Raw genomic sequence first — 144179 nt, 5'->3', positions numbered from 1 at the left:
ACCACAGCTGTCAAAGTATAATGCTGCTCCCCAACACCGTGAAGGAAAATAATCAGTAAGTAAGTAAGGGAGGAGGAATGAAAAGCTGGGGTTGGGGAAAACCATGCAAAATAAACCTGCCTTGAAGAAAGGAATTCTTGAGAGAGGAGGCTGCAAAGGAGCGAGAACAAAGAAGTCTTTCTGAAGGGCAGGTGCTTGCTTTTCTATTCACCTCCAATGGAATAGCAAATAGGGAGAAAGAAATTTGTTTTCATTATGTGTTTCCATGCAGGGAGACAATTTTACCTGTTGATCTTACGACCTTCTGTTAATCAGTGGCATAATAGTAGTGCAGTATACATAGAGTAGAATGAAAAAACTTCAGTTTGGCCAAGATGTCCCTGCATTCTGTGCTTCGTTAATCTGCTGGGCACTCATTCCACAGAAAAACTATGAGCACATATATTTATTCAGATTATATAGGATGGGTGTAAATATGCAGCAGTTTGAGACTGTGGGGATCAGAAGGAGATATAGGTAATCCTCACTTAATGACCACAGTTGGGACCAGCAACTCTGTTGCTAAGCGACATGGTCATTAAGCAAGACATCACATGACTGCGACTTGCTATTTTACTGCTGGCTTCTTCAGTGACTTTGCTTGTCAGAAGCCAGCTGCGAAGTGCGAAAGTGGTGATCAGGTGACCACAGGATGTTGTGACCGTTGTAAACGCCCACCAGTTGGGAAGCATTGGAATCTCGATCACATGATCCTGGGGATGCTGCAATGGTTGTAAGTGCAAGGACCAGTCGTAAAGTTACTTCTTCAGTGCTGTCATAACTTCAAATGGTTGCTAAAGAGGGCAGTCATTAAGCAAGGTCTACCTGTAAAATACGAGTCTATCATGTATGGCAGAAGTGTACAACTCACTTGCTTGAGGGCTGCACCCTGTTTGCATAAAATGTCAAAGGCTGCACTCCCAAAATAGGCAAGATTGAGATAAAGGAGGGGGGGTGGTATGGTATGCCTTAAACGGCCCCATCCCCAAATGCAAAAAAGGCCAACATTTAAGGCTTCAGCCCCTCTGAAGGAATCTGATAGTGGCAGGATGCATTTGGACCTGAGCCACAGTTTTTGCATCACTGGTGCACTGATTGTTTATGGAAATGGTTTTCTACAATTTAATTTCCATTATTGTGCAAGAAAAACATTACCATTTCTGCAAGTTGCTTCAGTTTTATGAAGACTTTAAACGTTTAAGATATTTGCAGTAATGCTGCCATATCGAGTGCTGCCTTTGTGAGAGAATTAGTTTTTTGGGTTTGCTTCCCCCCTTCCCCTCTAAAGATGGAATGTTCCCCCTCAGACCACAGGAGAAGGGTAATGTGTCTGGATGCTGCCTTGTCTCAAAAGCTTTCTTGCAGATCAATTAGCAGTTTCCACTCTCAGTGCTGACTTTAGTCTTGCAGGGTTTCTTGCTTTAAAAAGCGAGGTCTTCAGTAATAACAGTTCTCACCTGTAGCCTGACGAAATCCACCCAAAGACACTGTGCCTTATTGGATGAGGTCTGTGTTCTACAGGTCATGGAGTTGATTGTAAAACTGGTCACTGTGAGGGCGTCAGCTGACCATAATCACTAACTGACCAAAGCCAGGTGATTATGAACTATATTTTAAGTCTCTGAGAGTGCAGTGTTATGCCGAAAGGAACTCCGTTGAGTTAGTGTCATGAGTGCCGTTGAGCTGAAGTCATCAGCGCAATGGCACACATGACAATAGCAAGGAAACAGGAGAAGGGGCTCAAGATAAGTAGCCATCAACTCACAACGACTAACGGCCAACAGACAATAACTAAACGGATCGCGGAGCACACCCAAGCCATCAGCGCCAATACAACGGAGATCGCCCAGCTGACAGCAATCACCGGATGAATAGAAAACCCGATGATGGGCGATCCCGGAACGCCAGCGGGGCCTCGCAACCCCTCACCCACCGGCAGGGCAACGTATTGGACAAAGGGGGGTGACGTGACCGCGAGTGAGGGGGCGCTGACCAGCGCGGGGTATTTAAACCCCGCACCGGCGCGCTCCTGTCACTCTCAGCTTTTTCCTTCCGACGCTGTGACTGCGCTGTGAATAAACCAGAGCCTGATCCACCGAACCAGTGTCTGAGCATTATTCAGAGGCAGGCAGCGCATGACAGTTAGGCTCAGAGTGGCTTACCTGTTACTGCTGCTGTGGCATATGGTGTGTACCTTTCTCCCTGCCAAGGGTTTTACTATTCATTAAAAGATGGAACGCCTACTGGTAGAGACCTTAGGAGTTTTTTCTGCTTAACAGGAAGTTTTATTCGAAGGCAGACGTTTTTGTGAGCTACAGTTAGCTTTATCAGATGACGACACAGAGATCTTATGGAAGTAGAATCAACTCAACTCTTTGGGATTATTATTGTGCATTTAGCTGATACAACTAGCCACCTGCATTCCAAAAACTGCAGGTCAGCTATAAGGCATTGAAGGCTGAAACAATACATAGAAAAACAACACAGACAGTTGTAGAACCAGTGGATTTCTGCATTTGAACGCTGGTTCCGACTGAGTTCTTTTTTCATACGTTTGATAGTACTTTTGTTTATAAAGTCTCGTGCCAGAATAAATAAATAAATAAATTTCTGGAATAACATAGTGTTACTGACTTTTTTCCCTACCAGGATATATTTTTCATTATTACAATAAAGAATTATGAGCAATAACTAAAAGAACACTCAGTGAGTTGCTTTGCTGTATATTCTCTGTGCTGTGTGATGGACAGTCTTCTACGAGAAAAAAGATGGTGTATTTCAGTCAGTCGCTCTACTGAGTTTTCTCTTTTAAATTTCATTTAGCAGATGAAGCTAACTAAAATGTTTGGTTTCAAATGTTAAGACTTCAGAAACGATTTAAAAAATTAACAGTACATTAGCAAATATTTTACAGGTTGATAGACACAATTCATCTTACCAAAAGTAATTAATGAAGCTATGAGTGTTGGGTAAAAATATTTTAAAACTTCCAGACTGCTTCACTTTTGGATATTTGCAAGGTAAATATTTGAAATGCAGAGGCTTTATTTGACCAAAGAATTTATTACCTTACCTCTCTCTCAATATATAACCTGGGGCTGGAAGATGTTAAATTGAGAACTCTGTGTGAAAAGGATAAATAGCTGTTCACATTGTGGTGTTTAGGCTGAGGAACAAAAAGCTTCTAGTGAGCAAAAGCATACACTTTTGAAATAAGTCCCTAGAAAATTGCCTGGGTGTCTGTATGTGTGTAAGCAAGCAAAGATGCCATTTTTAAAACTTGAAACTGTGCATAGAGTTCATGTTTTTATCACCACCACCACCACCAAGTCAGGTAGTTTATTATCTGATATTCTAGAAGCTAAATTGGTTTACTCAAAAAAAAAAAATCCACTCTTATCATTTTTACATATTCAAGGATTCATTAAGGGCTTTTTTTGGTGTGGTTTTTTTATCCATTCAATCATGTCCAATTCTCGGTGACTGCCTGGACAAGTCCCTGCAGTTTTCTTGGCAAGGTTTTTCAGAAGTGGTCGACCATTGCCTCCTTCCTAGGGCTGAGAGAAAGTGACTGGCCCAAGGTCACCCAGCTGGCTTTGTGCCTAAGGCGGGACTAGCACTCATGGTCTCCCGGTTTCTAGCCTGATGCCTTAACCACTACACCAAACTGGCTCTCTAGGGGCTTTGGTATCATTCCCCAAATCAGTCCCATACCCCAACAATCACATGACATTGTCCTCCTGGAGCAACTAAACCAATTTTTTTTTTCATTTGTAATCTGAAATGCTGAACTAGCAGAAACTGGGGATTGACAGCTTTCCCATTGGCAAGGATTCCCACCCAAACCTGCCTCTGGCTTCTTGGCTAGTCTCACCCCCCACTGTGAAGTATACATCCCTGTATAGTTGTGCTGGACTGAGGTTCTTTTTTTGCAGCCAGCCAGACTGTTTTTTTTTTGTTTTTGTTTTTTAAAATTTCCTCTTCATGCAAGTTAACCTAGCAAGGGGCGGGGGGCTGGACTTTTGCTGGAAGCCAATTTCTGTGCTCCCTAATTGGTTGGCTGTGGCTATTCTCACAACAGCTGTAGTGAGTACCACTATAGGCCATTATGACAGAGATTCTGATAGTTGGAAGTGTGCGCATGGGGACGACTGTCTGTGTGGACAAGCTGTATGTGGGCTGAAGTCTATAAGTTGGTCCTTTAGAAGTAACCTACAAATAGAGAAATGATCTAGCAAGACCTTTTTGAGATTTTAGGATGTGTCATATGTTTAGGTATCAGTTGGAAGGATGTTAACTCAGATGTGGGGAGAGGCAGAAAAGAGGAAATTGCCTACTCTGATCTCTAATTGCTCTTAATAAGTATCCTGGAGAGGAGACTACACTTGCAGAGATGCATACCACAGACTTAACACTTTCCTTCCTGCATTATGTCCTTCTCAAAAGGAAGACAAGAAACCTGTCTCTTCTTCTTCAGAATAACTTTTCTGCTTGCTACCAAGCAAGCAGCCTGACATGTTTGCATCCCCAAGGTTAGCATTTTCAGTTCAATAAGAGAAGTAGAATTAGTGCCTTGGAGGAATCTCTCTGGCTTTGATTGATTGTGATCGGAATGAGATTAAACAATTATCACAGTTCTAGGTAAGGAAGCAGGTATATGGCAGCTACCTTACTTGATTTGTTAAACATAAATTCATAGGTCACATTCTCTCTGGGGTAATGGGTGGTCAGAATTAAACTAAATGGCAGACAAATTCATTAGTTTGTATTTGAAACACTCTCTCCCAGCCCAACCCACCTCACAGGGTTGTTGTTGTGGGGAAGATAGGAGGAGGAAGGCGTATGAGGTATGTTCCCTGCCTTGAGTTATTTATAAAAATAATAAAGGCGGGATAGACAATCAGTCAATAAATAAATAATGTGAATTGACCTCATTTCTCATTTTCAAACCAATACACAAAATGAACCATATATGGTCCTCCAAATTCTGCAGTGCAGCTTAAATATATGGATATGGATATTTGTGTGTGTGTTTATGGAAGTTTGTATAGAAATGCATATATTCCTAAAAGTAATGCACATATAATACCGATCATTATATTATATTGGAAAATTGTGTACGTTATGAAAACAATAAAGGAAAATATGTGGGGAACTGCATCAAAATAATTATGAATACATACAAATTCCAGTGGAAAGGTGAAAAAAAAAACAAATTCAAAGAACCAAATTTGACATTCTTGTGAAAATGAGAAACTGAAATTCACAGATTTGCATAGCCCAAGGCCATCTCCTTTTTAATTTTTCTGATGTCTCCTTCACTCTCTTCCAAGCTGCAGGAAAAGTAAAGATAGCTGTTACCAACCAGAGATCCAAAGTGATCTATTTTTTTAATATGGGCTGAGAAATCTCAAATTCACCCAGAAAGCACAATGTGTGATTCTTGCATGTGGACTGGAGTTTAATTCTGATTTTGAATTATTCTGGTATCATAGAATGATACATTGGCAGATCAGCAGGCAGTGGCATTTGGAGGGTTGCAGCAGATCTGGATTCATACGTTGGCTGGTTGACACACTGCACTACTTTGCCAGTGCAATGTGTGAGTTACGTTCACCTTACATGTATATGTGTGTAAGGTAATATGTGTACTTGCTTTGCCTTAGGCAGTTCATATTTAAGCATCAATGTTTGGAAAGACACATATGTGGTGTGGGTGCAGCTTTGTGTTTTTGCTGTGCATAATGGGCTGCTAGAGGCACTCACTCACATTTGATATAAAGGGCAGCTGTGTTCCTGTGGTGGACAAACCTTACACTGAATGCTCTCGAAGTAGACAAGTTGAGGCTCAAGTAGGTTATACTACTTAGCTAACGAGATGCTGGAAGAGTACTGTACAGTGTGATGTAGTTTAAGACCAAGCCGGGGGAAAATGCAGTGATTTTGAGCAGTGTATGCAGTCAACGCAGTCAAAATTTTTTAGTCTTTTAAAGGCAAGTTACTCTTCCTCTCTCACGTCATTGGTTATCCACCCAAATATTTGTAAAACGAAACAATCCACAGTGTTCTGCAGACAAAAATCTCGGTGAGTAATTTAATTGCTGTGTGCCTCCTTCAAATAGCCTTCCACTACTTTGAAGCAAAAGAATTGCACTGTAGCAAAACACACAAAAGCCCAGCCAATTCCTTTCTGCTTAGTGACAGACAGATACAAAGGGAAAGGTGTTTAGAATGGCAGTACTGTACTCGGGACGTTGTGCTCCTCCTCTGAAACTGCTATTTATCTGCAAGGATCCTTACCTGTGCAGCTGTGCCAGTGGTAAGCCTGATAGAAATTCTCAGCCATGTCTTCTGAGCTATAGCAACAGGTGTCATGGAATAATACGTCTTCAGCAAATGATTGGGTTTCCTTTCAGCAGCAAAGGTCTTCTGGGGGACCCAGGGGAGGTATATAAAGAAAAGACCTTTGTAGCAGCAAAAGCTAGAGGATGATTTTCCCTAGGAATGTTCATGTACCAAGGAAGCTGGTTGGCCAGATGTGTTAAGGAGAAGCTGGTTAGACATTGGTTGGAAATGTTTTAATTTGGATTCCTACACTGAGCAGGGTGTTGGACATGACAGCCTAAATGGACCTTTCCAGTTCGGTGATTGATTGGTATTAGGAAAAGATCCTCCTTTCTGTGCTCCTCTTTCTTTCTCTCCCTCTCCTTCTCTCTTGCTTTTCCATTATATATGCATACTGCTAGTAGGAATTATTCCAAAGAAATCACACAGTACTATTGCAAAAGTTCTGGGCTCGACGTTTGTGGTCACTAAGAGGAAAATGTTCTGTGCTGATATACGTTCTTGTGTGTATGTGTATCCTGTATGTGCTCTTCCATGAGTAATAGTGTTAATTCCCAGATTCCTTCATCATGCATTCTTTATTTGGATGGAAAAAAACTTGCTGTTTCATCTAAAAAGAATTAAACCTTGATTTAACTTGCTGAAAGTGGCTAATTATTGCTGGGCATCATATGCAATGAATTGTGATAATAAGGGGAGTGCTGTATTTGTCAGCTCCACCTGTTTTCAGTGTCCACCCCAGAGGTCTTTCGGGAACAAACCTTGAATTCCATTCTGACTTATTTCTTATTGCAACTGGTTAGATTTCACATCCTGGGGTGCCCGAATTGTTTAGGAATTATGGATCTAATCTTATCTCACACCATCTAGTGGTGATTTTGAAGGGTGGTGCTATGCATCCTGTGTAGAGTGTTAGTCTCATCAGGCACTGATGCAAATATTGTTCTGTATTACTGGTGTTCTTGATAGCAACCAGAACACATAACATAGCAAACAGTTGTATTTGCTTGTACACTTACGCAATCTGCTTTAAAGTCTCAGTATGTTTGCATTTATTTGAAGTATAAGTGGTATTGTACTGTAATGGAACATACCTTTTAAGCACTACCTGCTTCCTGAGCTCCTGCGGTTCTCCTTGCGAAATTCTAATATATTGAGACTTAAAAGTTTTACCCAACTTGGTTGAATATGAGACATAACACATTGCCTAGGAATCATGTGGTGGCCTAGGAGCTCCTGTTAAAATACTGTATCCTATGTCCTTGGGCTCAGCATTTTGAAGGTAAGCCATTATTTATTTGAAGTGATTCAAATATTTTAGAATAATAAATTGCCTTGCTTTCTCCAAATTATATATTTGGAGAAGTAGTCAGTCAATCTCCTTTGTTGGTAGAAGTTCAAAAACCACAGTGTCACATTATTTTAGATTAATTAATCAAGAGTAATAGGAGATGACCTGAGTAGGAATGAACATTTTCTTAGAGGCCAAGTCCAGATCATAACAGTTAAAACAAAGTAAATATACTTTGAGAATACAATAAAATCTCATTAAGTAAATCACCTACTTCTGTTTTCAGCTCTGAACATAGTGAAGCCGTAGGGCTCAGGCATGAGATTTAGCTACATACAGGTGATTTCAGGATGCTTCTCTTTTAGGAAAAAATCTAAATACCATTGGTCAGGCAGTCCAACTGTTGAATTAGTTGGGAGCGCAATTCCTTGTAAAATCTATAACTCAGAAAGCTGTGTCTAAATTTCAATTTCATAGAAGCACAGGAGCATCTTCTATGTGAAAAGGGTTTCTGATTATGTCTGCTATTCATGATGATGATCTGAGTATGCATTTTGGGACAATTACCTATTTATAAAAATCTCAAGTCTGTTACTTAAGTTAGAGATGTTACCTGATGAAGAATAAATTGCCTGTGAACTCTGTCTTCTACTTTCTTTCTAAATATCTTAATTTGATCCATTCAAGTTTAGGACTGAGATTTTATTTTATTTTTTTTAATTTCCTCTGCAGCCCCACCTGCCAGGGTGTTTTGCTCTCCTGTATAGCCCAAGCCTCACCAGTAGGAGGCAGGAACAGCTTAGCTTTGCAGTGCTGGTATTTCTCTAATGACCATCATTCCATCAACAGTGTTAGGAGGCTAATATTGTAGAAATTATGCTAAATATACCCAGTCCTCTTTCTCTTTTTATAACAAAGTGGCGTTTCTCTCCTTTTCTCACTCCCCCCTTCCTTTTAGGTATGAGAGCATTAAGCTCTGATGTACATTAACGGCATGCCATTACTCTGTCACATGCTGGCTGTAGCTTTTGTTCAGATCCTCATAGTTTCAGGCAACTGGGTTTTAGCCAAGAACATCAACTTCTATAATGTGAGACTTCCAGTAGACCGTAAGTAGCCAGTTCCAATTATTTTGCATCAGTGAATAACCACTTTCCAAACATTTCCAGCATTTTCTATCTTAAGCCCCTCAAACCTTTTTAAAAGGTTATTTTATATTACAATTATGCATAGGCCTAAAAGCAAAACACTAATTTGACTGTCTTCGGTGATTGTTAATTATTAGGTGGAACTCCTGATTAATGGCCTGAAATGTGCACCTGGGTGTTCATCTGATTAAGTTATAATACCTTTTTATTGCCTTCCCTGTGCTCTTCTGATATTTTTGCTGTGTATACTGTTTGCAAAAGTTCTGCAGCATTCATTGAGCATTGCAGTTTTGAAGGTTTGTCCTGCTGATGGAGGTAGCGTCAGAAGCAGTCCAGGGCATGCTACTTCAGTAAACTTTTCAGGCATCTAATCCATTTATTGGCAACAGTGGTAGCAGTACTAGTATTTTTATTCGGTGTGCACTAATGTTTAAGTGCAAAGCAAGATCTACTTTCCCCCTCATAATAGCAGGCTTGTAAGGTAGGTTGGGCTGAGAGAGAATGACCGGCTCAAAGTCACAGGATGAGCTTCCATGGCCAATGGACTAGAACACACTGGTATACAGGAAGTTGTGCCAAGTTAAAAACAACAATATATCTCATACTGTGCCACAATGGACTAAGCAAATATTGGACTTAGCTACTCTCTCCATGCATCAGATGCTTGCAGCTTGTTAATGTGGGACCATTTGGGCATGCCAAACACTTACTTTCTAGATCAACCTTTTCCAGCTTAGATACTCTCCAGGTGTGTAGTCTTCAAATCCCAGAATGTTCAGTTCTGGATTTCCTGTCTGGGAATTCTGGGAATTGAAGTTCACACATCTGGAGAATGTTCAAGTTGTGGATCTGTTCTAGGTTTACTTGAACCAGTCTTCTGATATGATGTAAGTTTAAAATCAAGCTAAGCAGATTTTACTCCTTTTAAAAGAAGTTTTTATGTTTATCCACTTGGGGAGTAAATCCAAGTGAACTTAATGGGGCTTAGCTCTAATGTGCTTATGACTGTGTGAGGAAAAAAATGTTAATTTAACAAAATATATTGTCAAATCATTCCCTCCTGTCTGGGGACTAATTGAGGGGAATAGGAGAATTTAGAGTCATCAGAATAAAGTATTTAACATTTTCCACCCTTTCATTTAATTTTAAAGCTACTCCATTTCCAAGCAGCTTCAAGTGCTTTACTTGTGACAAAGTTATTGACAATTACAACTGTAACAGATGGGCTGAAGATAAATGGTGTCCTCAGAGTAAGTATATGGAAAGCATTTATTTTAGCTTTTCCAATTAACTCAGTCATATTAAGGGCATCCAGTGGTTAAACAGGATTTAACAGTCCAAAAAACTAATGACTTCTGGAGTATATAGCTGTTTTCCTGGATTCACTTCAATGTTACATGAGATTAACAGTAAAGTTGAAGTCTAAGTGTACTTCCACCTGTCACAGTGTTGATCAGAATTGTCATTTATAGCTGACTTTGTGCTTATCTATAGTATCCTTTTGAGCTGTCACTATAAAATTTAATGGCCAGTGTCCATCTCATCTGGCTGTTCCCTTTCTCCTCTTGTTATCAGTTTTACAGGAAGAGTCTGCATCCTCTCTCAAGTGATCCAGAGCAGGTCAACATTAAACAGCAATCACTAATAAGCAATTCCTTCATTGATATAATACAAATTTCCCAACCTGACGCCCTCCAGACTTGAGAAGTTCAATCCCAGAAGTCCCAGCTAATAATGACCATTGGTTTCTCCTCCACAAACTGCCCACTGCATGGAGATGCAGAATAGCTGCTTTCTCTTCTGGGCGGAAAGGATTTTTGCCAAGAGAACGTAGGCAGGGTGGATTATGCATATTTTCCATCCATTAGGGAAAATCACTGAGTGGCCATCAAGTGGTAGCATCCCCATCAGCAATATGGTGGGTGGTTGTACATCATTTCCACAACTTGGAAAAATCTACAGCTAATGGAAAGCAAGGACATATGTCGATGTGTGGACATTCATTTAAAAAAGAAAAAGGACCAGGAAATGTACACCCTAAGGTTAGAGAATATTGGAATAATATGTTAAATGTTTGAATCAAGAAAAACATGGTTCATGTATCAGTACTTCTAGGGCAAGTATTCAGACGTTACTAGGATTTTGATTTTTAGTGAGAAAATTAAGTCAGCATGTTTGAGCTTATAAAATATAATTGTAAAAGAATCCTGATGTTGCCTTTTGTTTTCTCCTCTTTCCTTTTCTTTTTCGATTGTTTAGACACTCAGTACTGTTTAACAGTCCATCACTTTACCAGTCATGGAAGAAGCCTCTCTGTCACCAAAAAATGTGCTACCAGGGAAGAATGCCATTTTGTTGGCTGCCATCGCTACAGAGAAACTAGTCATACAGTAAGCTTTACATTTTGGTATAAAGCTAACACTTAGAACGAAGAGACCCCTTTCTGTTCTGTAGATTGAATCTCCCCATGGAACACTTGGCAATATCTACAGATGTCAAAAGACAAGGTTGAGTTTCTGCCTGAGAACCATGATGGGTCCAGATGAGTTTTGGGTTTCTTCCTGCATTTATCTGTCTCTCTCCAGGAACAGTCTCAGTAGTTTTTGTATGCCACAAAATAGCTCTTAATGTAAGAGAAGTTAGGAGGAATGGATTGCTTTCCAGATATGAAATTAAAGCTGCTTGGAAACCCTGAATAATTCAAGACTCACTTCAGAAACCTCCAAGAAATTATATTAATTTTTGTCTGTATTTAAATAAAAAAATGACTGGTTCATTTTCTCTATTTTGAATGAAAACAATTACATCTGTTAAAAATCTAATATTATCAGAACCTTGGTGGCCCTGAATGCACAGATGTCAGAAGAAGAAAAATCTATGATCTACAGTTGAAGACAGACAGACAGACAGACAGAAAGATGGATAATGTGCCATCAAGTCATTTTCTATCACTTCCTATCCTGCTTCTTTAAAATCCAACTTTTGCTTCCATAGAGTGTCACTGGGAATACCATGGCTGGCACATTTTTGATCTTTGTAGGTATAAACACATCATGGCATTTGAATATCTTTTCCAAGGCCTTCATGGCTGCCTTACCAAGTGCTAGTCTTCAGCAGATTTCTTGACTGCTTGTTCCTTTATTGTTGATAGTTGATCCTAAAAGACAGAAGCTATTCACTACTTTGGTATCTTCATTGCCAGTTCTAAGGCTGGTTGTTCTACCTGTTGTCATTAGCTTGTTGTTTATTTGTTTAGTCGCTTCCGACTCTTCGTGACTTCATGGACCAGCCCACGCCAGAGCTTCCTGTCGGTCGTCAACACCCCCAGCTCCCCCAGGGACGAGTCCATCACCTCTAGAATATCATCCATCCACCTTGCCCTTGGTCGGCCCCTCTTCCTTTTGCCTTCCACTCTCCCTAGCATCAGCATCTTCTCCAGGGTGTCCTGTCTTCTCATTATGTGGCCAAAGTATTTCAGTTTTGCCTTTAATATCGTTCCCTCAAGTGAGCAGTCTGGCTTTATTTCCTGGAGGATGGACTGGTTGGATCTTCTTGCAGTCCAAGGCACTCTCAGAATTTTCCTCCAACACCACAGTTCAAAAGCATCTATCTTCCTTCTCTCAGCCTTCCTTATGGTCCAGCTTTCGCAGCCATATGTTACTATGGGGAACACCATTGCTTTAACTATGCGGACATTTGTTGTCAGTGTGATGTCTCTGCTCTTAACTATTTTATCGAGATTTGTCATTGCTCTTCTCCCAAGGATTAAGCGTCTACTGATTTCCTGACTGCAGTCAGCATCCGCAGTAACCTTCGCACCTAGAAATACAAAGTCTTTCACTGCTTCTACATTTTCTCCCTCTATTTGCCAGTTATCAATCAAGCTGGTTGCCATAATCTTGGTTTTTTTTAGGTTTAGCTGCAAGCCAGCTTTTGCACTTTCTTCTTTCACCTTCATCATAAGGCTCCTCAGTTCCTCTTCACTTTCAGCCATCAAAGTGGTATCATCTGCATATCTGAGATTGTTAATGTTTCTTCCAGCGATTTTAACTCCAGCCTTGAATTCCTCAAGCCCAGCATGTCGCATGATGTGTTCTGCGTACAAGTTGAATAGGTAGGGTGAGAGTATACAGCCCTGCCGTGCTCCTTTCCCAATCTTAAACCAGTCTGTTGTTCCGTGGTCTGTTCTTACTACTTACTACTTGGTCATTATACAGATTCTTCAGGAGGCATACAAGATGACTTGGTATCCCCATACCGCTAAGAACTTGCCACAATTTGTTATGGTCCACACAGTCAAAGGCTTTAGAATAGTTAATAAAACAGAAATAGATGTTTTTCTGAAACTCCCTGGCTTTCTCCATTATCCATCAGATATTGGCAATTTGGTCCCCAGTTCCTCTGCCTTTTCTAAACCCAGCTTGTACATCTGGCAGTTCTCACTCCATGAATTGCTGAAGTCTACCTTGCAGGATCTTGAGCATTACCTTACTGGCATGTGAAATGAGTGCCACTGTTTGATAGTTTGAACATTCTTTAGTGTTTCCCTTTTTTGGTATGGGGATATAAGTTGATTTTTTCCAGTCTGATGGCCATTCTTGAGTTTTCCAAATTTGCTGGCATATAGCATGCATTAGCTTGACAGCATCATCTTGCAAGATTTTGAACAGTTCAGCTGGGATGCCATCATCTCCTGCTGCCTTGTTATTAGCAATGCTTCTTAAGGCCCATTCAACCTCACTCTTCAGGATGTCTGGCTCTAGCTCCCTGACCACACCGTCAAAGCTATCCCCGATATTGTTATCCTTCCTATACAGGTCTTCTGTATATTCTTGCCACCTTTTCTTGATCTCTTTGTCTTCTGTTAGGTCCTTGCCATCTTTGTTTTTGATCATACCCATTTTGGCCTGGAATTTACCTCCGATGTTTCTAATTTTCTGGAAGAGGTCTCTTGTCCTTCCTATTCTATTGTCTTCTTCCACTTCCACACATTGCTTGTTTAAAAATAATTCCTTATCTCTTCTGGCTAACCTCTGGAATTTTGCATTTAATTGGGCATATCTCCCCCTATCACTGTTGCCTTTTGCTTTCCTTCTTTCTTGGGCTACTTCTAGTGTCTCAGCAGACAGCCATTTTGCCTTCTTGGTTTTCTCTTTCTTTGGGATGTATTTTGTTGCCGCCTCCTGAACAATGTTGCGAACTTCTGTCCATAGTCCTTCTGGGACCCTATCTACTAAGTCCAGTCCCTTAAATCTATTCTTCACTTCCACTGCATATTCCTTAGGAATATTAGTGAGCTCATATCTAGCTGATCTGTGGGTCTTCCCTAATCTCTTTAGTCTGATCCTAAATTGTGCAAGAAGAAGTTCGTGATCGGAACTACAGTCAGCTCCAGGTCTTGTTTTTACCGACTGTGTAGATGTCCGCCACCTTTGGCTGCAAAGGATGTAGTCAATCTGATTTCGGTGTTGTCCATCCGGTGAAGTCCATGTATAAAGCCGTCTCTTAGGTTGTTGGAAGAGGTTGTTTGTTATGCAAAGTGAGTTGTCTTGGCAAAATTCTATCAGCCTATGTCCTGCTTTGTTTTGTTCTCCCAGGCCATGCTTATCTGTAATTCCAGGTGTCATCTGACTGCCCACCTTAGCATTCCAGTCTCCCGTGATGAAAATAACATCTCTTTTAGGCGTGTTGTCCAGTAGCTGCTGCAGATCCTCATAGAACTGCTCTACTTCAGTTTCTTCAGCATCTGTGGTTGGGGCGTATATTTGGATCACTGTGATGTTAGATGGCTTGCCCTGAATTCAAATTGAGATCATTCTATCGTTTTTTGGATTGTATCCAAGCACTGCTTTAGCCACTTTACTATTAATTATGAAGGCTACTCCATTTCTTCTGTGGTCCTCTTGTCCACAGTAGTAGATCTGGTGGTCATTTGATGTGAAGTGGCCCATTCCAGTCCATTTCAGTTCACTGATGCCCAAAATGTCTATCTTTAATCTTGACATCTCACCAATAACCACATCCAATTTGCCCTGGCTCATAGATCTTACATTCCAGGTTCCAATGGTGTGTTGATCCTTAGAACATCGGATTCACCGTTTACCACCAGTACCATCGGCTACTAGCCGTCCTTTCGGCTTTGAGCTAGCTGCGTCATCACGTCTGGGGCTAGTTGAACTCATCCTCTGTTCCTCCCCAGTAGCATTTTGACCATCTTCTGACCTGGGGGTCTCATCTTCCGATGGTATACTGACATATCTCTGGTTGTACTGATCCATTTAGTTTTCACAGCAAGAATACTGGGGTGGGTTGCCATTACCTTCCCCAGGGATTGCATTTAGTCTGACCTCTCTGTCATGACCTTCCCGTCTTGGGAGGCCCTTCATGGTTTAGCTCATGGCATCATTGAGGTGCTCAAGCTCCAGCACCATGACAAGGTAACGATCCTTCGCTGAAGTGTCATTAGGTTGGTCTCCCTTATATTTAATTTTAGTCTCATTTTTTCAGTTTGCTCCCTAACTTTTATTACTAGAGCTTGCAGATCCTTTGCATTTTCAGTTATCAAGGTAGTGTCATCAGCAGAGTGCTGATTAGTGATGTTTCTTCCTCCAGTTTTAAAACCATGCTTACCTTCTTCCAATCCAGCTTCCCTTAATATATATTCAGCATAAAGGTTGAATAAATAAGGGGAGAGTATACAGCCTTGTTGCATGCCTTTGCCAACCTGGAGCCAGTCAGTTTTACCATGTTTTTCTTGTACTGTGGCTTCTGACCTGTATATAAGTTTCTCATGAGGACAATCTGGGATTCCCACTTTTCTGAGTGTTTTCCACAGCTCGATGTGAACAACACAATCAAAGGCTTTGACCTTCAGTTAAAATCTTAGTATCCCCATTTTTCAGGGAAATAAATTGAAACTCATAAAAGGATTCTTGCCCTGCTTTGGAAGTATTATAATATAAATTTCATTTAAAGTAAAGGATAGGAATCTATTAGGAAAAGCTTCAGCATAAACCAATAAAATAGGAAATAAGAACCCAATATTGTATAATATGGTACAATATTTTTGTATGAATTTCCTGGAAATCCATCAGGGCCATGAGACTTCCCTAATTTCATATATTGATTTTAGTCACAATTTCTTGAAGAAAAAAAGGTGAAGTAAGATTAGTAATATAATTCTGTGAGCTGTGGGATTTTACATTTTGTAAAAAAGAGTCTACCTCATCATATGCTGGTAAGAAATTGGAACCCACATAATTTGGAACAATAATTTTAAATGGTTGATGCATAAATCTAAAATCTGTATCCACTTTCCGAGATGTATCATGAACCAATGATTTGCTTAATTCGTTTTAAGAAAAAAAAAGGCAATAGCTTACTCTCCCATTTCCCATTATCATTGCCTCATACAAAATAATACAATTTTCATTTTGGAAGTGTAAAGCTTATTGAGTTTATATTTTGCAGAAACCAAAGTCCTATATTGTTTAGGAGATGGATGAGAAGCACAAAGGGTGAACAGTTCTTTAAATTATGTTTCCTTTATCAGAAGCATATGCAATAATCTGACCTCAAATGAATGCTTTAGCACTGTCACATACCAATCACAGTGATGAAATCCAACCCCTGTTAATATGGAAAAAAAATCTACCATTTCCTGTTCCATCTCCTCCATCTGCTTAATAATTTATCATTCCACAGAGTTTTGTTGAAGGGTCATTAAAAGAAATATTTTCAATCATTGTCACCTAAGGCTACTTGCTTCACAGTAGTATGACTGGAAACAGTTATGACAATTCTGGGCAGATCCACACTTTCTCCTTGGCCCAACATCAGTATGGGCCACCCACTGCTCTCTAAGAGCAGGAATGGATAATATCCTCCTGCTCCTACTCCCAACCCATTGCAAATGCCTCCCACACTTGTGTTTTCCAACATTGATTCAGAACTGCTGTTTTCCAACTGGAACCATCTTAAGCCCTCCGGAGTGGATGGCCTCCAGCACCTTGTTCCATTCTAGTAGCAGCTCCAATGCTGACTAGCTTAAGTGTCTAACGTACCCCTCTTCTCCAGTGGCTGACCATTGCCTTGTGCAGCTCTTTCATCCTAGACTGCTGGGCTCTGCACTTTTTAATAAATCTTGCAGTGATCCAATGATGGAATGTTAAGTCAGTGAATTAACCTTACCACTAGAAGTTCACGTTGCATTCACCCCTTTCATCTCCCAGTGGGCACCCTTTCAGTTTCTGCCCAGACTGGATGAAGCATGCTGTCTTTGCTTTCCCCCTCTTTGCACACTGTATTGCATAGCTTCCCTTCCTTTTCCTTTTAAAATATATTTATTGTTGTACTTGTAGGAATACTTCTATTTTGTTTTTGTGAGGCTGCATTTCCTTGCTGTAACATTTCTATGGACCTATAGAGGAACATTGGATCAAAAGAACCACTTGTTCTCTATTGCCTTCATTACTGAAGCATGGGAGCCACAATGGTACCGTAAAAGAGGGGTGGGGAGGTCTGATTTAGAGTCAAAGGAAATAATGTGGGAAGGGGGCATGAAGGCAGCCATGGATGCACCTCTGGGAAAGCCAAGGAAGGGCACGGGGACTAGTGAGAAGGGAATAATCCCTAAAGGCAGAGATCAGGTAGAGTGGTCCACATAGAAGCCAGCCAGTAAGGGCAAGAAGTAGGAGAATGACCAGTCAGGTCTTGCAGTGGCCATATGCTAGACTGAGTATCAGCCCAGCTCTGTGACCAAGCCACTACAATTCAGGCTGAAATTTTTGAAATTAACTTAAGAAACCTCTGGGAACAGTCTGGGAGACAAGCAGCTTAGGCTGCCACGTGGAATTGCCTTATGTCACATACTTCAACTTTAGGTACAAGGAATGAGAGATTTCCCTTATGCCTCAACCTGCACAAGTATGGCAGATTATATTTTATGATTCCATACAAGTGCAAAGCAAACATAAAAATGTACACTTCAATACCCTGAAGCTCTATACTTTTTTTCCTCTTTTTTCCTTTCCTTTCACATTTCTAGCCCTTAAGCTTGCAGCAGTACACATAATGAAATATGGGCATTGCTTAATACAGTCTCAGAAGCAAGGCAGGGATGAATAACAATTATTAAGATTCATAGCACAAAATGAGGTTTCAATGTTCAACATGGCTATCATGAGTTCTTCATAATCAGTAAAAGCAGGATTTATTATGCTGAATATATGCTTTGCTGAATTATAAATAATTCAAGATTCAGATTTTCATCTATATAGAATTCAGATTTTTTTTTAAAGTACAGCTCTGTACTTAAAACATCTGGATCTTCAGTCTCTGTTTTTTCTGGCAGTTGTATGATTAGTTTGCTAAGAAAATATTTACACATGCCTAATATATATTTTGATTAGATGATATATGGACTCTGCCTGAGAGAGGGCACCAACCACCTATAATACTGGGAATTGGTGTAGACAATTGGACAGGATGCTGTGCTTGGGCACTGCTCTAACAGTGGATCAAAAACTCACTGCCCACCTTTGGAATATCATTCTTGATTAAATTGTCTCTCATAACATGAGAATTATGGTTACTTCCCTGACCATCTTGATGTAGAACTAATAAAACTAATGTGGCGCACTAGAACATTCCTTACTGCTGCTCACAAATGCATATTTTTTTCTGTGCACAAAGGAATGCAGACTTCTGTATTATGACTGGGAAGCATGTAGCATGTTAATAGTATTGAATTATGCTGCATAGTATTGGTTGGGCTGCAGCACTGCGATCTGCTTCCACATCAGATGTTTTCTTGAGAATAAACAACTGTTGCTCATTCATTTTTCAGCAACAACAAAAATCCAGCAATTTGCCAAATTGTAGGTGTTCCAGTCTTTTCTGTGTTCAGATTTTCCTGATCTGAAAACCAGGATCACAATAGAATTGCAGTGCCAGTATATGGAGGATTTTACAGTTTATTGCATATTTTAGTTATAAGTGTCCTTGTAGCTTCTGTCTCCCTTATTTCTTTGAATAGTGAAGGATAGTGACAGTTCCCTTTCTTTCAAGACTAGCCATCTCTTTAAATATGCATTTCTTTTCTGACACAAAGGCACTGTTAGATAATATAGCAATATGATATGCTGCATGTAACCAATGTTTTAATTCCAATTGATTAGCAAAATTGTTACGTAGATTACAGTTAAATTTAAAGTTTTATTAATTTTTAAAAGATTCCCAAGGAATCCAGCAGCAGCTATTTAATACATTATTAATGGTTTATACAAAGCTGCATGGTAGATATGTTGTATTTCATAAGGTGATGTTTTCTGTTAGTTTAAGACTATGTTTTAAAATGGAGCATGCATTGCATCTAAAAAGAGAACATCTCTTTTCTTCAGAATGGGTTGTAATTTTCATGTGCAAATTGGTGCAGATTCATTGATTGATTCCTTTAATCAAGAAGCACCGTGGCTTCCATGTAATAACATTATCTATTACAATTTACAGGAATGCATTTCCTGCTGTGAAGGGATGATCTGCAATGTAGATATACCAACAAATCACACAAATGCTGTTTTTGCAGTACTGCATGCTCGGAGGACATCAGGATGTAGCAGACAAACTATTAGTATCCTCTTGCTGGTCATAGTCACCATGGTTTTCGTGTCATGACGTGACTCTTCTCAGTCAGAAGGAATTTGTTGTCTGGAACTCCATGAAGACAGTCTCTGATGGAGATGAAGAAGGAGTTCTAAGAGGTCCGTTGTATGGATAAAAGCACTGCTGTGTATTTGAAGACTGCTGCTCATATGGTAGTGAAGACACTCGCAGATACTGGTGCCAAGGAAATTGAGCAGGTTGGCCAAATATTATGTCAACTTGACTAGTTATCAGAAATATCAGAATTCCTTGTGTGGAACCAAGAACAGTTTGTGCTTTGACGCATTATTGTAGCAAGTTATTACCATACAATTTTGAAGTATTAAAATTGTTCCTTGGCTGAAATACAGTAGAATCTCAGTTAACCGGAATTCAAGCAACCGGCACTCTCAAGCAACTGGCACAAAAATGAAGAAATAATACATTAAATAAACATTGAAATAAAATCAATTTTTAGCAGAAAGATAAGTTTAAACTTGGCACGGCATGCCGATCAGATCCCCCTCTCCAGCAGAAAGGCAATTCCAAACCCACCTTTTTAAAGGTAAGCCCAAACCCACCCATAGAAAGGGACCGGATTGGCGCAACGTGCCAAGCCCAAACCCACCCCCCTGCCAGAAAGGGATCTGCCAATCCCTCTCTAGCAGAAAGGCAAGTCCAAACTTGGCGTGCCTATTTTTAATACTAACCCTCACGCAAACGGAAACTACATTTATCCGGCATCTACCAAGCGGTGCCGGTTAACTGAGATCCTACTGTAATATGTTATGCTTTCTGAAGTGGAGATATAATACTGTTAATTTATATCAAAATTCTTCCTGGTTGTGAGGGATCCTTATCTAGCCGCAATCTTGACTGTTTTCTGGTGCTGTTACAACTTTCACTGTCCCCGCTGTGGGCTCCTTTATTCTGATACTACAGTAGTCACTGCAGTAGCACCATCAGATTGAGGGGGAAAGAGATGGAAATGGTAAGGTTTGGTAATAGTCCTTTTTCGACATGGAGACATTAGCATGTGTCTGACTATGGAAGTTCAGCTTGATGCGAAGATCAAGTATTGAAATAGTCAATACTAGGAGTCCTTAAAATGGGTGGAACAATTAGCTCTGCACCTCAGATACCTATAACAAGACTGTGCCTTTCCTCCACGTTGCCCTTGCTGGCCTTGATTTCCAAACACTATCAGCTATGATAGGAATATCTCTTCCTGAGGAGTTGCACCCATGCTGGAGGACTAGGGAATTATCCAGATCACCTGGAAGGTAGAGAGTCCAAAACACGACTGCTTGGTTTGCTCAACACTGAGAAATATGAACATGAAGGAAGGAAGGAGTTTTGGTAGGCAAACCCAGAGGAATGGGCTTCCAATGGTGCCTGAAGTGCACAAAATTCAAAACCTTGTTTCCTGAGGGATCCAAGACGAGTTACTGTGCACCACCACTGGGTTGTAGCTCAGTCTGTGAGGGAACCAGCCTGTGTGTAGCAGCCAGTGCAAGGTGTATGTGACAGACTTCAAAGGTCATGGAGTTGAACATCCTATTGTGTAAGATTTGAAACTATACAAAAACATTTGAGATGTGAACTGCAGTGTGTTAAACCAATTTTAAGTAACAAACTGAGAAAAATTCATGGAAACAGACTCTAGACAATTATAAATGAGAATTGGTACAAATAATACAAACAAAGAAAGCTGGAATGACTGTTTACTGCAAAATTTTGGATGATAAGCAGTATATCCGTGTGTTTATAAATATTCCTATTGTTTCTCTGTCTTAAGAAATTCAAGTTTACAAATGTGTTTTATGGATAATAAGCACTACATTAAAAAAATAATAACTTTTCATAAGAAATTAGTGTTACAGGTCTCTTTAATCATAACATCCGGAAAAAAAAGTTTAGTTTTACCTCTTTCTATACTTGTACCAATTTCCTCAAATTGTTAAGCAGTACCAAACCGGAGGGTTATTTTTTTCCCCACCATCTCAAGATATCTGCCCAAGATATCTCAGTACATTTCTGGCATCATGTGGAAGCAGGCATATTGCTTGGAATAGGCAGTGTGCCTTTTTCCCCCTGTTTCTTGGGTATCTCAACTGTATGCGGTAGCCCTGATGTATAACAGTAGCTGTAAGCCAAATGGATATAGGGAAAGGATTTCATTTAGTGGTAGAGCTTCTGCTTTGCATAGAAAAGAAGCCTGATTTGTCGGATGGCACGTCCATGTAGGACTAAGGCTAGAGACCCTTACATGAAAACTGGGGAGTCAGTACCAGTCATTTAGATAATGCTAAGTTAGGTGGACTTGAGGTCTTAAGTTAGTGCAAGGCAATATTCCGTGTTCCTTCTTAGAACTTTGATTTGTAAGGTCAGGTGTCATTCCAACTCACTGACAGTTAGCAAAAATTGGTGTTGCAAATTCATTTCAAAATATAGTTACTAGCAAATTGCATATTATGACGTATTTATTTGACTATTTCTTGATCCATGGTTTAGAGTCATATCTGAATGAAATTCATGGAAGTGCAAACTAATTTCTGGAACTTCTGAACTTTTGCTCAGCCCAATGTCTGAATCCCAAAGCCTTCAGGAATATCAGTTTATTCAGCACAAGAAGCTGCAATCAAGAAAAGGAAGGAAAGGGAAAGCTTTATGTTGCCCAGAAGTATTTGGATGTTTCCAAGGATCTCTCTCAACAAAAGCAACTTTTGCAAATCAACTATATTCTAGAAAGTGTTGTGATTTTGAATTTTAAAAATAAGTCATTTTAAAGGTACATTACCTTCATTTCAGTGGCCTGGTTTTGCATAAAAAGCTAGGTGGTTGCTTACTGAATAAACTACAGCTGCCTCGATTTATTAAAAATGCTAAGTCATAAACCATGATTGATCAAAACAGTAATTACTTTATATAATATATTAAAGCAATATCAAACCATGTTATGACTTAGCTTGATATATTGACTCGGCCTATTTCTTCTTTTCTCTTGGTAGTTTCTCGATGGACATATTAATGGGAAAATTGTTTAGCTTTGCATCAAATCCAAATGAAAGCTAAGTCTGCTAACCTGCATGCAATATTCAACATAGAACTTCCTGATTCCTACATCTTTATGAGATAGCCAAATTATTTATTTTCCTTGTCCTATCTTCAAAGTGCAAATTAAGATTGCTCTACTTGCGCATTAACATCCCACTGACATGCCATAAACAGTCTATATGTGAGGAGCCATCTGGATAGTGTTTGTTATTATGTAAAAATATGTTTGTGTGTGTGTGTGTGAATGCATTTATGATATGTTTAAACTTGAATACTATACGTTTTCCCAGGTGAATAATGCTGTAATATGAAATAAACTTTGAAACAAGAGCTCTCTTCTTTGCAGTAAGCAATACTCATTGATGCTCCCCATGTTGCTGAAAGATGAAAGCTTATATTTTAAAAAAGTATTTCTGTAGCATAATTTATAAAAAGCTGAGCTATAGCTTTACCTGTTACTGTCCTTTTTAGAGCAAGTATTTTCAACAGTTCCTCTTTCTGAGCAAGTTCACGAAATATGGACACAATCATTGTTGATAAGCAATTTTACCTGTTTATATCAGCGGACTCATCAAGGTGAGGTGAAACTCAAAGACCTTATGATAAATTATTTTTCAATTAGTGCTCCAGTTCAGTAGAAATTAAGTCTATTTGTATGTATAGTAATTGTTTTCAGGCAGGATAAATATATGGATTATTGCAATTGCTTCCTGTTTATTGGAGAAACTTTCAGACAGTAAAATCTCCACCAGTAAAAACTGTTGGCTGTCTGCTGAATAAAGCAGTTGCCAGTGGAACACTCAAAATCTGGTGCAATCCAAGAGAGCCATGGTTACCTCTTTAAACTGCAAACGTGCATGTCCAGGGTAGGAGGAAAATGCTTTTAAGGATGGGGAGCTGTGCAAAGTAGGATTTGTTTTTTTAATCCTAGAGGAGAAAGCAGCCAATTTGATCATCAACTCCAACCTCCTGCTCAGTCCAGGAATCTAGATTAAGCAAAAGTGCTGTGGCTTGCTAAAAATGTCCCTGACTCTTGTCATTGTGTTTCGATGGGAGGGCGAGATGATGGATCACTGAAGATGCAGATCAGAGTAAGCACATACATTTGCCATAGGTAATCACAACAGACTATACCTACCACCCACTCTTCATTGAAAAAATAAAATACAATATTGCTATCAACAAACACCTTTCTTGGGCACAGAATAAATACTATTTCTCCAAAATTCAATCATCAGATTAACATCTGAGCCCCAAAACCCAAATTCAAAGTTCTGCTTCATTTCGTTTGGTGGGACTTTGGTCCTCCTTTCCCTCTTCCCCAGTCCAATATATCTTGCAGGAATGATTTGGAGATAATGCTGAACATGCAAGAGTGAGAAAATGCTGACCTGCAACCTGGATCCTGCCTTTGTTGGGTTTCTATCTGGTCTATGGCTTCTAGATTTTTTGCTGAAATCTGCTTTGAAGTTACTCAAAAGTTGTCTTCTCTGCCAGAGAGGAAGACAATAAAATTCTGAAAGAAATCTCAAAACCACATACTCCTTCATCAAACTGATTGAAAACTTGTAGAAAAAAATGCAGGATAACGTGTCTGCCCTGGGCTACTCCAGATACCAACTTCTTTCACCTCTGCTGTTGGCATTTCCTGCTGGAGTAGCTTTCCAGAGCAAAAACAAACAATTCTTCTCTGGCTCAGATTCACTTTGCCCAGTGCAGAAGCTAGGCCAGCAACTGACATAGGATTGAGTTACTCCATTCCTGTCCCTCTGTCTGCTGCATTCCCCTGGGGAGCAGAGAGAAAGAGAAACCACTTTTCCCCCAACCAACATGAAATTAAAGCAAGCTGTCAGAGTAGAAGCAATCTCACTGTCCCTGTTCTGGCTGCTCAAACTGGATGTATGTGTGAAGGATGTGGTTGGGTAAAGCATTGCCCTAATGTGTAATGGTGTAATGTGACTTGTTTAATTTGTATAGTAGTGATCTAAAGGAATATTTCTGGTATCAGCCTTAAAAATGTAATGTCTCCTTTATATTGAGTCCAGCTGTTGGTGGTTTCATGGCAACAGTGTCCACAGGGGCAGTGGTCAGTTTTTGATTCTCCTGCTTCATAGATATGTCCATGTGGTTTTCATGGCCACAGTGGAGAAGTGGTTTGTCATTGCTTTCTCTTAAGATATTCTTCAACTTCCATAGCTATAACTCTGGTATTTCCTAGAGTTCTCCTAGCCAACTTTAAGCAGGGTCAACCCTCTTTAGCTTCCCAACCCAAACAAGGTTGCCAGATGTTTCCATCTAGCCAGGCCATATCAATCCATCTATTTATGAAAAATCTATTTCTGAGGCCTTCCTTCATGTCTCTGTTGAAACTAAGGCCAGGGCCTCCTGGTTATAGGTTGCAATTCTAAAGATGAGCCTGCATTGCAATATCTTTAACATTAGCTACCTCCCCCCCAAAACCCCTAACATTTTATTGTGCAATTTATTATATACTGTAGCTGTTTAAATAGTACAGAAGTATAACAATGGTGGAGCTTTGAAGGCACCATTGCCTTGTGGAGGGGGAGAAAGAGAAGGCAGCCTATAAACCAGTGCTTCCCAAACTTTTTCCTTCATTACCCAAAACCACTTATCAGAAAGTCCTTTTTACCTAATGTAGGTAAAACACTTTAGTCAATTTAAATGTCCCTGATGTGATTGGGTAATGGGTTTGTGTGTCATTACCCAAAGAAAAACCACTTTTACCCAATTTTGGGTAATTTACCCAGGTTTGGGAAGTAAATTATGTGAGTTCACTGCAGCAAAAACAATGCTTAAGACAGCTTAAACAGTCACCCATTTATTGTGGCATAAAATCCTTCATACACTACAGTCTGATTTCCATATGTCGTCATGTATTTTTAGTCCTCACAGTATCTGTTATTCCTGATGGGCAATTTCCCCCTCAGAGATAATTACTTCTTTATGTATCTACTTGTCTCACAAAGATGTGCAGGCTGTTTCTTCTAGCCTTCTGTGGTGGGGAGAAGCATACCTCTCTTTAAGGAGATTAAAAAGACAAAGGATGCTATTCCTTTAATATCCTGAAGGTAGGTAAGGTAGCTATGATTGATATAACAGATTACTAAAACCCACTGCATGGGACATCACTGATTTTTTGCCCAGTGCAATGCTTAAAGGTGAAAAGGGAGCTTGATGATATAGAAGAATTTGGGGGTTCTGTTAATTACACACAGGAATGGCAGTTGCCAGATATTAAGCCAAGAAGATCTCCTGGAACTGAAGACAGACACAGATCTCTAAACACATTTTTAGGGGAAGAAATTATCTTTAAAGGTTACCTCTCCTACCTGAAATGCAAAACTATAAACTGGCAATGGGGGAGCAGATAGAGACAGTTAAAAGAATTCCCAAGACTTAATGTAAAGTCAGCCATAAAATACCATTTGAAGAGAGGCTTCAAGAGTTCTTATTACCTCTTCTCTCAGAAGCTGTAATGGAAACTGGGAGACTGGAAACAAAGATCCATAAAAATCAACTTCCTATTCTGCCCCTGTTCCAGATACACACCTATACAAATTGATCTAGAGCTGAAACCCCATCCTATAATTTCCTGAATTTTTACTCTCCCTGTGAAAGAGGCTTTTATTTTAGCATTATAATTCTCAGGCTGCTTTAGAATTCCTTTAGAATTTCTCTAGGTGGTATTTCTGAGCTTCCTTTACTATAGGAGAAATTACTGCATAATGAAAGAACATTCACATTCATTGCTTGGTCACCTTATTGCTAAATAAGGGCAAGGATTCCACACCAGTGGTATCCATGGGAGAAGGTGTCAAAAAAGTCAAGATGGTAGTTGTGCCATGTGATGGAAACCCCTTTTCTATCTGTGTTGACATTCCATGCACATACAAAGAGGCGGGGGTTCATCAAATGGGCACAATCATCACCTTGACTCTTTTGATGCCCCGATTCCTTCCCCCCAAGTGACAACTCTGCTAAATTTTTCTTCGAAAGAAATGCTGAAAGCAAATTCTTATTCACCAAATTGAATGAGAACTGATAGAAAAAAAGATGAAGATAATTTTCCTGCATGACACTAATGTTTCCAAAGTTACTGATTAGTGCACTCTGGTTAGGGAGGTGTTGTCTTCTGCTGTCCATCCTGTCACTTTTTTAGTATCCTTGAAGGCTCCTGCTTCTCAGTCTGAAAGACCCTTGAGATTTAACTGAAGGTGGAAGTAGCAGACAGAGGGAGGGATAATGGTACAGTTAAAAACAGAAGATGGCCAACAATCTTTTCATCAAGTTAAATGAGAATGCAGAATTATTTTTCGTCATAGCCACTCTGCATTGCAGGTAGGTGCACCCAAACCTATCTTGAGTTGGCAGTCTTCACATCCAGTGTGTGTTAGACGTTAAGATATTGGACTAGGATGGGGAGAAGCAGAGTCAGAGCCACCCCCAACCATGAAAACTTGCTGGGTGACTTTAGACCACTCTCCCTTAGACCAACCTACTTGTTCTTGTGGGGATAAAATGGAAGGAGATCCTCATTTAAGCCACTTGAACTGTTGGTGAAAAGGAAAGGGTACAGTCGAACAAATATAAATATATTTATAAATAAATATAGACTATAAGATACTATTTGAATTTAACAGATCATCCATAAAAGGGTATATAATTCCATGTGAATTAGGTATACCTCTTCATATAGCAATGAATACTGTAGGTTATCTCTCCTACAATTTAAGAATTGCCCCTTCACGCCAATGCCTAAAATAAGTAGTGAAGTAGTTCTCAAGTTCTGCAGTACCTCACCCCACTGAAATGGTAAATGAACTCGTATTATAACCCCCGCCCCCCCTAACAAATAAAGCTAAGGATCGCTTTGGCTTTAGGACTGGGCAACAAATAAATACACCATTTTTAACCATGACATTTTTATCTATGACAGGTTTCTCAGTCTGTGATACTGCTGCTTCCATTGCAAAGCCTGGGGTTTGGACAGTGCTTCTGTTTCCCTCGAGCAAGTTTTTTCTTTAAATGTTAATCCCCCTCTAAGCTGTTCCTGACCCTCAAGGCGTCCTGACCCCCAGTTGAAGAACCCCTGACCTAACGGCCATAAATATTCAATATGGTTTTTAGGTCAGCTCTTTGTCCCATCAGAGGTTGATTAGTACAAAGTCTTTCTCGGTGGTCCCCTATTTATAATCCTCAGGCTCTAATAAGGAAAACATGTGTTAGACAGATAGGCATTGATGTTCCTTAAACAGCCATGAACTGCAGTGCTAGATCAAACTATGCTTCTGGCTATTGAAGAATTCTCACCTGTTCATGTTGAAGGCTTCAGATAAGGTGTCACTTTATGATTGCACCCCTGCCTGTTTTGCTTCTGGCATAGCAAAACCATGGTGGTGGTCTATCAGAAACCTCAGTGAATGAAGGCACGACCATCCAAATTTTCATACTAATAGACAGAGCTTCAAACTTTTAAGTGTCAGCAGGAACCATTTTTGAAAAACTCCCATTTAACAACTAGGCAAAAACCTTTCTGGAGCTTCTCAGTGTTGTGATATATTTGCGCAGAGGACATAATCTCTGTTATTACAGGATGCAGTTTAAAAGGTCAAATCACAGTGTTCCTTTGTTTCTCTCTGCACTGCTGTTGTTGTGCTTATCACTGGCATTTCAGATCACCACCCTTTATTTTTGTTCCACTCTGAACAGGACAAGAATTCAGCTCTAAAGCAGTAACAACATTGTCTTTCCTTCACTGTCTGTTATGCAGCACTCAATAGCAAGACAGAATATCATTACATGTAATATAGTTACTCTAGAGCTACCACCATAGAGTAGTTAGAACTAAGATCTGGACTCAAATTCCCATTCTGCTTTAAATTTTGCAGGTGATTTCAGATCAGGTACTATCACTATCTCTTCTATGAGAGAAGACCCATGTATACTATCATAAAGTTCTCCAGGAGATGTAGGAGGTAAATATATGGAGATTTATTGACATGGCAACATGTCCCTTTAGGTCTCATGCATATCTTTGGTGCACAGTGGAAACCAGTTTCCTGAGTTTGAGACTTTTGTGCTTTAAAGAGGAACCACAGCATTCAGCTGGCTCATATTCTTCTCCACCAGTGTCATCTAGGATTGGACCATCAGAAAATTTCATGAGAACTGTTATATTGTTCTTTTTAAAGGAACTGCACAAATTTGAATCTCTGATTCTTGAAACTCCCCTTCATACACACTCCTTTTTATAAAATATCAGTTTGAACTACCTTCCAACCCTTCATGATGATCACCATTCATTGGGTTAAACTGAGATAATCACATGTGCAGTGGTTTCATGGATCCAGCATACTTCACATGCATTATTTACTTACCTATTTGTAATTTTATTACAATTCTCTTATTACAGTATTGTTTCTTGAGATCAATTTTCCTAATACAGAGCTAGGTCATCAAAGGAGATTTTAGGCTGAGTTGTGATCTGCAAGTTATCATCTAGATAACTAGAAATGATCATTCTCCAATGGCATTCAGTCTGGAATATTCTTCCCTCTGTTATGGGGTGGAGTCCACAGTGGCATGCTTTAGCTACTGTGTCAGGCTCCCTGATCAAATGTTCCCAGAACATCTTATCAAACTCACATCCATATTCTAGCAACCCGTGTCAGACTGCGAGGTGCTAGCAGGGAGGAGGAGTTGGGCTGGAGTTTGAATCATTTTTGTTTGGGCTAGATATTCCTTGCCCCAAGGTCAACGGGCAGAAAACTGTTCAAGCCATCTGCTGGCATGAGGAGGAGGGGCACATACCTATGGTGGTAGTGGGGGGGAATTAGAGGCTTCTGTGATTTTAAACTGTAGAACGTGCGGGAATTGCCATTTGCAACTTTCATTCTGTACTGGACGCTTCGCTTCATTAAACAGATTTATAAGCATCCGCTTATGGGTCGTGATTGAGTGAAAGCTTGAGTGACCAGTCTTGACATACTGCTAAAATCCCTATGTTCAGCCAGGTGATCTTTGCTTGATTATATTATTGAATTTGATTTCAGAGTGGATTATGTCTTCAAGTTGAAACAGTTTATGTGGAAATATTTCAGGTTTGATCACTGGCTTCTTTAAGGAGGCCCTGACAAATCCTGCATGCACATCCATGCCTGCTCTGAAGCACCTGGGAACCCAAACCTCAGCACATATGTACTGGTTACAGTATACTGAGCAGTTACAGTAAGCTTTTTTTAAAAAAAAAGTTAATAAAAAATTGTAGTCATACTGTTGACAATATCTCTAGTGCTGTAACTCAAACAACAAAGAGAAATCATCTCAAAACCAGGACAGTGGTGATAATAATTCATATTTATTAGTGAAGAAATCTGCGGCTGCATTTCATTGACTAGGCTCTTGGTCAAAAGAAAATAAAATCTCTCCTTACCCTGACATTATACAGTGTTTACAGGGTTGTCTTAATCAAAAGAACACACAATCTGATGGAGTCAAGTATGGATTTGTCACAATACACATGGTCACTGACCAGTCCCAAATCCTATTCTACATGCTTCTATCTAGTTTGTGTTAGACAGAAGTAGCACAGGGGAGACATAGTGTGTCTCCTAGCAGCCAAAGAGGGGAATTTTTTTTAATGTATTTATTATTTCAAACTATGTAGCACTTGTATCTCCTCCCCATTGTAATGCAATCCCCAAGCCCTGATTAACAAGCCAACCTATATCAGTGCACTTAACTAGTGACTAGTTGCTCTGCTCTTCTTCTCTGTTCTCTCTCTCTTTCTCTCTCATTCTTTTCCCCATGCATAGGTAGGAAAGGTGTGTCACCTCTCACCCAGGGACCTCCTGTGGACCACTGGTTAGGAATGACTGCTGTAGAGTATATGGTTTTGACAGAGTTGGAATTTAAAAAAAGAGTGCCATTTGATTTACAGATCAGCCTTGAAGCAGACTCTCTAAGATTCAGTGTCTTCTAGGGGTTTGCTTCCTATTCATTCATTCATTCATTCATTCATTCATTCATTCATCATATTTATAGGGCCACCCATCTCACAAACAAGTGACTCTGGGCAGAATACAACAAGTCTAAGAACAATATACAAACAAGTATTAATATTACTATTAAAAATTTAAAATTATAAAAGGCACAAAACTAAAAAAAATAAAAAAATATTTACTTTTTATTTGATTTACTTGATCATATCTGCAGTTGTGAAAGTATCTCCAAAAGTTGGAAGATACTTCCCCAAAAGTTAAGGAGGTGGGAGGGCACGCTGTAACAAATCTGGGCAGCTGAAAGACGTGGGAAGGCAATATCACCATGACAAGGAATCAGTGATTAGCTTTTACAAGGGTTTGGACTTTACAAATGTTTTCTCCCCAGCTGGATCTTCAGTTGGCTATAAGCAAAAGGTTGCTTTGAAGGTCACTGCAGATGACACCATGCAGTGGGAATTCTCCACATGGAAATTTATGTTCTGTGGCATTAAGTGTTAATGCACGGCTGAGGCTAAATGTGTGATTTATGGAAAGAAAAGCTCAATTCCAGCTCTTTTCAACCTCTGAATATGAAGGTGGAAAAGTTTTGGAAAGGAGTTTTAAAGTAGCTCAGAGGTCTTAAAAACAATGAGCATGCTATACTGCATATCTGAGCTCTTTAATTTCTGTAATCTTAGCCTAGGATTACAGAAGGAATTTTACCTTTTACTTATTTAAAAGTAAATTAAACTATATGATTTCTATCAAATACATCTGTTCTCTTTTCCAGTGAAAGCACTTCACCTTCTCCCTGACATTGTACTCAGATCTGAAGTTTTTACTCAAACTTATCCAAAGCAGCTGCTTGGTGGTCTATGTTTTGACCCTCTAAAGAAAAAATATTCTTTAAACAATATCCATGGATGTGGTGTACAGTTCTTGCATCCCATACACTGTTGCATTCTGCTACTTCTATCATACGTATCTTCAGATTTCCTGATTTCAGATGGATGGATAGTTTTTAACCAAAGCTTGGCACAGGCAGGTCATGATTAATGCGAGATTGAATAGTGTGATATTTGATTTAGTGTGAATTATAAATTGATACTAGGTCACATTTAATGTGCGCCAAAATTCAGTTAATGTGAGGTTAATACATGCACAGTGGCAGTTAAGGTTTTAGACACTGCTAATCTCTGTGTGTGCAAAATGGAGAAAAGGAACGTTTGTTCAAGGAAAGCTCAAAAAAGAAGAGGCAGGTACGCTTTAGATAGGGATTTATCCTCCAGCTTGTCGTTTGTTCACTTGATTTATGTTAAATATTTATGAGATCTACGGTATCTAGAAGATCTCATGGCAGGTTATAATCCATTGGAAAGCAATAAGAAACACTAAAACCACATAAAAGATGACTGAAGGGTGGTCTAGATAACAACCTTGCTGCCACTTCTTGCATTACCTACAGCTTCTGAGCAGTCTTCTAGGGCAGACCTGTGAAGGATGTTTTTTCTCAGGGTAAGCTTACCTTTAGGAAAGATATGTAGATTTTTTTAAATTTTGCTTTCTATAACTACTCTTTATTAAAAATAAATTTAAGTTGTAAGTATATTCTTTTAATCCTGTACTGTTATATTTAATGAATAAGCATATAAAATTCATGTTTAAAAATTTTCATTGTCTATTTCCATCGAGCTGGAACCAATTATCCTATTTTCCATAGAAATATCACTTTCAATAGTGTGAATTCGAATAATGTGACCATTTCATGGGATGCGTAGTCAGCACTGATCGAGACCTACCTGTATTTTTACATAAGGAGCCTTGCCAGAAGAAATAAATTGTACTTATTTATCTGAGTTTTGCAATAATTTCAGGGATGACCCTGTATTCACACACTGAATCTCCAGTCCATGCAGAAGAAAGTCAGATCTCTTTCTCTGCAATGGGGAACTGTGAGAAGCCGCCTTTTCAATGGAACCTCCTGCCATTGCCTTCAGCTCTAACCGCAAATGCAGCATGAAAGGACACTCTTCTTTCATGCCTGGCTTGCTCTACAGTACCCCTTGAAAGAAAAGAATAGAGACAGACTGCAGCAAAAAGGAGAGGGACTTAAGTGTCAAGGCATGATTCCTTCATCTTTGGCATGGCTCTACTAGCTTCTTACATTTTTCCTTCCAGACCTGAGCTCTCACTATCTCTCCCCTCTCCACCCCCGGATGTAGCCTTCCAGTAGACTATGATGCTGAAAATTTGGGCTGCAGGTCCCTGCTGTTTGCTAAGCTTTCTCTCACAATGGATCTCTTACGTGGATCTCCCTCTCCCTTGCCTCTGTGAGAGTCTTCCACCATATTTCTATCTCCTCCTTTTCTAACTTTTAAAATACATCCAGGGGAAATATTCTAAGAAATTTGGAAACTGGAAGGTATTACTGTATAAAACTTCTGTTGTTTTAATAAAGGTAGTACTTCTGTAGAAATCTTATTTAGTATGAAATGGGTGGGGCAGAAAATCAGTGACAGAAGTGCCCCTGCATACACACGAACACACATACATATACCAGAGGAAGGGTGTTTTGAAGGAAGGAAGGGAAGGGAAGGGAAGGGAAGGGAAGAAAAGGAAAGGAAAGGAGAAAGGAAAGGAAAGGAAAGGAAAGGAAAGGAAAGGAAAGGAAAGGAAAGGAAAGGAAAGGAAAGGAAAGGGGCTTTACTAGGACTCATTGGGTCAACAGCTGTAAGGTGGAACTAAGTCCTTTCTTTTAATAGAAGCCAAAAAAGGCAAAGTCTAGCCACATCCCAAATCTGTAGTAATTATATATATATAATAAAAATGCAGAGAAAAATTTAATTGAGATGTGATTGCCAGGTGCAGAATACTCTGAAATCTTCCTAAGGTGTTAGAACACACTACAATGGCATTTGCTTTTCCAGCAATGGAGAAATCTTCCATCTTCACATCCACAGAGTCTATTACCGTGCAAGGACTTTCTAATACCTAGGATTGTCAAGCAGAGCAGATATAATCTGCACATTCTCATTTTAACACAGATCTTCTTTTCCCTTCCTAATATCTCATTTGCAAAGTATTCCCTTCCTCACTTCACCAGAACTTATTGCAACTATTTGGAATGTTTCATTCCTCCCCCCAAAGAGAATTCTTTGTTACTGGAATGAAAATCATTTTTTTTTCACATGAAAGGAAGAACCAAACTAATGCTGCTTTGCGTCAAGGGTGTATTAATTCTTTAGTAGCCTGTTTCCTGCCTCCAGGTAGCTGTATGTTTTATTCTTATTTGCCTCAATTGAAATTATGCCCATGCTGGCAAGTGAGATGCAATTTTCCTGCTATAAAATTTCCAAAAAGAATTAAGCATAAGGTTTCATGGCAGCTAATTAAGCAATGCTGTAGGTTTCTGTGACTTCAATATGATCATCGTTTTGGTCTCTTTCACTAACAGATTTCACTGAGGGTTGTTTTGTGTCTTCAAGTCAGGCTTGACTCTGGCAACTGCCTGGACTAGTCCTTGCAATTTTTTTGGCAACATTTTTCAGAAGTGGTTTGCCCTTGTCTTCTTCCTAGGGCTGGGAGAGAGAGAGACTGGTCCAAGGGCACCCAAAGTCACCCAGATAGCTTTGTACCTAAGGTGGAACTAGAATTCAGTCTCCTTGTTTCTAGCCTGGTGCCTTAACCACTACACCAAACTGGCTCTCAAGGATATGTTTACATTACATTAAATTAAGCAAATAAAATGATCTTTTTCATATAAATTCTTCCTGTGCCTTTTCACTCTGAAATTAGATCCTGGAACATGACTAGCTGTGTACATGTGTACATTCTAGGGCATCCTGAATATACAAAGAGTACAGTTATAAAGCTATAGAAAATCTTGTGAATGAGGTGGGTGGGTGGGTGGGGAAGAAGCTGTGGAAGTAAGAAAGTATTACAGTCCATTTGAGCCATGATATCTATTCCTTACTAGCATATCCTCTAGATGGGACAAAACCTAATAGAACATTTCCATACAGGAAAATACTATTGCTCTAGTAGGTGGATATAATCTGTGAAAAAAACATGGACTTTATTTTCAGTATTGCTGGAATGCATGTCCCATCACTGATTCTAGAGAAGATGAAAGTTACGTTTCTCTCTTTTAAAAACCAGGCATGTAAACATGTTTCCATTTCCAAAGCCGATAGAATTTTACAGTATATCTGAAAATGATTTGGAAGAAGTCTTTTGGATCTGAGAGAAGCACAAGCACATCCCTTCTCCACTACTCCATAAAGTAGCCCAACCTTTTTCAGGCTTCCCATTAACCAGCCAAAGATATGCCTTGGAGAGGCAGATTCTCTTTTCTTCCCCAGGCTTGTGGGAACATCTGAAAGAGAAAGCTACCTGCAGCCTCAGTGTATGTGAAAATAACTCAGGGAAACTGCTTCAGATCTCATGTGAAAACAGCCCTTCTGTGGGTTGATGATAGATGGGTGGACTAGTAAATATTGAATAGTGTGCACTATTTAAAAATAAATCCTTGTGTTTTCCAGTTGGCTAACGTCTCTTCTAGGAAGAACTGTCTATATATGGAAGCTCCCCACCCCCCAAAGGATGGAATTCTCCTCCTGAAATCTTCAGTTACTGGTTTAAATCTTACCTTTAAAAGAATTTGATCCATGTAGCATCAGTTATATAGTACAACAATCATTATGTTCATAGCCCTTTATGTATGTATGGCATATACAGGCTGCATGATTCAGTGCCCACAGTGCTATGTGCACCCATAATAAATGGGAGAGAAAAATAAGTGCTTGCAGACCTTCATGTGATATGCTTTTTAAGAAAGTTATCGGAAGCAGCTTTGGAGAAGGTAGGCATGATGGGCCTACAAATCATTGCTAGCTATACCAAGATCCTTTACATCATGGCCTCAGAAGGATAAAAGAAAACTCTGAACTTATACCTTACCCCTTGGTCCTTTGCAGAGATCATTAAAAAAAAAACTTTTTAGAAGCTGAATTCTGAATAAATACTAATGGTATTGATACAGAGTCCTGGGCGTGGGGGCAAAATTTATATAAAAATGAGCCAACATTGCAAAATTCAGTTTAGCAGAAAATTGATTTGAAATCATTGTTTGTGCATGGCTTTCAGGTATCTCCAAACATTTAAAAATGCTTATTTTTAATTAATCCAAAATTAATTAAGCATGAAAATACTAAAATGAATTGAAATAAAATACTGTGTTAAGAAACTCAAAATCTAAGTGATGGTGCGGCATATTGTGCAGATGGTAGCACAAAACTGGGCATATTTAAATATACATTTTAAAAACAGAAAGCTATTGTGTCTAGCTTGCTCTTTGATGATAAGTGAGTGGTGAAAGTGGATGAGTGAGTTCACGGATTACGCTAAACGGCAATGGGGCTGGTTTAGCTTTGGAGTGTATTTTGTGAACCCAGGCACTGGGATTTATAATCTATGGTTTATGATTTAGCATGTTAGGTAAATATAGGCAGTTGTGAATTATTTAGTCACACTGTACTAAATATAACTTTACTGTACAACAACAACAACATGTTTATTACAGCTCTAAGGCCAGACACAATATACAATACTGTACAATAGTGCTATACAATAGTAACAATCTTACATTAATACATATATACATATACATATACATACACATCTTCAGCAAAGGATCGTTACCTTGTCGTGGTGCTGGAGCTTGAGCACCTCAATGATGCCATGAGCTAAACCGTGAAGGGCCACCCGACGGGAAGGTCATGACAGAGAGGTCAGACTAAATGCGATCCCTGGGGAAGGTAATGGCAACCCACCCCAGTATTCTTGCCGTGAAAACTCAATGGATCAGTACAACCAGAGATATGTCGGTATACCATCAGAAGATGAGACCTCCAGGTCGGAAGATGGTCAAAATGCTACTGGGGAGGGACAGAGGATGAGTTCAACTAGCCCCAGACGTGATGACGCAGCTAGCTCAAAGCCGAAAGGACGGCTAGCAGCCGACGGTGCTGGTGGTGAACGGCGAATCCGATGTTCTAAGGATCAACACACCATTGGAACCTGGCATGTAAGATCTATGAGCCAGGGCAAATTGGATGTGGTTATTGGTGAGATGTCAAGATTAAAGATAGACATTTTGGGCGTCAGTGAACTGAAATGGACTGGAATGGGCCACTTCACATCAAATGACCACCAGATCTACTACTGTGGACAAGAGGACCACAGAAGAAATGGAGTAGCCTTCATAATTAATAGTAAAGTGGCGAAAGCAGTGCTTGGATACAATCCAAAAAACGACAGAATGATCTCAATTCGAATTCAGGGCAAGCCATCTAACATCACAGTGATCCAAATATACGCCCCAACCACAAATGCTGAAGAAGCTGAAGTAGAGCAGTTCTATGAGGATCTGCAGCACCTACTGGACAACACGCCTAAAAGAGATGTTATTTTCATCACAGGAGACTGGAATGCTAAGGTGGGCAGTCAAATGACACCTGGAATTACAGGTAAGTATGGCCTGGGAGAACAAAACGAAGCAGGACATAGGCTGATAGAATTTTGCCAAGACAATTCACTCTGCATAACAAACACTCTCTTCCAACAACCTAAGAAACGGCTTTATACATGGACTTCACCAGATGGACAACACCGAAATCAGATTGACTACATCCTTTGCAGCCAAAGGTGGCGGACATCTGTACAGTCGGTAAAAACAAGACCTGGAGCTGACTGTAGTTCCGATCACGAACTTCTTCTTGCACAATTTAGGATCAGACTAAAGAGATTAGGGAAGACCCACAGATCAGCTAGATATGAGCTCACTAATATTCCTAAGGAATATGCAGTGGAGGTGAAGAATCGCTTTAAAGGACTGGACTTAGTAGATAGGGTCCCGGAAGAACTATGGACAGAAGTCCACAACATTGTTCAAGAGGCGGCAACAAAATACATCCCAAAGAAAGAGAAAACCAAGAAGGCAAAATGGCTGTCTGCTGAGACACTAGAAGTAGCCCAAGAAAAAAGGAAAGCAAAAGGCAACAGTGATAGGGGGAGATATGCCCAATTAAATGCAGAATTCCAGAGGTTAGCCAGAAGAGATAAGGAATTATTTTTAAACAAGCAATGCGCGGAAGTGGAAGAAGACAATAGAATAGGAAGGACAAGAGACCTCTTCCAGAAAATTAGAAACATCGGAGGTAAATTCCAGGTCAAAATGGGTATGATCAAAAACAAAGATGGCAAGGACCTAACAGAAGAAGCAGAGATCAAGAAAAGGTGGCAAGAATATACAGAAGACCTGTATAGGAAGGATAACAATATCGGGGATAGCTTTGATGGTGTGGTCAGTGAGCTAGAGCCAGACATCCTGAAGAGTGAGGTTGAGTGGGCCTTAAGAAGCATTGCTAATAACAAGGCAGCAGGAGACGACGGCATCCCAGCTGAACTGTTCAAAATCTTGCAAGATGATGCTGTCAAGGTAATGCATGCTATATGCCAGGAAATTTGGAAAACACAAGAATGGCCATCAGATTGGAAAAAATCAACTTATATCCCCATACCAAAAAAGGGGAACACTAAAGAATGTTCAAACTATCGAACAGTGGCACTCATTTCACATGCCAGTAAGGTAATGCTCAAGATCCTGCAAGGTAGACTTCAGCAGTTCATGGAGCGAGAACTGCCAGATGTACAAGCTGGGTTTAGAAAAGGCAGAGGAACTAGAGACCAAATTGCCAATATCCGCTGGATAATGGAAAAAGCCAGGGAGTTTCAGAAAAACATCTATTTCTGTTTTATTGACTATTCTAAAGCCTTTGACTGTGTGGACCATAACAAATTGTGGCAAGTTCTTAGTGGTATGGGGATACCAAGTCATCTTGTCTGCCTCCTGAGGAATCTGTATAATGACCAAGTAGCAACAGTAAGAACAGACCACGGAACAATAGACTGGTTTAAGATTGGGAAAGGAGTACGGCAGGGCTGTATACTCTCACCCTACCTATTCAACTTGTATGCAGAACACATCATGCGACAAGCTGGGCTTGAGGAATCCAAGGCTGGAGTTAAAATCACTGGAAGAAATATTAACAATCTCAGATATGCAGATGATACCACTTTGATGGCTGAAAGTGAAGAGGAACTGAGGAGCCTTATGATGAAGGTGAAAGAAGAAAGTGCAAAAGCTGGCTTGCAGCTAAACCTCAAAAAAAACAAGATTATGGCAACCAGCTTGATTGATAACTGGCAAATAGAGGGAGAAAATGTAGAAGCAGTGAAAGACTTTGTATTCCTAGGTGCAAAGATTACTGCAGATGCTGACTGCAGTCAGGAAATCAGAAGACGCTTAATCCTTGGGAGAAGAGCAATGACAAATCTCAATAAAATAGTTAAGAGCAGAGACATCACACTGACAACAAGGGCCCGCATAGTTAAAGCAATGGTGTTCCCCGTAGTAACATATGGCTGCGAGAGCTGGACCATAAGGAAGGCTGAGAGAAGGAAGATCGATGCTTTTGAACTGTGGTGTTGGAGGAAAATTCTGAGAGTGCCTTGGACTGCCAGAAGATCAAACCAGTCCATCCTCCAGGAAATAAAGCCAGACTGCTCACTTGAGGGAACGATATTAAAGGCCAAACTGAAATACTTTGGCCACATAATGAGAAGACAGGACAGCCTGGAGAAGATGTTGATGCTAGGGAGAGTGGAAGGCAAAAGGAAGAGGGGCCGACCAAGGGCAAGGTGGATGGATGATATTTTAGAGGTGACGGACTTGTCCCTGGGGGAGCTGGGGGTGTTGACGACCGACAGGAAGCTCTGGCGTGGGCTGGTCCATGAAGTCACGAAGAGTCGGAAGCGACTAAACAAATAAACAACAAATACATACACATACACATACACACACACACACACACACACACACATATATATATATATAAACAAAAGCAGTTAATATACTACAATCCAAAATTAATTAAGAATGAAAATACTAAAATGAATTGAAATAAAATAGTGTTAAGAAATTCAAAATCTAAGTGATGGTGCGGCATATTGTGCAGATGGTAGCACAAAACTGGGCAACCTGGGAGGATATTTTTGGGTCCTTGTCCGAAAGAAGTAACATTCTCAGCCTTTTGGCTAAGATCAAGTGACTTTACTGCACTGCCTCATGCTTTTTCCAGTATGTTGATACAGAATTGCGGTCTTACTACCCAAATATTTCTACCAACAAAGTAGAAAAAAATGTTATTCCAAGTTTCATAATAATTGATTTTGTCTGTATTTTATATAGCTACTATAATTTGGCATGGGAATGAAAGAGTTTATACTTGATTAATGAGTTCAAATTGGCAGAAACTCAAGTTCATACAAACACTTCTCATCAACAAAACATTTTACTAATGAGTGTTACCTCCTGAGATGGCTCTTATGTGAGAAGAAAATAGTGCATGAAATTTTGTCAACAATAAACATCAATTGACCTCCTCTTGGGGTGCGTAATAGGCTTGTCTAGCCCACTTTTTCAGAAATAAATATGAGAATACATTTAATAACAAACTGATCAAGTCTAATTTGCGGCAGACCTTGAGTTAGATAATTTACATCTATCATACCTGTTTCACAATTATTTATATTATTCCCTTACAGTATGCAATTACACACACAATGCACTATTCACAAGCATAGCAAGCATAGACAACCTAATGCCTAGCAGAATTTGAATTGCAGCTGCCATAGACTCAAGACTGTATGGCCAATGGTTAGGGACCAAAACATCTGGAAAACACCAATGGCTATACCTGCTCAACAGGATTGCAGCAGGATTGTGTGCTTTTTTTGGGTAGGAAGAGGTTGACCATGGCTAAAAAAAATAATGATCTGATTTAGTAGAATAGTGCAACTTTTTGGTGAAGGGTCCAGAAATGGTTGCCCAGCCCTCCTTGCAAAGTCTTGTGAAGGTTCCTAGAGGCCTTCAAAAGCTGCTTCCATATTGCAGGTGAGCAGGAAAATTTTTAGTAGGTGAGTAACCTGTTTTAAAAAAGCTGATCCAAAGCAACAAGTTGATTCCCCATGGCATCACACAGGCAGAATCCAGTTTCAATCCAATTCACCTTAAACTTGTCAGCAACCAGTTTTTTTGGGGGGGGGGGTTGTTGTCTAAGAGGCTAATTTTCCCTCCACTAATCCAGTAAGAAAAATAAAAATCTCTAACTATAATCCAACAAGAACTTTACTACTTGCGTTAGAACAACAATAACCTTTCAGATATACAGGCAGTATTATACAGGTCCAGCAAGAACTGTAAATAACATTACAGGATGAAGCTTTCTGTGTCCTGAGAACTTTGCTCAAAGCTAGCAGTTTGTTATATCTCTCACTCCCATGCATCCAACACAGCATTCTCCTCAAAGGTACAGTATGGTTCAAAAGTACATTTCTTAAGCAAAATAATTCTCTCCCCTCCCTTAGCAATGATGTTTGCTGCAACAGCTGATTCTGCAATAGTGTGCTTGTGTGTGCATGTTTGCACACCACATGCAGTTTTCTGGATTGGATGTCCAATCTACTTTTTCTCCTCTCTGTTCTCAAAGCCTCAGTCCTCCCCTCCACATTTTGAGGGCCGCTCCTCTCAAAGACAAGATTTGGCTTTTGATTGGAAGAGATTGTGAAACTTGGCCATTTTGGCCATTTTTCAGGGGATTGGATGTGTTATCACAGGTATATCTGAGAATATGCATGTTCAGTATTCCTATACTTACTTCATCCTGATGCTTGTGTGACCCATGAAGAAACACAATGGTGCTGTGAGGCCTGTTTAAAACCCAGTTTTCTAGTTTTCATTTGGTACCTGTGCCAAAACGAGAGTGTAAAACTTCAATAAAGACAATTTTCGGCAAAGCTACCATATTTTTCGGTCTTTGTGTGTATTTTGAAGTAATCAGAACAGGAGATGAGGAATATATACTGTAATTCTGTAGCACCATTTTCCCCCTGAAAGAGCAGTAACACCAACCTTGTGCCTGTGACGGACCTAATTGCATCTGGGTAATTCAGCTCTTTTTATCAGTCAACAGCAATCCAGGCCTGGCCTGTTTGAACAAGCAGCAATCGACACCCACCCCAGAGCAGCACAGTTTTAGTGCGGGACCCTTCTTATTGTAAGAAAAGTTGAAGCTTCCACCATTTTGGGAGGGGTATCTTTCCCTGCTGCATGACTACTGTGGCCCAAATGCTACACAAAATATTGTAAAGAGTTTATTTAGGATTATGAGTGAGTCATGCCTGTTTGTGAAGTACGCATTAAAGACCTACGAGAACAGCAAAAGAGATACCGCACAGCATTACATGCTCTTCAGTTCCCAGAACTGTGCTGAGTCATAGAGAACACATAACAGGTTTGTCTTCTTTTCTGATGTGGTCACTACATACTTGGAGTATTCTTATGAATATGCAAATAGGGCATCAGCATATTCCTAGAAGGCATCAAGTCCCATTAGATCCCTAGGCTGAGGCAGCTATAGCTCAAGGTGACTTCATGGGCTTAAAGTGAAAGAACCCTGTGTTTTGTCTGCCATTTCTCACTGTTACAAGACTGTGTGTCCTGCCATCCTTGACAAACACACCACTTTAGCCAGGGAGGGAGAGAGCCCTGTCTCAAGAAACCAGCTTCAAACAATTAGTTCCCCTCAGGAAATATTCCCCTGCTGATGATTCCTTAAACCAGTTAAGCACAGAGAGTCTAATGTAAACAGTTTTATTCTCACTGAAATAAGGTTGCTTTTAGTGACATTCTAATATGGTAACACATGATCTTACTGTAAACTTTTCTCTAGAAAAGTCATAGGTCTGGAATTATGATGGAGTTGCTCCCTTGCAAGTAAAATACCTTCTCAGATTCCTCATTACAAAAAGGTAGTATTACTTATTTATTTGTATTCGTACAGCAAAAGTCCCATTCTTTTTTTAATGTATAGGTGTCCTTTATATTTTAAGAGCACATTGTGACTGTTCAGAGAAGGTAGCTGCAATCAGAAGTGGCTTACTTGTTCACAAAACCTGGTAAATCTCACATTCATCCACCAACCACCCCATGCCAGTGCCATTAACATCCTGGCCCCAATGCGTAGGGCAAAAACCAGATCTTCGCCACTTTCCCAAAGGCCAGTACTGTGGTATTGGTGCCCTCCATATCTCTGGTGGAGGGTGCTGTTCCATAAGGCAGGCACCACAAGAGAGAAGGCATACTTCCAAGGCCCCACCAGGTGACATTGTTCCACTGAGAAGACCAAGAGCATGTGCACCCTGCCAGATCTGCCATTGTAGGACTATAAAGGTCAAAACCAGCACCTTGAATTGCACCCAGAAGCCTACTAGGAGCCAGTGCAGCTCATGCACTAGTGACGTTACATGAGCGTACCAAGGTGCACCCGCTACTGCCTTTAGACTGTATTCTGGTCCAGCTGCAGCTTCTGAATGTTCTTCAAGGGCAGACCCAGGTAGAGCACATTGCAATAGCCCATTTGGGAGGTGACTAAGGCCTAAGTGACCATGAGCATAGCCCTGATCTAGGCAAGGGCACAACTGTTGTGCAAGAAGTATTTGTGCAAAGGCCCTCCTGGCCACGGCTGCCATCTCCTCTTTGAGCAGGAGCTGTGTGTCTAGGAAAACCCTCAGATTGCACACCAGCTCTGACTGTGGGGTGTCACCCCTCACCAGAATTAAAGATGCCAAACCAGATACAGGGGACCCTAAAACCCACAGCCACTTGGTCTTATAAGGGTTGAGCTGATTCTTCCCCATCCAAGTCCATACAGCCTCCAGTTGCAATTTGTTTTTTTACCTAAATAGTTTATCTTTAGAACAGGAAGCTATCTTAGGTTTCTTAGAATATGATATAGGAGGTATACAAGTTTTTCCTGTCTATTCCCGACCCCCCCTGTTTAGATTTGGAAAGAATCATCTTAAATTCAGGGTTGTCTTCCTTTTGGTTAAATACAGAAATGTCTTTTATTTCTGTGGTTTCTGTCACAGTGTAACTGGGCTGTTTTAGAACTGTAGACGTATTTTGGTTTGCAAGGATGGCCATTGACACAGAGAAACAAGACAGCGGAGGCATTTATTTATTTATTTATTTTACTATATACAGGAAAACTATTTTCAACAGGTATTTACATTAGGTATTTACAGCAAGATCCTGGCTTTTAGCCAGTGTCAGATTTCCTCCTAAGTCTCTCTCCCAGAGACTTCCCTTCTAACTCTCCTCCTAACTTTTTCACTTCCTCCCCCTTCATTCTGTCTCCCACCCCTGTTTCTGGGCTTATCAAGAGAGAGAAAAAAGAAAGGAATGTGCTGGATTTAGGAATGAGTGTGCTCACCACTGTTCATCTCCTTTTCTTGGACCCGCTCAGCTGATTGCCATCTGCATCTTCTCTTTTGGGTGAAGAACCTTTCACTCCTTCCCCAGAGACTAGAGCTTCACCAAAGACAGCCAACTCCCTCCTTTCCATCTTGGGCCTTTGGTGAAGATGCTGTTTCTCTGGGACTTCACTTCTCTTCCTCTAGGGGGAACCACTCATGGACTTTTCTTCTCCCTTTCTGACCAGGAACCAACAACTGCTCCACACACTCACATAACTTTACTCTTCAACTTTTTTCTCCAGCCATTCTGTTTTACAGTCTTTTTCTCTCGTTTTTTCTCTCTCTCTAATTTTGGGTCAGACCAGCAGCATGACCCCCAGTAGCTGAGGAGGTTGGTGTCTACCCCAGGGCTCCAGTCCCCAACACCGATATACCAGGTTGGACCAATAAGACTGCTGTCTCTACATCTCCGCATAAGAGCCCTGGCTAGCAGCCAGGTTAGCTCATCAGCCCTCATGACAACACAGCTGCCCTTCAAGGTCACAAGTGAGCTTCTCCCTTTTTCTCTCTCCATTTGCTGCCCTGTGCCAGCCCAACAGCAGCCATACCAGGCCAGTAAAAAACCATATGCCACAGTTCTATTGGAAATGCCCTTCAATAAGTTGTTGGGAGTTGGGTGGCATAAAACGTTAATTAATAAATAAATAATTTCTAGACCAACAAACTTATTGGCATCTTTTAACTATTATGTTAACAACAGTGGGATACTTAATTCTGATGTCATGGTCAACCAGAATGAGTTTACTTGTGAATAAGTGGAATTGTTCCTAGTTGAAGGTGGAGTTATCCACCAGGATGGCTATATGAGTGGTTATTTAATATTATGTACAAATAGAACAAATCATAGCTTAGCCATAGCTCCAGTTTCTATAGATAACCATAGAGATGACTGTGGACAAACCACTCAGAGATGGTTACAAAAGCATGCTTTAAGTTGAAGTAATGAGGAAATCATTAAAAAAAAGGAACACAAACTGGCTCTGTACTACTTCCTGGAGTATAAGAAGGAGGGAAGGGAAAACAAAGGCAAGCTTTCAAGACTGATGTCAGCCCTTTGAGAGCCCAAGTTGGGAAACAGACTCCATAAGTCTGACTGAAGCTATATTTTATTGACAAAAGCTGTAGTAACAGAATCTTGAAAGATGATAATGAAAAAGATTCAGGGTAAGGAAGATGACACCTGCATGAGGAGAAGAAAAAACTTGTGATGGGTGAAGCTCCCTTATAGATTAATTCTACACTGTGCTCCTTCTAACTTCAAAATTTAACAAATAGATTTTGGTCTACTATTTGTCCCTGATGCCCAATACATTTGAGTTCTAAAACGTGATGCAAATTTTACAACCAAAATACAGAAGGAACTATCTTAACTGCAAATTACTATTTACCCTTGAAATAATTTTAAGTGGAATTTTCACTTTATTTTCATGGTCCATTAAACAGGAGGAATGCCATATGTAAGAGAAGCTTTGGACGTAAATATTTTGCATGATGTATCTGTGTTGACTCAGAAAGTTCTCAGATTCTTCCTGTTTCTAGTAGCTGGACTGTAAATAGAGCCAATATTCTTCCTTTCCCTTCCATTTTGGCTAGGCTGTGTTAACTGGATGGCCATTGTGTGACATTCATTAGTTCATCCCATGCAATATTTCATTCTTTTAAAAAAAAAATTTTTTAGAAATAAAAAGTTGAAAATGACATTTTAATCAAAGAAACAAACTAGCTATCTGCACTTTTAAAGTGAAAATACTACTTAAAAATGGAGAGAAAATGAAAGCTGGTCAGGTTGAGACCAAAGTACATGGATCAGTAGAAGACAAAGTTGAAGAAAAAACCCAGCTCACTCTGCAGATGGTCCTCTAGGGAAATACATCTGAGCACATTCTTTATCCTCTAATCAATTTAATTCCACATAAAATCTCATTATTCCACAAAGCCTTAAGAATGTTCCATCAAAAGGCTGCTGTTGTAATTCTGATCTGAAAAGCAGTGTGCTGGGTTTTGTGGTTTTAGTTTTAGTTTTTAATTCTAAGATGAACCTTTATCTAAAGTGCATTGAACGAGGGGTTTTGCCTGTGGGTTGTTGAAAGGCAAGGCAAGCATGAGGCCATTCCATGCTCTTTTCTGGCCTTAAAGATAATAAAATATTCAGGTTCAGTTCATGAGCTGGTTACAAGAACATAGCTCTGGTATATAGATTTCAGGTAGAATTCTAGCTGTAACTTACCCAACCCCAACAATTAACAAATGGTGCCATTCACTGTGCTGGTGCCAATTTTACCTGGGATTGAATAAATAAAGTGGGACAGACATTTAATAAATAAACACAATTGATAGCAAATTGTTAGTATGTTGTCCAATCAGCTACTAGGCTGGTTTTTTCCCCACACGGTTCTTAATTTCTATTATCTTTTTCTCACTTATGAATACTACCACCTTTCTTCTTCCCTGTAATTTGTCACTGCACTTCTGCTACTTTGAAAATATATTAGCTATCTTTCAACCCCATCTGCCTGTAGAAAACTCAGGTCTGGACTTCAGTCAAGACACCCATTTTGGTCCGTCTTACAGGACTGATGATTGCATCAGAAACAGAGCATTCTCTGACACATCCAGAGAATTCTTCAGCTGAGGGCAAAAGACTCAGAGATGCAAAGGCCAAGTAAAGCACAGAACCAGTGGAACTACTGCCAAACCAGCAGCAACAAATCATAGTCCTTGCCAGGCTATTCTCTTATTTGGACATTTACTGTTGGTGAACTATATTGTCTAAACAACTACAGAGGAGAGAAAGATGGGCGCTTTATCTAAATGAAAGAAGCCAACTGCTCAGCAATAAAAGCAAAAGCCTAACATTGTACAAAAAGTCCAACATTGCACAAATAGACCACAGGAAGACAAATCATTTAAATATTTGGGGGCAACCTCAGTATTTCTCAGCCTCTAGATGTATTGAACTTTGGCTTCTGTATTCATCAGCCAAACAATCATATTGGTTCTATACTCTGAGAATTGTATTCCAATAAAACTGGAGTTTCCCAGTTTGAGGAAGGCTGATGTAGGACTAGATGACAAGGAGCTCTTTCATACAGCAGAAATGAAAATCATGAACCAGTCATAACTTACCATCTAATATCCCAGATTTAATCCCACAGATCTGAAGATAAAAGGATCATATGAATCAGAGCAGGCAACATTTTGTTAGATGGACCAATGCTCTGACTTGAAGGCAGCTTCATAGAAGAAGGGTTGGAAGGCACCTTGGAGATCATCTCTTTCAATTTACTATGAGCTGAGGTCAATGGTAATCTTAATAAATAACCATGCATTTTTATTTTTAGGAGGTATAGTAATTTAGAGAACTTCAGAGAAGAGAGCAAGAATGTCCATCAAGCACGTGTTCCATTTCTTTCAAATAGTAACAAATAGTCCTTGAAGGTCTACTATATCCCCTCCCTCTAAATTCTTCATGTATGTTACATAAACATGAAAAACTTGCTGCAACTCGTGATAATCCAATCTTGTGTATGTCTAAAAAGGTTTCCCTTGACAAGTCCAGTTGTGTCTGACTCTAGGGGGTGGTGCTCATCTCCGTTTCAAAGCCGAAGAGCTATCGTTTGTCTGTAGACACTTCCGTGGTCCTGTGGCCGGCATGACTAAACAGAACGCTGTTACCTGCCCGCCAAAGTGGTACCTATTAATCTACTCACATTTGCATGTTTTCGAACTGCTAGGTTGGCAGGAGCTGGGACTAGCAATGGGAGCTCACCTCGTCATGCAGATTCAAACCGCTGATCTTCCGATCGGCAAGCTCAGCAGCTCAGCGATTTAACCCACAGTGCCACCGCGTCCCTTGTGTATGTCTACACAGATGCAAATCCTACCCTTAAGGAGTTAATACTTATTCACTTACTCACTTACAATAAGTGAATTTATGATTGTAGGCTAAATCAGCCAGATTAAGTACAGTTCCTTCTTTCTTTTGCAAATCATGGTCTAAATTACCCAGCTCAGTGTAAAAAAAAAAAAAAAGTTCAAAGCTCCAGCTGATTATATATGGAGGAAAGAACTCAGCACCATCCTTGAACAACCAGTTGCTGAAATATTATGCTGCTTTAAGATACAGCTTCAGCTTAACCCTAGCTTTTATCTTTCATGTTTACTGTAGACAAATAGCTTTGTTACTTTCCCTTTTGATCCCTGGGTCAAATTCAGTGGGATTGTTGTTATGATGGTTTAGTTACTGGGTGGGCTCGATCTCCATTGCATAAGTAAGTAGCTGCCACTTAGTTCGTTTATCATTCTTCTCCTGTGTTAGGGTCTCAGATGTTCCAGAATGCTGCCATCCCAACCTCGTATGGCAAGATTGTTAGCTAGACATGTTGCCTAGCATTTTACTTTGTCATTGTGGTTAAAATGAAGATTAATCATAAATCCTTAATAGGATAGTATTTGGCTGATGTCAGATCATGGAAAGTGAAGATCCAGCATGATGTGATACTATTTTGCTTATGTTACATTATAAAATACCATGTATATGACTGTAAATATCCTTGTCCAGCTCAGTAAACCTAGGAAGTCCTGTTCCTACATCCTGGGAACTCTGATTGCCCGTAATTTCTCTGTGCTGCTTATTCTGTTTCCTGATCTAGTCAGGTTCTTGCAGATTTCCTGGAATTATGCAAAGAGCCTTTTCTAAGAAGCTAAAATTCCTTCAGTCAGTTGCTTTGGGGGGTAGCGGGTGGGGACAGTAGCTGGGATTTTAAAGTGTGCAGTCCTGGTTGCTCAATAACAAAACCACATGTGCAGTTCCTAGTTGCCCATAGTCTTTCCAATCAACCTGGTGATATGCACCCAGTGATTTACTTCTTACGGCTTGCTTGACTGAACTCGTGCATATCTGATGGCTATGAAGGTAATCCATTTGTGGGTTAAAGCTATTTTCTGCAGGAACTTTGTTTATCAGGATGCTAAGGGACAAGAAGCAGCTGTAGGAGGCCTGAGCAGCAGTGGGACAGCAAAGGTTGAAAGAAAAATAACATATTGCTAACTTGCATCGCCCAGCATCTTTAATCTATAGTGGTGTGGCTGCTGGAAATTGTAGGTCAGGTCCCAGTTCACCAGCCACCTTCTAAAATAGTCTAAATCAGTGTTTCTCAACCTTGGCAACTTTAATATGTGTGGACTTCAACTCCCAGAATTCCCCAGACAGCCATGCTGGCTGGGGAATTCTGGGAGTTGAAGTCCACACATCTTAAAGCTGTCAAGGTTGAGAAACACTGGTCTAAATGAATATTAATTCTCTGGAGTTTCTGTTTAGATTGAGAGATAAACCTCCATTGGTACCTATGGAAGATCTCCTCCCAGAGTGAATGCTGGCATCAGATAGATCATTTCTGCCAGGATCACAAGGGCGATTGAGGGGGGCATTAAGTTTCTTCTTGTCCCTGTGGCTACTTTCCTGCGTTTTACAATTCTGCACAGCAATTGCATTCCTGAATGACTAATTGTAGTTCATTTGACCCTCACACCTTTTTCATGAGTCAAATGACAAGCGATGTGCTCCTTGTGACACTAAGTCGGGATTTTAATGCTGGGAGCCAGATCATGGGAAACGAAAGGCAGAAACCAAAGCATAGATAATAGTTGGTAAGGTGAGAGTGGGGAGGTTCATTTAAGAGAACAGGTAGTATTTTGTCCTGAACCAACGCACAGCGACACCGCTTAGTTCTTTAGGAGCTTTTGCCCTTTGCTCTTTGTTCTCCAGCCGCTAGTCACTTCCTTTGTCAGCTTGATTTTGCCTCTGGGATCCACGTCATCTCCTGCCATAAAAGAGTGTGAATGGAGTTCCAAAGGATGGAACTGAATGCAATTTCAAAGCCATGTTATGGAAATCAGTGTGATGTCATGGGACTTGCAGGAAATGAAATTAGTTGGCATCTTTTCTGGAAGAAGGACTTAGCAAGCAGCCAGGAAAGGGTAATCACCACCACTGGCAAATATGCAATGGTTCTACTGAGTCCCTGGTCCCCTTCCCGCCATTTCTATGCAGGTATTATGCACAGCATGCTGTCTGAACATTAGTCAAAAATGTAAATGATCTTCAGCCATCTGGCTGATGCGGTATGCTTAGGATAACAACAAACTCCATGCCCATCTTGGGGCATGAAAATCTGCAAATGTTAATCCTATTGTTTTAAACAGTATTCTGAACACATGGCACGATTTTAAATTGAAAATGGGAATCCTCAATTTATACTAAGTGCATCTGCACTTTCTTCTGTTTTCCCTTCCGTACAGTTTGTATGGAGAATTCAGATTTCTAACTCTTGCATGTTCTTATTCTTGACATGAGGCTTTGCATCTCCCACATATGGTGAATTTAACTGCAAAGCAAACCATTTTAATGGCAAGAAATCTGTACTTCTGTCTTCTTCATTTTATTTCTGATACTCGTTTTAACATGCTCCTTTTGTAGGCTGGTGTACCTGATCCTTCGGCTCAAAGCGTCTCACTATTATCGTTACACAAGAACCCTCAAAAGTCTGATGGTGTGATTGTGAGGAGGAGGAAAATTAGGCTAGTCAGGCTGGGATCAAACAAACAGCAGAACAACAAAAGGCAGCTCGTTCCAGGAATATAAAGAAAGCGTTGAAACTCGTGTTTCTTGATCAGCAACCCCTTCTGTACAAATCATTTTTTAAATACATGAACCTGTCTTGTACTAAGTCAAAAGATCTGTCTAGACAGACTGATATGATCTGCTCTGACTTTGGTGCTCCAAGAGGAGATCTTTTAGATTACCTGACACCTGATGCCTTTAATTAGTGCAAAGCTTCTGTCACTAAACTGTGATAGCACAAATGAAAGGGTGCCTGCTATTTCATGTTGTATGTCTGTATGTGTATATACATTATGTGTGCGCGTATATACATTTATTTATTTAATTTTTATCCCGCCTTCATTATTTTTATAAATAACTCAAGGTGGTGAACATACCTCATACTCCTTCCTCCTACTACTTTCCCCACAACAGCAACCCTGTGAGGTGGTCTGGGCTGAGAGAGAAGGACTGGCCCAAAGTCACCCAGCTGGCTTATATGTATGTATGTGTGTGTGTGATCTCCTCGCCTAAAGAAGATCTTTGAGCCCCACCCAAAACGTTCAAACTAATATATATGTAAATTTGCTTTATTACTCCTAAAACAGACTTTAAGGTAGTGATTTTAAAATACTTTTCTAATATTCAATAATATGTCCTTTGATATAAATAGACAACAAAGATTTAATCAACCTTTCAGAGTAGGTAAACAGTATGTCACTTAAACCATTAAAATGCAAACATGGTAACGTCTTTTTTTAAGTACAGATTTTACAAAAGATTGAAAACTTTAAATAGATCTCCAACTATATATAAATCCTAGAAGAGATGAGATTCAGTGCTGCATCAGCTTTTACCCAGGAAGAATGTTACTTCTGGGAAGTCTTGTTCATTCAAGGATGGACTCATTAACAGAAAGGCTTCTCTGGACAACCATATTCAGGCAGATTCATGAGAGCGTTGCAGTTTCTACCCTCCCTTGTAAATACAGCTTACTGACTTAAATTAAACTTACTTAAAGGAAATGTCCTTGATTTCAATGGGCAGTTTTCTAACCATAAACATGGATTTTATCTTCTTACACTGAACTTCATTTCCATATTGGATTATTTGAACATACTTGGGTTTTGTTATCAAAATATCCAACCCCAATAAATGCTTGCATTTTAAGTAGAGCATCCTGGGAATTTTCCAACACTGTATGTACTTTGAGTCATCTTTAAGTCACGTCTGCCACTGTGGCAGTGAAATCACCTGTTTGAGCATAAGGTTATCATTCACAAATAAAAAGCAAGCCCTATTCTCAGTGGTCCTTATTTCATTTTATTGGATCTCATCTTTTACTAGGTTGGCCTCATCATGGGCTGGGAAATAGAAAGAAATATTAGCTGTCAGGCATGGAGCTCTGATCTAGATGCTGTAAGGATGAACCAGATTGCTAAACCGGGTTTGCTTACCCATAGTTAGAATTCACATTGCATTGTTTTGCACACCTAACTTTCCCAACTGGAAGGAAATTGCAAGGGCGTTTTCTATAGGATCAATTCTCCCATGAGTAGAGAGGACACTGGAAATGTGCTGTTCATGTGACTTTATGGATATTCAAGCTGAATATGAAGTCAGGTGACCACACACTGTTATTTGGTAAAACAACATCGAGCTCATTTCTTCCTGCCAACTCACTTTAAGAACTCAGAATTCTGTCCAATACACACTTTCTTTCATGGCTATATGTCAAACTGGCTAAGCATTGCCTTTAGCCACCAACTTAAGTATGTGTATTGTGAATATTCAGTAGCTAGGAGCAGCTAGCCATAAATGACTTAAATTTGTTGGCTGGGAGACACGCAATTACTTTGCTCTGCTCTGCTTTCATCTTGGAGGACTGTAAGACTGTCCTGGAGGCAGGGCTGCAACTCGGGGGGGGGGGCAAGCAGGGCATGTGCCCTGGGCACCGTGTGGGGGGCACCAAAATGAGTGCTGGGGAAGGCACCAAAATGGGCACGGAATCCATGTTTGCCCCAGGTGACACAGACCCTAGTTGCAGGCCTGCCTGGAGGACTGATGACTCCAGAAGGGACACATGATCTGCTCAGCTGGGGGAGCAGGGAGCAGGCATCAGACATTTGGAAGTACTGAATAATTCATTGTGCCGCTTACTGTGGCTAAGATTCAGGGGAACTCATGCAGTCAAAAATGGTCCATTTTTGGCACCAAATTTGGGCTATGCGAAAAATGGCATCCTTTGGGGTTGCAAAACAATAGATCTACGGGCTGTAGATTGCCTACACCCAGTTGCGTCTGCAGGTTCTTGCTTTCCTTGTCATTCTGGTGAAAGCCGAGTTGCGGCACAACATCTATCCCTTCTGGGTGTGCGTGGTGACATACATAAAAAAGAGGTGGGGCTTGTGCTGAATGCTGCAATGTTGCTTTCATCAGCCTGATCTCCTTCCCTCACCCTACCCCCCATGGGTGCCACTGTCCAAATCTGATTTAAGCAATGGTCCCTTGACAAAGCACAGTAACCCTTAAATATTTTTTCAATTAATTGTCCAATTCTATTAACTTTACAGATGCTCATACACAAATCCATGCCAAAAATAAATAAAAATAATAAAAATAAAATAAAATAAAATGGAAATGAAGTTTAATCCCATGTTTTATACAACTTATGATTACAGCTTCACAAAGATAGACCAGAAATTTGAATGTTTTGTCCTCTGTCTTCCATATAGGTGAAATAGCTTTACAGTACTGTGTGAACCAACTCCATGGTACATAGTGTTTCCTGGTTTCATTGTTTCTTTCTCTTTTTTTTCCCTATCCATTTTTTAAATAGCCAAGTAACAGATGGGCTAAGGTTTTACTAGATGGTGATTAATGAAGGGCTCACTGCTTGCCTGTTTCATCTTTTGTACAATGAGTACATTGAAATGTAGTTTCTTTTTCTGGAACTTTTAAGTGCATCGCAATTATGTTAAATTTGCTTGGCTCTGCCAGGATCCTTTGAAATGAAAATGAAAAAAGCAGCAGTAGACACCGAAGTTGATAGGATCTGTGATAGACAGGACAGTTCAATAGCTCTGTGTTCTGCCTTTGGGATGGCTTCAATATTCTCATTGTTACTTATTGCCTGTAAATGCAGGGAGATTATATAAAACTGAAGAGCATGTTTTTTAAAAATGGAAAAAGATACAACTTTATATCTGGCTATTAACAAATTCAAAGATATAATTCTTCATGATAAATAATGGAATGATTTCTTCCTTCTGCTATATCAGAGATATATCATGATAGGTATAGATATGAATGATTATATATGACTGTAGTATTAAAAGAAAAGTATAATTTAGCCTATATTGGCTGGATTCACACAATTTAAAACATAACATAGTTTATTGGCTTTTGGCTTAGAGTGATATGTGAATGAAACCATTGTGGTTTAGAGTGACATATTAGCTAGATCATTCTGGGTTACTATCATTTGCCAATTAGGCGACTGAGAAGCATTCAAAGCTGCCTTTAAAAAACTGAATAGCTCCATCAGTTTAGCTCTGTGCCTGCAATCTCATGACACACTAAACCATGGTTTCCTGAACAAACAAGAGTGGCTGGATTCACACGTCATGATAAAGTATGGTTTACAAACACACTTACTATGTTTGTACAATATACTACTTAGGACCAAATAAATGATGACTGTCTTAGCATCATGTATGAATGCAGCGCCTGCTGACAACCACACACCAGCATCAGTGGTACCACTTGGGAATTTTAAATCCTTATCTTAATTGTCTTGGGGGTGATGTATTGTAAACTTTAAACAGCCATCTACATTACTGGGAAAATAACTACCAATTTGCCACAAAAAATGACTTTATGGCTTTAACATAAAAAGTTCCTATAATTATGAAGACACCCAATTACTGCCACTATATTCCCACTGGGAACATGAAAATAATCAAATGAGCCCTGGTGACTATGCCAGTGCTAAGCTCCCATGATTACAAACCGTTTCCTCAGAAATAAGGAGAAAGTGAGGATCCTGCTACAGGGAACAATATTAGTCTTAAGGATCATTCAGAATAGTATGCAATGGATTTCACCCGCACCCTTTCAACTTTCCATTTCCCACTCAGTGGGATCCACATGATGCTTTCTCCAGACTGTGAATATTCTACACCTTCTAACCTTATAGTAATGCTTCCCTAACTTATGGCTTCCATTCAGTATTCCTCGTCTAAACTATTATCCCAGTATAATTTTTAAATTTTTCTAGTTGTTAGTCTGTTCAAAAGCAATTAATGAGGGTGCATCTGTGCCAGGCAAGCAACCTGGGCCCTGGTCCAGCAAATATTCAAGCATATGGGCACATTTAAGCATGAGTAGAACAGCCAACAATCTATGTGAAAAGAGCAGCTACTGCTGGACCATAACTGTGGACATGAAAGAGGCATCATGTTGGATTCAACAATGACAGTCTTGCTAATTTGGGCTTTCCTTCCCCATCTCCCAAAAGCACGAGGCGTGTTTGCCTCATCTTTTAAATGCAGGAAGAAGCCTTTGGTTGTGATACTCTAGATGTAAAAAAATCTATGGAATTTCCAGCAAGAAGAGAAAATGAATGGCAGTCTGCTGTCAACTAGATTATGTCAATGAAGAGGCAATTTAGTTATTGTGGAGCCTGATGAAATAAAGACTATAAAGTGCATGAAAGCTGTGATATAAAAGAAAAGTGAAGCATTGCTTCCCTTTAAAGTAATAAATCTTTCAGAACATTTTTCAGGTAAGAGGAGATTAAAGGTAAATAGGTTGCTTACCGTGTTTTCTTGAAGTATGGAAAAGCAAAACATATTCATCATAAATATGCTTCACACTCATGGTTACATCATTTTAAACCCAGGAAATGAGACCATATCACAAACAATAATTAAGAAATTAATTTTGCATTTCTCTGCTCTCTGTTCAGTACTTTTCATTCCAATATGTCTTTACTGCATATTAAGAAATTCAGGATCCATAGAACATAACTGATATATTGAGCCGGCATTCAACAGACCTGGGAATACAGTATATTTCATTATTTTCCAAGAGACTCTGCTCATTACTGTGATTCTGAGCATTCTCTGCATGTGTACATACAGTTGTGGGAAAAAGTAAGTACACCCTCTTTGAATTCTATGGTTTTACGTATCAGGACATAATAAAAATCATCTGGTCTTTATCAGGTCTTAAAATTAGGTAAAGACAACCTCAGGTGAACAACAACACATGACATATTACACCGTGTCATTATTTATTTTACAAAAATAAAGCCAAAATAAGACAAAACTGCTGCATATTGTATTTGGTTTAATAGCAGTTGAAGCCATTGGTTCTGTAATGACCTATTGGAGATCAACATTCAGCTGAAGACCCTGTTAGAAAATATGCTCCTGAACATCAGCAGAGTGCTGAAGGGATGCTGAGTAATTAAGCAGCAGAACATCCCACTGGAAAAAATAAAAGGCTTATAATATAGTTGTGTTGAATGCAGCATATGGGCACAGCCCAGCTATTAATGACTACTAACAGATGTTCATTAGAGTTACGAAGAAATAAAAAGCCTCCTCTCCGTCTGAACTACATCTTGAGGAGAGGAAATCACAAAACAAGACAGAAAGGAACAGGCCATTCTCTTTTTCTTACAAACAGAGACTTGTCTAACTAACCACAAACCAGGTCAGAAACAGATGTGAGACGTGAAGACCCTTCCCTTTATCTATCCTTCCCCATTGGTCAAAACAGCTCACATATGCAAAGAGATGATGTTATCTCCACAGAATCTCAGCATGATCCTTCTGTTGGCAACTAGCATGGTTAACTAAAGCTCACTGGTAGGTTACATTAGTGTAATGTCTGCTTTCCTTGCAAGCAGCTCAACATGCAGGCTCGTACAATGCTTCACTTACAATATGACCTCCTGATGTTCATTCAGGGGTGGGGTGGGGGGCAGGAATCTCCCTTACATCTCTCACTGTGTTGAATGATTTCTTCATTGCAGTCATTTAGGCAGGCTCCCAGCGTGGCGTGCTTCTGCCAGTAATTAAAGGCTGGGTCCACACGTAGTACTAAGACACAAGGTGGCCCGTTTGGGTTTGGCTTTATGAGTTGAGTGAACCGAATCACTGTGGATTCTAAATCACGATTAATCGCTTAACATAAGGCGGTCAACCTGTAGCTCCCAGCACCCCTTGTTGGAATTCAGTAGCAAAATAACCGATTTCAGCATGATTTTGGCTTGTTCTAATCACAGGTGACAACAGTATGAAAAGCTTTATTCTATTAGACTGCAGTTATGTGCTTAGGCATTTTTCGCTTCAGTATTTCCCAGTATGTCCCTCTCCTTTTGCTTATCTCAATTAACATATAGTAAAAATTAGAAGGGATTGTATCCATTTTCCCCAAATGGATCAAATAACTCTTATCTGGACATCCAGGATTGCTCATAAAATAAAAAAAATGTTATATATACACACAGCTTGGAAGGTAAGTTCTATAATCACTGTCAATAAGGTAGCGTTCAAGGTTGAGAGCAGACCTTATTCTACCATCATGAATAATACAGGGTTGAAAATAAAGATAAATCATACATCACTAGGATTCATGAATTTTCTTTGCATTCTATTAATGAATATGATGATCTCATTACATCTTTTCCTACTGCCATTCAAGAAAGATAAATACAACCTAATTTCAGTCTTAAGTTTGTCTAGGAGGCTCTAACGGAAAATCATCCAGGCCTCTGCAGTCATGGCCTTCACCAAAAGGGCCAAAATACAAAGATGGAACATAGAGTGGACCCTATTTAAAGATATAGAACAGGTCCATATCTTTAAATATCTGGGGGTAGTTGTAGAGGGAATTGGGAATGGTCTTGAAGGGCAGGAGGAAGTGCTACTGCCAAGGCAACAATCAGACGAGCACAGCTTGAGTCCATTCCAAGAAACTAGTTTAAGTAAGCAGCTCAAACAAGCCCCTCCCCAGTTTACACAAAGATAAAATGGAGGGGGAAAACACATTCAGACTTGCAAGGTTCTGTTACTATAGCCACTACAATAAAAGTAGTCTTGACCTATATGGCAGCGATTTCTCAGCCTGGCCTATCTCACAGGGCTGACAGTAGTTTTCCATCCCAAGGAAAACTGGATGGCTCACTATGATTATTTTATTTATTCATTTATTTTATTTATTTTTCAGATTTCTATTACTGCCCATCTCTCCCAAAAGGGGGACTCTGGGCGGTTTACAGTAAAATCAAAAGCAAAAGCATATAAATTACAGTATAACAGGCCAATAATAAAGATAAAATAGATATAAAGTCCAAGAGGTGAAGATCTGATTCATTGGCAAGAGATCGATGGTGCTAGCCACCCACAAGAAAAACTGGTGCCCCTCCCACCCCAGGCGAGGTGGCAGAACCAGGTTTTCAAGTTCTTCTGGAAGGCCGGGAGCAAAGGGGCCTGTCTCACGTCCGGGGGCAGGATGTTCCAGAGGGTGGGTGCCACTGCAGAGAAGGCCCGCCTCCTGGACCCCGCCAGGTGGAATTCCCTTACCGGTGGGGTTCGCAGCATGCCCTCTCTGCATGACTGGGTGGAACGGGTTGGTGTTAAGGGGATGAGACGGTCCCTCAGGTAACCTGGTCCCATGCCACACAGGGCTTTAAAGGTCATAATCAACACCTTGAATTGGACCCAGAAGCAAACTGGTATCCAGTGCAGCTCACGCAGTAGTGGTATCACATGTGCCAATCTTGGGGCACCAATAACTGCTCACACAGCCACATTCTGGATCAGTTGAAGCTTCCGGATACTCTTCAAGGGTAGCCCCATGTAGAGCACATTGCAATAGTCTATGTGGGAGATGACCAGGGAATGAATGACTGTTCGGAGGGCTTCTCGATCCAGGAAAGAGTATAACTGGTGCACAACACGGAGTTGCGCAAAGGCCCTTCTGGCCATGACTGCCACCTGCTCTTCGAGCAGGAGTCATGAGTCCAGAATGACCCCTAAGTTACGCGCCGGCTCTGAATGGGGCAGTGCAACCCCATCTAGAACTAAAGATGACAACTTCCTGGATACAGCCACTGCGTCTTATCAGGGTTCAGTTGAAGCCTGTTCTTCCCCATCCAGACACCCACAGCCCCCAGGCACTGAGAGAGGGCAGCCACATCACTTACCTCACCCAGCCAGGAAGGGCATGGGTCAAGGTGGCATGTGGTTCCATTTGCAGTCCGGAGGATCCTGTCCACTTCCTCAGGCCCAACAGGATCAAACTGTTCCCAGATAACAGGGTAAGTACATTCCCTCAGCATCTCCCCAGACTGTGCCTCATGCTTAGAGTCCAACTTAGAACAGATCTGAGAGATTTTATCCTGCAGATGCTCAGAAAACTCCTCCACACAGCCCTGTAGGTGGATCACCGAATCCCCCTTACCCAAGAGGGATCAGGTAATCCTAAACAGGGATGTCAGGCAGCATTCTGCAGATGCAATAAAAGTGGAGAAAATTGATGTTTCACCGCTCTTACCGCCACAAAGTAGGCCTTAATAGTGGCTGTAGCTTGTGTTCGGTTGGATTCAGTCCTTGTCTTCCTCCGGTGGCGCTCTAGACGTCTCTTGACCCTCTTCAAAACCCACAGCTCCTCCGTAAACCACAGGGAGTGCCAGGTTGGATGGGGCAAGAGAGGTCACACAGGCACGATCTTGTCCAAGGCCTCCCTATTCCAGGCTGCGGTTAGGACTGGACCATGCAGTAGATCCTCAGGTATAACCCCCAGCTCCTTCTGAAACCCAGTAGGGTCCACCAGTCGCCGGGGTCAGACCAGTCAAATGAGTCCTGCCTCCCTGCAGAGTGGGGCAGCACCAGTTAGGGGTTATCAGCAGAGTTCATACAATCCTTGGGGTGTGATCTTGCCAAACTTACACTTCTGCAAAGATTTAGTTCCAGACATAAGTAAAGAGCTTGGCACATGGAAGGAGGACCTGTGTGACAAAGGGGTTTTGGGAAGCAGCCAGCTATCTCTCTCCCTTTCTTATATTTCCCAAGCTAAGGAAAGCCATTTTTCTGGGCTAGTTATATTATTCTGCTGTCTGAGAAACATGTTTGCCCATGAGGAACTGGAGGTATCAAAACAGTAACACTTACATCTTATCCCTGCTCCATCCATGCCCTGGAAGAAAAGACAACTTTCATATGATTTTGCTTTTTTCGGATTTCAAACTGTAGCAAAATATTGTGCAGCAGGAGTAAAAATGAGGCACCAAAGAATGCAAGGTTGCCCATAGTTATAATTCTGACCACCTTGAGGTTATTCACTGTTTTATTTTATTCTCCTTCACAGTATCTTCTGTTTCTGGCCTTTGGCCACAATGAAGTATGTATGTATCCATGCATCCAGGCCTCGGATCAAATCTCTCATTAGCTTTTGTCTTAGTTAAAGGCAGACTATCCAGTTAACTCATCTGTAGTTAACTTTTGTTGTCTATGAAGCTGCATGTGGAAGAGAAGACAGTTTCCAAGAACGTTATTCTCCTAAATATTTCTGTCATAATGAAAATGCTTTTATAGCAGCCCTGGTGATCCAGGAGTACGCAGTTTTTCCTTTTTCCTGATCTGTATTCTATTTTGAAAACAGGCTATCCAGCAAGACATGATTCTGGGCTAGCCACTGCCTCCCTTCCCCCCCCCCCTTTTTTTTTTTGGAGTTGAAATTGGCTAGTGACTGAAGAATGGACATACATCAATTGTTGATTCAATATCTGTCAGTAGACGAAGCAGTAATTTATTAAAGCTAAAGTATGCTGTTTAAGCTATAATTCACCAGAGAGTTTTCAGCAGTTACAGAAATGACCATAGACTTTAACCTCAGATTTAAAGAAGAGTTAAGACAATAGGTCGGTTTTATTTTTCATGTCTAATTTTTTATTACTGTTGAGCACCAATGGCAAAAAATGGAAAATAGAACTTACATTTAATAATAAATTGATATGATCAAACTGTTTTGAATTTGGCAAGGAGCAAAAGATGAGGAAGATAACTTGGGAAGAAATCTCAGAGCAAGAAGTTTGTTGTGGGGAGCAAGAGGAGATGAAATACATGGAAAATCTAAGGGCCCAGAAGCCAAAGGAATTAAAAAGAATGGGGCACAATTTAAGGAAACAAACTGAGCTGAAGAGACAGCCTTCCTAGGCCCAGATTTGGCACCAATTATGGACAGAAATGAAGCAAGGCAAGACAACCAGAATTGGCTACCCAAGGCGGAAAGAAGCTTCAATTTCATTATTGAAATCCTATATATGGTAATTGAAAGCAATTTGAGTATAATGTGGCATATTTCTGGATAAACGTACACTGAGGTAGTCCAAGTCTGAATGTGCATGTCCAAGTCCTTAAACTATAATCAGCTATCTAAACCTTCTGCAACATGCAGGAAAAGTCCTGTCCTTTCCCTTGGAGACAAGTCCAGTGTTTTCACACAACCAACAATCCATTGGCAATAAATCCATGTCCTAGTGCTCTTTCACATGATGGCCTGGTGATGGATTTAGCGAATGGATTTAGAGGACATGAATGGTCACTCTCCCAGTCCAAGCTATGCCACAATGTTTTCTAAAGGAAAATAGGAGGAGGGAGGGCTAAGTATGCTGCCCTGAGCTCCTGAACAAAAAGTTGGAATAGTTATAATAAATAATTAAATCTCCCACCTTTCTTGATAATCCATAGTTAGCAAAAGAAACAGAAAGGAAAAGAGGGGAAGCAGATCTTTCAAGTGCCTGTGACAGCCTGCATTCAGCCAGCTTCCTGGTGCTGTTTATGTATCCACACAGAAACCCCAAGCAAATGCTTTGTGCTCTTTTGCTAATAAGGAGAAGCTAAAAGTAGAGTACAATTTCCTGGAGGAAAATATTATTAACTTAAAAGGATGGAAAAGCCCTCAGTTTAGCCCTGCTTGTCTGCAGCTAGCATGGTCATGGAGAAGTGAGGGCATTCTGATGTGGAAACTTCTTACTTTAAGTCGGAATTGTTTTACTCATAATGGGGGCATAATAAATGTTTACAGAACTATGCAGAAGATGGAGATAGAAGTCTCTGAAGTTAAAAGTAAATTATCTGTTGCATATTTTAGAAAGTGCTTTGAAAAGAAATGTATTTTAAAACAACACCATTTGGGAAATACACTGAAAGGTAATCAACTTTTGAGTGAAATATGATTTACAGTACAGCTAATTCATCATTTCAGTTTCATGGAAACTGAAACTCAAAATGACTTCAAAATGAAAAACTCCTCTTGAATTGCTGGTGTTCAGTGGGACTGTGGAAATCAAATGCTTTCAATTATGAGTCAAATGATACAAATGAAGACCGTACTCTTAAATTTTCTTCCCTGGGAAGGGAGGCATCTATTTTTCTATCTTATTCTCAACGTGCTTGAGAATTTATTTCAAATTTCTTTTGGCAATATTTTTGAATTTTGTTGCTGAAGGTGGTGATGGGGGATACTGCTAGTGGTGGTGTTTTGCTATGCATCCTTCTGTCACTCTGAGGCTTCTTTAGCTGCCCACACTTCCCAGCTTGGAAGAGTTCAGTGGGAGAAGCTTCCTCATGTTATCTTCCCTTGGAATATAAAGCATAAGAAGTAATGGAATCTATAGACTCTTGGAGAGACGATGGTACTATGAAGACAAGACCTTCATATGTATGGCCACCTCACGTTGGAATTCAACTTTGCATGCACCAGCTTTCTGCGCTTATCAACCTACTGACAACTGGAGACTATACATATAGGGGTAGTTAGCAAAGGATAGCTCTGCACTTTGATCTCCATTCCTTGTCTAAAACCCTTACTTTGCATATCTCTAGGAAACATGGCTCCTATTGGTTAGACTGCCATTCTTAGGGTTTTCATCACTTCCTTCCTCTCTCAGTTCTGTTCTCTTTCTAAACTGCCCTTTGGGTTCTCCCTGTCTCTCCATAATGAAAGAAAGTGCACTACAAGGCCTAGTTGTAGATAGACCTAGGCCATATTTGCACTTATCATTTAAGCTGTATTTTATTACTGGTGGGTTTTTTTTAGTGTTTTGTTGTTTTAATTATATGCTGCCCTGAGTCATTTTTTAGAGGGTGGCTATATAAGCTGCCTATATAAATAAATAAATTCCTGTCCTGTGCTCATGCTGACTTGACTCTGTTGGCTTAAGAAAATCCTGTCTGAGCTAAGACACTATGGCAATGAGGCACCATTTCATTATTTTCCAATTACCTTTGTCCTTAGCTCTCAAACAGAGTTGAGGGTGAAACCCTTCTACCTCAGTTTTTGGAAAAAGGATGAAACAATGCACCACCACATTTTATTTACTTAAAATAAAACTGACCCAGGAAAATGTAGGAAGCTCAGGGGTTAGGGAAGTAATTAAAAAAAAATTCTGTTGGGTTCTGAACCAACAATTATCTGTATACAAGGCAAGTGTTATAACCATTATGCTGTCACAACAGTCATGATACTAGTCGTTCTATTAGAAGCTATGGTAAGCATCAACTCAGTTGAAGGGGCATTCCTACCTCCATGAAACAGCCAGTGAACTGCAGGGCTTAGCCTGCAACAAACTGAAACTCGCTGTCCAAAATGGCCAGGTCCACTCAAGGAAACGTGGAAAAGTGTGCTTTGGAAGTAGAGCAGAAAAAAACTGCTGTGAGGTCATTTTATTGGTGAGGGGTGTATTAATAGAGGGTGGATAGTGAAAGCCAGACTGGGTAATGCAGATACAGCAAGTCCTTAAATTACTCAGGCTTACCTATCACCGTTTATTTCCTAAATAAAGGTTATGTTTGGTTTTTTTTTCATGCAAACACCAGCCTCAAGAACACTTTCTCATAAAATTTATACTCCTACCATGAGTTTTTCTTTCTCAGCATTCTTTCTTCTATATAAAGCTATTATCTAATACCTCATAACTAAATAGGTGCAAGAATGCCATACTCTACTTACAGAATTTCACCAACATCCTCTTCTCTTTTGAGAGAACATTTAAAAGCAAATTTTCTTTTATCAATTTGAATGAGAAATAAAGGGGGAAGAACCCAGAATTTTTCTGCATGACAGCGACATACACACATCAGCCCACAGAGCTGTATGAATTGTGACCAGTCAAACAAATTGCTTTCTTGGGCATTTTGCAGAAGTGAATATTCATCAAGAAGAAAGCAGTAAGGAGAAGATAAATATCAAATAAAGTAAACAAAACTAGGCAAGGGTAAAATAATAGGGAGCACTGGACAAGTTAATCCTTTTTTACACTAAATCCTGTAAGGACTTCAAGTTGAGGATTTCAGCTGAAGTTGCTGCACTGCCATAAAATACGAAAGGAAACTAATTTGGGGGGAGGGGCAGCCTCAGTCCTTGGATTCTTTATGTTGTCACTGTAAGGACATATTTCTTTACCAGCTGCTGCCTGAGTTGATTTAAACTACTTTTTGTTTAACCACAGTTGTCTCTGGATTTGACAAAAAGCATTTCATGCAGATCCGAAACAAAATGAACAGGATCTCCATTCTTACCCAATAGCAAAAAGCCAGTTTGAGCAACAGTGGTGCCAGGACCCAGTTTGGTGGGAAATTAATGCAAGTCCCTGCTTGAGAAAATATAAACACTTTGAAATGTTCATGTTTTGAGCCAAGTCCAAATTGCTAACATGGGCTACAAAAGAACTTTAAATGTGCCACTAAGACAGGAATGCCCATCGAGGCCCAATGGCCACACACAGCCTCTACTGCTCTGGATCAGCCCTCAGGGAAGCCAAAAGCTGCCACTGACATGTAACTTTTGATATGAGGAATAATCACAATAAATCATAATACATTACTAATTTTAACTTAATAGCGTTAATCTCATATTCATTCATTTTAGGGTGAGGTACTACCATACCATTCCAAGGCCAATAGCAGCTTCGAGCCTGAAAAAAGTTGCATAACTCTGCAGTGAGAGAAATATTATACTTGATGTGAACAGTAATTGCTGTTACAATGAATCCTCCGAGATGCAAGTGGATGTTTGCTTGTGCAATGAAGCTTTTCTTCCTGCAGCTCCCTGATTTGTGTATGTGTGTGTGTACGAGAGAGAGAGAGAAAGAATGAGAGAGAGAGAGAGAGAGAGAGAGAGTGAGTGAGTAGCGGTTTGGGAACGTTGAGCCATGGTTAGGAGAACTATCTTGAGAAAACAGCTGGCTGTTCATACAATTCTGAAACATTTCTGTTCCATCAGTCTGAAATAGTATAGCGGTAGAATGGCACAACTAACCACTAGTAAGGCAGGCTCAGAGGTATAAATCCTAAGTAATAGATTTTGCACTTGGATGGTATCAGCTACTGGGAGAAAACATTACTTTAACCCAATTACAGCTAAGGAGGACTTAAGTCTCTCTCATTCATGGGCTGGGACAAGATGGAGGAACATATAATGGCAGTATGGCAGAAGAAAAGACATTGCCAATGTTGTTTATGCCACAGTTAGGTGAAAGTAGGGACAAGGCCTATGTGTGTATGTATTCAGCCTAAAACTAGCATATCTTCCCCCCAACAAAATGCAACAGGAAATTACCTTGCCATTTTTCAATCATTTGCTGATCCAAGAGCCCCCAAACATTAATTTAGGAGCAGAAGATTGCTCACCTTTGGTTTAAAGGCTGAAATGTGGCCCAAGATATTTTGAAAGTTGTATCCAAATGCTCACTCTCTGAAGATGATAAAAATCTTATGCTAAGTCATCCCTGTTGAATGCTGGTTAATATTACACAAAGATCTGCTTCAAGCAGGCTAGCTTAACGAGCTCTACAATATGGCTATAGGGAGGGGGCACAGCTTTGTGGTAGAGGACACACTTTGCATCAGAGGGTCATAGGTTTGATGCCTGGCATCCTCAGGTGTGTGTGTGTGCGTGCGCACCTTTGAGTCTATGTTGACTGTTGGTGGCTGCCTGGACAAATCGCTGCAGTTTTCTTGGCAAGATTTTGGAAGTGGTTTGCCATTGCCTCTTTCCTAGGGCTGAGAAAGAGTGACTGGCCCAAGACCACCCAGCTGGCTTTGTGCCTAAGGTGAGACTAGAACTCACAGTCTCCTGGTTTCTCCAGGTGAGGCTAGGGAAATTTTAAAAATTTATTTATTTATTAAGCTTTAGGTGGCTGCCCATCTCACCAATGCAACACTGGGCAGCTAACAGGAATTAAAATACAATGTAAGTACAATATATATTAAAAACACCATTCCCAACTAACACAAAGTGGCTCCTAAACACACCATTCCCCAACAGCGTGGGCTCGATTGTTCTCCTGGCCCCCATGGCTATGAAAACAGCCAGGTCTTCTACTTCAAACTCTGGAAAGTTACTGCCATTTGGCATCCTCATTTCTGGGCTGGATGGAAAAGTGGTCAGACTTGTTAGAAATCCATTCCCTAAAATTCTAACAGACATGGCAGCAATGGAAGCTACCATTCAGAGCTAACAGTAGGCGTGTGAGTGCTAGTGGTAGTGAGACTTGTCAGGAGCATAGTAGAAATGGATTAAATCAATCTCCTCCCATCCCAGCAAAAATCAGACCTTCCTGCACTTCTTAATAAAGAAAACACTTGCACAGCAAGAGGCAAGACATGTCTAACCAGCTAATTAATAGATCAGGTGGTGGTGGACCTGGCTGACTTTGTAAGGTTGGATTCAGTTAGTGAATTTCCCTACCAGGGAATCCCAGTTGTGGGTCAGACTGGGAAGTTGGAAACACATCCTGGAAGAAATCAATAGTAAACTCTGTTGGTAATGAGCAGGACTCAAATGAGACTTCATTATTTATTTATTTAATAGATTTATATAGCCACCCATCTCAAACAGATGATTCTGGGCTCACTCACACATCTGGGGCCGCAGGCTCGAGCACAGAGCCAAGACTTCAGGGCCTTGCGAAGGGCCAGCAGGAACAGGGACAATCTGACCTCCAGAGGGAGGATATTCCAGAGAGGGGGGGGGGTTTGCCACAACAAAAAGGGTCTCCTCCTTGGTGGACCAGATAGGACAGGTAGAAACAACAGGAGAGAAATGAGCCTGTAAGTAACCCGACCTCAAGCCATGATGGTTAAGTTGGGCAAAGGGACAGGCAGCCTCTTTTGTAGCAAAGTTTTATATTCTTGATGGCCCAGTCCTCCGCCTTTGCATCACCTTCTCCACAAGTCCAGGCCTGACCTGTATAGATGCAAAATTAATACAGCAAAGGGGTGTGTGTGTGTGTGTACGCATCTGCTCCTTTGAATCTCTCCTCTCTGCACTACCTAGAATAAAAAAAGATAGAAATGGAGGAAGGAGGCAATTTCTGCACTAGTCCTGCTCCTTGGCGGATGACCAACAGAAGTGGGACGCAAAATGAATTCCTTGCTAGTGACAGTGGCAAGAAATACAGCTGACCACTGACCAAGCAGCATGACCAGCTGCAAGCTGCTCTGTCCAGAAGAGGGCTGGCTATTAGGGACAGCAACCAGCTGGTCTGTTTGCTCACCTGCTTGCTATTCCGGACAGCAGGGGCCCTTCTACCAATGATGGCAGCTGCTAGTTTTCGAGCAGCTAGTAGGTCTGCCCCAAGGCAAATGCTTGCAGATGTGCTAAACGCTGTTTAAAGAACTGCAGCCTTCCCTTCTTTATCGCTCTTCAGTGCGTAGTGCATATACATCTATTTGTCACACGGTTCCTTTTCGGGGTAAGTGACATTAGGCAAACAGGAGTAAGAATGATACGCCAAAGATATTAAAGCAAATATAGCTAACTTTACGTTGTTCCAACACCACTCGCTCTACCTCGCCATATCGTTCTATTCCTCCACTGTCTACGCTGTTCCAAGCTTGATGGGTTGGGGCGGCGAAGGTCCTTCCGCGCCCCTCAGCTCCGCACAACCTCCGCGAAGCCGTACCTCATCGTCCTGGTGGCGGCGGGAGAGCGTTTGGGTCGGATAATCTTGGACAAGCCTCCACCCGCTTTCCTCCCCAAAACCCCTGCGCGGGAGATAAGCCAGATACAAAAATGGGTGGTAGCAGCGGTGGCGGCGGCGATTCGCAGTCTGTAGGCTGGGGATCGGATGCAAACGTCTGAACTGAACGCCTCCCCCCCCCCCCCAAGCTGGCCAAGGAACCCTTTCCGAGGCTCGGGGCCGCGGCAGCAACCGTCGGAGGTGGTCGTACTTCCCATACGGCTTCGACTGCCCAGCTCCGAGCTAACTAACACTCACAGCCCGCCTGGCAAAGCCACAGTTCCGCCTTCCCACTCCTCGGTCTTCACTCGAGGAGCGACAAGACCCGCAGCTCGTCTCAGTGCCTTCGTCTCCGCCAAACCTCGCTAATTGGCTGGCCAATGGCAAAGCAGCCCAAGAATTTAGCGTGGACTTGGGCGTCCTCATTGGCTGCCTGGAGTGTCTGGGAGGCAGAGCGTTCCCGGGCAGGACTGCAGTGCACGCCGCCAGCCTCGCTGCATTGTGCGCTCGTGGGAAAGGGTGGCTGGCTGGCTGGCCGGCCAGCTGGAGGCGAGGGGTCTGGGCGTTGAGCCGGTGAGTAAAGGCTGCTGTCCGGCTATTCCTCGTTCATTCTCGGTTCGTTTCTCTCTCCTTTTTGTCTTTTTAACGAGCATGAGAGCAAAGGAGGGTGAAGGATGGGGCGCCGGCGTGGTATACGAGTCGAACCCCGGACTAGGCTTTGTTGAGCGCTGCGTTCCCAGCGTGATCTGCAGCAACAGATGATCTTTTCTTCGGGGGCAGGACTGGCGCGTCCAAGGCTACGATCAAGAGCGCGGCGCTTCCCCTCCTGTGCTGGGCACTGACTTCATGCTATAATAGTGTCATTGGCAAGGAATGGCCCAAGGGCTTTACCACCAAGAAACGAGCGAGTTTTAAAGGTCAGGAAAGAGAAGGCACGCTTTCTTGGGGGAAGTTTGGACTGCCGATGAACAGATGCTTTACAGGAGGAATTCTCCTCTCGGTTTTCTTTTACGGGTCGGCCTTTTAAAAGTTAGAAAAAGAAAAACTTTTTTTCCCGTGACTGCAGAATATTTTACAGCCTGGGTAGGAAATTAGCGCGGGTCTGAAAACTTTAAAAGATCAGAACTTTAAAGTGTAGAAGGGTGGGTCCTTATCACGTGGTTGTGTTCCGATATATGTCAGGTTTTATTGATAGTCCATTGGAAATCGCAAGAGACAAACCATCGGGTTTACTGCTCGGTAAACCCGATGGTTTACCACTGCTTGTGTCGTTAATGGAAGCTTTGCACTACATTTAGTTAAGGCTGCAGAACCTTGTTAACTTATTTTAATAGGACCAAACTGAGCAGCTGCCTTTTGGGTGTGTATTTCTAGTAAGCCAGGTGTATACCCAACATTAACTGGTTTGTTTCAGATATTTGAATGTGTGTATATTTTTTCCTAGGAATTTCATCTTTCTACAGTTTAATGGAAGAGGATTTAATTTTTGAAAGCTAATATATTGTTTTACTGAGTGAGAAACAGATCCATCCAAAATGTATTGCAAGAAGCAGCGTTTCATGCAGTAGGTATCATTTTAGGTACCAGTTCCCAATCTTTATGTAGACTACATCATCAGACCCCTTTGAGATCCACTACGTAAGCCAGGAGCTGGCAGTGCAAATAACCCCCCCGTTCCAAGATGATATCTATGAAATGTCAAATGTACAAATGTTTATTAAAAAAAATTAAATATCCTAAATTTCATGAGATTTTTGTGTTTCTGCTTGTGAGATGTTTGTGAAATGTTGGATGCAAATGTTGAAGTCTTGTGTGACATGAAAGGAGAATGCCCAAATCTTCCAACTTAGATTACAGCTATTTATTATATTCAGCACTGTCATTGGACAATATCTGCAGTATAATTGTGGACTATTAACAGTTCTTGGGCCACAGAGTGGGAGCCATTGATATAAGAAAAAATAAAATCAAAACACAACATTCAGAGCAGTCATATATAGGTAGATTTTTTTGCAAACTTACGTGAGAGTAAGTACCTTTGAACACTCTGAATAAACCTGTATAAACTTGTACTATTAGACTTTGTTTACATGTGCATTTACTCATAAAGGCCTATTTTAGTGATTTAAACAGAGGCTAATTGTCATAGAAATTACTCACGTAATTAATCTAGGTAATGTTGAAAATACTATCCTGAATTTCATTTTGCCGTTTTAAAATATTTATCAGCATTGGATATGAGGTTTTATCAAACATCAAAGATATATGCTTTTGGTAAATGAACAATTCCTTATAGGATTATAGAAGAACCATATATGTGAGGCTTTATATCAGCTTGGGGAAGGCAGTTCCTCTTGGCATCTGACAGTATTTTTTTCTGAAAATAATGAACCATAGTAAGAAGAATCTTTGTTTTTAAAGTTAAATCCTTGAAAATACAAGAATTGAAGTTTATTCACAATCATAGATTAGTATTTTTTGGATTGTCTTAGGTAATGTTTGTTTATTTATTTAGCTTTACTATTTTCTGTGTGTGTGTCTTCTTATATGAAGTGTATTCATAGAAATCAGAATTCTAACCTGCAGTAATCCAAATGACCTGCAGATGGTAGCATCTGTGAGTTCATTTCACAGGAATATCCATCTGCATTTGGTCTTCCAGAAATGTCGTAAAGAAGTAGGTAGGACAAACAACATGCCTTTCTCACAGCTAAGTGGCCGTGGAGGTTCAGTGCCCAGTGACTGTACAGGTGGGAGCAGTCCCATAGCAGTTCCGCCAGGCCAAATGGAGCTAAGGTGGCCCTCAACCCTGACCACATCATCCCAAGGCTCCTCCTCCACGTGCTTTAGATTGTCTGCTTGGGAAGATCTGCCTTGGGGTAAGAGGGAAAATACCACTTCATCCCAGAACACTCGAAGCTGATGTCTGCTGCCACAGCCATGAGATGGAGGCAATGTGAGGACCTATCCTCTATGAACAGTTAGTAGAACATTTTTGAAACATGGGACATGCAGATGAGCTGTTAAAATAAAACATTTTGAGGGTATATTTTCAAGCACTGTTTTCCAAAAACTCACTCTGCTCCACCGTCTCTCATTTGACAGATTTAAGTGAGCTAATACAGATCTGGCATCATAACGCTTGTCCAGTACCACCTGACGGCATATAAAAAAGGCACTGTTCAGTGAAGGGGATTCATATTTTGAAGCCAAGCGAAGTAATAAGGCAGATTCAGATGCTTGCAGTCATTACGTCTACTTGATTAGTTTGGAAGGTTTGTGGGTAGCACAACGGTTAATGGCAATGCTGTGTTGAGTATGTGGCAGATTTAGGCAGGCTTTTGGCTTGTGGGATCTGCTTCAGTCTGGCGGACAATGGAACTAGGCACAGAATTGGGGCAATTGCTCTGGCTAAGGGGGTGGACTCATTCACTTACTGCATTCCATTTAATATACACGGTGCCAAGTTACGTATGAGTTACTGCAGATCAAGGATATTAGCGGTTCCTGCTGACCAGAGGAGGGGGCAGGGAACTGAGAGACTTTTGATGATTAGCATTTGAGCATAAGAAACCCTGCCAATATGTTTCAAAACATCCAGTGATCCATTTCTAATTCATTTTTAGAACAGCTTTGGAATTGATTATCATGCTGGTGGAACACCATTAATTGGATTCATCAAGGGCTTGGAAACTGAATTTATGTTTGCAGAATCATGTCTGAGGATGTGCTTCTGTGATCTGCAGTCTTGCTGGAAACGTCTGACATTATTGAATGTTGTACAGCAATATAATGTTTTCGATAAAACCAGTCTATAAAAATATAACACGGTGACTGCAGCACTACAGCTTTACAGTTTATGGTGCCGTAGTTGATGCAATATCTCATTTATCAAATAGATTAGAACTTTTATGAATGAAGGCTTGGGAAGGTTTGGGTTGAGGAATACAAGATGGCCCACAGGAGTTTGGATATGCTCCCTGGAGCATATACCACCTTATAGCAAGCCTTCTCTTCTCTTCTCTTCTCTTCTCTTCTCTTCTCTTCTCTTCTCTTCTCTTCTCTTCTTCTTTTCTCTTCTTTTCTTCTTTTCTCTTCTTTTCTTTTTTGTGCTAATAAAAATCATGTGCGCTTCAGCAGTTTATCAGCTTACTACCCACTGCAGCTTTATATGGCTCTCCAAAATCTGTCCTGAATTTAAGGCAGTCTCCAGAACATTATGCATTTTAGGCAAACATAAATGCAGTCTCCTGACTCTTAGGCACCACTGGACATAATCTAAAATTTATTCCTGCTCCACGCAATTGAAATTAGTGAGAATTATTCCGTTAACTTTGAAAGACAGTAGGATGTCAAATATTAATGCTATCTGTCACAGTTTGAGCATGTACAGTTTAGTGTTATAATGTGGCATGTGTTGAGACTCTAACATCCCATTTCTACATTAGCTGGCAACTTGTTTTTGAAGTACAACATACATTTTGTGTGCAACTTTCTCTAATTTATCCATTTTTGTATGATCTTTCAAGTTGAATTTGCAATCTGTAGTATCACTGTGTTCCGATCACATATTCGTTTATGAGATGCAAAATAGGTTGTTTTGATTAAAAACATGGACCAAATAAAATTATCCATCCTCAGTGTTGACAGCCTTTAAGATAGGAAAGGGCACCAAGCTTCAGAAGTTGGCTTGATGAAGAGAACAGAAACAGAAGATGTTATTGTAAGTTTCAAAAACCCTGAAGATTTTTGTTCCAAAATAATCACTGCTTCCTTCTTCACGCTAAGGTTTGTTTGATTTTTTGCACTAACTGCATGTCTCTAAGTTGTACTTAATTTAATTATTAAATGCACAAGGAGCACAGCCTTTATATTATAATGTTTTGACAAGAATTATGAGTATGAATTCTTTCTGTGAGATCAACCATTAAAAGGGACAGGAAGAGAGATGAACATAACCTGCCCTTTGTTTCCTAGATATGTTTCTGTCACTCATATGGTGGCACTGAAATTGTATAATTGATTATGATTATGTGCCATCAAGTCCGTGTTGACTCTTACCAACTACATAAATAGATTTTCTCCAGGACGCTCTGTCCCCAGCCTGGTGTACCCTTAGTTGCTGTAATTGAGTCCATTCATCTTGCTGCTGGTCATCTTTTTCTTTTCCCAGGGCTCCCAGCATTATAGACTTCTCAGGAGAGCTAGGTGTGTGCATCTATGTCCAAAGTATGGTAATTTCAGACTGGTCATTTGTGTCTCAAATGAGAACTCTGATTTATTCTGTGTTCCATGTGTTTGTTTTCTTGCTTACCCATAGCCTTCTCCAACACCAAACTTTAAAAGCATCAGTGTAGAATCCCACTTTTTCAAAGTCCAACCTTCACTTCCGTACAGAGTCACAGGGAAAACCATTGCTTGCATGATTCTAATCTTTGTAAGTATACTTAGATAGTAGTAATGAAGGCCTTGGAAAAGATACTCAGACATCATCTAAGTATCTTTTCAAGGCCTTCATTACTACTCTACCAAGTACTGGCCTGCAGGGTATTTCTTGACTGCTGATTCCTTTATTGTTAATAGTTGATCCTAAAAGGCAGAAGCTATTCACCACTTCAGTATCTTCCTTATTAATTCTAAGGCTGGTTGCTGTACCTGTTGTCATTAATTTGGTCTTCTTTATATTGAATCCTGGTCCAGTTTTTTCACTGTGCTCCTTGACTGTCATTTGTTGCAGATCTTTTACATTTTCAGCTATCAGAGAGGTGTTATCAGCATAATGTGGGTTATTGATATTTCTTCTTCTACTTTTAATACCACCCTCATCTTTTTCCAGTCCAGCTTCTTTCAATATGTAGTCAGCAAAAAAGTTGAATAAATAAGGGGAGTGAGTACAGCCTTGTCATTGCTTCATTGTTGACCAGGAGCCAGTCTGTTTTACCATGTTCCATCTGGACTGTGGCTTCCTGGCCTATGTATAGGTTTCTCATGAGGATAGTAAGATGGTTAGGGATACCTATTTTCCTAGGATATTCCACAGCTTGACATGCTTGAAGCAATCAAACAGCATTCTATAGCAATGAAACACATATTGTCTTCTTTTGGGTGTTCTTTAGCTTTCTTAATTTCCAGCATAAAAAGGTAAAGGTAAAGGTTTCCCTTGACATTAAGTCTAGTCGTATCCGACTCTAGGGGGCGGTGCTCATCTCCATTTCAAAGCTGAAGAGTCGGCGTTCGTCCATAGACACCTCTGTGGTACATCAGCAATAATGTTCCTCAGTATTTTCTAAAGCCAGCATAAACGTCTGGCATCTCCCTTTCCATAATAAATTATTATTATTATGGTTACCAGATGTCCAGCAAAAGGAGGACATGTCCTCCTTTTTGTCCTCATGCCCTCCTTAAAATCAAATATTGTCTGGCTTTCTGAGTATCATGTTGCTGTTGTTTTTTTAAATTGGACTGTTTTCACAACAGGAGTCATTGTCAAACTTTCATGTATTGTGACGTTGTAAAGGCTTCTTTCTTTCCCTCATCCATCACCAGCCTCCACAGCCTAGATTTACGTTATTTAATTTATTTCCTGATTCCAGCAATTGACTTCAATCCAACCCCTTCAAATCTATGATCACTGCAGTCTATAGATCACAAGACTCATCATACGTTTCTGTGGTGAAATTTGAAAAGCTTGCTGTCAATGATCTTACGTTATTGTTAGCATATGTTCTTGAAAATAAAGATTTGTTGGAAAAATACTGTGATTGAAAAACCAGTCTTTCTGATGCTGGAAAAGGTAATTTCAGAAGAAATAATTGAATTGGCAGAAATTGACAAGTCACTCTCCTGCTTCATTTCTGTTTCCTAGACCATATAGTCCAACTATGTTTTCCTACTTAATATTTCCAACTTTGGCAGTCTCCAAGCACAAGCAGCACGTCTTGCCTGCATGTTGTGCTGATTTCAGATTGAACTTGACCATAAAACTCATCAGCCTTCTCTTCTTCTGTATTAGTGGTTGGAGGATAAACTTAACAATTATGATAATAAAGGGCTCACCATGAAGTCTGATATTATTCTGTCCTTGATTGCATTTTACCCAAGCACTGTCCTTGCTATTTCCTTTCTGACTATGAAAACAACATGGTTGCTTCTTTCTTTTTCATGTCCTGAGTAGTAAGCAATATGATCTTCTGACTGAAAATGTCCAATTCCAGGCCATTTCAATTCATTGGTGCCTACTGTGTTGAGCTTTCCCTTGTTCCTGCTTTTTATGTTCCATGTTCTCACCGTAAATCTGTCTTTGCAGCTTCGCATTTTCTTATCCTGTATAGCAGCATCTGCAATTAGACATCTGGAAGGTTTTAATTTAGCCAGTGCTAAACACTGTTAGTACTTTGAAAGATCCTCAACTCTTCCTCAACAGCATTTTGAGCAGCATCCTAGCTGAGGGGACTATCTTGTTGTTCAGTCGTTAAGTCGTGTCCAACTCTTCGTGACCCCATGGACCATAGCACGCCAGGCCTTCCTGTCCTCCACTGTCTCCCAGAGTTTACTCAAATTCACGTTCATTGCATCGGTGATGCTGTCTAACCATCTCATCCTCTGCCGTCCCCTTCTCCTTTTGCCTTCAGTCTTTCCCAGCATCAGGGTCTTTTCCAGTGAGTCTTCTCTTCGCATTAGGTGGCCAAAGTATTTGAGCTTCAGCTTCAGTATCTGTCCTTCCAATGAACAGTCAGGGTTGATTTCCTGTAGGATTGACTGATTTGACCTGCTTGCAGTCCAAGGAACTCTTAAGATTCTTCTCCAGCACCACAGTTTGAAAGCATCAATTCTTCGGCACTCAGCCTTCCTTATGGTCCAACTCTCACAGCCATACATTACTACTGGGAAAACCATAGCTTTGATTATACGGACCTTTGTCAGCAAGGTGATGTCTCTGCTTTTTAATATGCTGTCTAGGTTTGCCATAGCTTTCCTCCCAAGGAGCAAGCGTCTTTTAATTTCATGGCTGCAGTCACCGTCTGCGGTGATCTTGGAGCCCAAGAAAATAAAATCTGTCATTGCTTCCATTTCTTCCCCTTCTATTTGCCAGGAAGTGATGGGACCAGATGCCATGATCTTGTTTTTTTTTAATGTTGAGTTTCAAGCCAGCTTTTGCACTCTCCTCTTTCACCCTCATCAAGAGGCTCTTTAGTTCCTCTTCACTTTCTGCCATTAGGGTGGTATCGTCGACATATCTGAGGTTGTTGATATTCCTCCCGACACTCTTAATTCTGGCTTGTGATTCATCCAGCCCGGCATTTCTCATGATGTGCTCTTCATATAAGTTAAATAAGCAGGGTGACAAAATACAGCCTTGTCATACTCCCTTCCCAATTTTGAACCAATTGGTTGTTCCATGTCCAGTTCTAACTGCTGCTCCCTGACCCGCATACAGGTTTCTCAGGAGACAGGTAAGGTGGTCCGGTATTCCCATCTCTTTAAGAATTTGCCAGTTTGTTGTGATCCACACAATCAAAGGCTTTAGCGTAGTCAATGAAGCAGAAGTAGATGTTTTTCTGGAACACTCTTGCTTTCTCCATGATCCAGCGAATGTTGGCAATTTGATCTCTAGTTCCTCTGCATCTTCGAAATCCAGCTTGTACTTCTGGTAGTTCTTGGTTCATATATTGCTGAAGCCTAGCTTCTAGGATTTTGAGCATAACCTTGCTAGCATGTGAAATGAGCACAATTGTGTGATAGTTTGAACATTCTTTGGCATTGCCCTTCTTGGGAATTGGAACGTAAACTGACCTTTTCCAATCACCCGGCACTTCATTGTCAGTCATTTCATATTGTCTGTCCATATAGTTTCCTTGGTAAAATACAGGAGTGGTTTATCATTGCCTTCTTGTCAGTATGAAATAATGTCTTTGCTGTTGTCTCTAAAGTGAACATTTGCCTCCTGAATTACTGCTAGTGAATATGCACGCCTATTTGCTTTAGCTGGGCAGCTGGGATGACCTTCATGACTTTGGTCACCTGGTTGGTATTATATACTCTTGGCCTACACTCTCAGCTTCCTTCATTCATCCCACCCAGGAAGGCTCCCCAACCAGTGATGAGTCAGCACTTGACGGAGATTGAAACTGTATACATTATTCCATAAGGTGTGTTGGCAGTAAATAATTTTGTCATGTGTTTACAACCAGTTGGTTTAAGTGCAAAGCTCTGTACACTTTCACACTTCTTACACTGTGTACACTTTTACACTCACTTCACCGAGTAGAGCTCTCATGATGATAATTGTCATCATTGAAGTACTTCTTATTCATTACATACTATCTGTAATGTGATTGGCAAATGTGCCTTTGGCATTAGCATTGGACAGTCATTGTGGTATCTCCAGCATATAAACAGATTCAATTTGAATAATATTGTGTACGTTCTTAAACTTTCATGAAATAAATCCTCTTGGCATTCTTAAGGATGAGTTCTGAAGTTTTAGAGCATTTCTGTATTTTTGATGAGAACTGGGGTTAGAATTTTAAATTCTTGTAAACCTTTCTTGTTTGCTGGGTGTGATCAGTGCCATGCAAAATGGCCTAAAGGTGTTAAACTTTATTTGGATGCGCAGCTGTTTTGATACTCAACCTAAGGCGCTGGACACACACCACTATCTTAGTGAGCTTCCTGAAGGCACCCAGGAATATATTTAAAAAACACAAACAAAATATTTGGCTTGACTAGCAGCTGAAGGGAAATTAAGAGAGCCATGATTATCTGAGCCCCTGCAAAGCCCCACAGATGAGGGACAGAGAGTAAATTAAATTAAGACGCAAAACATTTTGTCCCATTTTCTACCTGCTCTCTATGTCTTCAGGTAGTGGCAGGCTATAGAATTATTTAAATAATACTGATCCAAACCCAATTAATGTAGTTTTATTATAGTTTTATTTATTGGTTAAGAATATCAGTACCTTTTTAGCCCAAATAGGCCCCAAGGCTTCATGCAGACTAAAATATATTGAAGAATCTTGTACCAGATAACATGCTAAACAAATGTTAGTTTTTAAAAAAAACAGAATTAAGCATTATTCAAATATCAAGCAAAACGTTAATGGCTTGCCTCAAGCTAAACACGGAAGGACCCAATGTAGCTTCTCTAGGGAAGAAGTCCAATTATCAGGGTTTGGCCACAGCAGAGGCCTTGTCCTGTGTTCCTATCAAGCTAACCTGCTCTGTTACTAAGATGGAGCCAATAAAAGAAGTTTTAAACTACAGGTGGTTTCTTATAGTTACCACCAGAAGCCAACACTCTGTATCTGGTTGGTTATATGGAATTTCAACAAGGCTGCATTGAATTAATTTTTACTGTGAAAAGTTTGTGCATCTCTACTGCTCCGGTCTTTTCCCTGTCAGATTTCATACTGGAACAGTACATAGCTCATGGGGTTATACCCAATTACAGATTATGTATCAGGCAAGGCACAAATGACCAAAATATACCAGCTTAAAAGAAATAGTCTCCTTGTAAGTAATTAATACTTGCCTACTGTGGCTTCTGTGAATAGCTTTCTTTAAGATTCCTGAATCTGTCCAAATGAATCTTCTTCCACCTTGATTAGAAGCTTGATATCTTTAGTTAAAATGCGTAAATTGTGTATAGCATTATTTAACGATCTGTCTTTGAACAGTTGTCTACAATGGTTACTTTCTTTGCATGACTATAAAAAGTTTCAAAGTTGGTAAATAAAATATTATAAAATCCTAAGCTTTCTGCAATTGTATTGACTTTCCTTATCCTTTCCATAGTTTTAAGTTTTCCCTGGATTTTCTTTTTTCTGGCAGAATTCTAGAATTCATATTTCATAATGATCAGAAGATTGTAAATTTGTTTTCACATTTGTACAATTTGTGTTTTGGTGCTACTGAAGCATTTTAAATTGTGTTTAATAATTCTGCTTCATAGCTGCACATACCATCATCAAATTTTCTTTATCAAGTGTTTGGAGCCTACATACCTATGTGAAAAAAGTTACTGTTTCAGCTAAAGGCTCCTGCCTTGTACAAAAATAATTCCCTTCCTCCCCCTGCCTTTTACCTCTCCCAAATCCAGTGCAAGGTGAATGTTGTGCAAAAGCACTACGATACGTGGGTTTCGTTGTAGTCATATATATTCTCTCATTCCATCTGCAGTGTTGGCAGAAACCAGAAATTAAATTCTTATAGTTATAGTGTTGGCAGAAACCAGAAATATATGGCTGATATGTTTGGATGTTCTTCTCCTATACTGATTCTCCTATCAGTAGGCTAAATCTTGGATGCTGCTCATATCGAACTATGCATATAAGCCAAAGACTCTTTCCCTTTGGGAAACAGAGTGAGAGGAATTTTGTTGTTAGAACCACACTGTTAACAGCAAAGACATGTGTATGTCAGATTGAAAAAAACAACCCAGGTGTGCTATCTAATAATAGGCCAACTTTCTGTAATTAGCCAATTTCCCTTAGCTGCTTTTTAAAAAAAGATATTGTGATGCAACATGTATAATGTCATAATGGATTGCCATATTTCATATTCAGCATTGATCTATGGCTGGGATTCAAGATATTTGCAGGCATGCACTCACATAAGAAAAAATGCAATTTCCTGCTTGGCCTATACAGTAGTCTTATACCATATGAGCTGCTTGTTTTGATGTCTGGGATGCACAGAGATTTCCATTTGGATCACAACACATCTAAATGATTCTCAAACATGATAAAAAATCTTTTTTTGCTTTTGGATTCTCTTAATCTAATGAACTTTTGTCTGGAACTTATTTTTCTTTATTATTTTTTTTAATAAATGGGAATTCAAATAAAACAAAGGAAACTGCAGAGTAAAAATATTGAAAAGATAAGTGTTGAAGAAAACTCTTACTATTCAGACATAATGCCATTAAGGGTCCTGGTACTTTCTAGACAAATAGAAGGAAATGCTTAATAATAAGCATACATTACCAGTTTGATCAAAGTCAAGATAATTAGAACCATAGGATAATTCCCTATAGACTCATTGATTGTACTTCATATCTTAGTGAAGTTAGATTGTGCCAAGAATTTTGATAGGCAAACTGTTCAATGATTTAAGAGGCTTGTGGTTTGCTGTCATGGATAGATCATGTAATTTTTATTAATTACATATCAGTTATGTGCAATGAATGGGAGTTATCCTCTCTGCCCCAGTGAATAAAAGTTGCTAAAAGCTTTATGATGTAATCAGCCCAAGTCAATTAGTATAACTTTGGAATGTATTTCTACAGTCCCCTCCCCCCCGTTTCGAGGGGATGTATACTGTATATATTAGACACATACCCACACACACTCAGATCTCTTAGAGTTTTAGAATAGCTTTTATCAAGATATATAGAAATATATAAAAATACAAGATATTGTCTTGAATTTTTATATTTTCGAAAGATGGCCAGAGCAATTGGGATTAAGTGCCACATAAAACCCACAAAATGAAAATTTGTCTTGAGTTCAACTATGAATCCATAATCTTAAAATACTAAAAATACGTACATTTTAGCGCCGTTGTCTCAGATCCACAAGGAGATTTTAAAGGTGGCTAAATTAATAAAGGATCAGCAAGGGTGTTAGACAGGGATGTACTTTATCCCCACTCCTTCTCAACCTCTATGCTGAGGTGATCATGCAGAAATTAGACCTAGAGTTGCTTGATATTGGAGTGAAGATTGGTGGAAGAACCAGAAACAATTCGAGGTATGCAGATGACACAAAATTATTGGCTGAAAATAAGGAAGAAATGACTGGAAAAAATGATTCTGAAAATCAAGGAAGAATGAAAAAATGGGATTGAACCTCAACATCAGGAAAACAAAGATAATGACGACAGCAGCAGATGGACAAGTGATGTTTAAACTTAACGATGAGGAAATTGAAACAGTCCAGGATTTTGTCTTTCTCAGATCAAAAATAGTCCACGATGGCAAATCCACACCTGAAATCAAATGCAGGGTAACTTTAGGCTGCATTGCAATGGCCAGCATGAATAAGGTCTGGAAGAGCAAAGATACCACCCTAAATACAAAAGGCAGAGCAACAGTCTTTCCCATAATGATGTATGGGTGTGAGAGTTGGACAGTAAGAATGGACGACCGAAGAAGAACTGACGCATTTGAATTGTGGTGCTGGCGTAGATTGTTACGTTTACCATGGACAGTCAGAGTAACCAACAGAGAAGTGCTGGACTGTATAAAACCAGGTACAACGTTAGAAACCAAAATTGTAAGACTACGGCTGACTTACTTTGGCCATGTCACATGTGCAAGCTCACTAGAGAAGTCGGTGATGCTAGGAATTGTTAGCGGAACGAGAAGAAGGGGCAGGCCAAGAATACGCTGGCTCGAAACCATCAAAACAGATACCAAGATGATCATCCAGCAATTAAAAGAAGCCGTGCTTGATGGGGCTGCATGGAGAGCTTTCATCCATAAAGTCGCCAAGAGCCGGACACGACTGAATGGTTAAAATGAATGAAATTAATAAAACAGGGTTAATAGAAGTGGACCCTAATTGTTCTGCTCTAAATAGATTTGTGTATATCATTGTCAAAATCCTTGGCATGGGTGAAGATTAAAGCAGTGGTTGTACTTAGGAAGTTGACATACATGAGTCCTTTTCATGTGGCAAACACTTAATCAGTACGTATGGCAAACACTTAGACACAAATACTGTTTTAGAACTCCTGGAACAATGGCTATCACTGATAATGCATCGCATCCTGCTGGGAAAAAAAATCTTGAACAACGTCTATAACCGTTACACAAATATCCTGTATTTTTGCTAGGACACCTTGCTTATATAAAGAGTTCTGAAGCTTTAAACTGCAACTGTGTACACACCAATGTTGAAGTCGGACTGAACTCTCTTAGCAGACGTGTATACAATTCCCTAGTTTTGGAGACTGATAAAGGCTGGCCTAGAAGCAGACCTGCAGTTTGGGGCTATTTGAAAGGATACTTGAGTATGCTTGGTGGTGAAAAAAATAAGGAGTTTGTAGCGGCAACTGATTGTGCACCTTGTCTTCCTTATCTCCTTTAAGCTATTGACAGAAAGCAATAACTTAGCCTAGGCTACCTTTATATGAGATGTGGACTAGAACCTACGACGTGGAGATGAAAGCTCTACGTATTGCTTAATTCCAGAGTTGCCAGCAAAGTGAACAAAGAGGCTTAGTTATGAAGTGTATAAGATACTGAATGATTGTACAAAAACACTAGTTTTCCCATTTCAGAAAAAGGATTGTTTTGTTAATTTGGCTTTCTTACGAATTCCATTCACAAATACAGGGTTACGTTGGGATGATTTGATTAATTATCTTCCTCTTTTTCCATCATCAACTGTAAGGAACAATTATTTCGATACACATTTTTAAAAAGATTTTAGTTCGCACTTGATTAGCTTTCTGAAGCATCCAATTACTTAAAAAGCATTGTTAAAGACTCTTTATTTCACTCAGTTAATTGTGTTGCTTAATAAGTTTATGTTAAATGGCTTAAACAGAAAACCAGCACCAAACTTTCATCTAGCAGAAAAACTGTTCAACAAGAACTGGATTTCCTTGCTAAAATTCCCAGGTTCCCTGGCTAGGAAGCAGCACCCCTTCATCACTGAAGTAGTGCTTGATGGGTAAACAGTACATCTGTGCCAGGGGCTCTGATTAGAGCTCTAAAAATTGTCATGGGTACAAATCTGTGGATACTGTTCTGCAGGCTGTACAGCCCCGAATAGGAAGTGACTTTGATGGGCCTGGACCTCTTATTTTTTTATTTTTATTTTTTATTATTTTTGTAAATAATTCAAGGCAGTGAACATACTCCTTCCTCCTCCTCTTTTCCCCACAGCAGCAACCCTGTGAGGTGGGTTGGGCTGAGAGAGAGGAACTGGCTCAAAGTCACCCAGCCGGTTTTCATGCCTAAGGCAGGACTAGAACTCTCAGTCTCCTGGTTTCTAGCCGGTTGCCTTAACCACTAGGGCAAACTGGCTCTCTTGACCTCAAGATCACTCCATTACTGTACCTGGTGAAGCTCCAGAACCAAGCTGTTGTCAGCATCTACACAGTGGTTTGTTTTAACCTGTGGCTTAGTAAGATAAGTAAAATAGATCACCCTGTGGCTCAGCATAATACGTGAATGCAACAGATGTCTCTTATCAGCCTTAAGATAATGTGGATGCATCCCTTCCCATTATATCCAATGGAAGGAAAATACTTAACATTTCAAAGACAGGTAGAAGAGATAAGGCTGCCTCCTCATTCTCTAGCAGCCTAACTGGCATGAAGTGGTAGCCTTTCTTTCTTTGAAAAAGCAAGGTATCCATTCTTTTGTTGTTGTTGTTGATACTGATGACATTACAATATCTCTGTTTAAAAGTTCCTCCTATAGTATCAGCTTTAAAAAGTCCTTCAAGAAAATTCAAAGGAGCCAATAAACATTTTTAGTGATGTGGCACTTGTCTGTACAATAGTGCAGTTCCAGAACAATTGCAGATCAGTTCATTATTTAAGCAGCTTTTTATCTTGCTGTTCCCATGAAAAATCATAAGATATGGCAGTTGTACTTCAACAGGTCTGGGGTACCAGGTCCAGTTTAGTCCTGCACTGGCAATTCTTCAGGGTTTGATTATTTAACTCATATGTATCTGATGCCTGTTTAGTTTTTTGGCTTTATTTTCATTATAATTCTTTTTCCTAACAATATCCTGTTGGACATTATTTGTTTAAGTGAGTTCACTAGAGGATTAGTTTCAAGAGGTTTGTAGCATTCCCTTTTTTGTCATCATCTTTCTTTTTCAAGAGCAGAGATGATTCTGTAGCAACAAGATGATTATCATTCAAAGGCGTGCACAGGGATTGTTAATATGCTTTGTAGCTGCTTCTGCTCATCTGACACCACTTTTGTACTTGTATTGACTTCAGAGGCAGGATCTTCAACTTGGGAGTAGGAAGCTTTGTATAACATGGGTTTACGTGGTTAACTGGGACATAATTATGTGAGATCATGCAAATTCTGATTGGGGAAATGGCTGGCTGGCTGGGGAATTCTGGGAGTTGAAGTCCACACATCTTAAAGTTGCCGAGTTTGACAAACACTAGTTTAGACTGAACCCTGAAAATTATGTGCAAATTAAGTTGAAAATAGGAAGAGATTTTAACATTACTGCCTTGCGCTACTGAGACACATGTGTCTTCATTTTTGCCATCTGGGAAGTAAAAAATAATCATTAAAAATTGACATTGTAACATTTTTAGTCAGTGAAAGTCAATTAATTTGACAAGTAGTTTTTACAGTCTCAGTATAAAGGAATATGAGCAAAATCATGTATTTTTATAACAACTTTGGGTATTACTATTGTCCTACTGTAGGTTTTCTTGCCCACCTCCTCAAATAGTAATATACATACTGAGTGACTAAAAACTTGTCTTTAAAAGCATTTCCTTCATTCTAAAATAAACAGTTTTCCATGGAGGAAATTTCTGCTGAAGCTTTGCCTCTCCTCCCAAGTTCTCCTGGCAAAATTAAATTAAATCCTCTGGGAGGGGGATTACTAAAAAGGAATCCCCCACCCAGTTTTTTTTTTCCTTAACATTTTTTCCTGGAGTAAATGGAAATTGGTTTTGAGAACCATTGCAGCCTGTAGCCCTTTTCAGATAATAAAACACAGTCCCCCATGTGGGGGAGATGGGCGGTGATAAAAATATGATAACTAACTAACTAAATAAATAAATAAAAACATGCTTAGAATGAACACAAGTAAGGAGAAGTTGTGGCTTTATCAACAACTAATGTGTGTATTTCAGGATTTGAAATGCCTCTTCAGCAAACCAACAGACACTTTCTAATGATCACAATTTGTGAAGAGCCATATATTTGATTTTCAGTGTATGAGTTATTTCCTTGCAGGCATAACACCTGCCCTCTCTCACTGAAAAGACAACAAGGGATAGGAAGCAGGTGAGGCCTTGAAGAGTGGTCTTCGGTGACAGCACTATGAGGAGAACTATGAAGTGGCCAGTGTTAATGCATGGCTTGTTCCTGGTTTATCTTTGGCCTTGTGTTAAACCTCAAAATTCCTTTGTGTTGTTGTCTTGCACTGTATCCTAGGGCAATGTAGTCTTATTGTTAACTTGCTGCAAATGATCTCTCAGTCATGAAATCTGGGCACCATATAAATTTAATAAATTAGTATTTGTATTAGCATTATATCCACTGGCCGAACTTGGGTCAATCACCAATGGGGCCATTAAGTAGGATTCGAGGTCATGGGTTGAGGGTTTCCTTACTTAGTGGTGAGTGAGGCCCGAAAGATAGCAAGATTGGCTCATCACAATGTGAAGTGAGTGATGTAATAAATCCTCCTGAAAAGGAGGGCCCCTGTAAAGCAAATGTCAAAAATTACAAAGCTCTGCATCACAGTCAGCTGCTCTGTCTCCGCTCACGGTCTTTGCTGAGTTTGAGGAAATATGTGTCCAAACCAATAATGCAGTATTATTTATTTCCAAAGGGAGTAGGATAGTATTATTAAGCATGCAGCTGTTTTTAAAATCACTCCTTGTGTAAATTGGAAATTTAATACACTATATTGTTTCTTATTCTGTGTTATCCTCCATTCATGACATTCTTCTTGCTTACTGAAAGACTGGACATGACCAGCCTTTGAAAGATTGCACTGAAACCTATCCTCCAATTAAACCCAGAGAATGTTAACTTTGTGGCCCAGTTTGGAAAGGAATTCAAAGGGATAAGGTTTCCCCATAGGCTTGCGGGCAGTAAATGTACAGCATAGCCCAGTACACACCCCTGAAATCTCAGATGAAGACTTAACTTTTGAGCAGGTAAAGTTATCCATGCAAAAGATCGCTGGCTCTTGATCTTTAAATAAATGATATAAAAATGGGCATCTAGAGTTTATTTGCATGTAGAAGAGAGTCTGATTTACAGAAAAGGTATAGATACTTTAAGGAATTAAAGACAGGTTCCTTCCTTTGCATGTCTGTGCACTGCAAAGTACCTTTTGGCCTTTGAATCCAAGATGCTGCACAGGTCTGTTACTAACATTTAAACCACATTTCTGTCTTCCATTTCATTTGGGCTACTAGTATTACTACTGGTGGTAAGAACCAGCATGGAATGGTGCTTAGATTGTTGGCTTAGAATTTGGAAGGCATCCAGAATGAAATACCTATTCAGCCATGAAGCTTGCTAGGTCAGGAGTGCTCGGACTGTGAGTTTTAATTTCTGGGTGGTGCAAGCAAATTTAAAGGTGAATGGAAATTTGGGTATCGGCAGTATTGTTGCCAGAACATGCTTCTACTTTTCCTAGGCAGGAGCTTGCCTGGGCAGAGTGGGGGCAAAGTTTGGCAGGGCCCCAGCCCTGGATGCCCACAGTGCATGTACTCAACCAGGGCTAGATCACTGTCAGGGTGGGCGAGGGAGGTAGTCTCTTTCTCTTAGTTTCATCTAATGCATAGGGTTGTTGTATGGACAAAAAGTCTGTGTGTGCATCCTTCTGTGTCTGGGGTTCGGATATTAAATGCAATACTTTAAGCTCTTGGAAGAAAGGTGACATCATGCAACAATAAATAATAAACGTAGGCTCCATTGTAGATACACTTTTAAAAGAAGCAATATTAAAAATATTAGTGATGTTATGATACTCTATTTCAGCCTTTCTCAACCTTTTGAGACTGGAGGAATCCTTGAAATATTTCTCAAGCCTTGGGGAACCCCTGCACATTGAGGCTCATACTGTATATAGGCCAGAAGTTACAAAATTATTATATTTGTTTCATGGGTAGGCCTGTATTACAGGCATTAACAGTGTTCTTAAACTAAAAATAAAGAAGGAAACTAACTCTTTAATGTGAAGTTGCCCGAATTTGAAATAAATTTTTAATAAATTGTGATCTCCCAGGGAACCCCTAGTGACCTCTCGCAGAACTCTGGGGTTCCACAGAACCCTGTTGAGAAACCCTGATCTATTTGATTCCAGGCTAAGACTCTTCTATTCTACTGGACTTTAAACTGATTTTTAACAGTATAAATTTCAATTCTAGGTTGGAGTTTCAGAATATGTCAGTATAGTTACTGCTGTGCAAATGCTTCGTTTTTAGGCCCTTTCTAGGTTGTTGAGTGTTTTTAATTTTTAAATGCTACAGTTTTCTTATACTCCATCTTTGTGTACTTGAAGATATTGAAGTATTATAGAGCTTCTACAAGTAAATTAGGAGCTCCTTTCGTAACCTGAGCAGCATTTTTACAAATGCAGGGGACCTCTAGCTGCATCTGCAGAAGTATACAGCATTGCTGATTTATTCACAAGGAAGGAAAACTTGACAGGTAAAATATGTTTTGCTTTCATTTGCTATTAGTCTGACTTTCCATTGAAATGTCAGCCTCTTTAGACAGATCTGTTCTAGCTCCCCCAATTTTCTGTTTGCTGATCTTAGTTGTCTTGCGCATTTAGAGGAAGAGAGATATACAGTAGAAGTGGGACGCTTAAGACATTCCAGATTTTGTTGAATTTCAGCTCCCCACCAGCGTTATTACTGGTGAGAGATGCTTCTAGTTCAACAACTGAAGGGGCACAGATTTCCTATCACCGTTGTAAGGATTTAACTGTATCTCTGTGTGTGTCTGCATGCATACTCAGGGGTGATCAGGGCTATTATATGGCTGTTAACATGTATTAACAGCTAGACCATAACTAGACATTATTCTGGCTGACCATAGTGATTCCTTTGAATTAGGTTCATTTTCCAAAAAACATTTTAAGTAAATTTAAATGTACTAACTGGATTTTTTTCAATCTACCAAATTTTCCATTCCTAGGATTCTTTGGATGAGCTTGGATGAGGAGGAGAACAATCCATGACAACATTCATTTCTAAACAGATGTTCTTAGTGTTTCACCTTCCTTGAAACTACCCGTTAATGTTGCTTTTCTTAACATATGGAGTGTTGTTGCCTCCAGCAGACAATGTACCATATATTTGTTGAGACCGTATGATTTGAGCCAAAAAAAAAATGCATATGCTTAATTACAGTATTACTTGGCACTGTTTGTCTTCAAAGGCCTATATGAGTGTTAATAACCACAAAATCCCTGAGGAGGAGGTGAATATTTATTATTGCCACGTAACAGGGATTAGGAGGAAGAGATGGAAAAAGAAACCAGATCATTAAGGATAATCAAAATTAATTTCGAGAGGAAGGAGTCCCTCAGATCCTTTGCCCTCCTCCCCTCTCTCTCTTCCTAGTTAAAGATGACTACGTAAACTTGCTGTGCACTAGGCTTCTGTTGGCTAATGTTTGTCTCATTGAAGATACAGTCTTGTGAAGGCTGGAACTGTAAATTATGTCTTGGATCAAATTTGCGGATTAAGTGTTAGGGTTGGAGAAGTAAAGAGGAAAGTCCAATTAAGTGGAGTCAGTCACTGTTGTTGAGGCTTGTTGGATTTCTTTTCTCTTGCCTACAAGAAAAGCAAGGATAGGTGAGGGCAAGCCCAAAGGACTAGAAGGAAATGACGGCAGAATTCCTTTCAAATGTATGGTGATAGTGGAGAACCATCTCAGGGTTTTTGTTTGTTTTATTTGATTACCCTAGTAATCAAAATAATTGGCTTGAATCTGAAGATAAATTAATTAAAAGGAAGTTCATAATTAGAATTTCTTCATTCCTCCATCCCAGATACATCTCCAGGCACCCTCACCAAGTAGGGGCCCTTCTTAGTAAGTGGGATGGAAATGAAAAAGGTCAACAAAACAGAAGTTTCCTTCCATTAATTTTCTTGAGTTAACATAACTTTGCACGTTCCCCAATTTTACCCTGACATTTAAATACAAGTGTGAGGAGTCTTCTGACCTACTCTGCTCCATCGTGCCTCATAATAGGATTATAATTTTTTGCCTGGAGAAAGTTCTTACAGTTAAATGGTTTGACACAAGCTTCCTCTTGCTGTATTCAGGCGTATTTCTGCCATCCCCTGTGTTCCGGTTTGATATATTGCCCTGCGGAGCAGATACCAGGTCATGTTACTCCAGTTTCTGAATAGTAAAAACCTGAATTTGTGAATTTGAAGAATGGTAGAGAAGGAAGAGGTGGGCTAGCCTACTCCTTCCACTGTGAAGCTCTCTTAGTCTCTTCTTTCTTTCCTTCCTTTTGTTTCACATTTGCATGGCTTTGCTGGCCAAGTTGTAAAGATTTGCAAGAATCCCTGAGAGACAAACCTTTAGATTCAGTGTGGAACTGGATGTGATTTCTTCAGCTTCTCCCTTCAACAGTCTCTTCAGATTACTAGAATCATGACAACAGTATCATTGTTACACTTTAAAGCAGAGGTGGGGAATCTGTGACTGACCTGTAGCTGCTGAACAAGAATTTTGTGCATATCTGTGCAATAGCAAAAATGTGCCATTTTTCATTCTGGCTGAGGATGCTGGGAGTTCAGTAGGAGTCTTAGGTTCCCGTGTCTGCTGTAAGAACTTAAGAGTAATATGCAAGTCTCTACTGTTGTGCTTAGAACTCTAAACATTCTATTGCATTCTGTTTTAACTGGCATAAAATGTTAATATTCTGCAGTGTTCTGTTTTCACTGTGGTCACTAATCTAACTGAAATGCCCTTTGTAGGTGGAAAGCTGAACATTTTAATATTTGCACTTAAATATACTTCTTTGTTCTTTGGGCCTTCTTTATTATCTAAAAAGTATGTGTTGTTGGCCTTCCCTTTGATCTAGCACAGGCCACAATGACTTTTTACCAGCCATTCCAATATTTATATAGAGGAAAGGTGCTCAGCTGAAGCCTGCTTGATTGAGGCCTCTGTGTTGAGTAGAGTTGAAATGCACAGTTGTACCTTTGGAATATCGTCAATTTATTAGCATTGGCTTCAGGTTGACCACAACTGTACTGAAGAAATAATAACTTTTCCTCATATGGAAGGTACAAGTTAGATTTGTTCTAGACAGGATATGGATCAACTTGATTTTACTACTAGGTAATGAAAAGAGGCTGTGCTTCTGTCATAGAGGGAGGGCAATGTACTTCCTTTGGGGGGAAAAATGTATGAAAAATCAGTAAGGCTGGAAATTAGGCTTTCATGCATTAGAGTGCACTTCGTCTGATCTCAGTTATTCTATCCCATTCTTTGGGCATCCTTTTGGTGTTGAAAGGATAATATAGCACTGGTCCTTCATCCCAGGGAGACATGAAAGCCTTGCAGGGTCACATTATCTGATGACACCTTATTTTGTGGCAGCTGGACAGCCAGTTGATGGGGACACTTTTAATATAGGCTCCTGCATTGAACAAGAGGTTGGACTCTAGGGTTCTATGATGATGGGGGAAAAGTGCTTTCCTTTTGACAACAAAATGGCACCTTGCCCAAAATCAAGCTCTTCACTATTTGCAACAACCCCCTGTGGAACCTGTGTTATTAAACTAGATGAATCTCACCAGAGATAAATAAAATGAAACTTTATTTAAAAAGAAGAAAATATATTAAAATCCTGGGGAGTGGGAAAGGGAATAGGAAAGTGTCAGTGGGAAGGGAAGACTTTTCATTGCGGACACAGGGCTGATATTTTTCTACTCTTGGTAGAGAGAGCCTTACCCACTCAGTAGGACCAATTACTTCGCATCCTTATGTCACGTAATCATGGATTATGACAAATTCATGCTTTGTTCTAGAATGTAGTACATGATATTCTTTCCGACATGGTTTTTCCCCAAGATGAAAATCCTAATTATGAAAGTGATATATTTATAAAGTGAGCTAATTGTTTAGAGAATACGATTGTGGTTTTTTTTTTAAGAAAAGGATGTCTTTAAACAGCATTTTGCTACCAGCCAATTTTCAGACTTAAAACAAAAATACTGGTAAAATGATGTTTTCAATAGTAATGTCTCGAGGACCTAACTAATATCCTATGCGTGTTGAATTTGTGCTATATTAACATTTGTTTATGAGAAGGTCAGATTGCTCTGTTCTAATTGTTTCCAGGTTTCTGTGTTGAAATATATTGTACACTTGGTTGAACTAAATTATTTTTTTTCTCCTTGAAGTTGCAACCTGATCTAATTCAGTCTTTTCAGCTGGATCAGCTTCAAGCATTCATTTTGTGATGCTCAAAAGTTTTATTTCTTTCAGTGTGCCAAACTGTAATAACTGTACCATAGAGGTTTCTTGGCAAAGGGGTTCATATTTCTGTGAATTATGCTGGCAGAGAGAGCCCAGCAGCCTCTTTCTTATCTGTGACTAAGAAGGGGATCCCAGTTGGCTTACAATTACAATTTCACCACTTTGCTCAAGGATATTGTATTGATTGGTTATGTTGGAAAATGATGAGTAGGAGACAATGTAAAATATTTTATGTTTTATATAACGTTCAGTAGTAGAAAGTGCAGGGAACAACAGTCACGGTGTATATTACTTAGCCTTGGCAAGGGCAATTAAGTCCAGTATGTTTATATCATCTTTATTATTACTATTATTGTTATTATTATATTTTTATCCCACCTTTTATATTTGGTTTATATTTATATTTTGGTTAACTCCAGGTGGTGAACATACTTAATATTCCTGCCTCCTATTTTCCCCACAGATATTTTTTTTCTAATTTCAGAAACAGCACTCTGAAACTACTCATTTTAATTGGAAGCTGATCTATGAGCTATCATGGATTGCTTAGCTCAACTTTCAACTTTTGCTATTTTTACTTAAGCAATATTAGTCAATGAACCAGTCCATATTTCAAATGAAACATGGTGACACTTTTGACTACAATGACTTCCTGGACATACAAACACCTACATGTTAAGGCAGTTGTAGTTGAAGGCTGAGCCTGTAGGGTGGGAGGCTAAGAGTCTCAAACCCCCTCTCCCAGGAGCCCTCTGCATTTTCACACACTGGCCTTGCCTCTTGCTTTAGGGTAGCATCTTGTAGTTCCTGTTGTCACTGTCTGCCTTCCAAGAGACGCTTTACCTGACTCCAATGTGTGTGAGAAATACTGCTCTCACACCCTGGGTGTTCTTTCTGCCTATTAAAAGGTTAAAGAATGCAAAAAGTGTAATAATTTCAATAGTGTACCTTTTGACTCTATAGCACAGAGGTATGTGGGTAGATGATTCAGCCCTGCCCTTCCTCCTTGGGAACTAGATGAATCTCATCAGAGATAAGTAAAATGAAACTTTATCTAAAAAGGAGAAAAACATAAAACATAACCTCCCCTTACTCATTTTAAAAATTAAAAAATGCAACCATTTATTTCTGAAAAAGAAAAATTACAGAGCTGTCTAGATTGCAATAAAACAGCCATTTAAAAGTAATGTACAAAGGAAAATAGAATGTTCCTGGCATACTATAATTGGCTTGTTTTTTACCCCCAAATCTTGTAAAAAAATAAAATTGATTAAATGTTTCAAATGAATATTACAGAGTATAAGAAAATTCTAGAGAAAAATGAGTATCTTCCTACACAGTCATACTAATGGATATAACGTGCTTTGTTTATATTAAAGCATAGACTATTTTCTCTTTATGACTGAATGCGTATATATTTGAGGGAATGTCAAGATTTTAGATCATGTCCCATAGGTAGACATCTAGACCTTTATTTCTTTTGGTGATTGAATCTGAGGCTTTTAAAGTGTATACAAATGCCTGATAAATGTGACAGGGAGCATGTGTGAGTAAACACTATTCTAAAAACATAGAGCAGACACTTTATGGTATGATTTATCTTGGGTTTTTTTTAAGCATTTAGTTTTTACTTTAAAAGTTCTGTGCTTGTTCATACGCTCTTTTTTTATATGAGGTAACATGCTTTTCATTAACAACTTCTTCAAAAAAGTGACAGTGATGAACACAAGACAAAATTACACCACAGTAATGAAAAATCCTAAAATAATCGGAGCCATGATCTCTCTGTCCCTGTCATTCTGAATGGATTTCCTCAGAAGACAAGTGGAAAGGGTCTGTCTCGCAAAATGCAGGCATATTGATAGGAGTCAAGGAAGCTGGATTCAAAGGCCTAGGCCTTTCACAATTCAGAGCACCCCTGAATTGTAGCCTAGATGTGCCTGAGCTGATTGCCACCCAGCACCCACGCAGTTGCAGTCTGCACCAGCTTAAATCTCCAAGACGGTGAATAGAAGTCTGTGCTGAAGTCTCTAGCAGCCTCTTCCAACTGATTTTGCTATAGTATTGGCATGTAGTCAAGCAAGTTGCCGTTCTGGTGCAGCATGACTGTACTTGCACCAGTTAAATTACTATCACCCACACACGCTCAGCAGAAGTCACTGGTATGTATAAAGATCCTCCCACTGATTGCTGCTCAGCCTTCTGCAGAAGCAGTTAGTAATGAGCATCTCAGCACAGATGGTACAGTTTGGGAATACGAAGAAGTTTCTGACATAGTGATTGGCAGGTGTAGGCTGCAGGAGGAATGATTCAAAATGCCTTCTAAATTCATTTGCTGCTCTAAGTAGGTTCCATTTCAGTGAATTTATCCTACAGCATGTACAAGAAATAGCTTATAGTTGAAATTCAGGCCTGGAGTCCAGTTTCTTGGTATGGTTGACTGCAAACATTGTCTTGGTGGAAGTTAATAAATTGTAGGCTTAGCTCTATTGTGGTTTTCATTTTGTCCTCAGCTCTTTCTTTGTGGGAGTTGCTGCACTGATCCATGTCCAACCGGGCCTAGGAAACTAAGCAGTCCTAAGTTAATAAAGCACATGATGCCAGGATAGATGTAATGATGACCAGAGTGAGTTTTATCTTCGTTCATCTTGGTTGGCTAGAATCACCACTGCTTTCATTTCGAAGCACAGAGTATTCTGATGGCAGAACACACGCAGTATGGCCACCACCAGCCTGATCCGGGGAGACAGAAGGTGGTTTGCACGAAGATGTTTTGGTGGAACGATAGTTTCCTTGTCCCTCATCTCAGCCAAACTGTTGCAGAGCCAGGAGAAACATAAATGTCAAGTAGGGAAGGGATGTTGGACGTATAATTTCTCCCTTCTGTTTTGCTGCTTTTCTCTTAGCCCGGAATTCTGAACACATTTGTGTTAGGTGAATTTAAGTAACTGTTGGAGATGCTAAGTTTTTTGTGTATCAAAACATCCTGTTAAAAATTGCTGTTGAGCAAAGGCAGCACATAGGTCTGAAGAATATTGCAAAAAATATGTTAACCCAGGCTTCAAGCCAAGTATGCATGCTTGTTGTGGTTTTATTTTATAGACTCTGAATAAGGTCCTTTAGCAAAAACCAGTGTTTCTCAACCTCAGCTACTTGAAGATGTGTGGGCTTCAACTCTCAGAATTCCCCAGCCAGCACTGAAGCATCTTCAAGTAGCTGAGGTTGAGAAACACTGGCATATACCAAACTGCTTACCTAAGTTGTAATACAGTAAAGGGATCAGGCCTTCTCTCAGCAACAAATGGGCATTCAGATTTGTCTTGCGTTGCAGTCAACGTGATTGTGTTTTATATTTCAGCTGCTCGATCTAGTTTGAAGGAATGTCAGCTTAAACTCATTTTCCCACATGTCTACAAGCAGTGCTGGAAAGATAAATTAAAATTGTGCTACTTGCTAGCTGCATAAGGACATGGGTGCAGTAGGTATGGCTTTCCATCTTTATTGCCCTGGGGCTGGGTTAACAAATATAAAATATTCATTTCATTCTTGTTTTCTGAAAAGGAAGCTCCCAGTTATTAAAGTGATGAGAACATAGGGTACCTGGAAGGCTAGGTTCAGGGGTCAGAACAATATTCAACTGCCATTTTATCTTGTAAAATGCCTTTTTTTTTTACTAAAATAAATAATCCAAATACTTGATCTTGAACTGGAGTTTGATCTGTAAGACTACATGTTCATATTTAAATCTACCACATTTTTAGCTTATGCTTTTTCTGACCTCTGAAGGACAGCAGTGGTTTTAGTTACTCAAACTTAGTATTTGGAAATTCTCTAATGGTTGATAAGATTTACTTGATTTGTTTATCTCCAATGCATCCTCTCTATGTAGAAGATATCATCATCTGTTAAATATTTCTGCCAAATACAACTTTGAATATTTCAATATTAATTTGAACAAGCTTATTCTGTATAGTTGGTAAAGAGGCTACAGTTAACTTCAATTATTTCTTTTATTAGAAAATTATTTTGACTTAGTACACGTTGGATATGGGAATGACTTTCAAGTAGTAGGATGCTTTTCTCAATGCAGCTTCTTCGTTTTGAATACTTGTGACCAGCCTTGATGGGATTACAGTTCCCAGAATTCCAAGCCAGGTAGGATTTTTGGAATTCTGGGAAGTGCAGTCTCAACACTTTTGGATGACACCAAGTTGGAGGAAGCTGCTTGTGATTACATGCCTGGTTTAGACATATAATCTGCCTGGCTCCTTGATAATGACCAAAACCATGCTGCTATGATTCCCTACCCTTCCATAGCTGTAAAAAAAAAAAAATGCCTGGTTTGGATGCCCATCTGTCCCATGTGCTTTTGCTTTACAGTGGAACAGCAATGTGAAAGACTTTACTTATTTCAAATTATGGGTATTTGATATCATGATAAGAATACTACCAATAGGTTGTTGAATCTCTGTGTGTGGTTTCTTATTTGCTGCCAAGTAGATCAAAGTTTAGCAATATCGGAAAACCAAAATGCCACCAGATCTGGAAGATTAATTTAAAATCTTCATAGTTTTCATGAGATTTTGATAGTTCTGTGTAACATCCTGGTGGTCTTGAAAGATTTCAAGGTGTTGGAGTATGTGAGGGGAACTCGCGTCAGATTGCACAAAGATAAATGGGAACAAAGCAGGCTGTTGACCCTTGATTTAAAGAAGAAAAGCATTGCTGTGCAGAGTATAGTTTGCTAATTCAAGGTACATGGCATGTGCTTGATATATTCAAGAACTCAATGAATATGCCTCTCTTCCTGTTACTTTCTTTCCTGCGCTTCACCTGGATTTTTGGAATCTATTTAAGAGCTGTTCTGGAATACAGATAGCAAATGGCTTAGAGTAGGCTGACCATATTTCCTTGAGACAAAAATGGGACATTGGGATGGCAAAACGGGAAGGGGTTAAACTTATGTAATATTATGTAATATTCTATATTCATGAAAAAGTAAGACAATAAAAAAGGTTTTAAGGAGTTTTTAAGGTCCATTTGCTGGTCCTTGCTGGGAAGGTGCAGGAGGGGGAGGTGTGGCAGTGGTTGGGTCCGGAGAGGCTGGTGCAGGGGTGGCGTTGGGCAGAGAGGTTGCAGGAGGGCTGAGGGCGGTGGCGAGCTGGGATGGGAGGACAGGAACGAGAGGGCAGGAGGCTGGAGAAGTGCAGGAGAGTTGAAAGTGGCGGCGAGCTGGTATGGAGGGACAGGAACGGAGGAGTCAGCAGGCTGGAGAACCGCAGGAGGGCTGAAGGCGGCGGTGAGCTGGGGCAGAAGAATAGGAATGGAGTAGTCTAGTGAATGGTTGTCCCCGACGACCTGTTCCTCTCTGGCGTGCCCTTTTATTTTATTTTCTTCCAGCCGTTTTGGCCTGAGAGCCAATTGGCTTCTTTTCTGCTGGGCACGCTTTTCCGACTGGCTTCCACTGCACTGATTGGCGGCAGCGACTCTTCCTCTTGCTCACCACCAATCAGCTGTTCCTGTGGTTCCCGCCAGATTGAGAACTACTGCCAATGGGTAAATCAGCCTCCTTTTCAATTTCAATTGAAATTAGGTGCAGACACAGTCCAGGGGAGGTGTGAAGAAGTTGTACACTTCTTCAACTTATTTATTTTACAATTTATTTTAGTTGTACATTATTACAATAAATCCACCTTTCCCAAAATACTAGTTTTAAGTGAGTAATGTGGTGGAGGAGGCACAAATTTTGCTTTTCTATTTTTTGTGTCTTTATTAAAAATAAAGTTCCATTGCATTGTTTTCATTGTTCACTTGTGTTCATTTTGGTGTTTGGATTTTTAGGGGAGGTGTGTACATTAAGATTACACTAAAGGGAGGGGTGATGGCAAAAAGTTTAGGAACCCCTGGTTTAGCAAATGAAATTTGAAGTAGAGCTGTTCTGATATGCTACATTGTCTTTGAAAGCACTTGTTTGAGATGTCAGCTGAGACTGATTTTAGGGCCACAAAATGGCCAGCTGGGGGTGGGGGAGAGGAGATTTTAAAACAATCTTCAGAACTTGCATTATTATTATTTTGACTATTTGTTGGTTTTGCTGCAGACTTGTTTTTGACGAGTAATCTTACTTTAAGATGCATTACATTTTATATGCACCTTTGATTCACTGTAGATTGAAAATGCAAGATACAGGCACATTTCTGTAGAGAAGACCAGGGAAGTGAAAAAGAGTTATGTTCACATGGTACTTTAAAAATAGTCTGGCTTTTCTACGTAGTTCTGAACTCTGTTTGCAACTTATAATTAGCAGCAAAGCTAGATGGGCCACTTTTTGGAGAGTAATTAGTACACTAATTGTGTTTGACTGTTTGGCCATGCTTGCATGTTGTAATTGAGGTGGAATGGTGAACTCCTTCCCTGGGTCTGTTCAGGGTCTTGCTGATGACGGTGCAATATAATGAAGCTTGCCTAGACTTCGGAATGGGTGGAATATGTCTGACCTTTCCCAAGGCTTGGAAGCAAAATAGAAAAGTAAAAATGAAAGGAGGTGTCTGGGACAGAGATTTTCATAGGTGACCGAACACTTGAGGCACAGAACAAACACTGGCCTTTTACAACATGTCAAAACAGCCAGCTGAAGAGAGAGCATGATTGTGGTAGGAAGGATAAAGCAACAAGATGTAAAGATAAATGTTTAAAAAAGAAAAAAGAAATGTGAACTAATGAGATCGTCTGTCAGTCAACCAGAGGGATCTCAAACCTTCTCCCCAGAGGCCCAGTGGAGAGGTCTGAGAATCATGGAGGCAAGCTATGTTGAAGTGATGGCAGTGTGAAGAACAGCCAGGCCCAGAAAGAGTAAACATAATCTTGTTTTTTCAGGGGAACAGGGATAGTAAAAGGGAAAGTAAATTCTTACGTATTATTTATTTAATATGTCAACCAGGTAATCTCTTTTTAACTTCATCCATGTATCTTCAGGCCAGCTGCTTGCAATTTTATCCAATGGCAGACTAGTAGGGAAGAGCAAGGAAGCTCCACAAACCATCCAGAGCTAGGTCTATTCCTGCCGTTTCAGAAATGCTGAGTTAACCTATTGGCTTTCAACCAGGGTATGGTTGTATCCAACAAGCGAGTCACAACTACAGTAAATCAGAATGGTGGCATCTTACTTGTTTCAATTTAATGCAAGGATGGAGAACTAACGGTCCTCAGATATTGGAGTGCACCTTACATCAATCCTGCCATTAGTCAAAGCAAGTGGAGTTGATGATGGTAGAAGTCCAACAGCATCTGGAAGACTGCTAGTTACCCATTCCTGTTCTGAGGAAAAGTCAGAGGAAGAATGTCTAAGGGCAAGAGCATGGGCATATTTTTTTTATAGGTATGTATAAATGGGAATTTCAGCAGACTTGGCTTTTATCTCATTCCTCTGTGACCAACTGCATCTATCAATAATTCTGTCTGGGGAACAGTTATTTATACAGCAGTTGTTATATTTGGTCATCTTAGGAAAAGAGGCATTAAGATTTACATACATATTTAAAACAGTTTCAAATATAGGTTCTCCAACTGAATTAATGGGTTATCTGTTACTGATGCTAAATTGAAATAGCTCTTGGAATATTTATATTTTATACCACACTATAAACATCTGGAAAAGCTCTCATGTTTCACTTGCTATCTGCTCTGACTGTTCACATCCTCTTCCACACCTCTACCTGGTAATTGGACATTTCTCAGGAGTAGCATAGAAGTTGTGGTTACTCATGCAGATGTGGGGTCTTGCCCTTGGTCAAATTTCATCCAGTGTGTTCCTGCCTGTTTCTCTGAATTTGATGTGCTTGTCCTTACTTTGGTGGAAATTGAATGAAACGCTTCCAAATGTAACAGTAACAGGAAAAGGCTCTGTGTTGTGAAAACTGTTCCATGTATTTTCTCTCATTAAAATGATTATAAAGCAGAGCACATGCACCCAGAAGGGTGAGGCTGTGAAAAAATGATGGGACAAAGAGAAGACTCATAGCCAGTATTCATTTTGAGCAGAATTTATACTTTATAGATGCAGTGTAGACAGTGCAACTTGTCCAAGTGATTTCCAGAGCTTTTATCATTACAAATGGTTAAAAATAAGATTTATGATGTTAGGGTAACATTTCTAGTATTTTATTTTAAGCAATTTAGTTGCAAATATTGGAGGTAAATTTGAATGTCGGGTGGAAACCTGGTTGGGAATCTGGAAAGAAATGCAAATTAATCTTACAAGAGGTGAAATATCCAGTTAAATATGCCATTTGTGAATAATATAATTGATGTAGAGGTAATAAAGAAAAAAAATATCAAGCCTTATATACCAGATTTGTGGAGATAAACTGTGTCACAGTTGTCTCTTTTTATCGGTTTCTTAAGGCTGATGCTTTTTGAAAGGCTATCTGAAAAGCTAGGTGGTGAAAAAAACCCATAACCCGGAACTTAAAGTAAATTTAAAGTTAAGTGAGACTTTAAAAAAAAAAAAAAAAAAGTTTACTTGAGCGAATTGTCCAGATGATTTGTTTTCCAGCCTATACAGCTTTAGACTTTACTTCTTGTAAGTACTTTTGTAGAACTCTTTTATCGCAGAAATGCAGTCTCCTGCCTGTGAAATAAAATTAAATTGAAAATAATAGTGAAACGCAGTCCTCGCTTTCACTTTTTTTTTTTTGCTTGAAGACCCCTTTTTACTTAACTGCAACAATTTTTCATTAGTTTAAAAAGTGAACTGGAGAGTTACTTGAAACATTTTTTAGCCTGGGTGCCCTTGTATGTGTCGTTAGGCTGAGATTTAGCATTATAAAGGTGATCCTGTATGAGCTTTGGGCTTGCATATTCCTTCCCTGGGGTGTACTGCTATGCCTTTTGGAAGTCTTCTGCCTTAAATGGGCTGCAACTTGTGAGTCTGGATCCCTGAAAAGCTGTGTTGGTTTTAGTTACTCATAGCTAAGATATGAAGTTTACTTGTTTTGACCTGATTCAGATATAACATTACATTGTTTTAAAAAAACAGAAGCGGCTGACTTTTTTTCACGGAAGACAGCCTGAGTTTTATTCTTGTAACGTTAATCCATACTTTTTTAGTGATATATACGGACATAGACACAGTATTAATTTTTTTTAATGCAGTAATATCCAGTATACAACCATTAACCGAATGTGTGAAGGGCCCCATTTATTGGTTGTGCTGACACCGATGGATTGTAATATCTCTTGGCTGTTATTTGTATTTAATTTCTTTTGGTACTGTTCTAATTGTTTTTATGACTGTTAGATGCCCAGAGTCACCAGTTTGAGATGGGCAGCTATATAAATCGAATAAATAAATAAAAACAAATAAATCTAAAAAAATAATGCTGGTTTTTTTGAAGAAGGCAGAAGTCTTTCGAGCTAACTACTGTATGTGTTCCATCAGTAAACAGATGAATTGGAATCCTGGCTTTTTTGGGAATGGAAATTTGAGCAGAGAAGTGTTAGAGAATGAGAACAAGTCCTCAACACTTTTCTCTACCTTCTGTGTTTTTACTCGAAACTGCTTTTTTCTGCCTTCCCCAGTAGGATCTAAAACGCAGGTTAATCAACAAAAAGAAGAAAACATTTTTTTCCACATCTGGATGGAGATATGTGTTTTCTGGATCTACTACTCTAATCACTCAGTAACTCTACAAAATCCTAGAAATGTTACTTAAACTGCTAAAGACAGAGAGAATAAACCACCGGAAGAACCACTGCATAAGAATATTTATTTATTAAATTTCTTCCCTGCCTTTCTGTTTGTGTAAATATTTATGGAGGCTTACCATGGAGGGGGTTGTATTTGTGTGTATGTGTGTTTACATATGCATCTCATAAACATAAAACAAATACAGGTAAAAATAAAAGTAAACATTAAAATCAGTATCATTAACATAATCATTAAAAACACGGGCTACCAGCAGATAGCTAATTTTGGGCAATTAGACAAAAAATATATTATGCTAATAGTACTTTCAGTATGTTTAATTACTTTCCTGTATCGAGCTTAGAAAAGGAAATGTTTCTGCAAAGTAAAATACCACAGAAAAAGTCATCCCACCCTCCCCAGAACTATGAAATTCACTTTCCTTTCTCAAAACAACAACAATGTTACTAGCAACAAATGTTCTTTCAAAGAAGTTAAATTGGATTAAAAATGTATGTTGGCAAAAACTAATCAACAGATTTATTTGGAGTAGGAAAAAATGAGGGTAAAACTTAAAATTTTGCAAGACTCAAAAGGAGAAGGCGGACTTGCATCTCCTAACTGTAAACTGTATTATTGTGCAAACAGCCTGTCATGAATAACAGAATGGGTAAAATCCCTGAAGAGCAGAATATCAGTCATAGAAGCTGGCCTAGTCAATGGACTTCATAGGTATTTATGGTACAAAGAAACAGCAGAACCTGAAAGGATATATTATAAGACAGAGTTTGTCAAGGATATGGAATCTTTTAAAAACAAGAATAAGTCTGGTGATTTTCAACCATAAGCTTTACCATCAAACACTTTCTATTTCAGGGATAAATATAGCAAGAAAGATTTAATCAAATATGCTAATATGGTGTATCCAGCCTCATTCCTCATTAAGATCACTTTTTATTCATCCAGCAATCTGTAAATACATCAACCATGGTGAATTTCTACCTTCATTGAGCAGTTCTGGCTGTGTCTTTAGTCTAAGACACCGCAAGAACTGCTCAATGAAGGTAGAAATTCACCATGGTTGATGTATTTACAGATTGCTGGATGAATAAAAAGTGATCTTAATAAGGAATGAGGGACCTTGAAGAAGACGATAGAAATGGAAACACGTATACAAAATCAAGATCACCTTTTAGGATGTATATATAATTTTTTATTGAAATATGACACAGAGGGGTATGATAAAATAGATGCAAAACCTGAAAGAAGTAATCACAATACAATAATGCAAACAGCTATGGAAAAAATTACCAAGATAGACCAAACATACAACAATAAATGTTGGAAATGCTACAGTAAAGAAGGAATATTCTATCACATGTGGTAGTCTTGTAAAAAACCTTTGGAGTACTGGAAAGAAATACATCAAAATATTAAGAAAATTCTATAAAATCAAATTTGAGTTGAAACCACAAATATTTTTATTAGATACACTTCCAGTGAACATATGAAAAATACCACAGTTTGTTAAGATGCATGTTGATAGCTGCAAAAATAAATTTGGCACAACATTAAAAAGAAAATTGCCGATAAGACAAGATTGGAAGGCTAACATTGGAGAATATGCAGCAATGACAGAATTGACAGTATACAGTATATGCATAATAGAAGTTTACCTAAATTTAAGAATAGTTCCCTACATACTACACGTTACACAGCAAGGCAAATTCAGACATTTGGGATATGGTTTCTAGGAAAAGAGTCATGAGACCAATTAAAAGTAATGGATGAAATTACTTAAACAGATACTAGCCATCATTTTCAACACTCAACGTAAAGTGGAAATATTTATGTTGTGGTTAGTGGTTGGGGAAATAAATGAGAAGGAAGGGGAGAATACATCACTGTTTTTCCATAATACTTTTACTCTTGTTTTATTATTTTTTTCTTTTCTACTTTGTTTTTTGTATCTTTATTCTTGTGTATTTTTCTTAAACATTTGTTATAAAAGAATAAAATAGAACTTTAAAAATGCATGTTTCTGAGTTGTGATGCATTATTGCAATGGCTGCTCTCATTACTGCTTGGAACCCTAACATAAAGGCATTTTTAGGCAGGTTGAAATGAAGGTTTAAATGCATTATTGTTAGGACTACCAGATCTGGGCTGCAAAAATGAATAACCATTAGATGGCAGCAAAGAGATAAAGAAAACTCAACCTCTTTCCTGCCATCTGGTGGTCATTTGGATTTTTGCAACTGGTAGCTGTATCATGACCATTAGAATAATAAAGGAAAGAGGCAGAATTCTCTTGAATGTTTCCAATGCAGCTGAAATATAGTTGGGATGTGATAATATCTATTTATTTATGGGATTGTATATACTACCAATATCAAGGTCTATTTTTAATATTTACTTAAATGTTACATAATAAAGATGATGAGGTCTGCTACGTCTTTAAGTAACAATGGTCCTATGTCTGTGCAGGGATCTTCAGCTAGCTGCAGATTCATCAATGAACCATGGAACATTACGTGTAACTCACTAGGGGTCCCTGCTAAAGATGGGACAGAATGACAGGTAAATCCTGCCCAATGTTCAAGTGGATTAAAAGCATTATTATTGCTGTTGCTGTTGCAACATACGGACAATTGTTTGTTAACCCTAGTCCTCTTTGGGTCTGGTGACAGTATGGACAACATGTTGCCATCTTAATCAGACCTGACAAACAAGCAGTTGTGTTGTTGCTTAGTGTATTTGCTGGCTAATTTCAGATTTGTTTCTGAACAGAAGGCCAGGTAGGAGCCATCTTTTTGCAAGCAGAGATGGGGGAAGATGTGTTGCTGCTTGCCAAGAGCAATTTAAGGCTCTGAGAACTTCAGATTAGCTAGGCTTTCATATTGGAAAGTTAGGAATAGTGGGCTGGTAATCTAATACGGTACCTGTACCCCCAAACTACAGGACGTTTTGGATATTTTCTCCAGTACCACTAGAATGAGTTATTCTTGTTCACTTTCCCTCCCTCCCTCCCTCCCTCCCTCTCTCTCTTTCTCCCTGCCAGCATGTGTGTATATAAATAGAGTGAAGATACATCTGTTTTCCTATTTTCTATGAAATGGAGTATATTTGGGTGTTTGGCAGGGGGGAATGGACATAGAACATTTTCTTTGTCTATAATGTGCTAAATAACCTTCATCTCCAGTGAAGTTTTGAAACCATGTATTAAAGTCTTCCTTGGTGATGGTGTATAAATTCACAATATAGGATATCTGAAAGCTCTTTTCTCATTACAAGTGAAGGCCAGAGTTACAAGCTGACCTCATATATTAAGTGAGAGTGACTGGTTGCTTTGGGAATGTTGGCAAATCTCTGTTCCAAAAGACATCCTGGATGATGATGACAATGACATACCTGAAGCAAAGAAGCTTTAAAAAGAATGGGATTTATACAAAGGAACTAAAGTATTTTGGGAGGAAAGAAAAGAAAGAACCATTTGGGGAGAAAAAAGAATGCATTTAAAGAGCTGCTTGAATGTAGCAATGGAAGAGGAGGCTGCTGTTGGGTGACAGGAAGTTCAAGAGAAAATGGGTGCATATAAAGCATAAATCTTAGCATATGTCAGCTCCTGGCCAATCTTCTCTGGGCTCAGAAACTAACCATGGTTGGGCCTAATTAATACTTAGATGGGAAACTATCAGAGTTACCAGGTACCAGGGCTATAGGCTAGATTGGGAAGTTGAAAAAAAATCCCAGATGAAAACAGTGGCAAACTATTTCTGTATTGCTAACAAGAAAGCTGCATGATGCACCCATGAAATCAGCTGGAGTTGGGTTTGATTTGGAGGAGATTGCGAACCATTACGATGCACAAACACATTGAAACGATGAACATGACAGGAGTGCAACAACATCTAGAAGATCATATAAATATAGCCCTTCCATCTTATTCTTGTGCATTTCAACATCTGCATAAAATCATCCAGAGATTTGGACAGTGGATACTCAATTCTATTTTTCATTTACTAATTACAGGGAAGGTACGGAACTTTTGAACTCATGTTTGTAGACAGCTTTGGGATGGGTGAGTTGAAACTTAATCAAAACAAGTCTCAGTTCTTTGAAGAGAAGTGAAATTTACTTTTGAACGTTTTGCAAGTGTTCCATAATAGGTCTGTACTTTTCATAATGGTCCAGGCATGACTCAAAAACACTGGGACTATGGATTGTTTCTTATGTTGTTTTCTAGTGTTTTATTCCTGGTATAATTCAGATAATAATCCTTTATCAAAAAATATTCTAAAATATAGATATACTGTATGGAATAGGAGTAAGATGGTTTGGAGTGCTCACCATATTTTAGAGTGTTCCTTGGTTAAGAATTATCATCCAAAATACATTGAAAATAAAAGATTGGGAAATAACATACCTGCTTTGTTTTCATTGCAGTTTGGGAATTCTCTCAAGCACTGCTTTAATTGGGCAAGCTCAAGTTACAGTTGTAGCACAGTTGCTTTTACGCAGCTCAGCTTGCCCTGCCAGCTGTAGGCAATATGGGGCATTGTCACTGTAACTCTGCTATCCACAATACACAATCTGTTGTTTATTCGTTCAGTTGCTTCTGACTCTTCGTGACTTCATGGACCAGCCCATGCCAGAGCTTCCTCTTGGTCGTCACCATCCCCAGCTCCCCCAGGGACAAGTCCATCACCTCTAGAATATCATCTATCCATCTTGCCCTTGGTCGGCCCCTCTTCCTTTTGCCTTCCACTCTCCCTAGCATCATCATCTTCTCCAGGGTGTCCTTCTCATTATGTGGCCAAAGTATTTCAGTTTTGCCTTTAATATCATTCCCTCAAGTGAGCAGTCTGGCTTTATTTCCTGGAGGATGGACTGGTTTGATCTTCTTGCAGTCCAAGGCACTCTCAGAATTTTCTTCCAACACCACAGTTCCAAAGCATCTATCTTCCTTCTCTCAGCCTTCCTTATGGTCCAGCTCTTGCAGCCATATGTTACTATGAGGAACACCATTGCTTTGACTATACAGACCTTTGTTGTCAGCGTGATGTCTCGGCTCTTAACTATTTTATTGAGATTTGTCATTGCTCTTCTCCCAAGGATTAAACGTCTTCTGATTTCCTGACTGCAGTCAGCATCTGCAGTAATCTTTGCACCTAGAAATACAAAGTCTTTCACTGCCTCTACGTTTGCTCCCTCTATTTGCCAGTTATCAATCAAGCTGGTTGCCATAATCTTGGTTTTTTTGAGGTTTAGCTACAAACCAGCTTTTGCACTTTCTTCTTTCACCTTCATCGTAAGGCTCCTCAGTTCCTCTTTGCTTTCAGCCATCAAAGTGGTATCATCTGCATGTCTGAGATCGTTAATGTTTCTTCCAGCGATTTCAACTCCAGCCTTGGATTCCTCAAGCCTAGCACGTCGCATGATGTGTTCTGCATACAAGTTGAATAGGTAGGGTGAGTGTATACAATCCTGCCATACTCCTTTCCCAATCTTAAACCAGTCTGTTGTTCCGTGGCGTTTTCTTACCGTTACAATACACAATATATACACAATAATGATATCTAGGGTGGCAGTATAATGCTTTTCAAAAAGGTTTTGGAACATGGATTGCTGCCGAATATTGCTGTTGTGTACTGCTGGAGGATAAGATGCTGGCCCATGTGATACACATATTGTACCAGCTAAATTGGTTGCCCTTGTGTTCCCTAACTCAATTTAAAATGTTAATTTTAAATATAAAAGTTTAATTATTTTAGACATGCTTCCTTGAGAGAACACTTCCTCCTGTTTTAGCCTCCACTTGTGAGAACAGGCTGGTTGACAGGTTGGCTGGAAGGGCTGAAGAACAGAAGATGTAGTAGCTGTACTGAAAATGATAGAACTTGATAAAGACATGGGCGTATGGAAAAAAAAAGATAACTGGAAGTAGGTATTCAAGCAATCTCAGATGGCTGAAAGAGAGAAAAATAGCATGGAGAAGATCAAAAACAAAATTGTTAGGAAAGAAAATAAGATTCAGAACACCATATTTGGTGAATATTTTAGATGGAAAACTAGCGTAATAAACACTTGAGTTCTAAAAATTCACTCTTCAATCTTGATGGCTAGGGTTAGCGGGTTTTTTTTTAAATCCAATGTGAATTTGGATCCATGGTGTGTTTTGATTTATTCAGGGATAGCACCTCATTTAGAATGGGATAGACTATCCCCATCAGTTTTTGACTCTCTGTCATTTTTCTATTGGTTCAACTATGTTTTAATGATCAGTATTCTTCTAATACTTCATTTCTCTTCTCTTGTATCTTTAGGTCTTTTGGCCTGTTGGCACTGCAAAGAAAACATGCACTTTGTGGCCATGCAAGACTGGAACAAAAATATCTTTATTATATGGAATGAAGGCTGGCATCTCATATCTTTCTGTTTTATTCCTCCCCACCTGTTCATGCTTTGTTTACTTCATAAAAGGGACTATCTTGCACATATGAATTTCAAATAGATAACACAGTTAAGTATGTCAATGCGCCTTTGCTATGATAGCAGCTGTGGCTAAAACCCAGATGGCTTGGCTTTTTCGGCTATGGGAGTTGGTGGCAGTATGCATACAGTATGTTAGAAAAGCTTTGCCCTAGGGCAATGTTAGTATATTTACTGTTCTCTCTTGAGATGTTTCTGCTTGGTCTTTTGATCTGCCTTTAAGCTCCAGTTTCTGGCTTTTTGTTCTTGAAGCTTTTACAATGCAACTGTCAGTAGAGGCTTGGCAGCTAGGTTGCTTGTTAGAGTTACTTCTGTGATTTACTTCGGGCTTTAACAACTGCAGAGACATCAGCTCAGTGGATTAGACAGTAACTCAGAACCAAGTAAGTTTAATTCATAAGGTTGTGTCTTCTTTACTGTAGCATATTCCCCTAGACCAGGGTTTCTCAACCAGGGTTCCATGCAGCCCGAGGGTTCCGCGAGAGGTCACTAGGGGTTCCCTGGGAGATCATGATTTACTTAAAAAATTATTTCAAATTTGGGCAACTTCACATTAAAGAGGTAAGTTTCATTCTTTATTTTTAGTTTAAGAACACTGTTGCCTGTATTTGAGCCTGAATGTGCAGGGGTTCCCTGAGGCCTGAGAAATATTTCAAGGGTTCCTCCAGGGTCAGAAGGTTGAGAAAGACTGCCCTATAGTATCGTAGAACAGAGTATCTAGGATCTCTGGGCATTATTCAGCTCTTTTTATAGAAGCATGTGTTGGAACCATATTCACATCTTTTATATTGTATCCCTCAAATAAGCGGAACCATGTCCAGACCTTCTGATGACATGGTCTTGTGATTCTGGGGGTGCTGTCAACCTGATCAAATACTTTCTTCAGAAAGCCCTGTTTGGCCCTGATTCATTGGTCTTTCAAGTCCTCTTTTAAGACTTGGCTCTTCAGAAAGGCCTTAGATCACTTTCTGAGATCTTGTGCTCTGGTTTTGCACCTGTTTTTGCGACTGCTAATTGAGGTGGGAACATAATTATGGCAGAATTAGTAACAAGTAATTAATTGTCCTGCTTAAATTTAATGTTCAGTGGATTGTAGACAAAGTAAAAGTTTAAATTGCCTCGGAGAAAAATGTCTGAAAAATAGCTTTGTTATTAGAGCAACACCAAATGTGTGATAATTAATAGCTTGCTCTGAAAATTGTGTTTCTGACTGACACATTGCTTCACTCTCTTTAGATGCAGAAATGTGCAGGGCTAGAAGAGGATGGGAGTGGTGGAGGAGTTCCATTATCAACATTAGCATTTAGTGATCGTAATTTAGAACAATAATTTTTACAGCTTATGCATTGTTGTGGGCATGCTTACAAGTGATACCACCCCATCTGATTAGAAATTAAATTTCTCTTTCTTTGTGTAGAGAAGGGCAGATTGGAAGTACTAAAGAACCACTTCCATCCTATCATTAAAGATTTAACCAAAATGCCATGGAAAAATGTGCCAGCCGCAGTTAAGCCAATTGTGAAAACTAAAATGTACAAAATTTTTGAGGGTCAGCTTATCAGTGGGTGGCGCATTTTTCATGGTATTTTTGTTTAAAATGTAAGGGTCGGCTTATCTGTGGATGGGCTTAAACGGAAGGATATATGATACCTTCCTAATTATAACTTTGATGTGCTAAACATGATAGTTTAAAGTAAAAGAAATCACTTTTATTGTTACTAAGACTAGTCATGCAGTTTATGAGAGCACTAAATCTTCTTCTTCTCTGGCTTTCATTGCCAACCAACTACAAATCCCTTTGGATTAAAAACAACTCAAACCAGCAAAAATGTCAGCATTTTTAAAACAATACCCCACAATGGACTACAGGATTCTAACTACTGTAGTAAATAAAAGATTGGATATAATTGGCCACTGATGCGGGCATACATATCTGAGACAAGGATTTTGGCTTCAGTTTGAAGGGCTCATTATGGCCTTTATGATGTGTGGATTTTGAAATGCAGCAGAAAGAATAGAGATGGTTATACTAGTCAGAACTGCAACCTTGCTCTGCGAAAAAAGAATGCCACTTCAGTTGAAGTTGATGGAAGCTTCCCATCCATGTTGCATTGGGGAATGCTTCAAGCAGGAGGATTAGATCTGCACAAATAATGAACAGGGAAAACTGTATATTCCGGGGCATATATGTGCACACTGGGAACTTGTTGCCACTGATTAATCCTGGTGAATCTCCATGGTGTAAGGTTGTCCTGCAGAATCATTGCATGAGATAATATATATGTGCAAGGAGAAATAAATTGTGTGGCCAATTAGGAGATACTGGCTTTGGCCTTTCTGCAGAGTTGCTGAAGAACTTGGGGAAATGCCTGTTTTGGTTTTGTGATCCAAGATTTTCTCTTTCTTTTTGTAGCAAAACAGGGGGGAAAGGTGTTGGGGACAAAGCAGTTGTTTTCTCTTGGCAATCTAGTTTTGGAAGATCTAAAATAGAAGAGATCCCACATGGTTGGTCTCCAACATTGGTAGAACTTTTGTCTGAGGGCCAGTTTTGGTTTTCAGTCTTATGGTGTAACTTGAATTATGCAGGTGTGGGATTAGCTGTTGATTTATTATCTGTTTTTCTTTCCTTGTGTATTTTTTAGGTTCCTGGGCCTTCTGGATACAAGGAGAACTTGCTTTCAAGCAATCTGCATGTTTGAGGCACCCTCTCTGCTATGGAACCCTGGCCTGTGCTGGCCTGGCTCCTCTTCCTTAGCTTAATTGCTGACTGCCTGAAGGGAACTCGAGCACGAGACTTTACAGTGAAAGATATTGTGTACCTTCATCCTTCAAGTAAGACCTGTGAAGCAGGGTAATGTAATAAGTCACCTCAGCCCTACATAAGGACTATGGAAAGCTCAAGGAATAGAACCAGTAGATAGCACAAATGGGAGTTCTGTGCAAAGCAACCAAGATTTGCTGCAGTGAAAAGATTTGCAGCACAGAGGAGATAAAGCAAAGAGGCACTGCGATTTATGTCTATGAAGTGCTGAGTTTTGCACCAAAGCTTCTTTCTGTCTCCAGCCTGTCCAGAAGCCAAAGGGGCTTCTGTCCCAGTGCTGCTCTTGGACAGAATCTCCTTTGGACTATGGTGAAAGCACGTTCTTTGGTTTGGCTTGCCAAAGTTTGTTCTCCACCACGCTTGCTAAAGACTCTGGTAAATAATCTTGATGAGGCGAATGGTACGTCCTCTGCAGCAATTGCCAGATTTTGCAAGCAATACACAGGAATCTACTGGTGCCAAAGCTTTTGGTGAGAGGTCTGGGGAAGGTTGGCAGGATATTTTTGGCTGAAGAGCTTGCATAAACTCAGCAGACTTCCTTCAGCCATATTGGCCAAAGCTTGGCCAGTGCTGCTGAGAAGGCTGGAAATGCTGTAAAGCAGTGCAATGTAAGCAACCTGGTCAGTTGGTTTTACTTATGTAAGTGAATGAGGTGGCCACATTACTTTGGGAAGCAACTTTGAGAAAGTCCTTCTCTCGTTGAAGCAAAGCACGTCACTGAAGATTAGGAATGCCCTGAAGAACAAGCTAGTCTATGCAGAAAATAAATTGCTTCCTAAAATATTAAGAGGGAGTATAATTAGGAGATGTACTTTGTGCTGTATCACTTTTTCTCCAAGTGCAGAGATGTGCAGAGCTGTAGTATTGATTGTGGCCAGGTGCCAGAAGAAATCCATTGGGGGAGGACAGTTCTCGGCAGCTACATAGGTTTCCTGATGCAAGCTGAATGGAATTTACAAGTATGTCCAAGCTAGAAATGCTTGTTAATTTAAACAAGTTTTATTTGGGTTGGTTTCAGCTTGTTTAAATACACCACTGTTTAAACTAACCACATTTTACTGCTTTTAGGGAGAAGTAATAGTAAGCTGTTTAATAAAAATCAGGTAGCAAATATCACTAAACTCCTTCCCCTTGCCCCTACCAAAGTAGCGATGAGAATGGGAAGTATTCACAGCTCAGTCTCATTCATGTGATGCTAAATTATGAGTTAGCATTGCGTTTAAACCTGGCTTTTTATTCCAGAATAAATTTTGTAGAAAATATATATACATACATACATACATACATACATACATACATACATACAGGAAACTATATATATATAAGAAACTATGTATGTATATATGTATATATTTGACTAATCTATACAATGGAATTATTCTATTCTTTTTCTACTTGCAGGTTGTAGCTAATTCCAAATCTAGTGCATGAACTTAGTACTCTGATGGATAGGAGAATTTTTAAAAAGTTAAGAAATGTTTATTTAAAAGGAGGCATTATTAGGATGTAGAAATACATATGGGGAAGAAAATCTGGGGGAAGGGAAAAGAATAAACAAGAAACCATCTATTCTTTCTTAAAGCCAGACTTTTCTTTTTAATGTATAGCAATCCAGCTATATCCTTTTTTCCCTTAATCAGAAAGGGTTGGCTGAAACCCTGGAATTTTTAGGAGGGGGGGAAGCCTCTCGGTCCAACTTAAGGTTTTCTTTTCTGCAATGCAAATAACAGGTATGAGAACTTAATTCATATGTATGGTGGATTTCGGCAGTACAGTAGTTCTCAGGAAGGAGGGAGCGCATTCCAAGAAGGGGAAGGAGATAAGCGGAAACCTAGTCCAGAGGGCAGTTGTGGGAAAACCAAGAGATTCAGAATAGCCCCACCCTAGAGCTTTCCCAGGTTATTTCCACTTAGGTCAGGTAGAGTAGCTTTAGTCTGTCAAGATTCTGTCTATACAGTGTGAGCAAATAAAGAACTGAAGTTTGACTGGACTGGTTCTTGGTTGTTCTTGGGCTGGGCCTGACAATATGGAAGCATAGGAAGGGATAAAGAGTTAAACCCCTTTCCAAGTTGTACTGGGTCCTCCATGTTATTGTGGGGTATGAAAAGGCACAGATGTAGCTACAAGTGACGTAGCAAATGCAGTTTGGTCCTTAGCGGGGGATTGGCAAAGCTCTAGTCCCAGGTCCTCTGATTGGGCAGAATAAGCTTCTAGTAAGGGAGGGACAGGAAACAAATATTATTGCCCTGCAGATCGACTATACATGGTGCATGTAATATTCATGCCATCTATTTGGCTATTAAGTATCATTTCTATCTTCCTCTAGTCATCATGACTCTTTATTTGTCTCATTTTTCGCCTTGGTTTTGCTGTTATCCTTAAGTCTCCCACATGATACCAAACATGTAAGTGAAAGACCAGTTTTCATGGACAAATGAAATATCTACAAATCTGCACATCTACAAATAACTTTCTCCCTTTCTAACTTTCCTTTCTTTCTTTCAACAAAAATGGTACTCTGCTTCTGTCTTCCTTACAAATTGGCATATAAGGTGCATTGCTGTTCATCAGTGGAGTTAATAGCCGGATACGGTTACAGGCAATTCCTGGCCACGGGGCAGTTTCTTTTTCTTCCTTTAGAATAGTCCTTTTACCTGATTGTGCCCTTTTGCCCCAAACCACAGTATCAGGCTTATTAAATTCTCTAATCATGAGCCAAACAAGAGTCTCTCACAGCTGTAGCTTCCATTCTTAGAATCTCTCTCTCCCTCTTTTTCTTTTCCTTCCTTCCTCCCTTCCTCCCTTTTTCTTTCTTTCTTTCTTTCTTTCTTCCTTATGTATCTTAACAGGAACAAAAGTACAAAGTGCTCAGAAGCTTTCATAGTCTTTTTGTCTGTGTATGCACTTTTGTACATATAGGTACAAGATGGAACATCAGACAGTTGTAATTGTGGCACTATCTCCTCTCCATACAAAGGAGCAGCTATGATAGCTTTGTTCTCATATACCAACTTAATTCAAAGGTCCTGAATGAACAAAGAGCTGTGGTAGCAGTGTTGTCAATCCAGATGCTCTATTTCCCAGAACATGGTTTCTGCATGCCTCTGAGACACATAATCAAAACTATTTGTGTTAAAGTGTGTGTGTGTGTGTGTGTATAGAGAGAGCGTGCCTTCAAGTCAGTGTTGACTCCTGGTGACTGCCTGGACAAGTCCCTGCAGGTTCCTGGCAAGGTTTTTCAGAAGTGGTTGGCCCTTGCCTGCTTCCTAGGGCTGAGAGAGAGTGACTGGCCAAAGGTCACCCAGCTGGCTTCGTGCCTCAGGTGGGACTAGAACTCTCAATCTCCTGGTTTCTAGCCTGGTGCTGTCACCACTGCACCAGAGTGGCTCTTGTTAAAGTATTTACATTTCATTAAAGAAACCCTTAATGCAATGCAGAATAACCACGTTTATCACTTGTCAAACGAGCATCAGGATAAGATAGTGGAATAATCATGAATAGTAAAACTATTCCTGAATGTTTATATAAAATAATTCAGCTATCAAGTAAGTATCTTATAATACATTTGGTATTTCTTAAATGTTTCTGGTTATTCAAGTCATTGGTTATTCAAGTCATTCTGGTTATTTGGAACCAGGTAATTATTTTGAAGTCTTTTGTTTGTCAAATCATCATTTTGTGTTGTTTTGTTTTCATATGATGGGTCCCTAAGCAATCTTCTTTAGTTAAGGTAGACACTCTGCATGGCTCAGCTGTATATATATATATGTCCTACCAATAACGTTTTATACTTTGGAACTTACTGACATCCACAGCTGTAGGTCCTGCCACTCCACAAATAGTACAGGCTGTGTCCAACTGTGGCTGTCTAGCAGCAGAATGGACACTGCTGGAAAGGTTCTTCCTTCCTCTGCAGCCCCATTAAACCATTTCCAGAGAGTTAAAGGGCCTCCTTAAACACTGTTCTCTAGCTTCATGTCAGTGTTTTCTTTATTTTTATACACTACATTTACAATATCAAAATGGAGCCGTTTAGTATATGCCACTCACTTTATTTACATACTTGTCCTTTTGCTCCAGGAGCTCCACATGGCATGCACAGCATTCTCTTCTCTAGCTTTTATCCCCACAAAAGTAACTTTGTGACTAACATTAAGTAACCTTGTGACTAACATTAAACTGAGGGATAGTGGCTATCCACAGATACCACATTGTCTCACACTGCAGTACAGTTTTGTTGCATAGATTGCTTTGATTGGTTCGTGGCCAGTTTTTTTTTTTGGGGGGGGGGGGTTTCCAGTCCTAGTCACCTGATAGCAAGAAGGCTATGTAAGCAGATTGGATCAAGTTTTTCAAAAAGCAGAGGCAGTCAGTGGATTGAAAAATGAGGCTTGTATAGAAGTGTTGACAAAAACTGGGGGGTGTATAGCCAGGAAAAGACTAGAAAGATGTGTTAGGAGTCCTCAGACATATCCAGGATTCATATCTGGAAGGGTCTGAATAGATTTTCACAGGGTATATACAATACAAAAGTGTAGGTTTTGGATGAATGTTAGGAGAAACCTCTTAATAGCAGTGTTAGTTATTTCTACTGGAGCTCCTGTGCCAGTTGACTAGCTATGCTCGTTAATATTTTAAAAAGTTCCAAGTGAGGGTGAAAGATGAGCCATGAGTTTGCTATGAAGTATCTTAAGCTATGATTGACTGACCATTAGGCCACATTTTGGAGCCAGTGTGGTATAGGGGTTAATATGCTGGATTGCAATTGGGTAGATCCATGTTCAGGTCCTCTCTCAACCATGGAAACTCGTGTGAGGTCACTCTCTTTTAGTCCAACATGCCTCATAATGTTGTTGTGGGGATAAGACAAGATCCCTGTGTAAGCTGCCCTGAGTTTCTAGAGAAAAAGCAAGCTATAAGCTAACAAATACTTGTTCCCCTGTGTTCTCCTCTCCCGTCCCTTTTCTTTTCTTTTTTTAAATGGTGGAGTGTGTGCTGTACAAATCTACTTAGTTGACTTCTTCCTCAGAATCTTTGTTTATATGTTAAATGTTTTATTTGTCTAAACAAGTGTCTTGTTTTTATACAAAGAATTTTGGTGAAAAATGGGTTGAACTGAAATTCCAGATTCTCCTGTCAATGATGCTGAACTTGTTTTAACTATGTGAAAATTCTCTACAGTGAGTTTTATTTCTGTAATATATATGTTCTTTAATTTTTTTTTGAAAAATACTTCAGTTAGCTTTGTAACTGATGTCATGGTTGCACCTGCATTTTTCAGCAACTCCGTACCCTGGTGGATTCAAATGTTTCACCTGCGAACAAGCAGTAGATAACTACGAATGCAACCAGTGGGCTCCAGATGTATATTGTCCAAGAGGTAAATCAGCTTTATGTTGCCAGGAAAGCAGTGAACATGTATCCCCTCTAATGACGTTTTAAATGTCCCTTGCGGCTTCTTTGCATCAGTCCAGCCTTTCATCCACCACCCAGGAAGGTTCTGTGACACACATGGCCCTGCCCATATGGCATCCTTATGCCTGTGTGCACTGCCATCTAGGCAGGTCACATGCCATGACTCCCGCATGTGAGAAAGACTCCTTGCGTATTTGGGAACATTAATATGTTGCTACGCACCCTACCCTGTAAGTTGCATAGCTCCACAAAGAGTCATTTGCTGTTCACTGATATGAAGCAAGGTGTGAGGATGTTTGTAAAATATTGAGAGGCACAAATCTCTGTGTTCCACATGGAACTTGTGTTGAGGCTCACTGAAACATGAGTACAACAATCAAACCAACAAACTCATTTGATTCCAGGAAGGCAGGATGCACACTATAATCAAATGAGTTTGCTGGTTTGATTGTTGTATACTCCACTGTTCTGCTCAAGCAGTATTCAACGTGGCTAACACAACAACAACAACAAAAGAAGTTAAATCATTGTTTAAAAATCGTATTACTAAAATTCATCACAAGTTGATTTTACTGATTTATTCAAACCTGATTTTCTGAAAGCTGGCAGCACCAATCTTCCATTTGGGATCAAAATAGCATTTACGCTGGTCAGCATTATCATGATTTTCCACAGAGACCAAACCCATTCTACTTCTTTAGACAGGGATGAGAATGTAGAGAATGTCACGGCCTATCAAAGCACTTTAACTTAAGGCATGTAATTATTTAAGTAACTACAGGTACAGTACTTGGATTATGTCGTAAACAATGCGCTTCATAGACATTGCAGGAGGAGCTGCAGCTGATGCCTTTTAATAAAATGTGTTAGTTGGAAAAGGTGCTACCAGACTCCTCCTGATTTCTTAAACTGTGAAGAGGACGGTTGAATAGTCAAGCTTGGTTCCTGATGACTTCATGGACACGTCAGTGTAGGTTTCTTGATAAGAGTATGGTTTGCTATCGCCTTTCAGGATATTCTTTTCCCGTCTAGCTTATAGCCCTGGTATCGCTGTACCATTACACTAGAAATAAAGCTTTCTATTTCTCCTGCTAGCAACAAGATACTGCTATTCTCAGCATACCCTGGAAGCCAATGGAAAGAGTGTATCGGTTACCAAGCGATGCGTGCCACTGGAGGATTGTTTGACTACAGGATGCATAGCTCTCCAGCATAAAGGACTGAAGGTAAGGAGGAACGTTGAAATTAATTGGTATAACTCCAGCGTGTTGGCTCTTTTTCATACGTTGTTAGAAACTATTTCACGAACGTAACTTGAAGTTGGTTGCTTTGTTTGGCATTGTAATTGACTCAAAATTAGAAAGATTTAATGAAAGGAATCATGTGAGTTGAGAAAAGTGCATAATACTTTTGATGTCCATACATGATGTCATGTCATGGAGAAGTTAGGCTTGCTAGAAACCCTGGGTGAATACTGATGGCTACCAAGAGGCGCCATTTGGATGTGTGAGAAAACGGAAGCTCTCAACTCAAAAGCTAATGGAGCAAATACATGTCACCCAGTGGATGTTACTAACAATGCTGTGGACACAGAGCAATAAGCTCCTGTTTTGAAGTGGTCACCTGAACTAATCCATGTGGGTAGAATAATCCACGTAAAATATTCCACACGTGCAACATGGTTCAATTATTAGAGCAACTTTCCAGGAGCTCTTGAAGAATTCTCTGTTCCCTCAAAAGTTCATTTTATGGAGCCCCTGCCCCTCTTTCTAAAGATGGAAATGCGTGTTACTGAATTTCAGAAGGGGGGCCTGCCGCAGTGGGAACTGGGATTTCCAGCCAGTGCTAGAAAATTCATGGAAGAACATTTATATCAAAACGAAATTTAACGTTCTTTCATTTTATCTGGATTCTTCCGCAGTCAAGGCTTTTTGAAAAAGTTCCTTCCTGTGATTTAGAAGTTGATAATAAATTATAAGGGAAAACGTCCCTTCTTCCTCTAGGAATGTAAATGACAATTAAAAGATGGGCAGAATGAGGAGGTGTTTTATGGCGTGCTTAATGCTTTGGGGGAAGACATTCTGTCTGAATTGAAAGTAGCTTCTCTAGTATGTATTACTTTTTTCCCCATCAAGCTTTAAAATGTATAATATCTGTAATTCATGATTTGATGATATGAAATAGGAGGGTAATTGCCCAGCCCTGCGTGGTAGCCAATTGCAAGGGATAGTTCACCAAAGGTAAGTCAGTTAAGGGTTACCTGTACCTTCTAATCAAACATGTGCAGCCAAGCCATTTTTTCCTCATTAAAACTGCTTGTGATTGGGTAAGCAAATGCAAATTACGGATGTAGCATGAGGAAAGTGGCCTTAATCTTTCTTTTTTAAATTCACCGATTCTCCTTTCTAATTTCCTTCATCTTTACAGCAACCGTGCTTTTGCAACCATGTGGTCCAGACAAATAAAAAAGGACATTTCTTCACAGCATAGCAATTTTTAACATCAGCAGCAGCAGACTTTGGGGTGTAATGTGTAGCTTGCCCCTGATAGTGAAGTTTCCATCAGTTGTGAAAGGAATTATTTAAGTCTCTCTTCTTTTTCCAGGTTTGCACTTCTTGCTGTGAAGGAAACATCTGCAACTTGACATTACCCAGAAATTCTAGTGATGCCATTTTTGCAACAACAACGCCTATAAATCATACACAGAGACATTGGCAGGATGCATCAGTAATAATGTTATGTCTCCTGTCACTCTTTGCTACGTAGACCTTTTTGTCCCAATTAAACATCAAGGAAAACAGTTGGATGAAAATATTTATGCACACAAATATGACCTTAATTTAATATGTTTTTCAATGCTTTCTTTGTTTTAAAATGTCACTTAAAAAAAATCTTTTGAATTCCTTTTAGTTTTGGCTGGTTCAAAAGCCATACTTTCTGATCTGTGTCTTTTAAAAAGGGGGAGTTTTGTTGTAAGTTGAATATTCTGAAGGAAAGCTTTTGTAGTCATTAAAATGGGTGTATTTTTTTTAATCATTCTGTATTCTTGTGAAAGGAGTATTTCTAGAAATTGCATACTTAGAATAATGCCAATTGAAAACCAGGGTTTCAAAATAACACTATTCTGCTATGCAAAAAAGGATTCTAGATAAGTATCTTACAGCATTAAACCAACCTTAGCTTGGTCGTTATATTGGATTGGATTTAGATTTAGTCATATTTTCACAGGCACAGTGAAATCACAGCTAAAGTCTCCATGATTTTAATAGGGCCTACACTATGCCTAGATCTAATCCATATCTTTTCATCAACTACAGAAGATCAATACTCGTTTTAGAAAAGTCATTTTCATGTATGGTAAGCAGACGGTCATTTCCTTGGATGTATGAAGATGATCAATGATTTTTCTAAAATGCTTTACAGCCCTTTTTTATCCAGTAAGAATTTTTATTTTTACAGTGCCTATGGAGTTTTTTTAATTTGCTATTCAAATAATCATGCTGATTATTAAAAAGTTTTAAATTTTATTTAATCTAACCAATTAATAAAATAAGGCTGTAATTCTGTGCCCAGTTGCTGAGAGTTAGGCCCATTGATCTCACTCTGTGAAATTGCCAGATTATTCATATGTACTTGGAGTAATCACTATGGGAGTTCCTGCCATTTACTATTGAACAAACATACTTCGGAGAGTACTATGCATGATGCAGCCCTATGTCTGATGTACTTACAGAAGCTTGCCTTTGCATGCATGCCCATCCTCATTTCCTTTGTGTGCACTGGAACCTTGTTGGGGACCTCTGGACTATGATAGAAATAGGCATATTTCAGCAAGAGTTCCCTGCAACAAGTGTAATAAGGATTTAGGCTTGATCAGAACTTTTGGCATAGAGATTTATTGTGGATGAATGGCTTGCATTCAAGGAAGTTTTTCTTAGCCAAACAATACTCACGCCATCCAGTATGGTTTATTTTACCTAGTAGGTCACAGTATTTATATTTGTATAATAGGATTAGAATTGCTAACATGTTGTAGAGTTCCATTCTTAAGTTACTACGAGCAATGCTGCTGTTGCTGTTCCTGCCATAACCTGTCTGCTTTCTGAGCAGGGATGTTCAAGAGCATTTGTTAATGAATGCCAAGGGATGGGGGAGGGGGGTGGCTGGTAAGGGAAAAATCTGTGTCACTGACTTATGGCAAAATTAAACCGTGGTATAACTTTATGTACAGTGTACAGTCATGTAATCATACATTATTATTTTATGAATTATTCGCTAACATGAATCAGTGGAGATCCAGCATTTTATCAAGTCACAGCACAGATCCATGTTGCAAAGTGTGGAGGAAAGGGGAAGGAAAAAGAAAGGAGAAGAAAATTTAACTTTACATGATCTGGACAGATTTTTTTTAAAAAATCAAAGCAATCATCCATTAGTCTCATATTATATAAACCCTAAAAGTTATATAAATCAGCCATTTTGTGCTAATGTGAATGAAATTATTAATTGTGCTAATATGAACAAAATGATTATTAAAGCTTAACAAATTACTGTCTGGTCTTCATTAAAGCAGCCCACCTTTTTTCACATTTTTGCAAGACCCTGAAAAAATGTTGAGGCTGCTTTAAGGAATCTACTTATTAAAGTCAGTGTGGCTTTAAAGCAGCTACATCTTTATTTTCAGCTGTGTGTGGAAGCTTGAAAAAAGTCAGATTGCTTTAATGAAGAGCTGTGAGGTGCTGTGCTAGAGCAAGGTCCAAAACACCTTGGCCAAATCATTTTAAAATCTTGCACAGCCATATTATGTAATAGTTCTTTTAAGTATCTGAACTGTCTCTCCAATTAAAAGTAAAGGGATGTCTTATAGATGTCTGTGTTCTTCATGTAAATCTGATAAAACAAAAGGATTTCCAAATGAGAAGGAGAATGATTTTCAAGCCAGTTTGAGAACCCAAGAATAGCCCTGTTTGATGGGATCAAACCTATCTTAGCGCAGCTGTTGGTCTCTCAGGGTTGCTACAGATGCCTCCTGGGTGCTCAAAAATGGGAGATGGAGACAGATCCCTCTCTTGCCACTGTTTTTAAAATTTATTTATTTATGCAGCTAATAATTTATTTCCATAAAATGGGGAACACTTTTTGAAGTCCCACATCTACTGTAGGGTTAAAAGCCATTGAAATTAAATGCTCAGCATATATTTAGGGTCAGGTGACCTCTGCCCCTTTGGGCTCATTTCTCCCTCTACATTCTTTCCAGGGGAATTGCCTTCTGCGTGTTTCTTCCCACTCATGGTTTGTAGGATCAAGTGTATTGATAGACTACTAGAAAGACGTTTTTCTTTAACGATAATGACAAGGAATCATAAGACATATTAAATATTCAATTACTTTCATCACATTAAACCTATTAGAATTCTTTCTTGAGCTCTGGTATACAAACTAATTATAGAATAATCTCAGGTTGCAAAGGGAAGCAAAACTGGAACAGTCCATCTAACTTTGTAGTATATTCAAAATAGCTACTATCAAGTAATAGAAATCTGGCTGAAAAGAAGTCATGCCCATCTTCTGCAAGCTGTAGAATTGGACCTGTTTCCAAGTCTGCCCTCAATTTACCAAAGCAATTAGCAGTATACCACAACTACTGTATGTGCCAAAAGTGAAAAGTATGTTCAATATTTCTGTGCTTAAAATCATGCTGTCCCAGAAATCTACAGCTCTTCCATCTCATATATTGCGGGAAGAGGTTTGTTGGGCAGTTAAGACTTCTTGCTGCATCTCACTCATTGATTCACCACATGGAGCAAGTTACAAACAGCATCTGCATACCCATCCCACTGTGCTGCCGTGACTTCCCATGTAGCGGATTCAGATCATGTGAGATGTTTCCATGACTGCAGCATCCATTTTGGAAAGATGGCTGGAATTGTAGTGGGGGGAAAAAAAGTTGTGATTAGCTCTGCTACAGGTTGTAGTGAGAGAAGATGTCATGTTGTCAAGTTTACTATGTGTGATATGTAGATCTGCCCTAAATAAATTCTTTGCAGTAACAGTTCCTCATAAAAAAAACAGTCTATATTTAGCTTCCATTTGTGCAGTGGAATTGAACTTCATTCATCTTCCCCCTTGCACATACCTCCAAGTCTGCTCAGAGGAGGAGGTTGTCCTCCAACTTCTGGAACAGATTTGATGGATGCACAAACATGGAGGAAAAGTCTGTCCCGTTTGGGACACCACTGGATGCAGTCCTTTGTATTGTATATCTTGTGAATGCTCTGAAAGGTGGTGGGTATTTCTTGCATGGTATAGTCATCTATAATATATTTGGGTGACTCTGGACATCGATTTGGATTAACACTTCTTGTTTAGAAGTAAAAATGACAGCATTGTCCAATCTGTAAAATCTGCAGCTATATGAATGTAGCATATGTTGCCCAGGTTTGTTACTCAGTAACAGTTGAATTCAAACATACAGTACTTCTCAGTCTTAATTTGGATTTTTACAGTTCAAGTGTGGTGATGATGTAACTTGTAGATCAAGCATTTGTGTTTCATTATGAATTTAGATGTTTAGGATGGGAAAAATTATTTCTCCCTTCTCCATTCCATTTAATTATCAAAGTGAGAATACCATAAGGGCATGATAATCTGAAGCCAAATGTGTGCCAAATTTCCTGGTTATTCTGCTGTTTTTGTCTTTGTTTTGTTTTTGGTATTCTTGTGAATGTTTCCTGTGTAAATAACAATCCCAGTTGTTAATGTTGTTGTAAATTTTGTACATTCTATAAATGACTTAAAATTTTCATGGTTTGATCTTTTTTTCCCTTTCCCCATCACTACATTTTTTGGGCCACTTCCAGTTGATGGTGCAGATCCAAGCTGTCTCCGTTGGCAAACATACAAGCTGTTGATATGTCCCAGCTTCCTCCTGTTACAATCCCAAGTTTTTTGTCCAGTGGGAAATTCCATGTGCAAACAGCAAATATCAGTGCCAAAGCAGCAGTTTCAGACTGCTGTGTTACACAAAGTACTCTGTATAGACATTAGGGAGGACACTGGGCCTTCTGGCTTCTGCTACACCAACATGATGATTGGATGCCAAAATAGGTTAAAGGGGACCAACTATAGCAATATACATAGTGGCTGTTACTGCCCAAAGTCCTACAGAGTTAGGCGGTCTAAAAATCAAGATGGGGGATTGTGATATTGAGATGGGGTGAGGGTAAATGAAATTTTATCTTGGTATTTCAAGATTAGAGAGCCAGTGTGATGTAGTGGTTAAGGTACCAGGCTAGAAATCAGGAGACCATGAATTCTAGTCCCTCCTGAGGCATGAAGCCAGCTGGGTGACCTTGGGCCTGTCGCGCGCGCTCAGCCCTGGGAAGAAGGCAGTGGCAAACCAATTCTGAAAACATTGCCAAGAAAACTGCAGGGACCTGTCCAGGCAGTCACCAGGAGTCAACATTGATTTGAAGGCACAAAAACCACATTTCAAGTTTAAAACCATATAACAAATTGCAAAGGAAGTGATGGATTACTTCAAAGATGTAAATTTGTTTGAAGACAAGTCACACTAGAAAAGGAAAACTTGATGTGTCTTAATTTTGACAATGAGTAAACTCAGCCACAGGCAAAACTAACCAGTGGGCAAGGGCATTTGGGATATGGACAGTGGTTAGCTTTGGCCTACAAATATGAAGGGGTATGTAAAAGTATAGTTTGGTATTTGAAATCATCAGACTGATTTATGCTTCTCATTAATGACAGCAAAACTAATCAAAATCCCAAGACTAACTACAGTATTATAAACAAACTTGTATGCTGCCTAACTCTCAATGACTCTGGCTTCTGCTTTCAATAGACAAAAAGCAAAGGAGGAAAAAATAATGTCAATACAGAATCTTGGGGAAAATGGGACTCTAATGATCTAGCTGCCTTTAGTTAGGGATGGGAGGCAATTTTTGGAACAGTACTGAAAGCAGCCTTTTCGGAGGGAAGAACTGTGAGGTTTTGCAAGGCATATTGATATATTCTGGATAATATCCAGAGCATGACTCTCTAGATCTATTCAAAAACAACTCAAGCAACTTAAAATGTTCACTGCCAAACTGTCACCACCCCTCACTTGTAAAGTTAATGCATAACACATAGAAAATGAAAAATGGCCACAAGCAAGCAGATGTGAAATGGATTATTGTCTTGCCCTTGGCTGCCTGTAGGTCCGCCTTAATTCAGCATTGCAACGCTAAAATTGTAAAATGCAGAGAGCTGGTTTGTTACACAGCCTAAAAGAATGGCTAATTAATGGTGCATCAGAGCAAAGATTGACAAATTATTAAATAACCACAAATTGAAAGGAAATGGTTGCTCCATGCATGCGCATGCACCCCCCCACAATCATAGAACAGGCCTATAAAATTTAACATGTGCCTTATCTTTTGCATTACTACTTTTCCCAATATTGTCAGAGAGGATTTTGTGCAATTTATCTGGGCTACCACATCTGAATCACAAAAATCCAGACTGCTAGATGGCATCTCTTTGCCCAGGCAAAGCCACCCCTTTTAAAATATGGTGTGAATTGAAACAAGACCTTAAATATGTTCTGCAAGGGAAACAGCTGCTTAATGTAACTCAGGAGTGCAGGAGTTCCACAAACTGGGAGCACTTCTAAGTAAGTTCTGCTTACTGATTCTGTAGATGATGCTAATCTTCAGACAGGCTTGTAAGGGGAGGGGGGCAGTGCAAGATCCTGACTCCAAATGGTTAATGTATGAAACTGGGCTGGCACACTAACAGGCAGTCAATTCTGTTGATGTGAGATGGGTACAATGTGGACCATTTGCTGAGTTCATCCAAGCCTCTGTGCTACCTCACTGTATTTTATTGGAAATTATTATCCCTCATATGGTCAAGAATAAAGGCTAATTTTTCTGCAATCAAAGTAATAATAATTGTAATAATAGCAGGAACAAAATGTTCTTTTTCAACTCTTTAGATCAGTGTTTCTCAACCTTGGCAACTTTAAGATGGGTGCACTTCAACTCCCAGCATTCCCTGCCAGCCATGCTGGCTGGGGAATGCTGGGAGTTGAAGTCCACTCATCTTAAAGTTGCCAAGGTTGAGAAACACTGCTTTAGATTGAAATTTAGAACAACAAAACAGCAAAGTACAAACAGCAGTAAACCCCAGAGACAAATTCCCACAGGTCATAGACAGCCTTGTGTCTTTCAATGAGCAGCAGGGGAGGAAATCTCTTTTTAGTCAGTGGATTTGGCTATAAAATTTCTCCACACGTTTTTATGAAGCAAATGAAGATGGATCTGGCTAGCTGCTGAAACAACTAATGCTTGAAAATAAAGGGGACAAGAAATCCTGTCTAGCAATGAAGAGTTATTTATGTTTAGCACTGGATCAGTTATTATCAATTCATGTTTCATTCTGGCTCTCCTCCTAATTCATTGGATTTTCATTAAAAGTTCCAGTCGAAAAATGAAACTAAGGGGGAAAAGGTAGGAAAATGGGTGGAACAAGGCAAGATCTACATATTGCATGTGGAAATATTCATCCTATTAAAGCTGCAGAAGAAGAATGCTTTATCCATCATGAATATCTTTTCACACTGAAATGAGCTAACTAGCTTTATCAGAAGTTTTAAATGATGAGATCTCACATGCTAATTTGATATGTATTTAACTTATCAATGTCAGTATTTATTTACCCTATCTAGTGCTCTGTCTGTAGCTTGAGAACACAGAACTTGCAGTCTATGTAAATACAGTTGTCAGCAAAGCCATGTGTTGTGAAAAAAAACTATGCCATCAAAACAAATTAAGGAAATGCTGATGAGCTCTCAGAAATGTGTGGATTGAAAAGTGCCCCCTTTCTCGCCTGTCATTTTTTGTTTCCACGTTAAGCAAATGTCTTTGAAAGTAAATTCCAGTCATTGTTGCTAACTCCAGGTAAAGCCAGTAAGATGTCATCCAAGAGATCAGCGAGAATTGCAATGTGCAAAAATGACAAATGCTTTCCTCTGGCCATGTGTTAAATTAACCAAAATTAGCTTTTTGAATAATTAATTAAAATAACAGAGACATTAGATTTCCTTCCAGGGGAAGAGAGATGAGAGGTGTTCAGGGTTATCTCAGAAAAAAAGAATATGCTCAACTATCAGAAGCTTGAGAATCATTCTGGAGGCTAGGCAGACTGAATTAGGACAGGGTATGATAAATGAGGATCACTTCACTCTAATGCCTTGGGCAAGAGAAAGAGATCAGTTTGATGTATAATAGTAAAAATGTTTTGGTTTCTCAGGAGCACTGAACCCTTACATTCCATACACCCATACCTTTTTCTTGTTTGATCTGATGGCATCTGATGCTCAAAACAATCAATGCTAAATCTGATGGCAACCTTTTGGCCACAATAGTATGCCTACATCTTTCTCCCAGGTGCAAAGACCTTTGGAGAGGGCTTATAAAAACTGAAGAAGAAGGAACTGGCAGGTCCAGAACAAAACTGTCTTATATGGCATCTGGTTTACCACAATGCATAAAGAAAAGCTCAAAAGCAGGCTTGAAGGCCACACTTCCCAAATTGTCCACCACTGATGCTGGAATTAACTGAGGACTGCATCTTTATCATCAACCTTTGAGTCCTGTTGGAAGAACTTGGGAACTGGACGGTGTTAATAGCTGCCCGGCACCTGGAAATACTGTCATACTCCCCTTACAACATCTCTAAAATACTCTACAGTATTTGTATCCAATTTTTATTGTAAACTATTTTGGGATGCTGCCTTGAAAAGCATGGGGGAGAAATTAATGTGAACATGCCCAGTTCACACTTCCTGAACCTCTATATGAATTTGAGCACATAGATATGCAGAAATTTGTTTTCCCTATCTCATTTTGCAAGGCAGGCCAGGCCGCAACTTAGAGAAATGCGTGTATTAAATAGACTATTAAATTTAAAAAGCTCATGTATCGATTTTTGAAAATGGTAGGCTAAAGTTGATTACATCTGGTAAAAATCCCTGGAAAAAGTGTATGTTAGAACAAGTGTGTACAAAAATACACGTCTTGGGAGAGAAGCACAAGAGAAATGCCTATGATTTTTTTTCAAAAATAAATCTGAGAAAATACTTGAGGTTCAGTTGCTACACCCATTTCTAAAATTAAAATATGGGATATTAATATGGTTTTAAAATACATCTTCGGAGGTATTTTGGCTCTGAACATCTCCCCATTCTCTGTAGGTATAATTAATCTTCCATTAAAATGCATTAAAGCGATGGCCATGGCACCATGAAATAGCGAACAATTGAATTATGGTCCCAGTCCAACTGAATTTAGTCATGCCTAAAAACACCAAACCAAACACCCAACCTCATGTTTGCTCTAAGTTTCCAGATGTCAGAGTGACATGAGTAGTTATGAGAGATCACCTGCCGCAGCATCACCCCACATACTAAGGCCAGAGCTGGATCCTTTGGTGAGATGCTTGTGCCCACCTGGAATGTTCCCCCAGAAGGCTCAAGTACTAACTGGATAATAAATATGCCCAGCAGATGCTTAATTGAAAGATTAATGACAACTCATTTAACTAGAATTATTTGTTTCATGTAAAGGCATTATGTTCTGCCTGCCTGTCCAGAACAGAAAGAATATCCCAGCTACCCAAATTGACATTTAAGTGCTTCTTGAGAGTAGATGCTAAAACTGTAAAGATTGAAGAGGATGAAGCTGGGGGGCTGGGGGGGTGGGGCGGGAGAAAAAAATGCAGTAACCCTTTTACCTGTGTAGGTGTTCCAATGTGGATTTTTTGAGAAAACGGGGGCTCCAGTGTGTGCATCTTAGCTCCCTAATCACTTCAGTAGGAAAGGTAACACTGAGGGCTTGAAGAGGGGTCTGTTTCCTTAAATAGGAAAAGGGTGAATATTAGAACACAGGTGAAGCTGCACATTGGCAGCCCTGGCTGCTTTCACCAATTTTAAAACTTTTGAGTCTCAGCTCATCTAAATCAGTAAAGTAATACAGAAAGCACTGCCTTAAAATCCACCCATTCAGAGGCTTCCGGTGGGAATGATGGACTGAATGGCTGTGCCCGCTGTTTCAGTGAGCGGAGAGGACAACGCAGCAACTTTTTTTCAGGCTCAGGCAGGCTTTCCTGAAGCCCAGAAACATTATCTGGATCAAGGAGAATACTTGGAATTATCCCATCTCTCCTCCGGATGGTGGCTTGTAGCCAGAGGATCGCAAACAGCATTTAGCGCTCATCTGGTAAGAGAAGCGGGGAGGTGGGGACATCACCATTTCCAAGCCATGCTGTATCCTTAAAGGGACACTAAGACCAGCCACCCCATTTTTAAATCACCAATTTGTTTTTTTTTAAGTATACGTACCCCAAGAGAGGCTTTCTACAGTGAGGAGAAGTTAGTTCTCTTGGTGCTTAACATTATTTTTGGGTTTACTTTTATTTATTTTTTTTAAGTTTTGGATTTCATTTTCCTTCCAAAGGAAATTTCAAAGATTGAGAATAAATAATTGTCTTCCTGTTATTATTTTTGTATTAAATTTGAAGATACTAGCATTTTCCTACACATTGAATTGGCTGATTTGAACCTTCAGCTTTCTGTTTTCACTTTCCCTTGAGAACAGTCTGTCATTCACTTTCATTTTGTGTAAACAACTTTTGAACTTTCCCTTATCTTCGACTTTCGCTGATTAAGTTCCTAGGGGGCACCATAATCTACTGTGTGAGACATGGAGGACTTCGAACAGATTCTTTCTGACTTTCACCAGGACTTCAAACAGATTTCTTCTGACTTTTATCAATTTTTTATGCAAGATATCCAGGACATTGTGGAATGAGAGCTAAAATGTGCTTTCATACTGTGGCTGTGGTGGATGAAAGGGAGGAATCTAAGAGTGATAGAAAGGTTTTTTTTAAGACTGAGACTGGGATTTTTACTGAGATGCTGGATGAAGATTGGATAATGGAGTTGGAGAAATCTAAGGGAGAGAGTGATCTGCAAGCCATAAATAAAAATTGATCTCCTGGTGAAATGCCATGAAAAGAACCTGGAATTTTTGAGGGGGGAAGTTGGGCTGTTTGATTTTTTTAAGAGGAAAGCTCTGTGCACATTTTGAGGCTATGTAACTGCTCTGGTTTATTTTGAAGTGGGATAAGGGTTGAAGAAAGTTCATCTGGTTTGCTTTAAGGATTTGATTGATGCTATTTGCCTTTAAAGATTTGGATTTACTGTTTTGAATTGTTTCTGTTTTTGGGGTTTATTAAGATTTTGGGTTTATTAAGATTGAGATTATTAAAATTGTTGTATCATTAGGTATAATAGCAGACAATATATGTGCTTTTCAATTTGATTCTTATTATAGTAGACAGAAATGAATAGAATAGTGGTAAGAAGGGAAGAATTAAACGTGTTTTATTTTTAGGAGGGGAGAAATATGTTTAGGAGGTTTATATGATTTTTTTTCTTTATTTTAATATAAGGGGGAGGAGTAACTGTACTTAGCAATTTTTATTATGTGTTAAAGTGGAATGATTTATAGAAATAATGTGGTGTTTTGGTTTAATATAGAGTAAGAGATTGATTATGGAAATTTTGTATATCCTTGCTGTTAAAAGTCAGAAGCCACATCCTTCTGTAAATTTTAAAAAAAATTCTCTTGTATTTCTGCACTTTTTTGGTTTTTTTCTTTTTTGTAGTTTTTATTCCTTTCTTGAAACTTAATAAAATTTACTATAAAAAAAAATCCACCCATTCAGAATAACAAGGCCAGCATGACACTACTTCCTGTTATTTGAAAGTAAATAAATGAACCAACATTCCAAAAAATCCAGAACATCCAGATAATGTTTGGGAGCAGCTCAGACAGACATTGTAATGAGCTGTGAGAATAACCTTGGGAGACAGGAGGAAGAGCCTCAGCCTAAACAATGGCCTGATAAGAGAAATCTAAGTCCAAAGGAGGGATGGGGTGGAGAAAGCATCTCAGAAGAGACCCTCCCTGGTTCTATGGAATGTAAAGGCAGGGGAGGGTGAGTGCTTTCAGACTTGCAAGATTCTGTTTCTGTAACCCTACAATAAAGATAGTTTTAGTACTCATGGTTTTAGTTTCCTGGTCTGGAGTACCTCAAAGGGCTGACAGTAATTCACTGCATTATAAGGAGGAGGAGCAGGTACAACACAATCAGACCTGTAATATTCTGTTATTATAACCAATCTCAATAAAAGAAGTTTTAGCTTTCCTGTGGAGTTGATTTCTTTGTCTGGTCTACCTGGTGGAGATGACACCAGCAAAGGCAGACTCAATTTGATTGAACTCGAACAGAGATAGGGAAAAATGAGAAGGAGGTATCAAGTACAACAACAGAGGACAATTATCCTCCTACTTAGATGAGGCTTAATCTAGCTCTGTAGCCAGCTGTGAGTGGAACAGAAGAATGTGCAAACCAAAGAGAGAAAAATATGCCACTGAAAAGGGGGAAAAAGGGGGGGTTAAGGAAGAGAGAATTGGGCGGGCTACTGTTTACTCAGCATGGCCCACAACATTTCTGTAAGAATGCAATCTGCAACAGAAAAAATGTACTATTGTTTATTGATTTATTACTTGTATTTATATACTGTCCCACACCCAAGATTCCAAGCAGTTTTCAAACATATAGAATATAATAAAATTCCCTAAAAAGGAGAACACAAAAGCACCTGCATTATCAACTAGATAAAATCCTGAACAGAAAAAGCAATGCAGCATCACTGTGAAAGTTTATACAGTTGCCTGAACAAAATGGTTTCAATCACTGTCATCACTCTGCAGGCTCATCTCCAGGGTGTTCCCAAGTATTGTGGCCGCCACAGAGAACATCTACCTTCAAATCAATGCCCCCCTCACCAATCATGGGGCTGGGTCCCTAAGCATCCCACCCATCCTCCCCCTGACAATTGCCTAGGACAGGAAGAATATTTGGGGGGGAGATGGTTCTTAGGGTAATCTGCACCTATGCTGTGTAAAGCTTTATAACTTGAACCAGCACTTTGCTTGAGCTTGGAAAGTTATTTGCAACAAGTGCAGTGAAGTGTGATGCTGCAATAGCAGCTCTCCCCCACTAACTGGGTTGATGCTGCATTTGATGCCAGCAGTTTTCAAGTTGTTTTCAAAGGCAGCCCCAACTAGGATGCATTACCAGAGTCTAAACGTGTAGTAATAAGGGCATGAATCACCATGACCAGGATTTCCAGGTCTAGGAAGGGCTGCAGCTGGTACAGCAGTCTAAGTCAGACAAAGCCTTCCCTGACCATGGCCTCCACTTGCTGCTCCAGTGGGGATTCTGAGTCTAGTAGCAGAGCTCATGTTACAGAATGCTCACAGAGTCATCCAACCTTGAGCTAGACTTTATCTGCAAAGAATCTTGCAAACATGTCACAGCAGACTGCAGGAGTATTGTCCTGTCTGATCTACCCTAATAAGGTATGCGGCACCCTGGACATAGCTGCTGGATGAGAACCTGCAAATAGCAGTAACAGCAGAGAAGTACACAATCTTTATCATTCTCACCACTCTAGTGTTGCCCTGAACTTGTGCATGTACCTGTGCTTAATCTTATTCAGTCCTTCTGACATTGTCTCTCTCCAGGTGTCTCTTTGGTTGCTTCATTTCCCAGAGATTCTCAATAAACCAAGAGGCCCCTTGTGATCAGCATGTAGAGAAAGAGCAATTGTGATCAGCTTTTTTGTTTCTGGAATATGGTGTTTCCATATTCCAGAAATGGACTACCATGAGACAGAATTGCCTGCCAGATCACAGGGAAAATCCCCAAGCACCCTCAAAACACCAGGATCCATCAGGAATTTGGGACATGCCACTTTAACTAGTCCCATACAGAGGTCCAGGGTACTGACTACCCACAGCTTGACCTGAAAGTAATCCAACCATTCAAAAGGATGGATGGCAATGTCCTCCATTCTCAGATCACGAGGCATCTGTTCTGAGATGAATACCAGCTGTAGCATGTGACTGCTCAGTTGGAGGGTGTGATCACCTGGGTCAGCCATAGTTGCCAAGGAGGCCATGAATTCCCAAGCCTCATTGGATCTTACCTCCAAGGCATGAAGGTTGAAATCTCCCAGCACTAAAAGACTAAGAAACTCCACTACCGGTCCTGCTATGAGATCCATTTGTTAAGGAAAGGCTGAACAATATAGACGGGTAAACAGAACACCATCAGCAGCCCTAACTTGTCCCTACAGCCCAGCTTCACACAAAGGCACAGACATCCATTGGAATGGTGCTTCTGGCCATTGCCAAGGTCTCTGAGGGTCATCCCCAGCTTTGGCCTCCTAACTGCTGCAGGACCTGGAATCCAAGAGCCGATCTTGGACGGAGCTCTATCCCAGTCCTTGCCTAATCTGGCCTCACTCCAGGTCTGCACAGTTATTCACCACAAAGTCAGGAGTGGATGTACAGACTTGGTGTTCACTAATAGAGGAATAAGGCAAAAACACCACCCTTGAGGTAAGTAAATATTCAATCATGCTGGCTACGAGTTTCTATATTATAATCAGTGGTGTGCTAGCTTGTGAGAGCCAACTGTTATGCCATACCAGCTTGTGAGAGCCAACTGTTAAACTTCCTGGAATTTGTGAGCCGGTTGAGAGCTGAGCTGAGCCACTACACCTAGTGTACCAATCAGTGTGGTAAGGCAGTGGCTGTGGAGCTTGCACAGCTGGTTCTTAAACATCTACCAGCACACCTGATTATAATGCAAAATAACAGTGAAGAATGCCCACTGGGAAGTAATGCTCAAAGATTTCCTCTCCCTTCCCAGCAACTATGCTCCTTCTTCATGAGACATAACAAACTAGAAATGTTCTGTTAATCCTGTTAACTCTATTTGTAAACATTCAGAACGATTAAGGCTTTGTATGCCGGAAATCTCCAAACTTTAAAAAAGAGCAACCTTTAAAAAAGATGTAAAACATGACTTGGATACCTTAACAACCTCTTATGTTAATAATCAGAACCCCATTTGTGCCACAAAGCATAATATGACATAGTTGTTCACTTGCTGTTGTTAGCAGGCTTCATTACAGTAGTGCCCCTCCCTTACCTGTCTTCCCCTTGCCAGAAATAAAACTTGTGCCAACTTTATTTCAGGCAGATGATGACTTTTTAATCTGCTTTGGCATTTGACAATTTATGATGTTGCTCATGCAGAACCTAAATTGGCTTTAACCCTAATATAGAAATACAATACATAATTACTGCAGTATTCCACACTGGCATGCGCTGTACATGTAGAGGGAATGTCAATATTGTACAATAAATAATTTTTTAAAAATTCCATAGATGCCCCTTAATTTCACAGTGACATTTTCCAATGCAGTGGTTTTTAAATCAGTAGCTCATTAAACGTCTGACCAGATGAAACAAAGACTAGATGATTTGCAAGAGGCTTGTGGTTATACTTTGTCAACTTAAGCTTGATTAAAACTGGTGTGCTTAAGCGTCATCTTAAGTGCTTGCACCAGGATAAAAAGGAAAAAGGGAGTTTCTGCCCATTTTTTCATGCAGTGCCATTCCTTCCCATGCTCCAGAGTGCCTGGACAGTCTGAAGTTTTCCAGGACTTTCCCAAGTTGAATACTTAAGAGTTGTAGCCTGCACTGTCACTAGAAAACACACACACACACACAACGTTCTAGATTCAACACAATTCCTTTTTTTTATAAAGCCAACATATATACTGAGCGTTCATGTGTCTGACTGGGATCTAATGAGTAGGTAGTCTAAACTTCCCTGTTACCATGAAAGAAAGGAGGGCATTATGACTAGATGAAGAGAGAGGGGCAGATCAAAAGCCCACGTGGCTGAAGATATATTTTACATGAAGACTTAGCTGGGTCTGGGTGATGCTATTTATCTATCCTGTTTCTTTCCATTGTTTTCCTTATTGCAGACCATCCATTAAGGCAGAAGAGACTGAGAAGCCATGCAGTATCTTTGGACTAGATGTTATACACCATCCAGCTAGAGTAGAAGTGAGCAAACGTCTGATAGATGGAAACCACAATTTAATTGGGGGGATGGGAGGGCAAGAGCCACAGTGGGTAGGTGATGGTGGAATTGGGATCATGTTGTCCATACGAAAAGGGTCTAGTTAATAACCCTTACACTATATTTTTGTGTGTTCATGGCACTCAGAGGTTGCCACCGATGTTCAGCACTTGTGTCATGAAAGCTCAGTGGTACAGGCAGAAGGTATGCATGCCTTCATCTAGATGTTTTGCAAAACAACATCTACAGCAAATCAAAATGGATGCTGTTAGTTTGCAGAGTCTTTGGCAGAGAGTTCAGTACAATTACTCGGTCCCAGGGTGGCTGAGTGCAAACTCAAGACCTTTCTCCGCTAAACAGCTTAAGAGGCAATGTCTTTCAAAGAAATAAAAAAGCTCTCTGTGCAGTTGCAGTAGTCACATATGGATACAATTTATCTTCAAATCCCCATTCTGGATCATATGCTGCTCTAGTAAAAAGATCCTAATAACTCTAGTAGGAATTTGATTAAATATCCAAGGCAGGTTAATCTCAAAATGCCTGCGTAGCCTGAACACAGAGCATGTTATTCTTAGCTTTGTTGCTTCTGGCAGCTCATCGGTGTGAGCTTTCCATTCAACCTCTCTCCCCGCCCTTCTCCTTTCTGTATACTAGTCTTGAATTTCGACAAGGGTCAGCCTGTTATAATTGTGGTTTTGTTTGCTACAAAAGATAAAGGCAATGTAGCATTAAGGCAACGCTGAAAAAGTTGTCCAGGTGTAAGTATGCTTAAGTCCTAACCTCATTCCACCACAGGTGTAGTGCATACTTTAACAAGATTAATATAAAGAGCCATGGGCATCTGGCATGGTAAAGATTAAAACCTTTGCCCTAGTGGACAAATGTAATCAAATTTCTGAAAGACCACAACTCATTAGCAACATAGATGAGAATGTCATGCAGGGAAAGGGAATTCAGTTGAATTCTTCTGTCCTCTCCAATCAGGTCACAAGACTGGGTTACACTGTTTTCTAATCTGTGGAGGGACACTATAACCAGAAATATGTGCAATAGTCATTTTGGGTAAGTGCATGTGGGCCTGCTGACCAAACAAATTGCTATTAATTCTCCATCATGAACTCAGTTGTGGTAAGTTTAGGTCCATTTGTGTGGCGTTCATTTTGCTATGCTACAGATATTTCACTGAAAGGTAGTGCTGGAAAACTTGAACCTTGTTTTAACAAGTCTCTTGATGAAGACCTAAGCTGGACAAGCTTTCTCAAATGCAGCTAAGGGGAAAGAAAACTGACTTGGCTAGTTAAGCTCATTGTTATCACAGGCATGGTGCCAAGCCTCTCAATGGAAAGGAAATGGAGCATGGCATGCTTTCAGGATATATGGGAAGGGCTCCAGAGAACCGAAGCGAGTAGCTTTCCCATAGTAGAAGGCTAATTGGCTGGTTTTGAAGATCGGCAATTAATATTGGTAATGCTATTTGCGATGTTGATTAGAGCAGTTTTAAAGGTGTGAGTCAGAACACTACAGCCCTCTCAGCTCCCAAAGGTTTGCAGTGGAGATCAAAGAAGTAGGTAGCATACTTAGTTACTGTTTCTACTCTTGTAAGGTGGTCATCTGCCTTTTCCCTATAAAAGTCTGATATTATATCAAATATTTTAGGTCCATGAGAATATGAGCAAATGTACAATATATATTTTAGGCACAGAGACTTCTACATTAATGCAAGAAGGTAAGCAAAATCAAGCAGGAAGAACCTGTAGCCTTGGGGATGCCACAATGCTAGCAGCTCAAGTCAGCCAGCCCAGCAATGATGGAGGCTGGTAGTTCTGCAACGTTTGAAGGGCCACAGGTTTGCAGTTCCTTGGGCTAGATCAGGGGTTCTTAGCTTTTTCAATGGCGACACAGAAGACATTTGGAGGCTAGCTTTGTGACCCATGGTTCAATTAAACTAAGAGATTAAAAAGACAAAATCCATAGCATGATTGGTTTATAGAACTGTAATCTTGGGTGTTGCTGAACGCCATGAATATTTCTCTCTGTTTGGCTTCAGCTTAATTGTACCGTGTGTTTTAAGGGCCAGCACAAGCACATTCTTCTCCAGAAACTCCATGCTTTGCAGCCTCAAGCTATACCACCTCTGTGTTCAGTCTTTGACGGAAATATATCAAAAGCAAACAAAGCTTCGTCAGGTTAGTACTTGGGAAAGACATTTGGGGAGGGTGAGGAAAAAAGTGCTGATTCAGGCTGACGTATTAGTGCTTAAATACACAATATGTCAAATTCATTACATTTTCTCAGAGATTGTTCATGTCTTTGAAAGATACATTCAAACATTAGGTATGACTTTTACAACCCTGTTTCTGAATATCAGGCTGTAATACACAGCAGTCTGACTGCAAGGTAGTATGGATGTTTTTGTCCTTCAAATCAGTCTTGACTCCTGGCAACTACATGGGCAAATCCATGCAGTTTTCTAAGCAGAATTTTTGGAAGTAGATTCTTCCTGCGGCTCAGAGGGAGTGACTGGCCCAAAGTCATCCAGTTGACTTGCCTATGGCAGGACTAGAATTCAGGTTTTCCTGCTCCTAATCCAAACTAAAATGCCTTTCCTTTATGGAAAGATGGTACATGTGCACATAGCAGGGCCACACATTTTGAATCCTATTTTAATAGTGATTGTAAAACTCAAAAATGTATACAAATACAGAGACATAATTATAGTCTTCAAGATCTATAATCTGGAAGCATTTAATTGATTTCAGAGAGATTCTCCAAAATAATTTGTAAATTGGATTAACAACCATGAGAACACAAATGCCAATGAACTGCAACCCAGAATGAATTAAAAGCACACAGTCAGTTATTCCAACACTTTTTCTTTCGTGCAGCATGTAGTGTATAAAAATATATTGGGCATGGCAAATGCCCTAATCTTAGGAAACTTTTGGAACGTACAGTTACTTTGCTTCTAGCAGAAAATATTTAAAAGTGGAAGCAAAAACTTGAAATATTTAAGATGAAAGCTCCCTTTAGGGAGTCTGTTAAAATTAATTTAGCAGTTAGTATCTTTTGAGGCTAGGTTTCTCTTTTAAATGATGCAGGGCCCAGGGATTCCTAGATGTATAGAATATCAGAAAATTACAGCCTCAAATTATTTTACAGTTATGATTCAGTTAATTTTGTAATATTTGAGGCACTAAATGTACATGGGGTTGTCTTTTATTTTCTTGATGATAACACATTTGAATGGTTTTCAGCTTGTCCCTGTTCATAAAAGGCATCTATCATCACAGTAGAGTGAAGAATCCCTCCTTCTTTCAACCTCCTATGTCCCCAGTCTGCTCCCTCTGTCCCTGTTTCAGACGCCTTATATTGGCAGAGGGACAGTAGATATATACCACTGGGCAGTTTACATATTTATAAATTTAAAATAATACCCCATTTTTCTTCTTCTAGTCTGGAAATATAAAACCCTTTGCATACAACCCAACCAACATTAAACTTGGATTTTGAAACTCTTCCCATTGGAATCAATGGGCCTAAAATTCATTAGGTCCCTCCCCCTCCCATTATACAGACACAGAACCTATGCATGACAGTAAAGTTAATTCACTGGAAGCAGCTGAGAAAACAAGGTGCTGCTTTGTTATGATGGTTTATGGCAGATCAGTAAGGAATTGGTCCTAATGTAAGATGAGCTGGAAATTAGTAAAAGACTTTGTGGCTTTCAGATGGTGTCAAAAACACATTTGTATGGGCGTCTGTCAGACTTCAGGCCAGTCATGGCTATAAATCTCTTCTAGAAATTCAACTCTGCATTCAGGAATTAGGAAACAGCAGAATCTTCACAGACTCAGCACTGTGAGATGAATTGCAAGAAGAAAATCATACATACACAGAAGATCTGACCACGGCAAAAACCAGAAATTGCCAGCCCCAGGCTTTAAAACTTAGGCCTTTTCCTCCAGCCTTTTCAAGTTAATGGACTCTTGGTCACTCTTTTCCCACCTTGAGATTGAAAGGCAACTCTTCAGGATCTACACAATGGTTCTGTCTGGTCTGAACAGTGCTGGTTCCTTCCTCACCAGCATTAGCCCTTATAGCATTATAGTCTTTGTATTGCCCGGTAGATCAAATAACCCAAAATGCTTATAAAGCCAAGTATTAGGCTTGAAGGCCTTATGACATCTTCTTTGAAGGCAACAGCAACACCACCATCTATGCCTTTCAGGCTATTACCTTGTGATCTGGGGTGCCTAATTTATGTTGCATTGCATACCCTGCATCAGCCCATCTTTCTTTCCAGAGGCAGTAGGGCCAGGGGTACTTTGCAACTGAGGAAACTTTTTTCCGAGGCAAAATTTGTTTTATTTTCCTGTGTTACAGTGTTTAGAATGTATCTGACAATATCCATTCTTTGCAAGCCTGGTCTAGTTATACTATAAAAAATTATATTTTGGATTCCTAGCAGACTTTTTTTTTAAAAAAAAAATCACATCCGTTGAACTGAAGAGTAAAATGTTTCATAAAATTCACTAGTAAACTGGTGGATTTTTCTGAATTTCAATTACAAATGTCAGTATCTAACAACAGTATCTTCTGCCTCACCTAAGCTCTTGTTAGGAACTATGAACTATATCAGCAGGTGACAGAACTGAATTCCAGTGTGATTGCCCAGAATATATTAATCTGAAGGCATACTTCTGTTAAGCAGAGCCGTGATTGTGCTTATGATCTTACTTCAGCTTTCCTTTGCTTTACAGACCCATGAAGGTCGTAAATGTGAGGATTGGTCTTAAAGTTACTTTTTCATTACTGTCGTAACTGTGAACAGTCATTAAATGAGGACTACCTGTCCCTTTTTTGAGACTATACAATCTAGGTACCAAACTCTTTGTATCTTACTAGGTACCAAACTCTTTGTGTCTTACTAGGCACCCAGATGAGAGTTTCCTAGAAGCAACTATGTCCTTGAAGGAATAACTGAACATTCATTTTGTCTTCACATTTCAACAAATAGCTAAGCCTACCGACCACTAGTACTAACAACATAAGCTGTTTTCCACTGTTGATCTGTCTCACAAAGTCCTGAAGAGTATTTTGATCAGTGTCAAGCCAAACAGGGCTTGCTACTGATGTTTATACTTCTAATGAGCATTACTCCATTATGCCTCCACCATGATCTAGCTTTAGCAAATTAAATCAATATGAATTTTCTGTACTATTGAAATAAGTACATGAAATTTCTGCCCAGACAACAATTCTCAGCCTTTTCTCTGGGAATGCTTTTTGGAATATCTGGTTTCATCAGGAATTGTGTTCCGACTAGGATGGAATACTGGCTAATCATAACGAACATTTTACTGACCTTGTTACTAACCGCATTCATGTGTTAATAGCAGAGTACAGCTAAAATTAATATATTTCATTTAACTACTACTCCTGTGATTGCGAACTGCATTAATTAGCTTTGCTAAAGTCTGCCGGAGATTCTGAATTACATAGTAATAAGTCTTGCTGGTGAAGACTTACCTGCCTTGGGTCAGGCCTGCTCAAATTTTATTAACCATGACCTTGCTTCAATTATTTGGAGAAAGCAAAAGGCCTGAAATTAAGGTAAAAGTTGGAGTTTGTTGCCTGTTCTTTTGAATTTATATATTTTGAGGGTTATTCTATTCACAATAACAGTAGGCACTCAACAGAATCACTCTTACAAAGGAGGACATTTTAACTACTTGAACAATTCTTCATGTTCCCTTGAACTACACAGATGGAAAATGCCTGACTGACAACTCTCAGCATCCTGTATGAACCCAGATGTCATGTTCACCATTTCAACGTGCATTGTACATCGTAACGTTTCGCATGTCAAGTTGCTGACGCGTGTTCTGTTTGGGAGGGGCTGTACGGACTCCTTCTGCTGGGGTTGTTATCTGTATTCAGTGGATTGGAATGTGTTTGGGTTATCCAGTGTGTTCAAGGTTTTCTTCCCAGGAGATCAGCAGAACTCGTTACCAGCACCTGGGGTGGGGAATTTGAAACAGTTGGGCGAGGGGAGGGATTACGTTTGCACCGAGGGTTTTTAGTTTGTATTTGGTGCGCTTTTGCTCATTCTCAGCTTTCTTTGTATTTGCATGCTATTCTTTAATAAACCAGATATTCTCAAGCTCCTGCTTGTGCGTCTGAGTATGTTAGGATAGGCAATCATTACATAAAGCTGAGAATCAAAAAGTTTTACCGTTAGCCCCTTTCCAGATTTGATCTTGTGAGGGAGTAGAGCTAGTGATGACCGAACCCAAACCCAAGACCGGTGGAAGCGAGGAAGCGGGCGACGGGGTGCCCGATTCCACGGTTAGGCGAACAGAGAGGAACCCTACTCCAGAACCCTCATGGGTACAGGAGGGTTCGAGTTCCAGCCTGGAGGAAGAGGAGGTTGGAGAACGAAGAGCACCCGAAACCACCGGAGAGTCGCCAGGCGAGCTGATCATTACACCAGAATGTGCAAAAGTGGCTTTTAATGCAACTTGGCTTTACACACAATATGGTATGCAGATAATGTCATAAATCTGACGTGCTTTGCAACTGTACACTAATAATTTTTTTCACTTAGCTCAGGGTATTTCATTGACTCATTATTTTCAAAAGTAAATGGGAAAAAAAACTAAAAGCATCTGTACATTTCTAAAAGCTACATGATCCTACTGACCTGCTTATTTGTTCCAATCACTTCTGAAATGCATTCAATTTTTTCCCCCATGTGCTTAGCCTTCTGTAAGTCCCTCCAGATATCAATAAGTCTCAATGGTGACTTGGCACTGTGGGAACTGTAATGTAAAATATTTGGAGGAACTCAGTTTGGGGAAGGTGAGCTTAAACAATCAAGAGGAATATGATATATATACATCAGAGAAGATGAAATGCATTCAATTTTTTAAAAAAAAGATACTAGAACTGATTTCCACTGTTTTATGGATACTAAGTTAAAAATAAGTTAGATGCATCTCTCTTATAAATTATTTCCCCGATTCCAATGGGATTTGATCAGGCCAAAGCAACTTTCAAGCAATGTGCCAGGGATATGGCCCAGCAAAATGAACTTAGCCAGGTTCCACCATATATTAATTCAGTGGCCCCACAAAAAAGTGTTGCTCCTGCACATTACCTCTACAATATTGCCCCCCCAAAACACCAGAAGAACTTTTACTCTTGCTTGCTGTAATGTCCTTCCCTCCGCCATCTTGGAAGGAAGGTTCTATAACATACCAAAAGAGCTGCGGCTTTGTCATGGTGAGGGGAAAATTGAAACTGTGGCTCCTGTGTCGCTGTGTTGCCTTTTTTATAGAGATCTACCAGATGTGTGTATTCCATGTATAACACAATACCCAGGCAGTTCTGAGGCTGATCACCTTAGTCTCTTGCTAGCTGACCGGGAGGCAGGGATTTCAGACAATGTAGCCCAGTTCTGCGCCAGAGCTATGATTAAACATAACAACTCCTGCAAGTGAGGTGATGCTGAGCCTTAACTAAGCTTCCACAACTCAATATTTATTTTATTTATTATTCACATTTCTATCACCGCCCATCTCCCCCTAAAAGGACTCAATATATTTTCTCTTCCTTTTCCCTTCTTTCCTCCTCCCTTTCTTTTTCTCTTTTCCTTTTAAATATACACATACCAATCTATGGTTTATTTTGCTATTTCTTTCTTATAACTGGCTGAACCATAATTGTCTTAATCCCAACAAACCCTAGCAGAGCTTCAGCAAGTATTAGACTTTCATATAAGTTCGCATAACTTTACATTCTTGAAGTGTTTTATAAATTCTAGTATGACTTATGATCTTTTATAGTTATCTATTAAATGCTATTTATAGCATGAAATTATTAATTGTACAATTAATTGCAATTTTATAGGATTCTCTTAATTCCTGTACTCTGTAATTTTATGTTAACAATTTTATCTTTACCTTATTTTATTCTATCAATATGATTTTTTAAATTTTTATTTCTATTTTAGTGTAATTGCTTTGTTATTAGTTCTATGCTTGTCTATGACCAAAATAAAACTGATTGATAAATTACTTTGTAACATGCTGGCTGGTGAAGTCCACACATCTGCAAGTTGCCAGGGTTGAGAAAAACCACCTTAGAACACTCAAAGCTGTTTTATTAAAGACTCAATTTGATCAAATCATATAATAAATTTGGGAGCCAGAGCGTATCTTGGTGATAGTGGTATGCCTAGATCAACTCATGGTTGAATCAAAATCTGAATTATGAGATTTTCTGTGTTGGAATTTAAGGTATCAAATCACGATGCACAGCAACTTTTATGAAAGCAACAGACGTCTTTATGGTGCTAGTAGTTGACTGAACTGGTTGTATTATGTATAGAATTTTCAATGCAGGATTAAACAAAAAAAGTACAAGGACTGACATAAATTTATTCCCTCTTTCACTCTATAAAGAGCAGTTCACTACTATACAGGAAGTATTTAGAACTGTAACATACTTGCATCCATTAATTCATAAAACAGCCCCTCTACTTGGATTGGAAAGATAAGACAGTACTTAAAACAGTTTTATTGATAAATTATTACGGGAAAAAAGGCCATTCTTGAAAAATATAGCAGCACCAACTAATTTATATTTCAGTCACTTCTCTTTCATATATCACAATCATACTGGCAGCATTAAAAATTAACTGTTAATACAGAAAGTACCCTGTTAAACTAGCTACATTATGCCCACAATATTGAATCCCCACTTTATTTCTTGCAAAAGCTGAAATTACTTCCAATTATGTTACTTCCAATATACAACTTACAAATTATGTCAGGATGAATGAGTATTTACATGTGTTTCTTCTTCCAGCATTTATTCAGTATGAAAATAGGTGCACATATAGCAGATTTCAAATTATACCTAAATTTACAGTTGATGAAGCTGTCTAAATAGCAGCCTGCCAATATTTGCAAAATGTAATGAAAATAAATAAAAGTTTATGTTATGAAGTGGATATAGCTTTGAAAATTTTATTTAGGCAAGGATTTCCTCTGTCCTGACCATCTTCCAACAACTGATTTGATAGGTGATATCTTTCCTTTTTCTGGAGAAAGAAAAAGTCTGTGTCTTTCTTATCCACATAAATAAGAAAGAAAAATAAAGAAATCAGACCTTCCTTCCTGCAGAACCTTTCCTGCTTAGAGGCAAATGGGCAGAATTGCACGATGCCACTATTCCCAAGGTAGTACCCTTAGCTCCTCATGATGCTACAGTCAGTAGTAATTCACACCTGCCCTAGAACATGGTTTAAAAGATGCCAAACTTATTCAAACTACTCCTGATGCAACAATTCATCAACATGTAACACCTGAAACAAGATTTCACTACAACTGGTTGCTAAGAAATTGAGGGCTGGTTGAGGCACCCAGCAAAATGAATAAAAGACTCTGCCATTTGAATGGCCCAACAGAAAATTAAAATCTTCCCATGTAAGAACATCAGGGAAACAAGTTCCATTTTCCTACTTTTTTTTTCCTCTTTACCCAAGAAAGCACAAGAAACAAGATTTCTTCACCAATAGGGGAGAAATCCAAAGGTGCCTCCCCATTATTGGAACAGCCTCTGCCTGTGAACAAACTACCTCTACACAGCTCCACGCTTTGAAGGCGTGCCGGAGGCCAGACAGGAAAGATCTGCTGCAAAAGGGGATGATGCTTGTTCTTCCATAGGCATTACAGTTTGTTCATGTACTTAAAATATTTTAATACTACCTTTCAATATAAAATGTCCAGCCCGATCAGATCATTCATTCCATTTCCTTATTCTGCAGCATCCATAAACCAGGCTTTAGCCAATAGAAGCGTTATATTCATATGTGGCATCTTCAACTATTGTAAACAAAATCACAGGGAAAAAAAAGAAACGATAGGCATACACTGACACATATACAAATGACTGATACTATACACCACTCTGCAGCCAAACTGCACATGAGACATGGATCTTAAATCATCAGTGTAACCATGGATTTTTGCAGAATCTCACTGAACAGCTTTTGCCTTCAATTGACAAGTCTGATATACTACAACCCAAATCCAGTTGAGGAATGCTAACCTGAGACACCCAAGTTACTAGAGATGTTCAACGTAACCTGATGTGTTGGGCAATTGTAGTATACCTTGTGCTCAGAGAAACAAACAGCAATCTGTGATCTACTGTAATGCCTCAAGAAATGATAATTATTTGGTAGTAGGCTTCAGTCTATACCTGTATTCAAGGAAAGAGCCACCAACATGGCAAGCTAGATTCAAGAGATGAATCGCACCTGAAATATTTCACACTAACACACAATAGTGTTACGTTGCTTTATGTTTTACCATCAGTAGTAACAGAATCCAAGTTGATCACAATCTTTAAATAATCAAGTTGAGCTATTTTGGTAATATGCAAACAACATGTAATACTGGTTCTGGTAAAAATGAAGAGCTGAGATAGTTATTTCTTTTACTGAGACAATTGTACAACCCCATTTTTCTTCTTCAAAGTTATAACCAAAGATGCATAAACCAAAGTACTGTGAAAGTGTTGAGGATTTGTATTCTCAAGTATAATTGCTGAGGGTGTTTCATATCATTTACATGAGTGAAGGATCTCAGGATTTCAGAGGCTATATACACAAATCTCAAAAATAAAATGTTGTATTGGTATATAAATCACATACTATGAAACCTAGAATAAATAATAGATCTTTTACTATCTATAAATCAGCATATTTAATCTATCTATCTATCTATCTCCAACAATGTTTATTAACCAACTTTTAAGTGAGAAGATGCTATTAATTGCCACGAAGTTTCTTCATGATAGGGCTGTCCGGGGTAGCATTGGTAAATATGCT

At 39.6% G+C, this 144179-nt stretch overlaps 3 protein-coding genes across 3 annotated transcripts in view; 2 read left to right on the top strand and 1 right to left on the bottom strand.

Annotated features, from left to right (window-relative positions):
* The first annotated feature begins 8472 nt into the window (after positions 1–8472).
* Positions 8473–19817, top strand: LYPD6B (LY6/PLAUR domain containing 6B). The gene is made up of 4 exons (XM_063292342.1): positions 8473–8784; positions 9975–10073; positions 11083–11213; positions 19333–19817. Exons 1-4 carry the CDS (start codon positions 8655–8657, stop codon positions 19495–19497), a joined length of 525 nt encoding a protein of 174 aa, XP_063148412.1. The 5' UTR covers positions 8473–8654; the 3' UTR covers positions 19498–19817.
* A 48292-nt stretch (positions 19818–68109) lies between these two features.
* Positions 68110–118540, top strand: LYPD6 (LY6/PLAUR domain containing 6). The gene is made up of 5 exons (XM_063292329.1): positions 68110–68173; positions 109608–109797; positions 115068–115166; positions 116297–116427; positions 117806–118540. The coding sequence occupies exons 2-5, from the start codon at positions 109680–109682 to the stop codon at positions 117965–117967; spliced, it is 510 nt and encodes a 169-aa protein (XP_063148399.1). The 5' UTR covers positions 68110–68173; positions 109608–109679; the 3' UTR covers positions 117968–118540.
* Positions 118541–141696: 23156 nt separating this feature from the next.
* MMADHC (metabolism of cobalamin associated D) overlaps positions 141697–144179 on the bottom strand; it is a 12745-nt gene continuing 10262 nt past the window's right edge. The window contains exon 7 of the mRNA XM_063318377.1: positions 141697–144179. This exon is cut by the window's right edge and continues 135 nt beyond it. Within this exon, the coding sequence (XP_063174447.1) occupies positions 144120–144179 (60 nt within the window). The 3' untranslated portion in view covers positions 141697–144119.

This window comes from Candoia aspera, chromosome 1 (assembly GCF_035149785.1).
Source record: "Candoia aspera isolate rCanAsp1 chromosome 1, rCanAsp1.hap2, whole genome shotgun sequence".
NCBI lineage: Eukaryota > Metazoa > Chordata > Lepidosauria > Squamata > Boidae > Candoia > Candoia aspera.
This window is presented reverse-complemented; position numbering and strand designations above follow the sequence as displayed.

Bases quoted from the DNA above. Each gene is read 5' to 3' on its own strand.
- LYPD6B (XM_063292342.1), top strand. From the start codon at position 8,655: ATGTACATTAACGGCATGCCATTACTCTGTCACATGCTGGCTGTAGCT. The intron at 10,074-11,082 runs GTAAGTATATGG...TCGATTGTTTAG, and splicing joins AGATAAATGGTGTCCTCAGA to ACACTCAGTACTGTTTAACA. The intron at 11,214-19,332 runs GTAAGCTTTACA...TACAATTTACAG, and splicing joins ACAGAGAAACTAGTCATACA to GAATGCATTTCCTGCTGTGA.
- LYPD6 (XM_063292329.1), top strand. From the start codon at position 109,680: ATGGAACCCTGGCCTGTGCTGGCCTGGCTCCTCTTCCTTAGCTTAATT. The intron at 109,798-115,067 runs GTAAGACCTGTG...TGCATTTTTCAG, and splicing joins TGTGTACCTTCATCCTTCAA to CAACTCCGTACCCTGGTGGA. The intron at 115,167-116,296 runs GTAAATCAGCTT...TTCTCCTGCTAG, and splicing joins AGATGTATATTGTCCAAGAG to CAACAAGATACTGCTATTCT.